Source organism: Molothrus aeneus, chromosome 3, assembly GCF_037042795.1.
Source record: "Molothrus aeneus isolate 106 chromosome 3, BPBGC_Maene_1.0, whole genome shotgun sequence".
Classification (NCBI taxonomy): Eukaryota; Metazoa; Chordata; class Aves; order Passeriformes; family Icteridae; genus Molothrus; species Molothrus aeneus.
In genome coordinates, this window is record NC_089648.1 from 108309784 (window position 1) to 108452949 (window position 143166).

Genomic DNA, 143166 nt, shown 5'->3' on the forward strand with positions numbered 1-143166 from the left:
TTCTGGGAAACTGTTCCAGGGCCTCACCACCTTCACAGTGAAAAATATGGTATTATTATTATTATTATTATTGATGTTATTGCTATTATTAAATTTAATGTCATTAGACACTTCCAAATAACAACTGATCTTGTCTAGAGAAGGTATTGGTATTTCTGCACCAAGAGTGTCTTTCACTTCAGTGATCTTTCATTATTGACTCCAGGGGAAATCTGGATGACGAGTTTCAACCAGATCTGAAACTTTTACATGGTTTTATTTAGCTGAAATACATTCTCTGGTGAAGTTAGGGCTATAAAATCTATTTAAGTACATGTGACAGATTTTAATATAATTAGTTACAAGCCAATAAATATTTGCTTCAAATTTTCAGGTTATAAAAGCCATTTCAACATCTGTGACAGGAAAATATTTTAAAATATTCAGTTACAGGCAAAAGTAGATTGGTATTACTCTGTGAACTCCATGCATTAACATGGTCACAAGTCAATATGACACCAATATGAGTGAAAAAAGGGTCATAATTATGGTTCTTTATTTACCTCATGGTTATTGTGCCTGTTGCATTTATGCTCTCAGAGTGTTTCTAAATAACCATAATGGATAGAAATGGCCTAGAATTTCCCCTTCTGAATGAATACAGAGTTTCTCTCCTGATGAGGATACAGGGTCTACAAACAAACAAACAATGTTTGCAATGCAGACTGAATAGAAAATGCAGTTTCACTTCGAGATAAGCCCAAGTAAGCCATGGGGACCTTTTTTCCCCACATCCTGATCCAGGTTCAGTAAGCCCCCAGCACCAAACCTCGTGAAATTCAATGAGGCCAAATGCAAGGTGCTGCACCTGGGTCAGGAAAACCCCTGGTATCAACCCAGAGAATGGATTGAGAGCAGCCCTGCCAAGGAGGACCTGGGGGTGGTGCTCCATGAAAAGTTAGGCAGGACACAGCAATGGCTGGTCACTTCTTGCACTTGCAGCCCAAAAAGCCAACTGTGACCTGGGCTGCATCAAAACCAGCCTGGGCAGTGGGTCAGGGGAGGGGATTCTCTCTCTCTCTGCTTTGCTCTTGTGATATTTCACCTGGAGTGCTGCATCCAGCTCTGGGGGCACCAACACAGAGAAGACAGGCACATGTTGGAGCCAGTCCATAGGAGAACACAAAGATGCTCCAAGGGCTGGAGCCCCTCTGCTCTGGAGCCAGGCTGGGAGAGCTGGGGGTGTTCACCTGGAGAAGAGAAGGCTCTGGAAGATCTCTGAGCCCCTTCCAGTGCCTAAAGGGGGCTTCCAAGAAAGCCAGAAAGGGATTTTTTTTACAAGGGTATTTAGTGACAGGTCAGGGGACAATGGCTTCAAACTGACAGAGTTTATATTTGGGTTAAATATGAGGAAGAAATTCTTCCCTGTGAGGCCCTGGCACAGGGTGCCCAGAGAAGCTGTGGCTGCCCCATCCCTGAAAGTGTCCAAGGCCAGGTTGGACGGGGCTTGGAGCAATCTGGGATAGTGGAAGGTGTTCCTGTCCATAGCAGAGGCTGAAATGAGATGAGCTTCAAGGTTCCATCCAACTCAAACCATTCTGTTCCCATGAATGTGTGACAGTGATTTAGAGGATATCAAAAAGAAAGCTTTTGTTTGCATCCATAGTTCATTTCTGGGGCATTAAATCACAGAAAGATTTAATCCCTGGCCAAAAAGCAGTGACAGGAAGACTGTGGCAAGGCAAAGATCTGAACCCAGAATGCCCCAGGGCCCTCACCACAAGCCTTTTTTTTCTGAGGGTACGTTCATCTCCATTTTTTCAGTGTAATTGAGTGCAGGAAGTATTCACAGTCACTGTTGCTGTTTTTAAGCACGTTCTGTTAGAGAATAATCTGAACCAGCCTCTTAGAAACAAGAAAATACTTTTCTGATGTACAGAAGATAACATGAGCAGCAAAGGAATTGATGTCATCCCTACCTGAGATGAAGGAGGCTGCAGTGATGCTTTTCTGAGGCTCTTTCTTGTCTTAGGAGTTTTTCACTGTAGAATGGCCCTGGGAAGGCAAGCAGAGGGATAACTCAATATTAGCAAAACAAACTGAGCACTGTGTAAACATGGGGGAAAGAGCTGGAAGTTTTTCTCTGTGAATGCAGGGAATATCTACTAAATATGTAACTTACTCCCAGTTCTGTTTCCTGTCAAGTATCAAGAGCAATGAGAAGAGGACCTGGCTGCAAGTCAATAACACTTGTGGGATTAATTTTTTGCAAGTTTAATGATCTCTTATATCCTTGCAAAGGGCATTTCACTCAACTGCAAAGGAGTGAAGTGCAAAGAAGTAAAACATAAAGCACTTTACAAGGTGTGGAAAATGCTCTCTGAAAGCAGCGTGTTGCTGCAGTTCAGTTAACCATGAAAACTCAAGCAATTAAAATGCTAGTGACTAAGAAATAATAATTTTGAGAAAGTTTTTCTTCTTTCCCTCACAGTCCTACTCTGTGCCATATTTACAGCCATCTTGAGCTGACAGTTTTGTACAGGGGGAATTAATCTCTACTTGGCCTAAAGTGTCAAAAGACCTCAGAAAGAAAGTCAGGACAGAACAGCTGTGACTTCTCTCACTCATATGATTATAATCTGAAGGCTGGAAAAGGAACCTAAACATGATTTGATGAAGAAAATGGCAGAGGGTCTTGACATGAGACTTCTGGTACTCTCCCTGCTACTGGGGATCCTTAAATTCTAAGCAACGTCTTTCACTGGAAATTAAAATCCAGGGAAGTTGCCTCAGCAGTAGATTGCTGTGATAGTTGTCAGTCAGGCAGCTCTGCTCAATGCTGTCCTCAGCAGGGTCATTGTCAAAGAGCTGGTGATGCCACCACTGTTCATTGCAGAGCAGAAGCTTTGTCTTCCCCATTCTACCTAATAAGAGATTTGATATCATCAAGCCTCTGTTGTGCCCTTGTTTCCCAATCTTTTTTCTTTCTCCATTAAACTCTGTGTTCCAGATTGAACAAGGAAACCTGCTCTTTCCCATCCAAGAGAAGCATCTTCATGAATTTCCACTCTTATCTGCCTCTATTTTTTTTACAGGATTTGGTCTCAGCTATTTTTCTTTTCTCTAAATAATAAGTTGTAATCCTGGCATTTTTGAATTCCCAGCATGGGTCTATTTAGAAATTAGTAAGAGTAATTCTAATATGAAAGAAAATTGGCCTTTTTAAACTATTGTTGTGTCACAATGGTGCTGAGAGGCACAAACCAACAACGGCACTGCTTTGTTACCAAGCACTGGGCAGAAATAGCTGGAGATCAGTCAGACCTTGGGAAATGTACAATTGCAGAGGGTCAGTCAGAGGCAGCAAGAGGAAGGAAGTGACTTGAGGAGTGTCACACAGAAGGCAGCAGCAGAGCCAGGGCAGTGACACTGAGTTCATCCGTAGTGCCATAGGATTGCACCCTTGAACATCCCCACTGTCTGTGTGGGATACACAGCCATGCCTGCTCTGGGATCACATCCCTGGGCTGCTCTATGCCTGCCTTGGCAGAGAAACTGGAACAGGGAATAGAGCTGGGTGCACCCAAACAGCGTTCAGAGAGCCCATGGTGTCAACACAACTGGGTTACACTATTTGGGTAAAGATTATCAGTATATAATCAGCTCTGTCCCCAAAGGTTGTATAAATACCCCAATCTTGTCTTCCACTCTGGTAACCTCTGACTACCTTTAAATAAATGTAAAAATTTTCCTTCAAAACAAATCCCCTTTCTCCTCTTCAGTGAAGCAAGGAACAACAACACCAGCTGCAATCAGTGAACTCTTTTAGAGGCAGCACTGGGAGGATTTCAGTGTCCTCATGTCAGTGTCCAGGAGAGCCCTGCAGTGTTTGCTGTCCCATGTGACCCTGCATCCCAAACATCCCACCACAGCCTGCTTTGTCCTGTCTCCATTCTGCCAGATCCTAGTCCTGCTATCCAAGTTAAGGAACAAAGAGAAGCACCAGTTTCACCTGTGCTGCTGAAGTGGTTCTCAGCATGGTTCTGGATTTCCTAGCAAAAAGGAGAGGGTTGAGTTTTGTTATTCAAAAGAGGAAGGGGTGAGCCCAAATCAGCACTAGGTCAAACGAAAAAAATGTGAAGGAGCAGAGCTGGGGTTAGTCCTAAAGCTGGGCAGACTCTGCAGAGCTGGCCTTGCTGCTCCTAGTGCTGCTGGAAGAATCTGGGCAGGTTTGGTCCCAACCCCACACACTGTGGTCCCTTGTCTCCCAGCCATGTTTGCTGTTTTGCTGCTTCCAGAACACTTCTGATCTTAGGATCACAGATAATCACATCCTTGTTGCCATCATGCTACAGTAACACAAAACTGGAGAATCTTAAATGATCCAATCTGTTGAATCTGGCTTTTTAGAGGGTAGAGTGTGCTCCATTCTACAAATTGTGGGGGTTTTCCCCATTGTTTGAATGACACAAGGGAATCATGAATAAATGGAGTGCAGGACCAAATTGCAAAGGAAAAGTCAGTGGAGCTTGCTACCAAAACCTACATGTCAATAAATGGTTGGAAAAAAACTGTAAGAAAGTGTCCCTGTGTGATTACTTGTCCAATATCCAGCATAACAGAGCATGGTTTTGTCTTTGAGCCCTTTAAAATGGAGAGTTATTGCTGTTCATACCAGTGTTAAACTGAGGTCTGGGAACATGGTCATCATATTAAATATGAGCAGGTTGGCAATGTCAAATTCCATACCATCGGCAATACATTTTATTCTTCTCTTTTCTGGACACAATAGTAGCTTTCATTTTATTTTAGCACCTATGGTGCCATTTCCTTTCCACTCTTAACGTATTAGTGTCTGTCTTCTCACACCCCTGAAACAGCTGTAGTATTCTTCATACTTTAATGTTGAATTAACCTCCAATCTCTCCTTTCTCACCTCCTGCTGTGTTTCTGCTTTGCCTTGTTTACTCAGATTAGAACCTTTCATTGCAAATTTGAGATGCTGGGGAGGAAAAAAAATTGTCCCTGAGAGGGAAGCCTATTGCCTGGTTGAAAAGAGCTGGTTTGTCACGTCAGGGACGTCTTTACTCCATGTGTGACTTTCCTCACTGCATACCTGGTATTTTTTTCACCAGTGCAGCGTGAATATCATGGTTACAACAAATAATGACTTTGTTTAATTAATGTGAGCTTCTGGCTTCAGTTCCACAACCTTTTCCCAGCTCCATTGCTCTTCCCTGGACACACTCCAGCCCCTCAATGCCTTTTTTGTCCTGAAGGGGCCCAAAATTGAGCACAGCAATTGAGGTGTGGCCTCAGCAGGGCCCAGCACAGGGGGCAGTCACTGCCCTGGCCCTGTGCCACACCATGGCTGCTACAGCCCAGGTGCCTTTGGTCTTCTTACCCACCTGGGCACACCTGGCTCATGCTCAGCTGCTGTCCCCAGTGCCCCCAGGTCCTTTTCCAGCTTTCCAGACACTCTTTCCCCAGCCTGCAGCACTGCAGGTGTTGCTGTGACCCAAGTTACTCACTTGGACTGGGTTTACCAACACCCAAGTTTTATGTATTAAACTGGTTGTAGTGACAGAGCAAAATGTATCGATCAAAGGGGATTCTTCAGTTCCTGCCAAGGGAAGTTAGGGAGTTTAGTGTCCCTAGACTGAATTTAGACTTTGTAAATAACCCCTCAGTCAATAACATGCAAGTCACTGCAGGCAACCAGGAGAAAACAATTTAAAAATTACTATGCTTGAGGTTGCAAATACCAGCTTAAACAAGATTTAGTTGTTGAAAACATACAACTTCATCAGGAGACTGAGAATTCCACTTAAATGCTGGTTCTGATTTTCATAAATAGAGGTGAAAGCTAGAGAAGCTCAGCTAAAGGTCTCAGCTCAAAGATGAGCTTCAGAATTAAAACTGCAAAAATAAATGAATGTTATAAAGGAAGAAAGTTGTAGGAAATCCTGGAGAATGCGATGAAGTTGTCTCCTCCAAGGAGTTTGGAAAAGGTGGCATTTTTTAATCAAACAGCCTGAGCTGTGCATCATGACAGATGTGTTTTGCAGCAAGGAGAGGGCACTCAAAAGGGCCTGTCCCCTCAAACTGTTTGCACACTCTCTGCTCACTTGAGATCTCAGAGTCTTTACAAAGAGAAGATCTGGACACAGCAGCCAGAGATAAACAGGAATAACAAAGTCATGTCCTCCTCTAAATGATACATGACTATACATACCTATTCTGATAAGGACCCAGATTCATAGCCCTCCCCAGATATCAGGAAATATCAGTGATTTTTGGTATACAGTACCAAACACAACCCAGTATTCATGTCCCAAACAGCTCCACACATTGAGACATTTTATCTCTCAAAATGAACCCCTACACAGTGGCAAACTGATAATTCAGAGCAATTCCCTTGTTCCTACAGATTCAGAATACTTTTTATGTTTTTCCCTGTGGAAAGTAAAAATAAACTCATAGGACATTCTCACTTGGAAGCATCAAGTAATTCCTCAACTCATACCCTGTTTTATACCAGCAATGGGAACTATTTTAATATGTATGTCCATATTTACATAAAGGATATATAATAGTTTCATGGTGAGTTCATTTTTTGCTTAAAGTTTCACATAACCTTTCAGAAATGAGTAGGTATCAACTTCATCCTTCATCTGCCTCATTTCATGACTGCTTTATTAAATCGAAAGTAAGCTTCACAAAACAATTCTAAAATATGATCCCCCCCAAATCTGGGTCTGTCAAGATGTATAACCTTAGGCTGTTGTGAACAGATCATATGGCTCGATCTGATGTGCAGGAAGATGGTGATGAGCACAACTTGCTATTGTTAAAGTACACATGAATAATGCACTGGGTTTGGGACCCGTCAGCTCTTCTGGTTTTAATCATTCATTTTCTTTTCTTCCATTTCGTAACTGGGCTGTTGATGTAATCCCACCCCATGTGAATGCTAAGCTGAGGGTTTCACAATAAATGAAATGCCATCTAAACCAGCGTGAAAGAGCCACACAGTGCAATCTAAGGTGCCCACAAGAGCTGGCAGAGGACTGGGCTCCTGATGTAGCCAGTGGAGCCTCCAGTAATTAAATAATAATTAGCAATTAAATTATCAGCAGAATGTTTTAATCTTGCCCTTGGTCTCCTTGCTTGCCTGAAGAAAGGCAGTGTTTTATTTCAGTAGAGAGAAGATGGACCATGCAACAAGTGGGAAAGCAGGAGATCTGGCTGGGACTGGGTGACATCAGGCTCCTTGAACTGAGCCCTCTGTCGTGGCTTCACCAAGAAAAACCAAAAAGAAACATTAGGTGAGATGACTGCATAGTACAGGCCAGGAATTTTATCAAGAAAGGGTTTTATCAGAATTAAAAACTCTATTTGAGAATTTTAAAACAGTCAATCCTCATCCAATGGCTTCACCTTGACAATCTAAATGTTGACACTCAAGATAAGAGCAAAACCCAAGGCCAACATCTGTGCCAGGGAACAAAACACTTTGTTTTCAAAGCTGATGATGTTACTGCTTGTGGGGAACAATCCTGGGCTTGTTTTAGCCAACTTGTGCCTGGGAAGGACAGGACAGTGCCTGGACAGTGCCAGCTGGCCCAGCCCAAATCAGTGCCAGGAGCTGTTCTGTGAATTTAGCAAGGTGAGCAGTCAGATTCCAGCCTCTTTGTGGTGATCTGGCATTGTTTAATTTACCAATACAAAGGATTTGTGTACTGGATGAAGTGACAGAATGTGGCAATTTTCTGCTTTCTGCCACAGGATTTGTGTCTTTTGCTACACTAGCAGGCATTTCTGCTTGTTGTGGTTCTGCCCAGGTGCTATGGAATCACCTCCAGGTCCTGGCCATGCCCCTCCTGGCCACTGTAAAATTAACCCTGTCCTGGTCAGAACCAGGACACTCCCTCAAAATGCTATCAAATGGTAACCTCTCTTCCTTGCACAGACTGCACTGAATTGACCAAGCTGCTTGAAACTCTCCATACTGGGCATGTTTTTGAGACATCACCTCTTCCCTTTCTTATTCTGTTCTGATAGAAGAAGAATTTCCTCCTTTGATTAACACTATATATCCTGCTTTCCTGTGTTAAATTGAGTCTTGCTTGTACACCCATGGCTCGAGAGCATTGCAACAACCACCCACATTCTTACAGTTGAATCTCCTCTGCTGAGGATGTTCAGTGAAGGACACCTGCACTGAGCAGCTCATGATTTCACGAGCAGCTGCTGGATTTCATGAGTTGGGTGCTGTCTTTGTTCCTGAACTGTGTGAGACTTAGAGCAAAAAGACACTGGAACAACTCTTGTGGAGTCTCCATACTTGGAGATCTACAAAACCCTGCTGAAATGAAAGGCTTCCCCAGATTCCTAAGTTTAGGCTGTTACTGCTATACTTGAGCACCTAAATTCCACCTAAATCACACCTGAGATGCCTCCATGCTCTTGTGAATTTTAAAATCCTTTATCACAGAATCACAGAATGGTTTGGGCTGGAAGGGACCTTAAAGACCATCTTGTTCCAGCCCCCTGCCACGGGCAGAGATGCCACCCACTAAACCAGGCTGCTCATTATGGTGGTCTTAGGCTCAGATATTATAAGGAGAAGGAAAACACAGAGGTGAGGTGTGGCTGCTGGCCAAGTCAGAACTCTGGAGTGTCACAGAGTGACCTCAGAGGTTGCTTCTCTTCTGGTACACTACACTGGACAGAGCATCCTCTAGTTCTGCACTGGAGCAGCTCACACAGTCCTGTCTCCAGCAGACTTTGAGTCTGCTGAGCCCCTGCAGCAAACACCTTTCCTCTAACACTTCCACTCAGAGACTCCTGCCCCAACCTCCTGTCTCCCACACTCAGCCATAAAGCTGGAAAGCAAAACTCCCAACCTTCATTCCCTTGCCTGCCCCCTCAGCCTGGCTTTATTTCCCAGGGCTGCTGGTGGTTGAAGAACAATTGGTTTTTGCTCATCTGAGGGGATTTGCATTGTGAATCTTCTCGACAAGCCAAGGAGCAAAAGGGTGGGAGAGGAGGGGTGGGAGGAGAGATGCTCTGCCAGCCAGGCAGGCGGGATCGCGCTGGCAGCAGCTCTGCCTGGCTCTCACTCTGCCTCCCGGGGGAAAACCCTTCCTTTCACTCCAGGCTTCTGCCCTGCCACACCACAGGCAGCACAAGGAGGCAGCAGAAGGGTCCCTGCACTGCCAGCACCCAGCACCAGCCCTGACCTGCAGCAGGCAAACCATGAGGACGAGCTCTTTGCTCCTGCAGCGCCTTCACCTTTGATTGAAAACCTTCAGGCATCTCCCCAAGGGACCATGGAGGAGCAGTACATTTCCAAACTTCACCCAGTAGTGGATTATGGAGCTGGGGTCTTTCTTCTCATCATAGGTGAGTTCACAGCCTGCTGGTTTGCTTGGAGCCAGGGAACAGGATCCAGGGATTCCCTGTCTGTGCTGTGGTCAGGCAGCAGAACCTGGAGGGAAATGGCAGCAAATATTTCCCCACAGCTTCCCCTGCTTAGTGCCCTGGAGTTGGTTGGCAGCCAGGATTATTCTCCACTCTTGGATTTGGAATCTTGTTTTGGTGCTGAAGAATGGCCAGCACAAATTTGCCTCTGTGGCATCACCAGTATTTGAAATAAGTTGTCTGTCACTTTCTGTGGCATCTGAGCCCTGAGAACTGAGCCAGGGCAGCTCAATCCATGGGACTGGTCAGGGGGAAGCAGCTGTGGGCTGGCCCTGGGTGGGAGAGGTGTCATTCTGCTCTGTCTGGGCAGGATGCACTGCTACAGAACAGCAAAGGGTTTCCAAATAGCAGTTCTGGGGTTTGCAGCAGCCTGTTTGCCCTGCTGCAGGCAGATTGAAAATTAAATAAAAGTGGGGATAGCTACCAGCCCATTGCTTAAGTGTGTTCTTGTCTGCTTCTTGCATGTACACAGGCATTTGTTTTCTACCCTCGTGGATTTGGAGAGGAGTGGAACTTGTTTAGGCATACTTTCCACCTGAATTTTTCCTAAGAGTCCTTCCTTCAACTCTCTTACAAACTCAGTTTGACATAAGAAAGACAAGCCTATATTTTCATGTGCTTTAATACTGAGGCTCTGGGCAGAAGTGCTGGACTTTAGCACTTCTTATTTCCTATTGCTTTGCACAGCAGAGCACAACTCAGGGTGAGAAAATCCCTGTTGACAAAAAACGAAGGGCTTTTTCAAGTCAGGATGTCAGCTCCCATCTCTCAGAAATGCAGATACATAGATGCAGTTAAGGCACAATGGGAAGGGGCAGCAAAAAAGGGCTGGGGGCTGGAGCTCCCCATGTTTGTGTCCCACCATGCTGCAGTCTCACACCTCTCCTAAAGGACTCTGAGGCACTGAAACTCCAGGCACAGCTTCCAGCAGGGATCCAGAGCCCTGTGTGGCAGCCAGGTTCACTGCATCCTGCAGGGACTCTCAGAAATAAAGCAGCGAGCTGAACTGGAATCAGGTGTTGTATTTATCCATAGCTTTGCCACTCACTGGGGCTGCAGGTTTGTGCCTTGAAATGATGTTTTTTATTAGGAACAAGGCCTGGGCATGGGTGGCAGCATTCACCACCAGCTGTTTGGTCACTGTCCACAGTTATGGTTCTGTCCTGTGCCAGCCAGGCTGTGGGATGGAGGGGAAGAGCTTCTGTCAAGGGGAAGGAGGGACTGGGAGTCACCTCTGATGACAAAGCTGCTTCCTGCATCTTGTGTAAGGGCTGGGCTCTTACCAAAGAAAGTGAATTGGGTTCATTTTTCCTCCTGAAGCCTGAGGATGTTCTGTTTTGGGAGCCTCACTGTGAGAAACAGAATGAGGGGCTGGAGTGACTCCAGGGGAGGGAATGGAGCTGGGGAAGGGTCTGGAGCACCAGGAGGGGCTGAGGGAGCTGGGAAAGGGGCTCAGCCTGGAGAAAAGGAGGCTCAGGGGGGGCCCTGTGGCTCTGCACAACTCCCTGACAGGAGGGGACAGCCAGGGGGGTCGGGCTCTGCTCCCAGATAAGAAGTAACAAGACAAGAAGAAATTGCCTCAAGTTGCACCAGGGCAAGCTTAGATTGAATTTTAGGAAACATTTCTTCATGGAAAGGACTGTGAAGCATTGGAACAGGCTGCCCAGGGCAGTGGTGGGAAGAATCCCTGGGAGGATTTAAAAGCTGAGTGGATGTGGCATTTGGGGACGTGCTTTAGAGGTGGCCTGGTCAGTGCTGGGGAGTGGTTGGACCCAATGATCTTAGAGGTGTTTTCCAGTCCAAAGGATTCAATGATTCCATGGTTCCATGTCCCAGCCTGTGGAGAGAGCTCTGCCCACGGAGCCTCAGGCTGCTCTGCCAGCCAAGGGCATCATCCCATGTGTGCAGACACAGAGATCTGAGAGCTCAGGGAGCCCTTCAAGGGCATCCAGAGGTGGCAAATGAAGGTGTGGGGTCAGAAAGGGAATGAAGGAGGGACACAGGGTCTCAGATTGGTGTCCCCATTTCAGTTTAGCCTTCCTCTTGACACCTCCGAGGATTTTGTACTTATGCCAATAGATTTATTCTACTTTATTGCATGGGCCTCTATTAACTCTTCTGTGGGCACTTTAAGTGGTACCTGTGAGCAAATGCAGCCTTCCTGCATTCACAGCCACAAGGGAACAGGACAGAACCTTTTCCTGTCTCCCTCTTTCACATCTGACTTTAGAGGACTCCTTCTCAGGAACACCTTTCATCAAAATATTGCTCCAGCACCATGTTCACTAGAAAGAAGAGAGAAAATGAGTTGTTTGGTGCATGTACTTCTGGCACTGCTGTCACCAGCACTTTGAAGCCCTGTGGCACAGCTAAATAATGTATGTCTGACAGCTCCTTTTGCAAAGCAAGCTCTGAGTCTGTTGCAGCCCCTGGCTAAACAACTCCCATGGTCCCACTGCTCTCAGAGCCACCAGAACAGTCATGCTAATTCTCAGGGACCAGCAAGGGCTCTGAGCTGCCCAGGCAGCACATGGCCACCACCCAGGCAGCTCAGAGCCCAGTGTTGGGGCTCCAGTTGGAGGTGGCTGGAGCACCTTCACTCTGGAGACAGGCTGGGAGAGCTGGGGGTTCTCTCTGGAAAAGGCTACAGGGAGACCTCATTTTGGCCTTCCAGCACTTAAAGGGAACTTATAAAAAAGACAGAAAGTGACTTTTCACATGGGCAGGCAGTGGCAGGACATTCCAAACCATGCCATGGGCAGGGACACTTCCCACTATCCCAGATTGCTCCAAGCCCTGTCCTACCCCGCCTTGGACACTTCCAGAGATGGAGAAGTCCCAGCTTCTCTGGGTACCCTGTGCCAGGGCCTCCCCATCCTCACAGGGAAGAACATCTAATATCTTATTTAAGCCTGCTCTCTTTCAGTTTAAAGCCATTCCCCGTTATCACTACATAATCTTATAAGACCCTCCTCAGCTCTGTTGTAGCCCCTCTCAGGCACTTCACATACTTCCAGTGGATTTCCCAGGTGTGTTAACCGTGTGATATTCCTGTCTGTGTTGGTCCTTCCCTTTCAGCCATCCTGACAATCCTTGGGAATTCAGCCGTCCTTGCCACAGCTGTGAGACGCTCGTCCCTGCTGAAGCCACCAGAGCTGCTCACAGTGAACCTGGCGGTGGCAGACACTGGCATGGCCCTCAGCATGTACCCCCTGGCCATTGCATCTGCCTGGAACCATGCCTGGCTGGGGGGAGACACCTCCTGTGTCTACTATGCCCTGATGGGTTTCCTCTTTGGGGTCTGCAGCATGATGACCCTGTGTGCCATGGCCGTGATTCGATTCCTCGTCACCAACTCATCCAAATCCAACAGTGAGTAAATCACCGATATTGTCACCTGGTGCTGCTGCGTTTGGGCTGGGCTGCTCTGGGAGGTGCTTTGTGGAATGCGGCGTGGGTTATCAGGTCAGTAACAGCAGAATAAACCTCAGCTTTTAGTGCAGTGTCAAATCCTGGTGTTCCCAACAGGACCTGATTAAATTCTGTATGAAACAGTGAGGTTTTTCACTTCTCAGTTTCTCCAAGTGAAGCTACCTGAAAATAGAAAGCACAAATGTTTTCCTTGACAAAACCGCCCTCCCTTCCTATTTGTATCCAAGCAGATACACTGGAACTTAAAAGGAAGGAATATTCTTCTGGCTTTCCTGGGCTGGGACCACTGCACATTCAAGGTGAAATTGATCTGGTAAAGCTCCCTGCCTTTTTAAGCTCCAGATGAGCACTGAGGGCTGTGTTCAGGTCTCATCCAATCCTCTGACAATGCTTCTCTAGAAGCCCCAAGGTTAGGGACCTGCAGCAGCAGCCCAGGTGTGTCTGGAGCCACCATCCTTCTGTCTAAGGAGAAGTTATGGCAAACCCCCTTGTGGCTGGGATAGGATCCATCCATGCTTGCTCTTCCTCTTTCTTGCAGGTAGCAAAATCACCAAGAGCACTGTCTGCATCCTGATTGCTTTTATCTGGCTCTACTCCTTGCTCTGGGCCATCCTGCCCTTGGTGGGCTGGGGCTACTACGGCCCTGAGCCCTTTGGCATCTCCTGTACCATAGCCTGGAGCAAATTCCACAACTCCTCCAATGGTTTCTCCTTCATCCTGAGCATGTTCCTCCTGTGCACGGTGCTGCCTGCGCTGACCATCGTTGCCTGTTACCTGGGGATTGCCTGGAAGGTTCATAAAGCGTACCAAGAGATCCAGAATATTGACAGGATCCCCAGTGCAGCCAAACTGGAGAAAAAGCTGACCCTGGTGAGTTATCCCTGTGATGGGAAGAGTGTGCAGTAATCAGGAGCTGGCAGAGAGCTGGCTCTGCTCATGCACAGCTCACAGAATCATGGGATTACAGACACCTATACAGAAATTCTGTGTGGAAACAGGATTTTAATAGATTAATATTAAGTACTAATATATTAATTTTTTTCCAAATATGGACTTCAGTTGTGCATTTCTTGTGGAAAAGCAGAATTGATCCAAGCTTTCTAGAGGCCAGTCATAGAATCACTGAATCATTAAGGTTGGAAAAGGTCTCTAAGATCATCAGGTCCAACCATTAATTCAGCACTGACAAGTCCACCACTTAACCATGCCCCTAAGTACCATAGCAACACATTTTTTTTAATATTGCTAATTACAGTGACTCCACCACTGCACTGGGCAGTCTGTCCCAATGACTGACAACCCCTCCCATGAAGAAATGCTTCCTAATATCCAACCTAAACACCCCCTGGTGCAACCTGAGGGCATTTCCTCTTGTCCTTTCAATTTTTACCTGGGAGCACAGCCTGATCCCCACCTGGCTTTAGCATCCAGGGGGTTGTAGGGAGTGATAAGGTCCTCCTGAGTCTCCTTTCCTCCAGGCTGAGCTCCCCCAGTGTAGGAGCATCGGGGGTAGGACAGTCGGGATGGATGGAGAGGAGAGATCTCTGAAGCCAGGTTGTGGAACTGGGGTTTATTGCAAAGGGCCTGGGTGCAGGGCCCTGCTGGGAGCTGCCAGCCACAGCTCAGAGCAGGCCTGAGAGAAGAGAGGGGGAGAGAGGATGAGAGGGTAAGAGCGAAAAAGGGTAAGAGAGCCAAAGGGTAAGAGAGCAAAAGCGTAAGAGAGTGAGGTTCTCGTTACAATACGTCTTCTTCTGTGCTGAATATTCTAATTCTCACTAACCAATCTAGTACAAGATACAAATCCTATAGCATTTACATCAGCCTATAAGAATCATTACATTACCATACTGTGTTACATTTTAAAACCTAAAAACTTCTCTTTGAACCCTTCTGCCAAGCTGGCAGGGTCTGCTCTGACCCTTGGACCTGCCTGCAAGCAGAGGGTGTTGTTTCATCAAAAGGGGATCACCTTCAGCTGGCCACACCATTGTTTTCCAGTTGTTCAGTAACTGAGGTATCTCAAAGCTTGCTTTCATTTCAATCTCACTTATAGTTTCTATATTCTCAAAATCCTTTGCCAGGAATCATATTTATAAGGCTTTCCTGTTTCATCTTCCCCAACATCCCAGCTGCTCCTCATCAGACCTGTGCTCCAGACCCTTTCCCAGCTCAGTTCCCTTCTCTGGACACGCTCCAGCCCCTCCAGGTGTCTCTTGTCACGAGGGCCCAGCAAGCCCAGCTTTCGGTGTTGCAGTTCAGGTGTGTCCCACACACACCTCGTGTGCCAGGGCATCCAGCCCTGTCTGTCCAGCTGCAAACAGCTCTGTTCCCTTGCAGATGGCTGTGCTGATCTCAGTGGGATTCCTGAGCTCCTGGACTCCCTATGCAGCCACCAGCTTCTGGTCCATCTTTAACTCCAGCGACTCCCTGCAGCCTGTGGTGACGCTGCTGCCCTGCCTGTTTGCCAAGTCCTCCACGGCCTACAACCCTTTCATCTACTACATCTTCAGCAAGACCTTCCGCTGCGAGGTGAGGAAGCTGCAGTGCTGCTGTGCCTGGAGGGTTCCCTACTTCAGCTCTGACAACTCCATGGAGAATCCCGTGTCCACCATGTGGAGCGGGAGGGACAACGTCCGTCTGTCTGCGGCGCCGAGGGTACAGAACCTGGGAGCTGCGGCTCCCTGAAGAGCAGCCGTGGGGTCAGCCTGGCCTCACTCCCAGGGATGCAGCCAATGAGGTTGTCACTGCCTATCTCATGTCAATACAGAGGTTTAAGTACATATTTTTAATCTCAAATATTGTCTGTAAGCCTCACGGAAAAAAAAAAAATTAAAAATCTATTTTTTCCCCAAGAAATTCCATTTTAGGGGAAATAGATTTATGTACCAAACATAAAATCATGTAAATTAAACTTATTTTCAGGTAAAAAGAGAATTATTATTTTTGCTGATTTTTTTTCCTATACTTTTGATTTTATTTAATGCAGTCTATCTGCCAACTGTTGGCCTACCAGTAAAACAGCCATCAGAGAAAACCATAGGTTGCACACAGTGTTACCAAATAAACACAGCTGAGTGTGTAGTTTTCCAGCGAAAATCATATGGGGAGCAAGAAATGTTCACTTCCAGGAAAAGGTGAGAATGTGGCTGCTCCCAAAATGATATAGAGATCTGGGGTTCCTTGCTCTCCCAGAGGTGCAGCTCCAACTCCTCCAAGCACAAGTCCAAGGAGCTGAGCAGCCTTGGCTGGATGAGCTTTGGTAGGAAAGTGGCAGTCAGTGAAGGATGCCCTCCTTGTGTCCCAAATGGCACAGGGAAGGGAAGGGAAGGGAAGGGAAGGGAAGGGAAGGGAAGGGAAGGGAAGGGAAGGGAAGGGAAGGGAAGGGAAGGGAAGGGAAGGGAAGGGAAGGGAAGGGAAGGGAAGGGAAGGGAAGGGAAGGGAAGGGAAGGGAAGGGAAGGGAAGCTCTCAGCAGGAGGAACTGTGTTCTTCAGCTGTTGCTGGCTGAGGTACAACAGCTCTTCTGCCACAGAAGCTGTTGGAGCACTTAAGGATCGGAATTGTTAAGGTTGGAAAAGACCTTCTAAATCATGTGCAACCACCAACCCATCACCACCGTGTTCACCACTAAACCATGTCCTCCAGTGCCACATCCATGTATTTTGGGAACTCTTTCAGGGATGGTGGGCCCATCACTTCCCTGGGCAGCCTGTTGCAGTGCTTCACCACCCTTTCTCTGCAGCTGTTCTCTGTAGAGGATGACACAAGGCATTCCCCAGGTGACCTCCCTAGCAGGGACACCCTGCAGATGCAGTCCTGGCTCTCATGGCTTCCATGGGAGCTCCTGAGATCCCAAATTCCCCCCTTGCTAGAGCACTGACATGACTGCAACTGAGAATATTTGCTGATTCAGTACAACCATAACACCTGGTCTGGTTGGTTGTTGTTTTAAGTTTTGAGAAGGCAATTTATGATCACATTACAATTCCATGGTTATTTCCTACCCAGGCCTGGACTGTGCTGTCTTTTCAGGATGCAAGCACTGAGTTCAGGAGCGAGTCTGGGCACCTCATGTTTGCAATCACCAGTGCAACCACCTCAATACAAACCAAAATTTAATCTAAAAACTCCCAACAGATCAGACCTCTCACATATTAGGAGTTTTCTCACCACTCTTAGGAGGTTTATAATGCAGACACTCAACCTGAGCCAGCCACCTTTGCCTTCTTTCTTTCCATTGAGGACAAATGGAGCTCCCTATGGAGCTAACTATAAAGTCAGATAATACCACTAAAACTCTGATTTGTATTAAAATAAGTTCAATTTCAATGCCTTACATTGAAAAACAGTGTTTGGATATTGAGGCATAGGAATAACTTACAGATTTTTTATAGAAAATTTCTGTTAATGGTCAATTTTCCATCTATAAAATTAAATGTGACTCACTTCAGAACAAAGATCAATTATTTGAGAGAGGTCATTATTCCACAAGTTAGAGCACAAGGATAACACTGCAAAGGCTTGGATTCCACCCCATTATTTCGCCAGTAATACTGTGCAACCTAAACTTTGTCTTGGGTTCTTCTCTCATCCACATAACAGATACAGTTTTGCTGCTCATGAATGTAAAACACAAGTTCTTTAATGAACAACTTCATAAAATCACAGAAACACAGAATCAGAGAGTGGTTTGGGTTGGAAGGGACCTGAAAGATCATCTTGTTCCAACTGCCTTCCACAATCCCAGGTTGCTCCAAGCCCCATCCAACCTGGCCTTGAACACTTCCAGGGATGGGGCAGCTATAATGTAACTCTCTTTACAAAACTATAGGTAGATAAACCATCATTTTTGAATTTCATGGCTGAGTAAGGTACAAATGGTGTAGATGGCAGTAGCCTGTATAGGAGCAGCTGTGCACTGTGCTCTGTTCCCATCACTGCCCTCCCCTGAGAAGCCACCATTTCTCAAACCAAAGTGCTGCTGGGTTCAATCCCATCTCTGCTGAATCAGTGATCCTGCCTGAAGACTTCTAGATCCACTATAACTGCCAAAAAAATTCAAAACATGTTTTCTGCGTGCAAAAGAGATCAGGCAAAAGCTGTTATTTTATTTATCAGTATATCTGGAAAAAAAACCCCAAACACACTTATTTGAATTCCCTTCACTTCCTGAAATGATAGTTCTAGAGATAAATTTTCTTGTGGGTACCTATATAAATAATCCTCAAATAGAACAAGCAGAGAGTTTAGAACTTTCTTAGAAAGCACAAAACACGAGGCCAGGGGGCAGTGGGAGCAGAGGTTTGTGGTTGGCCATCCCTTGCTGACAATCAAGTGGTCAGTGTAAGGCTGCTGAGTTGTGACATTTCAGAGTCACATGGATTGCTGCCTCTTCTCCAGGCACTTCTCAATGTCATCCAACACCTGCACAGCTGCTTTTGGAATACGAGTGCCTGGACCAAACACATTGGAAACACCAGCTTCATACAGGAAGTCATAATCCTGTTGGAAAAGAGATTTAAGATTATAGTTAATAGTGAACAGAAAATTGGTAATTAATTTATAACTGGTGCATGCTCTGTCCTCTATGCTGGGCCTGAGAAAGCAACAAGTTCCAGAGAGAGGCAGCACAGCTTCAAGGAAATGGTTGGAAGTTAGAAGGTAGAAAAAAAATACTAAAAAATATCCATAGGAAAGGGTTTGTATATTTATTTAGAATCAGACTAATGGCAATCCTTGGGAAGTATTCAAAAGTCAACTGTATGTGAGTCTGAATAACCCAACCTAAATTTGATCTAACTTCTAATTTTGAAAATATTACTTTAAACAAGGGCTTGGAGCAGATGACTGCCAGTGGTCTCTTGCAATCTAGAGTTAATCGAATTTTATGACTGTCCTGAAAATTCAAAAGGACTTGGGAAGCAGTTCTGTATTCTCTCTTTCTTCTACATAGGATATATTACACCTTTACCAACCACAGAATAGTAGCATCCCATTGAGAGATACTGGACAGACAGTATCTCACATTTTTCTCCTAGAAAAATACTGTGAGTTTTGTTTGTTCAGTTTATAATTCAGTCATTCCCAAATAGTTACTTGACTGCCTAGAAAAGGGAGAGGTGTGGAAAAAGGGAATAACAGGAGTTTTATGTGCAAAATCAGCTTGGATCACTATAGACAGAGAATGGCTGTAAGGTGATGGAGACAGGCAAATTGTGCATGAGCTAAGGAAAATTTAAAGATGAAAGCAAAGATCTGACTGCCAGGGAATTCAACAAACTGCTCAACAGTTTAGGAGAAAGCAGAGAGAATGAAAGGCAACACCTGCCTGATGATGGGGAAGGTGAGGAGAGGCTGAAAAGTGAGTGAGATGTGCAGTCTAGGGATGATGGGACCTGCCAGGGGCTTTAGTCACTGGCTGTGGCTATTCCCAACCATTGCTGGAAGTGAAAAAGTCTCTTAAGACAGAATCCAGCCTGGTGGCCAGCAAGGACTGCTGATGTGAAACAACAGAGCTTAAAGAACATCTCCCTAAAGCTCATCTTTTCACAACACAGCTCCATATTCCATCCCACAAACACTCTAAGTTACACCAGGGCATGGTGTACAGAAAATCAGATCGGGGGATCCCACCTTACAGAGCTGTGCTGGCCCTGCTGACTGTACAGAGGAGCCTTCAGTGCTCTGACATTAGAGAACACAGGAAACAGCTCACCAGCTCAGACAGAGATAAATCAATCTCTTAGCTTGATGGAAATGTGTGGAGATCCTGGGGGGGCATTCCCTGGTCTAGGGAGCCACAAGAAGCTTCCTTCAAAAAGCTGTTAGACCCCATTGGCTCCTTCCCCTGTTCCTATGTCTGTTCCCATGTTTCTGAGCCACTCCCCCCCATTCCCTGATTGGCCCTCAGCTTTGTACTGCCCCGAGACCAGGGTCAGCCCCTAGGGCCCGGTAGAGAGAAAGTGCGGGTGCAGAGAGGGTGCTGGGACCCGATCGTCTCGCCTCTGCTGAATAAAACATTTGTGGATATTGTGCAAAGGTCCTTTTTGCTTCCTCACCCTGGGCTATGCCAGCAGCAATTCGGATGCTGCCCATACCTGGGGGGGGATGACTCCTCCACACATGACCAGGATGTCGGGCCGGCCCAGGGCATTGAGCTCCTTGATGAGTTCAGGCACCAGGGTTTTGTGCCCCGCGGCGAGCGTGCTCACCCCTACGCAGTGCACGTCTGCATCCACGGCCTGCTGCGCCACCTCCCGCGGGGTCTGTGTGCGACAGGGGTGGGGCAGGGCATGGGACACAGCCAGGGGGGCTGAGCACGCCCCCAGGGAGAAGAGATGCAAAGGGAATGAATGAATGAATGAATGAATGCTCTGGGTGCTGCTCAGCCCTACCTGGAAGAGGGGCCCTATGTCCACGTCGAAGCCAATGTCAGCGAACCCGGTAGCGATGACTTTGGCCCCTCTGTCGTGACCATCCTGGCCCATCTTGGCAACGAGGATACGAGGCCTGCGGCCCTCACGGTCCATGAACTTGTCAACTCTGGTGGGAAACACACAATCTGTCAGGGCAAGTCACTGAGAACCCTTGGAAGTATTTCCACACATAAAAAAAAAAAAAACATTTGCTGCAAGCATAGAATAATTTCATAAAATAAAAAGATCTTTTAAGTCATGGTTTGGCTGTGCAGTCTGCACACTATGGTAATATTCATGTTCTGTTATTATTAACTCACTTCTTGTACATAGCAGCCTTAAAAAGAAAATATTCTTTATTTAAAAAAATCTTCCCTTATTCTTTTGCTTTCTAACAGGTAAAATACTTAATTCTCTGAGGGTTTAACAAGATGAATTACAACTCACCAAAACACATTTTTTAGTTTTTAAGAATAATTATGACCTATTATTTCAAAAGTACTTGCACAGAGATGGGCCCTGTATATCACATCGTGCATTATAATTCTACTGGGTAAAAATCTGTCCATGGAAGGATTATTGTATCTCCTATTCTGTGCATTCATTCCAATGCCTCTCTTTTTTGGATACTGGCAGTTCATATTTCTGTTGTATTGATGCTACTCTGTAATCAGAGCCTCACATATTAACCTGTCATTGTACTGCTCATTATTCAAGTACCATCAGCATCTGTCTGTGGTTACAGGCTGATCTTGAAAGTCTTTTCCAACCTAAATGATTCCGTGATTCTATGTAAGAAAGGGAGCTACATCTTGATTTTCAAGGGGTTAGTTCAGTTCTCTTTCACATAAAAGCATAATTAAAAATAGTTAAATTTAAATAGTTAAAATAAAAGAACAATGGTGACATTTCCTAGCACAACTAATTTCAAGTCAGTCTAATCATCACCACTGCAAAGCCATCAGTAATTCCCTTTCAGGAGAGCCTAAGCTCTGAAATGGGTAAACCCCAAGACAGCAGGGACTGATTTGTGCTGCATCATCTCCCACAGCAGCAATTCAGGCTCTGTACCCCTGAGGGCAGCAGTAAAAGCAGAAGCTGAGAAAAGACCCAAAAGGCAACTGTTTTCACACATACCAACATCTAGGGATGCCTTCTCCATCGGGGTATGAGTAATACCCAAAGACTGGAGGCTGTATGTGGATATCCAGACAGATTTTAGCAACAATTTTAGCAACAGTAAGAGTGAAATTGCAGGAACAATTTATGGGTAGATCAAAACAAGGTTTTGTAGTATGAACTCCTGGAATCATTTTAAAGATGACTATTACACAGCCTTTAAAAGAAGCAACCCAATGTACAGGGATTTCAGGCAATGTTTCTCAGCTCCTTAATCCTGCGGCTGCTTAGACTATATGAACAAAACTCTCAAATCATAACTTCACCTCAGTGAATGCTGTTTGCAAGCAAATACAATTTCAAAATTAATTAAATTTTGACTTTGTCTTATTGTACTTAACCCTTGTCATTCTACTTTCCTGCTTACGAGAGTGCTTTTGCAGGTCCAGGGATTCCCCAGGGATGTCACCCAGGTTTGGGAAATGTTTTTTTATGGCACAGTCAGTAGCACATGAAGCTCCTGGGTTAAATGTGAGGCTGTTACATGTTTGGCTACCTGGGAAGAGTTCTCACCTCTTGATGGCATGAAGGATTTCATCACTCTCCCCAAACTCCTGGCGATAAGCCCCGCTCACCATGCGGTCGCTGGCTTTGTGCTCCCCGAACACCTTCTTCATGGCATCTGTTATCTCCCCCACAGTGCACCTGAGACAGACAAAAACCATTCCTCTTATCAGCAGGTGGAAATGAAAACAGGACACAGACACTGCTGCACTGGCCCAGCCATTTGCCTTGCTGCTGGACAAATTTACTTACATTGGTTTCCCTTTCAGTGCTGCCACTCTGAAAATCCAGCTCACCCTACTGCCACCCACTGACAGAATGTGCACAGGCATTTTTAAGAAAATACTTTATTGCTCATGTGTAAATTGATTTACAATTGGCAAGGCAATGGGGAATGGCAAAATGATTCAGAAAATTAAATCAGATTTTCTGGATGGAGATTTTTTTTGGGGGGGCGGGGCTCAGACTGAAAGATCCTGCTTTGGGATTCATGCCAAAATACAAAATATAAATCAAGAGGGGACAAAAAAGGGAAGAACACACAGAAGAGACTGAAACCTAACATTTTAACATCTATTTACCTTTCCCTTGATGCTTTTATTTTAGTGTTTATTCTTCTCTACTCCTGACACAGCTCCTTTACTGACTAGATGCAGAAGAATCTGGGAAATTTATTTATGTGTAAGTTACAAGTTTTGTTTGCTACTGTTTACTGCTTGTGAAGGGGGGATGTATTAGGTTTGAAACCTTTTCCCATGTTGCCCCCAACAGGAAGGCTCCCTGTACATGTTCCCAGAGCTCACAATCCTCCTTCAAACTCTGTATCAGATGCCACAACAGTTTCTTTCTGGGGTCACATCCCATATATAATTTTGGGGCAGAATTAAGTTCTCTTTGGAACTTACAAAGTGAATCTCTAGTCTATTAATGTTTTTACAATTAATAAAAATGAGGTCACCAAGGAGAGAAACTAGGAGTTAACTGGTTAATTTTGCTATAGAAGATATGAATCCCTTGTAAATCCAACACTGCCCTCCTGTGACCTCCCCAGTTCAAAGACAGATGTAGACATACTGCTGGAGATTCCTGACAGGCTGCGGTTAAATAAATTTAAAATACAGTTATTAGGTATTCCAGGAATGGGAATGAAGGAATTAGAGACATGACAGTAAAACAGAGCAGCACCCCAATAAGGAGGGAATTTGGTTTGCTCATATTTGGGCCATTTAGTTAATTAAGGAACAGACACATAGGATCTATTCTAGAGACTGATGCTGACCTTGAAGCAGGAAAGAAAACAGCCTCAAAAGCACTTTGGCTGAAAAAAGGAACTGTTCCACTGGACGCTAAGGATGACTCACTGCTCAAATACATTTCTTACAACTTTGCCTGACTAAGCAAACTGATTTCTCCTTCAGCCAAAAAATGTTTTCACGCCAATCTGTGGTGCAAGGAGAGAGGAAGCAACAGAGCATGATAAGACTGTGAATATCCATTTTCACATCTCAGACGCTTCTTAAACTCCTTCACCCATGAAACAGCTGAGTGACAGAGAAACTCAATTATGTCCTGGAACTGGTAAGAATATGACTTGTAAACAGCAGAATGTGTACAAACAGCCTCATTTCATATCAGATTCTTTATATCAGTAGTGTTCCTTGTGAGAAATCAAAACATTGCCTTAAGAAGTTGTAATATAATAACAGCGTGTCTTACAATTTGAAACTGCAGCCATTATTTACTTCTACCTCTAAAGAAAAACCCCAAAACTCCAATCTTGCTGACCCTATGGCCAAGAAAAGTCAAAAGGTGAAAATGAACCATTGAATTTTAAATAAGAATTGGCTGTCTAACCCCACCCCCAGTACCTGGCACGTGCTGCTTCCACTGCCAGAGCAAGTAAGTTGCCTTCCCCAGTGGCAGCACATTGTGTGAGAGCAGCCAGGGACTGCTGGGCTGCTGCTTGGTCTCTGCTGGCTTTCACCTAAGGTGCAGGAGAGAGACATTCAGTTCAAAGAAACCACAAAGTGAAATGGGAAGTCAAGTGTGGAAGACTAATTTCAAATATTTTATTCTGGATGTGGAATTGTCAATATCCACTTCCTATTTCAATGAGATTAGAAGTCAAAAGGCAGCTCAGACCTTAAAATGTGTACAAGTCCATAACATAACCCTAAACCAATTTTATCTATGTTTTCACTGATTATGAAAGGGATGTTGATTTCTGGTTCTGTAACCCTCAGCAGCACTTGACAAGAAGCCCCTAACAGTGAGTGATTAAGCAATGTCACAGGCTTTTAGAGCAAAACATTGCATAGATGGTTTCCATCACATTTTCAGAACATGTAAAGCTTTCAATTTTTAAAGGTTGGACATACAGATATATATTCCAGTTTCTCCACTAAAGACCAGAGTGGACTCTCAGAAACTGGAAGGTAAACTTCTGGCAAGCTGCCTTTACTCAGTCTCTGTCTGCAATTACAATAAGATTCATTTCCAAGAAGGTTGTTCTCACCTTGTTGATTTTCTCGATCTGCTTGGCACGGACTACAGAGTTATCAATGGCCAGAACTTCCACTGCCTCCTCTTTCTCTAGCTGGTGCTTGTTCACTCCAACAATAACTTCAGACCCTATTTCCAGTGGAAACACCAGAAACTCAGAACACATTTGCAAACTACTGTGAAAAGACACAATGTTAGCAGGACAAGAAGATTTTGAGCATTATTATGCATTGCTTTGCTTACATAACCACATACATTTCAAATATGTAAAATCTGCTCTTATAGAAGGGATTTAAGTCTGTATTTTCCAGATTTTATGATAAAAGACTAAATGCATGAACATTCAACTCAGTGAATACTGCAGCAGAAAAAAAAAATGAAATAGAACAATATTTATCTTGCAAACTGATTTAGTAATGAGTCCCTAAAATAGATTAGCTATTTTTCTCTTTTTAAGCTTACATAAGTGTGTCTGACAGAACTAAGCAGAAGTGCTGGTCTCCTGCTCTGCATTTACTTCTCTGATTTAACAAATAAGAAAGTGAAGTTCCTACCTAAAACTACTCCATGTGCATAAAAGTTAATTTATCATGTTGGAAAATTATATTTTAGGTTTGAATAATTATGGACTCATCAGATATTTTTATTTGTAGTGCCTGATAACATTAATACACTCTTTGAAGCAACATGAAGTAATTTACCTTATGAGAGAAAACATAGAACTTTACTGATTATTCTTTATTGGTCTTAATTAAAATCTGCTTCAAATTTATCCTCCATACAAAGAAGTCCATGTAACTTCTTTCGTGTTTGAGTTATCCCTAGTTTCTGTTCCTGGATTACTACTGGAATGCATATTACAAAAAGTGGAATAGAGTTTTAAGCAGACATGTATAAATACCTCCACAAATACTGACTCTATAAGTATATACACATATGTACAGCAAACAAGGAGCTGTATCATCCTCTGCTATGATCTGACCATTCAGGAAAAATGGGCAGCTCTCCAGAAAACTCAGGAATTTGGCCAGCTATGGTGAGTATCGCCATCTGGTGGCATTTCTGCTTTTAAACTCAGGAATCACAGCTTAAAGCTCCTATAAGAAATCAAGCCATTCACTACTGAAGGCTCCAAACACACTTTTAAAATGGTGTTTCTACTGCTTTGCCTAATCTAATCTTGAACATGTCAAGCAAAACTGGTACTGTATTTTGTACACTCTGTCTCTTTCCAGAGCTTTCACTGACATAAAACCATCGCCATTCATTCTAGCACTCATAATCTGCTACTCCTAAACTGAAAAATAAAAAAACCACAATGAACATGTGAGTAAAAAACCTTTATACTGAAGTATTCTATTGGCAGTTTGCCCTTCTTTCATCCCCCTTCTCTTACCAGAGTCAATCCTGGCTTGTCTCCGGGCGGCACACTCTTCAATACGAAGTTTGGGGATCCCCTCAGCAACAGCTTTGGCCATTCCACCCATTTCTTCTATCTCCTCAATAAGCTGAGACATGAAGAGGATTGAGATACTGAGTAGAAGCAAGGTTTAAAAATTGAGCTTTGTACTTGTGCTACCACTCACATTTTCATTATACTTTTTTTATACAGTTTTGTGCTCTAAACTGTATTTTGCAAAGTTTATTTACAAAGACATCACTGAAATGTAAAATAATTCCTTGATTAGAAGTTACCAATTTATCAAACAAAGAAGACATTAGAAGTCTTTCCCTTAGAAAGACATTTCTCAAAACTCCTATCCCTAAAAGACAGGCATTTCTCAAAACTCCTATCCCTACAGTTTTCCCAGAGAAGGTTTTGCAAACTGACCTTTAAAGCAGCTTCATAGACTTCGTTGGTGAGGCACTCCATGAGGTAAGATCCCCCCCAGGGATCTGCCACTTTGGGAATCCCTGATTCCTCCTGGATTATGATCTGTGTGTTGCGGGCGATGCGAGCACTCTTCACTGTGGGCAGCCCCAGGGCTTCATCGTAGGAGTTGGTGTGCAGAGACTGCGTCCCCCCGAACACCGCGGCCATGGCTTCGATGGTGGTGCGGATGACGTTGTTGAAGGGATCCTGCAAGGAAAAGGGGAGCTCTGAAGCTCAGCAGTTCTGCCGTGGGGCTGAGGCAGGTTAGTCATTATTGCAAAGAAACAAATACAAAATTCCCCACTGAAATGCTGTAATCAGAACAAAAGCTGAAAAAAACCCAAATCAAACTGATTTATCACTTGTCGATATCCTAACAAAGAGATTAATCCATAAAGAAAGCCAAAATGATCACTGTGCCAGTAAACTGCTCACAGTAACAAATCAAAATCCAGAATTCTTGAAGCAGTGAACAGTACATGTGTCAGACAAATTACTAGTCAAGATGTGTTTTGGAATTAAATGTGCTTAAATATTTTCATTCATGACAGCATCACATGTGATTTGGATAGGTAAGAACGTAAAACATAATTTATGGATAGATACCTATCTAAAGGCATGTTAAATATATATGCCCTCTGAAACCTACAAGGAGAAAATACTGCACACTGAGAAGCTATACCAAGATAAACCACTTTGTTTAGGCAAAGAGTTATGATCTAGCCAGAAATATATTTACACTGGACATTGCAAGACAATTGAATATAGTTTTGGTAAGAATAACATTTTTGCACACCTACAATACTTTTAATTGGAGGACCCACAAAAGTCACTGTTCAGAAAATTCCATTGTTTTAGTTTTACTGTGTTGTTGTAATGTAAGTAAACATTACATTTACTTAAAAAAAACAAACAACCCAACAAAAAAAACCAAGGCGTGGAAGTCAATACTTACAATCACAACCTAAAAATAACTCCTATTACATGACTTTGATTGAGCAGCAGGCCTTGGGATCAGAGCTAGAACCCAGCTCTGACCTCACTTGGGAAACTGTATGCACTCCAATGATTTATCTCCTTGCTGCAAGGTAAATCAGCAGGAGGAGCAGAGAGTGCACCCAGTTTCAAAGATCAGATGAGCTGTAACCATTACTTCTCTCTTCAGCACTGAGTGTCAGTGGTGTGAAAGACTCCCCTGGCTGCTGAAATGAATTCTCAAGCCAGTGATGCTGAGAAAAAAAGTTCCTCTACTTGCTGACTGAACTGCATTTTGGAAGGATAACTCACCGGACAAATCATAAGAGAGCTTCATCCTCTGGGTCCTGAATTGACATAAAGGTGTATCCAGTGCCAGTGTGTGCATTTGTCAGAGTGAGAGGACAGTGCTGCACCTTTGTGAGTAACACCAGCAGCCCCCTTTAACACACACACCATAAGAACACCTTTAAGTAAGGAGGTTGATGAGAGTCCAATTTCTAACCTGCTCAGTGAGTGACCAGCCCGAAGTCTGACAATGAGCTCTCAGAAGAAGAGATTTGGAATCCTTGGGCTTAAACATTTTCTCAATCAAGTGAGCCCACAGCCGCCTCCCAGCTCTCATCTTTGCTATTTCCATATAGAAGTTCATGCCAATTCCCCAGAAGAAAGAGAGCCTGTAATAGGAGAAGATGAATAGAATATAACATTGAATCATTCAGGTAACTCTGGATCGGTAATGGAGAAGCCTGACAGCAAGGTCTCTGATTAATGTACTTTCACAGATGATGGGAATGTTCCTCCTTGCTTACATGTGTAAAAATACTCAATTTGATATTAAACTCTATAGAGGTTTTACCAAAAGTGAGTTTTATACTAGCAAATTTCTTGAGCTCACCTAGGTGCAAATTCATCAATAGTGAGGCCAGCTTTAAGGCCAGTTCTGCAGTACTCCAAGCCATCTGCTATGGTATAAGCTAATTCCAGGATGGCATCAGCTCCTGCCTCTTGCATGTGGTACCCACTGATGGAAATGGAATTAAATTTTGGCATATACTGAAAAAAAAAAAAAAGAGATACAACAGGATATAACAGCAGAAGAGAGGATCAAATACTTGTTCTATCACATTAACACAGAATCACAGAATGGTTTGAGCTAGAAGGGAGTTAAAGGTCATCTGGTTTCAACACCCCCTGCCATGGGCAGGGACATTTTCCACTATCCCAGGTTGCTCCAAGCCCCTCCAACCTGGCCTTGGACACTTCAGGGATGGGGCAGCCACAGCTTCTCTGGGCAGCCTGTGCCAGGGCCTCCCCCCCCTCACAGGGAAGAAAAGTTTTCACTATTGGTGTAAAAGTTTACTCTCAATCTATTTTATAAACTTCCCTTAGGTACTGAAATGATACAATGAGGTTTTCCTGGAGCCTTCCCCAGACTGAACACCCCCAGCTTTCTCAGCCTGTCTCCAGCCCATTCTCTGACTTCCTTGTTGACTGCAAATACAACCCATCTCTACGAAGATGTGTGGTGCTTGAAATTTGAAGTTTGACTCAAACTTCAGATTTATATTTTAAATTATGTTGGATCTTAACTTTTACTGGGCCTTTCCACAACCATATTACTCTTCTCTATGACATGTCTTCCAATCTTTCATTTGTTCTCCAAAGTGACTCATAAACACCTAATAATAGAAGTTATACATTTAAACAATGAATACCTTTGAGGTGTACTGGAAGATGTCAGCAATGATCCTCATGGATGGCTCTGGAGGGAAAATGTAGGTATTTCTGACCATGAACTCCTTCAGGATGTCATTCTGGATTGTCCCTGTCAGCTTGGCCTGAGGCACTCCCTGCTCTTCCCCAGTCACAATGAATGTAGCCAGCACAGGAATGACTGCCCCATTCATTGTCATGGAAACTGACATTTTCTCCAAAGGAATTCCATCGAAAAGGATTTTGGTGTCTTCCACTGTGTCGATGGCAACTCCAGCCATTCCAACGTCTCCTCGAACTCGGGGATTGTCTGAATCATAACCACGGTGGGTGGCTAAATCAAAAGCAACTGATAACCCCTGCTGGCCAGCTACATGAAAAAGAAAAGAAAAAACCCAAAAAACAACAAAGAGGGATAGTTAGAGGTGTTGAATAGACTTGTATTAGTATGGGATTTAAATTTATTAACTCTATTTTACCTGATTCAGGCTTGAATGGCAAACTAAATTTTGATGTTAAACATTGTTCCCTCCCCAAGCCTGTTCACGGTTTAGTAGTCTTAAACTTTAAATGAAGAAGTTTTTAACTGGGAGAAGAAAGCCAAAAGGGTAGTCCTTACTGTGCTTTAAAAACTGCTGAATAACAGCTCACCCACAAGTCATAAATGCACCTAGACAGGCAGTATAAGAGCTTAAACTCATAACTCAGCTTGGCTTAGCTGGGAGCAGAAGTGTCATAAACTCTGTCACGTTACCTTCTCTTTATCACAAACTAAACACCACAGACTGTTCCCTGGCTCTACTGACACATGTTGTTATTTGCAAAGCTGCAGTAATAGAAAATTATTCATATAAAGCAGGGAACAGGACAGCCAGAGTTCTTGTTGCTGCAACCTGAAAGCAGAACCCAAACCTCTGCTGTCCCCAGGCATTCCCCTCTCTGACCAGTGACTGGGCTGTGCTACCAGCTAACCCAGATTACCACTTCTGCTTCAGCTCCATGATCTCAGCTGCTTGAACTCTGCGATGGATGCAAATTATGTCTATGTGTTATGGTGCAATAACCAAAACCAGCATTTAACATATTCATTCTCCACAGCAAAATGAAACAAAGGCACTTCCACAAACAATTCAATTTCCCAGTAATAAAGAAAGACAGTGCCACTGGGAAGACCTTATCAGAAATCCAAACTCACAGTGCAGAATAATCACATTTGCCATGTAACTGACTGAATTCAGGTCCCCCATTGCTTCACAAGGCAGTGTTGTTTCCCAGATCAGCTGCCCCACCTTTGATGTTGTCCTTGTAGAACTTGTTGCTCTCCTCCACTGTACTGAACCCAGCGTACTGGCGGATGGTCCATGGCCTGTATGTGTACATGGTGGGGTAGGGCCCTCGAGTGAAGGGCTTCATCCCCGGCAGCTCCTCAGGGAAGTCTTCCGTGTCCCTTTTGGAGTATAAAGGCTTGATGTCGATCCCCTCTGGGGTGTGCCAAATTAAATCCTTTGGGTTCTTGCCTTTCAGCTGCTTCTGAGCCAGGGCAGCCCACTCGGGGTGCAGGGGCTGCCTGTGCAGGGCGCGCCGGGCCAGGAGCGTGCAGCGGCACGGCCGCAGCCGCAGGACGGCAGCCTCGGCCCTCAGCATGGCTCTGCTCACGGGGTGGGACTAGCTGGACAAAACAAAAACATGCACTTTGCATTATCATATGCATCTAACAGCAGATGTGAGGATGGAGAGGTCATGCAGTTTGCTAAATCCCAAACAATCCCTCAGGAGAAAAGTGAAATGTGTTATTCACGCACTGATTTGACAGACAGCCCTTCCTCTTGCCTTTCAACCAGGAAGAGAAAAATCCTACATTCAAGAAAAATCCTACATTTTCCTCTAACCAAGGAAAACATTTCCTCAACTTATCTACATTCACATCTGAGATGTGTAACTTATTTCAGTCGCTCAGCATCACTGTCATTAATCAGTCACTGAAAAGCCAGTGTGAGGCATGAAGATGGCATGGCCAGCTGCCCTCTCACCTTTACATCTCTCTCATCTCTCATCTTCATGTCAAAGAGTGATGCTTTTCCAGGGATGGGGCAGCTCAGCTTCTCTGAGCAACCTGTGCCAGTGCCTCACTACCCTCACAGGATTTCTTCCCAGTATCCAACATCAAAGAGGAACTCTGCAGGAAGTGAGCTGTCAGAAAATTGCTGATATAATCATACACTTTGGAAAAGATGGTTTGGGCTGGATGGAAACTAGAGATAGGTTGAAAAAGAAAGGAGAAAAAAAATGTGGTATGTGAGAACACAGGGACAATACAAGCTGCAGAGCTTGTCCCACCGTGCATGAGACTGATGGGGGGCAACAATGTGAACAATTCCCTGTGAGGGTGGTGAGGCCCTGGCATAGGTTGCCCAGAGAAGCTGTGGCTGCCCAATCCCTGGAAGTGTCCAAGGCCAGACTGGATCAGGCTTGGAGTAACCTGGGATAGTGGAAGATGTCCCTGCCCATGGCAGGGGTTGTTATGAGATGATTTTTCAGGTCCATTCCAACTCAAACCAGTCTGTGAGTGCAGTAACTCCTAAAAGCTGTAAACACCCTTGCTTCTGCTCTCCATACCCTATCCTTGCACTTACAAAAACAAAACGTTTACAGCTTAGCTCCAAGGGTCAGTCACTTCCTCACTCTCTCATCTCTTTCACAACTCCCAAGAAATACAAACTTCCCTGACACCTTTATGAGAAATCCTTTACAAGATACAGGAAAGCACCTGTACCACTGCAGCAACACCCTCCAAACATTTGCTTTAATATATACGCCAAGTGTGGTATGCCTATAACTGAAGGGCACAGAGGAGCTCCTGAGGAGCACTCATGCCCTGCGGGGATGTGATGCTGCAGCCAGGACAGAAGGCAATCTGTGCTCACACCCCTGCATGGGTCACAGGATGGGTCAGGTTGGAAGGGACCACAGTGGCTCATCTGATCCAACCTCCCTGCTCAAGCAGGGTCATCCCAGAGCACAGGGCACAGGATTGTGTCCAGACAGTTCTGGAATATCCCCAGTGAGGGAGACTCCACAGCCTCTCTGGTCTCTATTCAATGCTTGGTCACTGCACAGGAAAGAAGTTCTGCCTCCTGTCCAGGTGGAACTTGCTGGGATCAGTCCCTGCCCGTTCCTCTGGTGCCATTGCTGGGCCCTGAAGCAGAGCCTGGGCCCTGCTCTGACCCTCCCTGCACACAGGGACACCCAGGGCTGAGGGCCCCTCTCAGCTGTGCCTCCTCTCCAGGCTGAACAGCCCCAGCTCCCTCAGCCTTTCCTCATCAGGGAGATGCTCCAGTCCCTCCATCATCTTTGCCACCCAGCACTGGAGCCACTCCAGGAGCTCCATGTCTCTCTTGTCCTGAGGAGCCCAGAACTGGACACAGCACCCCAGATGTGCCTCAGCAGGGCTGAGCAGAAGGGCAGGATCCCCTTCCTGCTGGCAATGCTCTTCCTAACGCACGCCGGGATTATTCCTTTCCCTGAGCCGGACGCTGCATTTACCCGCGTTCAGTTTCGGACAATTCCTCTCTGCCCATCTCCCATCCCCGCCCTGTCAGCCCCTCTCCACACCTCTCTCTCCTCAGCACCCACAGCCGGACACGAACGCTCCGCTCTCCGCGCCGGGACAGCGCCCGCCGCTCCGGCCCGCCCCCAACACGCCCCTCGGGCGGCCAATGGGGACGGAGGGCCGGGTCGGGAGCTGGGACAGGGGAAAAGGACAAGGACAGTGGCAGGGCTGGGGGCTGCGGACATGGACGGGGCCATGGAAAGGGATCGGGATCAGGATCAGCGACGGGATCCCCCCGTTACCTGCCACCGGCCCCTCCGTCAGCGCGCGGCCCCCGCGCACGCGCGGTGGGCGGGAGTGGCGTTGCGCGTGCGCCGCGGGAAGCGCGGGTTTGTTTGGTAACGTCCCGGCGGGCTGAGGCGGGGCCGGCGGCCGCGCTGAGGAGAGGGGAGCAGCGCCGGGAAGGTGAGGCAGCGTCAGGAAGGTGAGGCTCCGGGCGACATGAGCCCGCAGGAGAGGAAGGGTTTTGTGGAGTGTCGTCCATGATGCTATCCGGCAGCACCGGGGAGCGGGCATTTGGGGATGTGAGGGCGTATGGATGAGGACTACAACTCCCAGAATGCACCGCGATGGAAGAGAGGGTCCTAGGCGGCGGTGGGGAGCGACCCATGCTGGGAGTTGTAGTCCATACTTTATTTGCTGTTCGCTGCGAAAGCTGTCCCACAACATGGGTAGTTATGGAGGAGGGGACATGCAGGGCTTATTTTCTTGTTTTAGGGCTTATTTAGCCGATGTGGAGTTTGTTTACCTGGCATATGGTTTATTTACCTGGTTTAGGCCTCACTAGCCCTGCCGGGGCTTATTTGTCTGCTGTCAATTTCGACACTTGCCTGGCGAGAAGTGACAACACCTGAGTGAGGAAAGAGTGGCCTGAGGGGGTGAGTGAAAAGCTGAATAAATTTGAGTCGTGATGCTAGAGAGACGAGAAGGATGGTGGCGTTTGTGGCTACTCCCTTCCGTGCGACAGCTTTTCCCTCTGTTTCTATGGTAAGAAAAGAAATTGTAGATTTAAACTGGATCAGAGGCCACTGTGCTTATGTGCTAAGGTAAAAAGTTCTGCAAATTGGATGACTGCGCTGAAAATTAGAAAATTGAATCACAGAATGGTTTGGGTTGGAAGAGACCTTAAAGATCATCCATTTCCAACTCCCTGCCATGGGCAGAGGCATTTTCCAAATGGGAATGCCTTTTTAGTGGTTCTGCATTTGGGTAAATTTACAGGATTTTGGGCTCTAGCTTAGCAAATATTCAAACATTTCATCTCATTTAGGCTTATTTGGGGCTTATTGGGTTGAGCTCAATTCCCTTTTTTTTTGTTGTTTTTAAAAGTATGGTTTGCTCTGTATGGGTTATAATTGCTGGATTTTAATTTTGTCTTTGTTTCCTCCTGTTCCCACTGGTTTACAGATAATGAAACCCCGCCACACACCTTCCAATAAAATGGGGAAGCCAGCTGGTGGGAGATCAGCAAAAAATCCTTCTAAATCACAAAATCAACAAGGGCCTTCTAACAAAAAAAAGGGAGCAGATGAACAAGGAAGAAAACAAGGTCAAAAAAGACAGGTATTCATTTTTCTGGAAGGGGAAGGGGAACAAGGTATTTTTTCCCATTTTTTAAATTGGAATTTATAGAGAATAATTCATTGACTAAGAATAGTCCTCTCGAGGAAATGCCTAGTGTGAAGAGCTCTTTTGAGCAGCCTTCAATAAAGCTTTTTGGGTTTTTTTGTGCTCAAAGACTTTTGTCAGACACTGGCATTGTGAGTTCACAGGAATAGATGAATGATTGCACAGCAGAGGATGTCTCAAAATTGCCACATTTGCTGTAAATTTTTCCCTTCAGCAGGTCCCTCAGACAGGCAAAAGGGGAGTTAAGGAACTGAAAGACTCTTCCCCTGCAGGTAGGGTCCTGTTCTTTGCTGTTAAATTTGAACTATTTTACACCTTTGACTCCAGTCTGACTGAATTGAGTCACAAAGCTCTCTGTCCAGGTTTGACAAGTCATATTTCCTTTTTTTTCCTTTGTGATAACAGGAGAAAATGGTTCTTCAAAAAAGGTGAAGCTGTCCAGTGCTACAATAAGATCTTGGCAGCCTCTCTCAGAGAACAGTAGGCTGTTCCTGGAAAATATAGTGGATTCAGTAGTACTGTAAGTACCAAATACTCTGGTGGTTCTTCTTTATTTCCTCAAGGAACAAAGTAAAAATCATAATATTACTTGAACTGGAAGCCAGTGTGGTTTTTGATGTGTTCTCTGTGCTTGCACACTTTGTGATGGAAATTCTGCCTGTATTTTCTTTTCAGATCTGTTTTGTCCCAACAGAGAGAGGGAAAAGATGATGTTCAGAAGCACCTCAATGTACTAAAAAACAGGTAAGAAATTATAAATTAAAAGGAAAGAGGGAGAGAAAAGATTTCTTCTACCCTGTTGTTTTGTACCATACTTTGAGGGTGAACTAAAACTCTCCTCTGACATATATATATATTTAGATATATGGAGAAAGATGTGTATCATGTTTCATAAAAGCATTTCCAGGTTTTACTAAAATGATCATCATTTGGAAGCAGTTAAAAATCCTTCTCTTAGAACTTAATTTGAAAAGCAGAAGGGTCAGAACTGGGAAAATATTAGGAAAATATTAATTAATGCTAGTTTATAGTCAGGAGTATAGAGGCCAGTGGAATATAAACCACACAAGGCTAATGCAATAGAAAGCATGAGAATTTTGGGATTTCTTGTTCCTGGTTCTTTCCTTGGACACCTACTCCACACGATTTTGGAAAGTAATTCAAGGCAGTTTTTCTTTCCCTCTGCAGTCATTTACTTCACTGGCAGCATTTAAGTTTAAAACTATAGTGAGATTAGTTTTTCCCCAGAATTTTCTTTTTGCTTTGCATAGAACTCCAAGTCATACTTTCATTTTTTCTGTAATTAAAGGGTGCTGAGAAGTTTCAAGACTTTAAATGTGCCTCCAGCGAAGCTGGGCAACCTGAAGAATATCCTGGGCCTTCAAATGGCAGAGAAACAAATGCTTGAGACAAACGAGGAGTCTTTGGTACAACTGCAGGTATGAAAAACAAGGAAGGGAAGAAATTACCTTACCACACTGCTGATCATGCCTGTGCTGTTGTGGAGGAGTGTCCAGTGTTCATCATTGTCAGCCACCTTTGCTGCAAAGCTCTGTTTCTTTTTGGATGTTTTTTCAGTGACTCAGTGTGTTCTGTGGGAAAGATTCACTGAATTTTCTTCTGGTTTTGTCTTGTTTTTGTTTTAGGAAGAAATAAATGAAGCAGAGAGATCGGCAGAGCGCATTGAGGAAAATATACAGCAGCTGAAGTACAAAATCCAGGTGCTCAAAAACCAGTTAGAGGGAGATGAAAAAGATGCCAGGAAGGTATAAAATAATAAATGAATAAATATATAAAATAATTACTTGTGTACTCCTATAATCTAGAGGAATGGGCTGACTTCTAGAGCTTTTTCAAACAAGCTCTTTCTCAGATAGTGCCATTTAAGGAAGGCCTCGTGCTTTTGTGAGTGGATCTTCATAATCTTTCCAACTTCAGTTGCAGAATTAAGTTTGGTTTCAGAAGTTGGACAATGACAGACATGTTAATTTCCTACTTGTGTGCCTGATATTAGGGGGTTTGGATTGTTTCTTCATTCTCTTCTTCTTTTTCTAGGTATTCCAGGAAAATGGCAGTGGAGCACTCCAGCTTCCAGAACTCCCCAAGTGCAGTTTGCAGGCACCCACTTTGCAGGTGAGTGTGGAATATATATTTGTCTTTTCAGAGACACTTTGGTTATGAGGAGGAAGGCAACTGAATGTACTTTTATCCCTTAACCTCTGCCAGAGGGGGCAATTCTGAAAATTCAGAAAATTTGAATAGATTTTCATTTTCTGTGTTATATTTTTGTGATTTTTTTTTCATTGAGAACTATATACTTCTGATTTAAAACCAGAACAAAACTTTAAAAACCCTCCTCATCCCTGGAAGTGTTCAAGGCCAGGTTAGATGGGCCTCTGAGCAGCCTGGGATAGTGGAACCTTGTGGGAGGTGGCCCTGCCCACGGCAGGGGCTTGGAACAAGGTGGTCTTTAAGGTCCCTTCCAGCCCAAACAATTCTGTGATCTTATGATTTAAAACATCACCTGTCTTTTCCTAGAAACCCTATGGCCCTAGGGAACTTGTAATTTCTGAAATATATCTATAATTGCTGGAGGGAAGACTCATTCTGTGACTTTGAATCCTTTTTTGTTTTACCTGTAGCTGGCCTGCATGAAGATGAAATTCCTGTTGTACTTGATAAAAACTGTTTTTTATTTGTTGTCTATGATTCTTTCCTTCTTTAGGAGGAAATTTTGAAGGTAAAGAATCAGAAGGACCTTTTAAAGGATATGAATGCTATTCAGCAGTCAGCTGACTTGAAGAACTTGTTAACCCTTATTGAAAAGACCTATGAGAAGGTGGATTTGCTTTGAAAAGCCAAAATATGTGGAGTCTCCATGCTGAGTTTGGATGGAATCTGCATTCTTCCTAATGGCCTTCCTGTTGTGACTGCTGCATTTCTGTTAAAACATTTTCTATTAACATTGGTATATATAAATGTGTAGACACATTTTGGGATTCAAGTGATTTAAGTCATCTGTCACGGTTTTTTGGGGTTTTTTTGACCTATGATGACTTCTAATGATGATATATCCTGTCATAGGGAAAAGGAGGGAAATGGATCCTGGGTTATGGGTGTTTTTACAGAATAAGGGAACTATTCCATCCTATTTGCACTTCTTTATCTGTGAATCACTGAAGGCTGTATCTTCTACCAAAGTAGTTTTTATTTGGGAGTTTAAACCTGAAACAGGTAGTAAAAATAAGCTTAGCTAATACTCACTTGTAAATCCCCTGTTCAACTTTCTTACTATTTTTTAACAAAAACCCTCCATTGAAAAAATGTAATAATTTTTATCAAATGTACAAAATTGCTTTTACATTTTTGTCACTTAATACAAAAACCAACATCAAACATCATGAAATACTTTTTCAGGTAAATTACCTGCTGAAAGATAGCAGTGCTCTTTACACTGACTTGCTTCAAAAACGCTTGTTCTTCTGTTTACAAGCTGCTACTCTTAATGAGACAAAAGCTAATTATGTCTCTTCTATGAGGGCTTGAAAGCCTCTCTGGAGTTATAATCATGGAACATCTCAAGTTGGAATGAGCCTGTAAGGATCTCTGAGTCCAGCTCTCTACTCCTCACAGGACTGCCTAAACCATGTAGGATCAGGAAAACCAGACCAAGTACTTGCTTTATACTGAATCACAGGAAAAGGAATATAATTATTTATAAGTATTTCTCAAATTTGTTATCACTTGGCAAAGGAAGCAGTTACTGATATAACCATTACCCCAAAATAATTTAATCCTGAGCATGGGTTAAGGATTTTCCTGCATGCCAGGAAGAGGTTAAGTAAAGATATACTCCTTTGCTTTCATTAAGGTGATTTACTGTGTGGGTTCTGAACTTCCTGAACCACATAGAGACCTTTGCCTTTTTGAAAGTTTTTTTATTTTTAAAAGAAAGTGTAGAGAAGGGCAGTGAGTAGGAGTCAGATTCAGCTTCCACGCAAGGAGGTTGAAATAGTAACTGAAGAATGAGCTGCTGCATTACAGTGCTGGATAGACACAGAGGCAAGTCATAATTACTTTCATTTAATTTTTTTCCCCGACACTGGGTGATTTATGATAGGCTGGCTGTGAGTGTTGTTACTTTGGGGTTGTCATGCACACATAAACAGGGTAACATGAACCAGGGAACATAAATCCAGACATTTAGGAGGTGGTCTTAGCTCGACTTGACAGTGGATGCCCTTGGACAGAGTTGCAGAATGATCAGATGGTTGGTTTTGATGAGATTTGAGGCCTCTTCCAGAAGGTTCACTGTTGATCTGTGTGTGTGGAGCTGTGACCACAGCTGTGGGATTTGACCTGGGAGCACCTGAAACTTCAATTTCACAAACCTCGGCTTTAAGTAGGTAAGACATTTTCCTCTGTGTGTGTATGCTTTATGTACTGAGTTTATCCATTTAAGGAATACTCAGGGAAAATCTTAAAGAACTTCTGGATTCAGGTCAGCTTGGCTTAAGGTTTTTCCTCAGAAGTGACCTACAAGTACAGAACTATGATTTCTTTGCATATGGAAATGGAGTAGGGAGAAGAGCCAAGGGAAGAAGCTGCACTGAGGCACTGGGGGACATCAGGATATCCAGTCCAGCTTCAAACCCAGCTGACTGCCAAAATCAAACAGCACTTCTGTTCTGACAGCCTCAAACTCTGAACATCCTGCATTTATATCCTTGTACAACCTAAGCACAGCTTCATAGGCTATATGTCTTTGGGAAAAACCTAGATCTGGGAGCACTTTTTGAGATATGCTCTCAACAAACAGTGAACATGGCAGCAAGAATAGGAAAGCTGAAGGCCTTATTATTTAGCCAAGATTAGGTGATCTAAGAGATTAATCCATGAGCCATCAGTTACTTCACACTTCTGGTCCATTTCTGCCCTCTCCCAAAAAGTAAAAAATAAAAGAATACTACTTTGGTTTAGAAGTACTGGAAACCTTAATTGAAATATGGATTGTTTTGGTAAAAGAATTAAGAAGACAGAGGCCATGGAAAAATGATTTAAACATTTTAAAATCACAATGGATTAGAGCTCTAGGAACGTGCTACAGCACACATTTTATAGGGTTTGGGGATGACATTAAATGAAACGGCAGGGCTGAGGTCCAGGTCTGAGTTGGAAACTCCAGGTGGAGGGAAGAAGTTGAACCTCTGCAGGAGACTGGTGAAGAAGAGGAAGAGCTCCATTTTGGCAAGAGTCTCCCCAGCGCAGATCCTCCGCCCTGGAACAAAGGCAAAAGCACCACAAGAGAATCAGTGAGCTGCTTCTTCAGTATTGGAAGAAAAAAAGCCCTTTTATCAGCTCTTAACCTGAAAAAGGTCAGTGGACATCCAGAACATTTGCATGTTATATCCTAGGTATGAATAAAGAACACAGATTTTAAAACTCTTGGGTACAAGTTAACAGAGAAAGAGGAATTTTGATCTTCAGAAGTATCATACCAAAGCCAGCTGGTGATGGTTTTTTATTTTCCTTTGTCTAAATGCTTGCATTTGGAGAGAAATGTATGGAAATGTAGTCTGAATTCCTTAACTCCAGTTTTCAATAAAATCTGAATTTTTATTTCCTTTTCACAATTTTCTTCTACTTGGCTGAATTTTTGGATCCCAAACCAACTGGTTTAGTCTAGACTTTAGGTCTGTTAGTCAACTCATAGGCAATTTTTTATACTAAAATTTGTCAGCAAATTCCTTGAAGATTCACAAATGCTGGCCAGTGGGAATGAGAAGCAAGGTGGAGGAGATATTCTATGAATATGCAAAAGTGCTGTAAATGTAAATTCTGTTAAATCCAGTAGCTAGTAAGCTGCCTTATTCATAGCATGATGATTCAAAGCCAAAACTAAGAAAAACCTGATCTAAAATATGATAACACCCTTCTGTGACAGAAAATGGAGAGCTATTGCATGGCTGTGATACGAAACAAACTCTCCAGGGAATGCCCAGACCTGACATTCCCTGGATGTGCTTTCAGCTGGGACATCTAAGCTTAAGTCTGGTAAAGAAGACCTGAGAAGTGGAAGTGTCAGAAGTTCTTCTAAAAAGAAAGAAAAAAAAATTACGGTGTACTGGATGGTGAGTATGACAAGAAAAAATCTTATTCAAAGATCATACAGAGTTGAAAATATACAAATAGGGTTGATAAAAAAATGGAGAATGTTGTGGATATGACAGATAAATTAGCCAGAGACTGATGTATGGGAACTTTAAAAGAGCAATTACAGAGCCTGCAAAGCAGGAGAAATGCCAGAGAAGGAGCAGGGTTGGAATCTCCCATGTTTTGGCAAATGGTGCAGGTGTGTAAATTCAGGTGAATGTCACACTCTGGGGAAGCCCCTTCTTTCCTTTGATTTTACACAGAATTTGGGGTTTTTTTGTTGTCACACTATATGAAAACTTAACCCAGTTGACATTTTTTGTGACTTTTTAAAAGGAACATGGAAAAATGAAGCAGGAATGCACAGAAGCATCTTCGCTGTGTGTTCTGTGTAAATATAAAAGAGAAAGCACCTGCTGAGAAAGGCATGAAAGCATCTCTCTTCACAAATTTCCCATTGGCATCAAGGAAGTGCTCAGGGTAGAACATGTCTGGTTTCTCCCACTGCGACTCGTCTTTCAGGACTGAGGTCAGTAAAGGGATGATGTAGGTTCCCTGCAAAAAAAGGCCAGAGGAATGAATTCCTGGACCAATTCAGAAAGAAGAAATGTTAAAAAAACCAATCCTGTAGGATCCCTCACCTTGGGGATGAAGTAGCCTTGGAGGGTGACATCTGCAGCAGTCTCATGAGGCAAATCCAGTGGCAGGATATTGGCAAACCTCTGAATTTCATGGATGACAGCATCTGTGTATGGCATCTGAGCTCGGTGCTCGATCCGCGGGGGGTTGGAGCCTATAACTTGCTCTATCTCATCTTGGACCTTTTCTGAAGAAAGAATCAACTCTAAGATTCAAGGACTCATTCACCCCTGAGACACAGTGTGCTTTACTCATGTAAAGTGTGATAGATCTGGAGTACAAGCCATAAATTCTCCAAAAATCTTTTTTTCCTTTCAGAAATAATGGGAGGTGAACAGGACTACAGTGTTTGATTGATTCTTTATCAACAAGAAACCTTAAGACTTTTTTTCTTCTATCTCTTCTGTCTAAAGATCCATGTTCTGCCTGAGGGTTGTCTCAAAAACCCCATTTGACTCCAAACAACCCTGTACCATCAGCTGGAATGGAGATGCCAGACAAAGGCACTTCCATGAATCTTCTCAGGCCCCTAAAGCCTCAGTACAGTTCATTTAGCATCTGCGCAGACCTTTAGTTTATTGACAGTTTCTGAGGGAAACCTGGAATAGAATCATTGACCAACACAGGACAGCTCTTTACTTACTAATTAATGAGATTTCCCCAAGCAGAGGGCCTGGCCTGTATGAACTCTGCCCCACTGGGTCTGAACCAGAGGGCACAGAGACAGTAATTGGCTGGAAATCTCAGCTTTTTGTAACTTGGCCTATTAACAAATGTGTTGGTCCTCCAGGTTCCTGTTTGGTCACTAATTCCCTGAGTGTAACAGCATCTATCATTAAACCACTTACTCTGGATTTCAGGGTACTTTAGCATCAGCAGAAAGCCCCAGTTTAGTGTGGTGGAAATGGTCTCAACACCAGCAGTAAACAAATTGCTCACCAAGCTTAGCAAGTTGCCATTATGGAAATACCCATTGGTAGTGGATTTCTCCTGAAAAAAGTCGTTGAGATAAAAGGATGAAAACTCAAAGCTTTCCACGTGAAAATGCAATTTATGTAGATAAATATTTGCTAAGATATAAATCCTATATTTTAAAAAAGTGTGAAAGGCAAGGAAGAGCTTTGGGCTTGTGCCTGGAGGAGAGTGCTGACCTATCTTTGTATTACTGGGACCATCTGCAAAGGGAGCTGCCTTCCCCATGGGGAAGGTGACCCAACCATATCAGAGACCCCAAACAAGTCCCACTAAAGCCCAGGCAGTGATTCCATTCTGTTATGTTTTATGTTTTCAAAAGAGCCAGAAGAACTGGGACAACAGAGAGAGCAGATAAAAAGAAGCAGCCTTGGTAAATATATTTATGCAGTCTGAAGAAAATAAATAAGGATAAATGTTCACTGATTAAAAGAGGTTGGAATTTCAACAGCATGAAGTATCTGTTCAACTCTACTACTTTGTCATATGTATTTTCTCGAAGACAGCTTCCCTAAAGAAATTCAGCTGTAATTGTAAGGACTAAAAGAAAATTCCAAATGTCTTCATAGAATCATAAGAGATGGAATCAACAAGAAAATACTCAGTTACCTCCTGCTGTTTAACCAGGAAGGCATCAATAAAACTTCTTTGGTCATTTTTGTCCAGGTTTTTGAGGTTCTCTACAAAAGTAACTCGTACAAAATCATGGAATTCATCTCTGTTTCGAAGGAGAGCCTTGTTAGCCCTTAGGAGGAATCCAAGGTATGGGAAGATATTGTACATCTACGAGAGTGGAAGTTATTGAGAGAGTTTATCAGCCAGAGCTCTGAAAACACTACAGAAACAAATTAACAACATTTGGCCTTCCTTGCAGATACAAAGTCAAAAACTTAAGATTAATATTTTGTTTTTAGGAATGTGAAAAACTGAGTGGATTACTTGTGGTAGAAAATTCATCAAGGACCACCAAATAGAGGTAAAAATCTTTTAAAATTACTATTTTTCAGGAGTAGTGTAGATGTTAGGCTCAGACAGCTTCAAGCTGCCACCAGGCAGATGGAAATGTTGGCCAGCAACTTTTTTTATTATTTTGGCCTGCTCTTCCCCTAACATTTTTTTTTCTTTTTCAAAACCTAGATAAGCATAAATCAATCCAGGGTATGGCAGCATTGCATGCAAGTATCCAAAGGTATTTTTCACTGACTAGCACTCTTCAAACTCTATCTTAAATATTTTTTTGAGAGAGTAGGGGCTTGATTGTTGACTTCATGATTCCCAAACTGTCTCTCAAGGGTTTTTTGTCCAAGAAACTGCTTTGTAAACCAATTATCTCTCAAAGTCTCAGATTTTCCTGTTTAATAGAAGAAACTGATCCCCAGTATTGCTATTGGTGTGCAGTGGAACAGCAACATAAACATGTGAATCATTACCGTGACCAAAGGTTTCCCAGCAAGCCTCATGTTTTCATTGGTCATATTTACAAGTCTCACAAATCTGGGGTCTTTGTAGTCAAATCGTTTTCCAAGCAATATTGACACAATTATATTAGCAACTGCTGCATTAATTATTTTGCTGGCATCAATGGGATTTCCTAGACAAGGAACAAGAGAATTTGTTACATTGTAATAAAGAGATGTAATTTGTAAATGTAAATTTATTATTCAATATTGTTATTTATTTGTTATGATTGATTGCTATCATTGATTATTATCCAATGCCAGAATACCATAGCAGGACACAAAAATGCCAGAGGAGCCAAATTCATCAAACTGGTGTACATTTCCTAAAAAGGTCTGACCATGAGAACGCTCAAAAAGCCTTTGCAAAACCTTAGAGGTAGTGAGGTCCTGGCACAGGTTGCCCAGAGAAGCTGTGGCTGCCCCACTCCTGGAGCTGTTCCAGTCCAGGCTGGACAGGGCTGGGAGCAGCCTGGGTAGGGGAAGATATCTCTGCCCATGGAAGGGGCTAGAGCTGGATGAGATTTAAGGTCCCTTTGAACACAAACCATTCTGTGACTCTGTGATTCCATGGGTTTGCAGAATGAACAGCCCACCTGTTGGAACCCAGGAAATTCCTCTGGCTGCCCTGGAGGACTTGAGCCCCTGCCCAGGGGGCTCAGAGACCTTGGCACAGAGCCCTAGACCCCTGTGCCTTTGAACTTGACCCATGGAAAAACAATTACCAACCTTTATGTGAAGAATTACAAGTCAAGAGAGTTTAAGTAGAATAATAGTTAGTTTGTCACAGGGTGAAAAATAGATTTTTGGGGTTTTCAGAATGGGGGTTCAGGAGGCAAGATGGAGGGATCTGGGCATGTCCAGTCTTCTTCTTCTTGGCCTCCATCTTCTGCTGTGATGTTGGCATTTTTAGATTGGTTTAAGGTAGAAACTCATTGTCTAACATAGGTGATAGGTATTGGGAAGTTATGGTAAATAATAGATTTTAGTATAAAATGATAACACCACCCTTAGGGCATCCAGCGTGCCTCAACCCAGCCTGCCAGACAGACCTCAGCAGGCCAGAGAAAGATTGTTATAGATAAGAAATAATAAACAACCTTGAGAACGAGAACAAAAGGATCCTGACTCCTTCAACAGCTGGGCTGGGAAAAAGAGACTTGTACATATCTCAGAGTCACTGTGAGCAGCAGAGGTTCTGAGAGCCACTCACCTTCCTGGGAGGCGATGGAGTCTGCCAGGTGCCCATACTCCTCCACAATCCGATCCTCAATGGCCTTTTTGCCCATCCCAAAGTCTCGCAAGGCTGTGAGGGTAAACCTTCTCATCACCTTCCAGTTTTCACCATGGGCAAAAACAACCCCTGAGACCAAAAGAACATTTCAATGGGGCACAGGATTTTAAATAATTTTGTAAGCATAGAATGGAGCTGTTTAGTAGCAGTCACTTCTAAAACAAGTTAAACTGCATCCAGATGAGGAAAACCACATATCTGTGCCTTAAGTATTCTCTATCCTCAACAATAGGTTCATAACACAAGGAAAGGATAAATATTTAAGGTTTATTTGATCAATCTTAAGAAGAATATATATCCTCAAAGACACTTGTCACTGAAAGAAAGCGGACATTGCAAGCTCAAGTTCAAACTGCTGGTCATCATAGTTTGGAAGTGGAATTGAACTAAGATCTCTGATGACTGCAAGAAAAAATTAAGCAGGAAAATACATCTTAAAAGTTAGGTTATGTCTTAAAATCTCCACAATCAATTTTTTTTCACTGTATTTTTTCTTCACACTTTTTTTTCATTTAACTGATGGCCTCAGGTATGTTTTTTTTCCTAAATAAAAAAAAAAAAAAAACAACCAGTGAAAGGTAAGCTTCTATGTAATAATATGATCAAAAGATGCAGCTGTTAAAATGTTCACAGAATTATTACTGAATTTTTCCAAGGATCTTTGGAGACATAAATATGAAATTCTTATGCTAAATTAGAGTGAAGTGTAGGTGTGAAATTCTTATTTTGAAACCCAGCTCATTAGAGAGTATTTTCCTTTTTAAAATAAATTCACAATTTTCTAGGTGCTACAGGCTATCTATTGTCACATTCTGAATTTAAAAACACTATTTACCACTTAAATGATGAGCAACAGTAGAATATTAATTTCAGAAAAGTTGTTCTATGATAAACCCAAAACCCCACAAGTTCAGAGCCGTATCATGAGAGCTAGAAATGCTTCTCTGGCAAAGATGCCCTGTTCTAGAAGGATCCTGGAAGTGTGTCACTATCCATTTTGTGTTGCTGTAGTTATGTTTAGAGTTATGGTTGTTTTGTGGCCACTGTCAGTAGTTTTAAAGTTGAATAAGCGTGCTAAAGTCAATGAAATTGCTCCCTATTTCCAATGCTTTTTGTGATCTCTGATCCAAAGTGTTGTTCCAGCTCCTGCTTCGTCTATAGGGGAAAAAAAAAAGAGTAGGTCAAGCTGATAAGGAAGAATAAGACCAACTTACCATTTCCTTTAGTCAAATCTTCAAAGATTGGGATTTTAGGTCTCTCTGCAAATGCATCTGCTTGGTTTACAAGAGCTTCCTTCACTGTCTCATAGCCAGAAATCACTACAACTTTCCTGTGCCCCATCTGAACACTGAAGACTGGGCCATATATTTTGGACAGCTGTCAGGAAAAGAGAACAATGATTTACAACTTCTACAGCCTACAGAGAAATTCATTACCTGTTCCAGTGCTGCTTGTTTTCCAGTCCTGCCTCTGGGTTACTCACATGGTGGATATTTTCCTGACTACAGGGAAAGGCACTTGATTTAAATGATGGGAAAGTGCCAGACATTGTGGTGGATAATGACTAAATGGAATAGTTGGGAGAAGAGTTCTACTGTGCTAAACTGAGCAGGAGTATCAACAGCTGAAACCTCAAGTCATCAAAGGATGCACTGAGAGTTCTGTCTGCCCTCAGAAACCCTTGTAAATTCAATTTTTGACTCATTTTTTCACATTTAGCTCCACGCTACTGTGTTTCTTTTGTGCACAGGCTACACCTGAACAACCTGTTCAAATGTTTGGTACCATTATTTTATTAAAAATAAATCCGTTTGTTTCTGGGCCAGGATTTAGCATTAGATACATTCAAACTTTTTATACATGATTACATGCACCATGAATCTGTCTCAGAGACAATGTGGTAGTTTTTTAGCTGGTACAGGTAGATTTATTTTTATGTAACTCAGTGTTCCTGATTCTTCTGACTGCTAGAGAGGGGTTTCCTGACTGCACTCATTTTCTAGTTGGTTTGCAGAGAGAAACAGAAGGCATCTATTTAGCACCAAGATGCAAAATGTCCAGCAAGTGGTAAGCAAGTACAGCCAGCTGAAACAACAGGAGCAGACCCATATCTGAATTGTGCTCAAGTCAGATAACCAGCATCCGGCATCAGAAAGGAATCACTGAATTACAGCAGATACATGTTGGTTCTGCTGGCCTGAACTTGCTTTTGTCAACACAATTGGGCTGTGTAGGAGAGCTACAGTGATATTCCAGATATTGCATCTAAGCAGTCTTTTGGTTTGTGGGTACAACATCCATACAGGTTTGTTGGTGCAAATATTCTTTTCAAAATCATCAGCAGGGAAGATGTGTAATTTTAATGTCTAAGCAGAAAAAACTCTAAGAAAGGAGCAGGTTCATACAACTCTTCTCACTCAAAGTCAGCAAAGCCCTGCAATAAACTAGGTAAAGAAAACACTAGAAGAAAACTGAAAGATTTATTATTTTGGCAAAGGTTGGCCCTGAATATTAAGAGCATATAGTTATATCTTCAGCTTTTGGGGAAGATAAGAGGAAAGGGAGATGAGAACGTTGATAAATCAGCGAAGCCAAGATGCTGCAGTCACAGATCAAGGTACATCAATCAGCTGAAGGCAGAGAGGGTTACACCACATATCCAAATAATTCCTGTTGTCTTTTTCTCAAAATTACCACCAAAATAAGGTGGATTCTTGCTATTAATTTGAAAATTGTGGAAGGCTGAAACCTGGATAAAATATTACAGTAAAGAAATCATGCTAGGTTCAACATTTTCTGCTCAAATAACCATCTCTGGGTCCCTGGCTAAAGTCTCATGCATGGATGCAATCCATTGGATGCAACAGGAGAAACTCTCTGACATCTTGGTCTATGGGGCTTGATTGATAGGACCAACAGAAAAGAAAATGAGTACCTGTAGATAAGTCCTGTAGGGTCTCTTCAAGTCAAACAAAAGAAGGTTTCCAATTATAGGTAATGGTCTTGGACCTGGAGGGAAGTTCTGTCTTCGGTCGTTGTTCCAGAAACCTGCTGTTTTCAGAATGGAGAGAAAAGCCAGGATCAACACTAAAACAGTGGAAGTGTTGCTGTTCCAGAAACCTGCTGTTTTCAAAATGGAGAGAAAAGCCAGGATGAACACAAAACCAATGGAAGTGCTGCTGTTCCAGCCCATCTCTACTCAGCTGAGTATTTGCCACGGAAAAGAGAAAATGTGGACTCTGGATTTCTGTCCTCCCGAGATTGTGCTTGAGAGGCTCTTGTGTTAGTCCATAAACCTCTTTTCCACTGCAGGGTATGTTTTGATCGTGGCTGGTGACCTGTTCTCTTCCCATGTGCTTCTTAATGAATCCTCAGAAGGGTACAGGGGCATATATATGTTTGCTAACCAATGTAACTGGGTGAGTATGGGTCACTGGGCAAGTGTGAAAGTCCAAGAACAGGGATAACTTCAGGTCATCAACCTGACATTTGCTATAAAAGCCATAAATTCTGCACGCTGTCCAGGTTACTGATTAATCATGTTTTTGCCCTTAGCACAGATATCCTCGATACCCCTGAGGAATCAAAATTCCACTGCCCAGGAGTGTAGTGCAAAGAGATTAATTTTTTTTAAAGTGTGTGATGTATGAATGTGAGACACAAGCTGAGAGCAGATGTATCTGTTTTTGCAGAGTTAAGACAGTACATGTATGCTTAGTGTATGAATGCGAGACTCACAAGCTGATTCATCCCTAATGAACCTGTTTTTGCAGAGTTAAGACAGTACTCACACACTTAGTGTGAGAATCTCTGTTCAGTTCCTCACACATAACCCAGTTGCAGGCCTCTAATAAACCCATCAGCCTGACAGTCTGTTATTTTTCTCAAGGTTTGAGGAAATAGGACACCTTTCCTGATTTCAGATTGTGTAATTGCTTTCTCCCATGCTTCCCAGGCCTTTTCACAGAACTATTTATGGGTGGCATAACTTTGATTCCATTGAATTCATTGGGAATTTGAAATCACAAAATCACAGAATTACCGAGGTTGGAGAGGACTCTGGAATTTGTCTGGTTCAATCCCCCTTTCAAGCTGGGTCACCAAGAGTCACTTGCCTCAGCCTATGTCCAGACAGATTTTGAACATCTCCAAGGACCTAAAAAATTATATGACCCTAAGGAGGGAGACTCCACATCTTCCGGGCAACCTGTGCCAGTGCTTAGTCACTCTCACAATATGAAAATGTTTCCTGATGTTCAGAGGGAGCCACCTGTGTTTCAGTGTGTGTCCATGGCCTCTGGTCCTGGCACTGGGCACACACTGAGGAGAGTCTGGCTCTGATTTATTTGATCCTCCCCCCAGGTGTTTATACTGATAAGATCCTGTTGAGCCTTCTCTCCTCTAGGTTGAACTCCCACCTCTCTGTGTTTCCTCATGTGAGAGATGTTGCAATCACTCTAGCGCCTTTGTGGCCCTTTGCTGGACTCTCTCCTGTCTGTCCATATCTCCTCGGTACTGGGAATCCCAGAACTGGACACAGCACTGGGAAAAGACATCTTCTGTTGGCTGAGGAAAGGGGGCTGAGGTACAGCTAACTCGGGTGTCTCAGAGAGTGAACAGCAGAGGAGGACGTGTTGAAAGAGCAAGCCAAGGGCAAGACTGGACAGAAAAGTTGAGTCACAGCCCACAGAACAATGTTTGGAAGAGTTTTCCAGCAGAAATCTTGAACATAAGTTGCATGTGGCCTTGAGGCCAGAACCTGAAAGTTGTGTGAGGTGAAGTGCCTCACGGCTGAGCCCCTTGTCCTCCTCTCCCAAAAGTGTCAGGGTCCCTGCAGAGACATGGCCAGAGGCAGAGGAGAGGAGGGAATGGGGGCATTCCCCAGGGAATGGGACAGCAGAGACCTAGAGGAAAAGAGCCCTGGCACATGGCTGGGAGCCCGGGAGAGGGGCTTGAGCAAGAATGGGAGAGGGGCTTGAGCAAGAATGGGAGAGGGGCTTGAGCAAACCTGGGAGAGGGGCTTGAGCAAGGCTGGGAGAGGGGCTTGAGCAAGGATGGGAGAGGGGCTTGAGCAAGGATGGGAGAGGGGCTTGAGCAAACCTGGGAGAGGGGCTTGAGCAAGGATGGGAGAGGGGCTTGAGCAAACCTGGGAGAGGGGCTTGAGCAAGGCTGGGAGAGGGGCTTGAGCAAGGCTGGGAGAGGGGCTTGAGCAAACCTGGGAGAGGGGCTTGAGCAAGGCTGGGAGAGGGGCTTGAGCAAGGCTGCTCTTGGCCTGGCTCACCCTGAGCCTGTTGCTGACCCCAGGGGCTCTAGAGGAGACATCAGGACATTTCACCTACCTGGAAGATATCCTGGAAAAAGTCCATGGTCAGCGTTCAGCGGTGCTCCAGTTTGCCTGATTCTACTTGACTTTTCCAGAGTGGGTAAAAAGGCACTGAAAATGTCCAGTTTTCCACATATATCTGGAGTTTAACTAATAGCAAGGAAATGAGAGGAAGCTGAAAGGTAAACAGTTTGCAGGAGGCTTAGATGAACAGGGAGAGCTCTGCTTTGGCAAGTGGAGACATATTTTGTTATATATATATTTTGAGAAATAATATATAGAGAATATTATATTTGAGATAATATATTTGAGAATATATTTTGAGAAAAGGTTGATCCCAGTAAGAGAGAAAGAAGACATCCCCAAGAAATGTTAAATAAATACAGTTGGTCATCTGATCATTCAATTAACACATTTATTCAGCAGCAGATTTGAGCACTAATGTTAAAAGGAATTTTGTAAGCAAATATTCAGCCAATGGCTTTCAAATACATTTTCTTTTCATTAAGGAAATACTGCTCTGACCGAGGTAGGAATGGAGAACTATACAGCAGCCTTCAAAGCTATGGTCACCCACTGGTATTCTGAAAAGGGTTGAAAAGTAAGCTTGACCTTTAGTTAGTTTCAAGTGAGTTTGACCTTTAGTTAGTTTAAAGAAGATATCATTGAAGTTTTACTCATAAAAAAAAAAAAAAATCAAAAACAAAACAAAAAAAACCCCCACCCCACAAAGCTTTATTTAAGCTCTCTTAATGTAAAAAAGTCAAAGTAAGAACAAAGGTATGACAGGAAGAGTGTTGAATGGTTGTTGGAAGGGATAAAACATTGCCAGTCTTTTATGAGAAAGAAAAGAAATGCTGATGATCATGAGCCTCAAATTTAGGGTAGTTGTACTTTAACTTTTGTTGACTTTTCAGTCCCATCCTTTAAGCTCATCCTTCACTCCATGTCTTGTTTAACTCTTACTTTCCTTTCCTGCCAGTGTAAGGCTTCCTCGTGGAAGAACAAAAGCGTTTTAGTAAAATAATTTCAGCTTTTGTCTTTTAAGCATCCAGCCATGTATTGCACAGAAGTTGCAACTAATTATTAATGAAGCTTTGCTGATTCAAGGTATTCAAAGCTTTGATTAATTGAGAAATAACCAATCAAAGAAAATGCCCTAAGCCAGAGAACCAAATGCTACTGGCATTTGCAATGTGGATGTGAGCAATTAGGGTAAAAAACCTTTGGAGAAACAAGTAGTATACTTCAAGGGCACAGTCACATGGAAAAAAAAAACCCCAACATTTAAAGCTCTGGTTAAACAAAGGGATTCATCTCCTTACTCTGTTTTTTTGAAAGACCCTAAGGGACTGATTTCTCTGGGAGAGGAATCTTCTGAAAAAGAAGTTTGGGGACAATGAATACTGAGAGGATGAGGGTATGGATTACTATGGAAAGATTATAAGGAGAACTGGAGAACAAAAATATATAGTTCATTTTTTCCCTTTTGGATTTTAAAAGAACCCCTAAATGCATTATTGAGGGCATCAATCACCAGGGAAGGATTAAGTTGGATATTAGGAAAAAATTATTCACTAGAAGAGTGGTTAAACACTGGAACAGGCTCCCCAGGGAAGCAGGGGACTCACCATCCCTGGAAGTGTTCAAGAAGTGAGTAGACATGGCATTCTCAATGTGGTTTACTGGCCATGATGAGAATCCATCCAAGGTTGGACTTGATGATCTTGGAAGTATCTTCCAACCTTAAGGATTCTATAATTCAAATTATTAATTTACTGCCAGTGGGTGATGCTTCCTCACTCAGGTATTCCTGTGTGGTCAGCACTCAAAACTAGTGAAATTACCTCACCTGCTTTAAGGTGAATGAAAGACCCTCTGAACTCCCAAGCAGGAATTTGAGGGGTGAAATTCATGTATTGAAGATAAGATTTTTACAGGCTGATCAGAGATGGAATATTTTTCAAGTACTTCAATACTTCATAAAGTATGCACAAAATACTTCTAAAATTTTTACAAATGCAATATTTACATTGTTAAATGCTTCCCCAATTTTTACAAAAATGAATGTGTGACAGCTTTGAGAGGATAAAGTTCATCTTACAGCCAACAAGGTAGAAAAGAGTCAGTCATTGCACATCTGCAAAAGAGCTTATCTGGACTAAAGTGTGATACAACAAATGTATTTTTATTAATGGATAGAAATCTGACATATGTAGCAGTATACAGCAGGTATAACATATGGGACAGCCCTACCTAGTATCTTTCTAAAGATTTTCAAGGAAAAATACATGAGCAGAAATGAAAATGTATGTGCCATTTTATATGAGAGGAATTTTTCCCTTAAGTCTGATAAGTAAGACTTGAAATAAGATCCTAGTATTAAAAAAAAGGTTGAAAGTTCACCCTCTTTGGCCTGTTATTCAGACATCAGCAGTAGCTTTCCATGAATGATGGATTGAGGCACTGTGTTCCTTCTGCTTGAGTTCCACTTCCCATCCATTGTCTCTCAATGGATTATCCCATGCACCAAGGCACCTCATGGAGTTCCTTCAGACACCTCAGTTTTTGTCTCTGAACTGAGCAGCTGCTGTCACCACTTCTCTGATGAAGTTAATTTCCCTTAATTTAGCTTCAGTTTTCTTCCTTTCGCTTTCACTTCTTTTAGGAGAAAGTGACTTCAGAGTCAGTGACTCGCCCCATGGAAGCTCTCTGCTGAGTCTTCTGCAGGTTGAACATAATTTCTTTCCAATCAGTTCCAAACAACTCATGTTTTTCTGGAGCTGGCATTAGTTCAGGTTATATTTCTTGACATTAACACTGCTACAATCCACTTATTACTGTTGAATAGAATAAAATCTATTATGCAATCACTTGGTTTTCATAGCTCCTACTCAGTTCCCTTATTATGTCCTTGAAACTAACTAAATCTATGACAATAAATAAATAGATCTATGACAATAATGAATTTTTTACAATTTCACTTTCTTTTCCCTTTCAATAAACATATTAACAATGAATCTTGATACTCATATTGCCTTATCAATCACTGTATTCTGTGCTTTGACATAAGAATTATTTCAACATTTTGCTTCCCGTCATAATCAAGCTTCAAAATACAGCATGCTTTCTCCTCCATCAGAGAACAGGACAGCACACTTTCTCAAAGATGTAAGCTGGGATACTCTGGTGAAAGTTTGTTCCAGTCCATATAAAAATATCAATTAATTTCCTCTTGATTACCCCTATACAGTTGAAGGATGTAACTCAGAAGTCTCACAATTAAATATATTGTCCTGTAATAATCTTGAAACCCAAAGTTTATTAAAACAGCTATATTGTTGTCAGTGACAACAAAAGATAAAATATAGATAATTTTAAAGAGCAATTTGTGGTGCCTTTTTCTGATGAACAAATATATTTGAAGGACCTAATTTATTCACCTGAGCTTGGTATAATGACTAAGTAATGTAAAATCAAACTTGTTTTCTTTTACAAAAATATACATATCTTCAGCCTTTCCTTGAAAATCTGGTGTGGCTGGGACAATACTTGGTTCTTGTTTCATTGTTTCTTAGCATTAGAAACAGAAAAGAGCATCATTAGGACAAATACTGCAGATTAATTATTTTTCTACATGGCAGCTTCAAATCTGCTGTGCTCATCACGGTGGCTGGAGTGAATTTCAGGCACTGTCTCCTCCTCTGGAACCTGCCATGAAAAACAAAGAAGAGCTCAGTTAAGGATATATAGATTTGCTTTTGCCATAAAAGAAGACTAAAGTGTGCCAAAAATGTAATTCTATTTGTATATAATATATGTCTGTTTATTAACATTGACACAGTCTGACATGAGCCATCAATTCTGGATACTGAGGGATGAACTCAGGGTTTTTCTTCATAGAAACAGGTGTTTAATTTATTGAAAAAAATGAATAAAATTTCCTTTAACTTCACATTTTATTTACAAGGAATGTATATTATATATTCTTCCCTTGCCTTTTTGGGTTTGTCCTGGCATAAAATAATAAAGTTCAGATTGCCTAAATTAAGAATATGTCATCAGTCTCTGATAAGGAAGAGGATACCTGATACAGTGAGCACATAAGAGAGAGATAAAGGGCTCCACTCAATTTGTTGTCTCTATTTCTGCTTTTTGTTCAAGGTGAGTCCAATACAAAAGGCATAATTACCTAAGAAGGCCAAAAATTATCCTGAAGGTTCGCCTGGCCTTGATAAATTGAGGTAGAGCAGGATTTTTGAATTTTGAAGAGGCAGCCTTTCTGACTCATGTGTGCAAACCACAAAGCCCAGGAGAGCGAGGTTGCAGTGACTGTACGTCCTCCAATACAATGAAAATAAAAGGAGTTGTGTCTTACCTCCCAATAAGCAGAGTCATCAAAGCAGTTCTGGTCAGATACTTGTCCCAAGAAGGGGATCTTTAGAATAGCACCTGCAGGAAAACCAGCATCAGAGGTTTAAAAAATGAAGAAAATGACCAAAGAATATCCCTCAGATGTGCCCTAGACATCCAGATAGGTTTTCTGACTGATTTCCTCATCTACAGAAATGCTCAACCATCCTGGGGACATCAGGTCAATTATTCTGAGAGGGGATGCAGATTTCTTCATACAAACATAAATAAGAGCATAAATAACAGCTTGCTTTTAATTGATCAGATTACAGACCAAAATTTTCTATTTCAGCATGATTTTCTGTTTGTTTGTTTGGAAGTATTCCCAAACACATGGAAATGTGCGACACCTCATTGAGTAGGTCTTGATCTCAGACTAGTTTCTGCTCAGAATTTGAAGTGTCTGAATCTGGAGAAGAATTCCTTCCAGAACAACACCTTTTTATTCTTATAAATATAAAACCCAGTATCTTCGGACCATGTATTCAGTGAGATATATAGAATCACAGAATCATAGAAACATTTAGGTTGTGAAAAACCTCCAAGATTATCAGGTCCAATCCTAGTCCAAACACCATCTTTGTCAACCAGACCAGAGCCCTGAGTGCCACATCCCCGTCACTCCTTGGACACCTTCAGGGATGGGGACTCCACCACATCCCAGAGAAGCCCCTTCCAATGCCTGACCACCCTTTCAATGAAGAAATTCTTCCTGACAAACCTGAACTTCATTTGAAGACAAAAACATTGGAGAACTGTTTTTCCATATTTGAGTTTCTGGCATTGGGACCCATTATTTCAATTTTGTATTAGTCACACAAAATTGTTGGTACATTAAGTTCTCCATGGAGAAGCCTCTAAATTCACATATATTTTTAGTCACTATAAGCATCACACTGACCTGTGAGTGCTCCTCCCACAATTGCAATTGCAAGTGTACTTCCCAGGGCAGCAGCCTGCATGGCAGGAGTAAGAGTGTGACCATTCCTGAAAAGGGTAGAAAACCAAACCATTGCCCATCAAAAAATTGCTACACTTTGAGACTGATGATCAGTCTTACAACTTGTACTTGCTGCATGCTGGACAAGGTGACTGATAGGAAAATATCCTAGAATCTTTATGGTTGGAAAAGATCTCCAAGAACATTGAGTCCCACAAATCCTGTCATTGCTGTACACAAGACAGAAGTCATTACTTAAACGTTCTTTTAGCCTACAGTTGAAAACAAGTTCTTTGAGAAGGTTATTAATGTCCTGTAAGCCATTAGAGAATACTCCCTGTTGTCAAAACAACCAGCATTTCCTCTTTTTGGAGTCTTACGAGCTAGTGGAAAAAAGCCATTTTGCCTTGATTTTTAAAAAATCTTACAAATACCAACAGTGCAATTGTAGAGTCATAATAAATGTTTTTCTATGTTTGAATGGTTCAGTGTGCTGTTTCTTTTTGATGTTTTAATTTATTTATTTTTATTTGAGCCTTTAGTCTGTAACAAGCTTGACATTTAAACAGTGTGTTAAAGGCAGGAGATCAAGAAGAACCCAAATTAAATGAGAATACAATGCCTGACATCAAATCAGTGATGCATTTCTGAAAAAAATCATAATCCAAATAAGGTAGCAAAAATAATAGGCCTTCAAAAATAAAAAAACTTTTCTCTCTTCTCTCTATAACTCACCTAGTTTCCGATTTTATCGCAGTCACTACGATGCCAGCAATACCCCCCAGAATTCCAGGTAAACCATGTAAGTTATGAACTCCACAAGTGTCTTGAATTCTCAACTTGGATGCCATCACAGGCTGAAATGAGGGGAAATAGGAAGTTTATATTGAGTTTATGGTTTTCCATGATCTCTAGATGGTATGCAAAAGAAAGAGCAGAAGTACGAGAATCAAATCATTAATAAAAGTCACCATTACCTGGATTTACTGTATCTATCCTCCCTTTGTAGCAAACCAAGGGAGCTCCAGGAAAGCCAAAGAGAAATAAAAAATGGGAGCAGAGCTGGGTCCCCAATACTTACAGTCAGAAACTGGAACCCAAGGACAGAGACAATTCCAGCAATGACCCCAATGAACATGGCAGAAAAAGGGTGGATTTCCAGGTCAGCACAGGTACCCACTGCTACACCTCCTGCCAGGGTGGCATTTTGAATGAGAACCTGCAGAGGGGACACAGAGCAAGGCAGAGGTGACACAGGGGGAGCAGTGGCTTGTTTTAGGGCTGAGTGCCTCTGAGGGCTCTCTTGCACGTTCTGGGCTCAGACAAATAACTGCAGCTGCTGGAAAGGAGTGGATGAACACTGAGCTGGATTTTAGGGCAAGGGGACAGAAGCTGATTTGGTTTTGTCTGTTGTGGCATGTCACAGACATATTTTATGAAAAATCCTTTTGCTAGGATTTTTCTCCTGAGAAGCTGAGAGGCCTCAGAAACAAAATGTAAACAATAATTTTCTGCTGCTGTGGAATGCGACAGGTGGATCTTTGATTGGTCTCATGTGGTTGTTTTTAATTAATGGCCAATCACAGTCCAGTTGTCTTGGACTGTCTGGTCAGTCACAAGATTTTATTATCATTCCATTCCTTTCCTTGCTAGCCTTCTGGTGAAATCCTTTCTTCTATTCTTTTAGTATCGTTTTACTATATCATTTTCTTTTAATATAATATATATCATAAAATAATAAATCAGCCTTCTGAAACATGGAGTCAAGATTCTCGTCTCTTCTCTCGTCCTGGGACCCCTGTGAACACCACCACAGTGGAGATGCACTGAGATTTCCAGAGAATGGCTCATTTCCTTGAGAGACCTATTTTAGCTGTTGTAATAAGGAAACTCAAGTAGGAACTCTGGAATAAGATTTGAAAATCCACCTGAACACTGGACTAATGTCTCTATGGTCCAGCAGGTTCTGTGAACGAGAGAGAATCATCACAGAATTATTAAGGCTGGAAGAGACCTTTGAAATTAATAAATCCAACTATCAAACCAGTACAACCAACATGTTCCCAGTCCACTACACTGCTTTCCAACCCTTTCTGTGAAGAAATTTCTCCTAATATCCAGTCTAAATCTGCCCTGATGCAACTTGAGGCTCATGCTGTCATTTGGTATTTGAAGAGGAGACCAGGCCCCACCTGGTTGAACATTTCCTCCTCAGGGAGTTGTAGAGAGTGAGAAGATCCTTCCTGAGCCTCATTTTCTCTTAAGCCCCGCCAGCTCTCTCAGCCACTTCTAATTAGACTTTAAGGTTTTACAAGTAAAATATCTCTAATTGTGGCCATAGTATGAGGAAAGGCTCCAGATAGTGGACAGATAGATGGACACTGGGAATCTGCCTACTCATCCTTATTGGAGAGGGTTGACTCGATTTAAGAGGGGTTATGATGTGATTCTTACCATACTGAATTTGCCTCTTTTATCCACCAAGCTGGAGAGGGCGAATGTTACGATGGTACAGGCAGCCAAGGAGTAGTAAGTGTTGATTATGGCTGTAACCTGGGCTTCTGCAATGGCAGAGTTAAAACTGGGCCAAAAAAGCCAAAGGAACAGGGTACCTGCATGAGTAGAAGTCAAAACAAAGCAAAAGCTGTTTAGTCACAAGGGCAAGTACATCAGAGCTACAAAGAAATGAGGATGACGATTAATGAGAAACATGGAATAGCCAAAATTCTGGAAGAAATAATAGAATATGCAGAAGCTTTTCTGACACTGGCAGCTGGGATACTGACACATGGTCTCTTGTCAAGTCTTACTGGAAGGCTTTAATGACCCCTTGTAATGCCCCTCTCACTGTCAGAGCTCACCACCACTGTGAAGCCCCGGCCAGAGCAGGAGACAGGGGCAACACAATTCACATGCAAATCCTTTATCATCTATCAATACAACTGAAAGTTTTAGCTGGTGAATTGGTCTGTGAACAGTTCTCATGGGCAGATAGATATATGGTTTCTGATATTCATTACCATGACAGGCACAACTCAATCATTTTAATTATGGACAATTTCTTTGGAAGTACTGCTGAAAAGTACAAGATTTAACAGAAAGGAAGTCACCACTAATGCACAGTGAAAACATATATTTTATTTGATCTTTCCATCCTTGGAAGCAAGGAAAAACTGTAAAAATATGTGTGCCACTGTAAATATGGTGCATGCATGAGAGTAAAAGGAATTTGCCTCCAGAAATGTACTTAGGAAAAATAATGTAGCATAATAATAGGTAATCAGAAAAAAATAGGGATGGGAGAGGGATGAAGAGCTGATCAGCTTTTGATATTACTTCACTTACCAATCATGGCAAACATGTCTGAGTGATAGGTGGATTCATCATTATCATGTTTGTTTGTCAGACCAGGACGGTACAAGACGAAAGCTGCAGCCAAACCAAAATAAGCTCCAAAAGCATGGATAGTCATCGAAGCTCCAACATCTGTGGCCTGTAACAGGGACCAAAAATAATGCCAGAGACTTTATACAGCATAAAGACAGGGGTCTGATGAACGAGAAGTCTGGAGGACTTAATGGTTTAATTCTGTGGTAGAAATAAGAGCCTAGCATAAGCAAACTGGAAGTATTAAAAAGTGAAAGCATTTGTTATAAAGAGAAAACAATGATTGCTAAATAGCTGTACCTTGAATACTTTGGTAACTAGATGTTCATTGCATGCAAACATTGTGATCTCCAGAAGAGTCAGGATCAGCATCTGAATGGGACTTGTTTTCCCCAGGAGTGCTCCAAATGAAATCAAAGCAGTTGCTGTACTGAAGTCTGCATTTATCATGCTGAAGTCAAGCAAAAGAAAACAAAAACAAAAACCCAAAACACAAAAATAAAAGAAAATAAGTTTAAAAGCTGTTTTTAGCTGTTACCTAACATGCCATTAAAATTATATCATTAAAATTATAGAGCTTTAACTCTTCAGATACAAAATTATCAAGTTCATCTTCATGGATAAAAATGAAATCAAACCTTTCCAAATGGATTTGTAAGGGTCTTACCAGCTAGTGAAGGGTAAGTGTAGAAGGTTTCTTCCTGCATACACCATGTGCTTAGCTGGTTGGAATTATGATGTAAAGGCAGAAGAGAAGTGTATGGGGATATGCAGGGATGTCATGGAATCACAGAGTCATTTAGGTTGGAAAAGGTCTCTGGGACTATTGAGTCCAATCACAGAGTCATTTAGATTGGAAAAGATCTCTAAGACCATTTTACCCTGCACTGCCAAGTCCACCACTAAACCATGTCCCTCAGTGCCACATCTTCAGGTTTTTAAAAACACTTCCAGGGCTGATGACTCCACAGCTTCCCTGGGCAGCCTGTTCCAATGCCTGACCACCCTTTCTGTGAAGAGATTTTTCCTAATATCCAACCAAACCTCACTTGGTGTGATTTCTTCTTGTCACTTCAGGCTATTCCTTCTTGTCCTGTCACTCATTTGTGCAGAGGGAGCAGAGCCTGACTTCCCCCTGGTTGTCCCCTCCTGTCAGGGAGTTGTGCAGAGCCAGAAGGTCCCCCATGAGCCTCCTTTTCTCCAGGATGAGCCCCTTTCCCAGCTCTCTTGGCTGCTCCTCATCAGACCTGTGCTCCAGACTCTTCTCCAGCTCCTTTGCCCTCTGGACATGTTCCAGCCTCTCAATTTCCAGCCCTGACTGCCCCTGACTGCCACCTAGGCTTGAAAGATGACGGTGAGGTCTTTGTTCAGATGGTTTATATAATCCTGGAAGCCTTGCACACCTCTCTGTCTCTGTGCATCATCTTTGCATAAGCTGTCAGGCAGGACCAGTGTTAATGTGTTTTGGGGATTGGCAAAGGTAAATCAAACCAGAAATTGATCAAAAACTTAGAGCACAGAGAGGCACTAACCTCTGGGTCCCTCTAGAGATGCCTGCCTGTAAGCATTAGGAAGCTACTTGTATCATTCCTTCTTTCCCCTCAGTAATGTTCTGACGCTGTTAATTTCAAAAGTGTTTACAAGTTGTCTCAGAAAACAGAACTGCAGATGTGGAAAACACTCTGAGACCTTAGTAGAGGCAGGACAGGTGAAGAGGAGGGGCATTAAATGTGCTTAGAGACGTTGCCCATGAGGTCTCTAATTCTGTGATTGGTGTTCAGACCCTGCTGGAATATGATGCTCATGGACATCCTTCCTTGAGAAGTAAGAGCAAACCTTGTGAGTGCACAGACATGCTGCTCCAGCCTTTCTTCTGTGACCCCATGTGTCATGGAAAGACAGATCCCTCCATACCTGCTGGGTGCAGGATGTGCTGTGCTACTGCTGGAAATCTTCCACAGCTTCAGAGATTCAAAGCAATCTCTCTACAGGACCCACACCTCCCACACGCAAGATAAAACCTCAAATTTCTTCACAAACTTTGGCCCAGTGCACCAGGAGTGGCCCCCGCAGAGGTGAAGGGCAGAAGGATGTGGAGAGGTGCACAGTAAGGCTTAATGAAATTCAGGTTAAGTCTGACCCCATAGATGTTGTGGTTTATGGCTTCTCCTGATATCTTTAGGCAGAGAAATATCAATTTTTGTGAATTCACACATACCTTTCGATGTTAACAGAAATTTTCCCTCTTTCCATATGCCAAAATCCTTGCATCAGGATTCCCCACTGGAGACCGAAGGCGGCAATGAGCATGTTGAAACCAACACTGCTGAATCCATATTTCTTCAGAAAGGTCATCAGGAAACCAAATCCAACAAATATCATCACATGGACATCCTGAAAGTCTGAAGGGAAAACACATCTATGTAGAGACTGTGAAGAGTGACTGAGAAGGGTGAGAAAATGGGGACAAAGGCAGCTTGAGTAGACAAGAGTTCCAAACTCCAGTCATGCTTGTGATCCATTCTTCCCACTTCATCACCAGTCTGCCAGCTGGAAATGGAATGTCTGGAAAATGCCGCACCTAATTATTGATTATATTGATTCCTATATCATTATGGAAAGCCACTGGATCTCTATACTTGCAAATTTACTTGTGTCTGTCACTGTCCTCTCTTTGTGAAGCTACCTGGAACATCATCACAGATTCATGTCTTTACAGGAGAGTTTTGTTCCCCTTCCCATCAAGGTGGTCAGAGCCAGTGTGTTCTGACTAACTCCAAAATTGTACATAGTATTTGTTTGGGTGAGTGCTAGGTGTCCCAGTGCAAAGGAATCCTTGGAATCCCTAAAAATTACTGTCAGAGACATTGATCTTTTTACATGGATAAAAAAATGTTAATTTTAAGACTAAGTTTAAATTTAAAAATTAATATAGGTAATCAACACACCATTAGTCTTCCTTCAAATATTTGGTTGCTTTTTGAAATATGAGTTTTGTTAAAATATGGTTAGTTATTTTTCTACTTTATAAAGTTATTACTTAAATTTTGTTCTTTATGCTTTTACTACAAACTGAGCTTATCACCACAACGTGGATACTTTATATTTTAAAATGTTTTTTTACTTTAAGGCCTTATGTGATTTAATTGACTCTAAACCAGACAGGTTTGAGTCCAATTACAGGACTTTTTTTTTTTAATTGCAACTTTTTTTCTATTGCAATTTTTTGTCTGATTTCACTATTAGTAAGAACCTCCAGTGTAGATATACTGTTTTTAAAAATTTGTATTTAATTGCTCTTGCATGCCAATAAGCATGAGAAACATGAGCTGGTTAGTGTAACTTTTGGCTTGAAGTTGCAATTCCCATCACTTGAAGTATTCCTCATTTTTGCATTACCAACTTTGGCCAAAAGAGGGCCCAGAAGTATAAGAATTTAGTGGGTATTCCTAATAAACTCCTTTATATTTGCAGTGTCATATTCCAGCCCTGCCCTAGCACTGAAATAGCAGTAAGAGCTTTTACTTTGCATTTAAGAAACAGCATTGTTGGTTGGCTTGGGATTAGGTGATAAACTTTCAGGTCCTTTCCAACCCAGGCCATTCTGTGATTCTATAAAAATGCACGTGGTTCACCAACCTCTCCAGCCCTTTTGCTTCCACTTCAGGCTGGACATTTTAAAGCTATCTGGACTTATTAACACAAATGGTTTAAAGTCCTGGTTAAAACTAGGTTAATTCATGGGTGTTGAGAACAAATTCCTTCTAGTTTAGCCTGTACCTTAAACTTTAACTGTCCTTTATGCATGATTTTAAAGAGTAGGTCTGGCGTGACTTTAAATGATGAAGAAAACAGATGATTTGAACTGAACTGTTTCAGTAACTAGTTATGTTTGACAATATCTGGCACTTCTGGGAGAGAGGAAAATAAAGATTGGGAAAAACACTCCAGCAGATCCTGGACAAAGACACTGCACAGAATTCTGCAAGGCTGGCCAAGAGCAGCACATTACCTCCCCTGCAAGGTGGTCAGTCTCAACACAAAGATGCTTGTGACATACTCTAGAACTGATCTGGCTTGGCCTAGAGTTGTAAACCATAGAACCCTGAACAAGAGGCATGCATAAGTTTTCCTAAGCCAGGAGTCATGGATGCTCACAGGACAATGCAAATAGGATGCCAACATGAAAGAAATCCTCTTGCAGTGCTCTAAGAACCATCACACCCCTTTGTTCTCCCATTCCAGTGGCACAAAACACCTGAAATTGTCCATCCAGTTTTCCATGCCAGTTTTTGTACCAGCCAGAAATAGATAAAGTGCAAAGCTATGCTTTGGGAATGATCTCAGCTTAGCCCACCTTACCTGAGTGCAAAGCTATGCTGATCCTCCACTATTATTTTTAGTTTTCTTCTGTCCAAAACCACTGAAACAGCTTGAATTCATGGTGCTGAGGTGTCTAAGGCATTCAAAGTCAGGCCTTGCACTGTAGTCCTGAGAATATAAATTACCTCCTGTACAAAAGAACTAAATCTCTAAGATACAGATGGGATAACATCCTAAGGCATAGCATGGGAAGCAGTTTGAACCCATCATTTAGGGACTCAAGGGAAGTCCTGGCTCAAGATACTTCCTAATACACCTATACAACCATAGCATTAAATTTCTGCCAAGTCCTCAGGCAAACTGTATTTTTGTTTGCACTTTATACAGGTAAATTTGAGAGTAAGAGGTCCTAGAAGTGAAAATATAGGTATTGTGAAAATCTACTTTTTTTCCCAGTCTTTATTGGAGATGACCTCTGTGAGGCCAATATCTAAAAATTCAATATGACATCAGTGGTGTTTGCTTGGTTTATGTATCTAGTGGTAATCTGAACAACCTGGCCAAAAGAAATATATGTTCTTCTCTCCTAAAACACTATTCCCACCTTAGAGTAGTCTCTTATCCATGCTATTCCTAAAGCCAGGAGGTCAAGGTGCCAGTTTGCAGGAGCCCAAACCATTCCAGAAGGCTGCTCACAGGTCAATGGTGTGGGCAGCCAAGGGACAAGCGTGCAGGAATAACACAGTCTTACACTGTCTGTGCAGGGAGACGTGGGAGACAGCAGGAAACTCCTCCCACACTTTTTAGACACTGATATTAATGAAGAAATAAGCATAGGTGATCTCTAACTGGGTAGGTTACATTTGAAGATCTGTATTGTAGTGTTAGTACCATTACCTGTGCTGTCAAACTATTCATGTGGGTTTTGGCATAACTTTTACCTAGGCCAGCAATCACCTCCTGGGTGACAGTGGACCAAGAGTAATTCCCAATACACTGTCTAAACTTAATTTAGGAACTTGGATAGTTCAATACAATTGGGATAGTTTAATATTACTCCAGCTAAGAGAGATTCATTTGTTCGGCATGGACAAGGCTCTGAGGAGACCTTAAAGTACCTTCTAGTACTTAAAGGGGCTTATGAAAAAGTGGGAGAGTGGCTTCTTAAATGGGCAGGTAAAGATAAGACTAGAGGAAACAGTTTTAAATTAAAAGAGGAGAGAATTACATTGTGTATTAGGAAGAAATTCTTCCCTGTGAGGGTGGGGAGGCCCTGGTAGAGAGTTCCCAGGGAAGCTGTGGCTGCCCCATCCCTGGAAGTGTCCAAGGCCAAGTTGGATGGAGCTTGGAGCAACCTGGGATAGTGGAAAGTGTCCCTACCGGTGGGGGGTTGGAATGAAGTGATTTTTAAGATCCCTTCCAACCCAAACTTTCCTTTGGCTCTATGAACATCATTGACATGGCCAAACTCTCATGGAGAGTGGGCTCTGGCACAGGCCAAGGTGCCATAGCTCAGGGATACTGCCACACCTCAGTGGGGGTAAACTAAGTGTGAGTAATGAGCTCCTGATGTCCATCAGCAGACTTGCATCTGGACCTGAATAATGCCCTCATTTGCTGTTCTCTGACCCAGGCAATGCTCTCTGTGAGAATACACAACACACGATTACTCCAACCTGATTTCACATGCCCCTGTAACAGCCACTGAAAGGACAGTTAGGATGAGAGAAAAAGAGGGTTCAAAATTACAAAATTACATGCAAAGTTACACAGGTGCTACCTGCAGGCAGGGAGTTCTGTACTCTATGGTCCTCATCAAGCACATTGCAATTGGGGCTGCAAGTCAGTGAGGCCTCAGAGACAAAAAACTGAACAACAAACCTTTAATACCACCAGGAAAACACAGTTTGCAGCTCTCTTTGCTTTCTAATAATTCACAATAGTCTTATCTTTGCATGAGAGATGTGAGTAACTTTCTCAGGGCAGGAGCTTTTTCTGATCTTCACCAAGTATTTTCAGAGCAACAAATCAACAGAAACATTCTCAGGCTAAACCATTGCTCCCTAATGGAGCCACTGCTTCGGAAGATGGCAGGGGCTTATCCACCTTGTCACCAAAACTATGGCCCTTTTTGGAGTCCAGGTTTCACAAACATTTTATAGCAGTTATGCATATGCAGCTCAATTTCCATTTCTCATAAGACACCTTTTCCAAACCTGGATGGTTGCAATGAAACATTCTATTAATTTTAATTATTTAATACATTAATAATGATAGAAGGTCTGGCAAGAAACACCTCCATCTGTCTCTGGAAAATGCCGGACTCTTTCAAAGCAATACACAGTTCTCCAAGTCTTAACCTGCTGTGCAAACACCAGAACTATTTCTCAGGTTCTTCTCTCCCAGAAAAGTAAACTTCTCAGCAGTGAGGTGCTTGCAGAATTTTGTATCTGCTCAATTGGATTTGTCTTTGAAGCCTGCTGCTTTCACACCTCAGAAAAATGTGCTTGCCCCAAAACACAACTTTCTTTTCCAGCTTTGTCAGTAGGTCTCATAAGTTATTCAGAAATCTTGCTAAGGATCAGTTTAAAGAAATTTCAGCTTCTATAGATCTTAGACAGAAATACTTACGTGGGTATAACATTCTAGAAGGATCTGAGTCATAATCCACAAATATCCCATACAAAATGATGACAATCACTTCCAGAAGAAGCGCCAGGATCGAGAACTTGAACTTCATGTTGGTGTCAAAGTCTGGAGGCATTGCTGGAGAGCAGGTGGCTGTGAGAGCTTGATAATGAGTGTTTGCCTTCAGAGGAGCTGGCTAATTCCGTGGATCTGGGTGATATAGTAAAAAAAAAAAAGAAACAGAGACGTGAGCACACCGTCCCACCCACTATGGGAGGGAAAAAGTATGGGTCAATATAGTGATTTCGATTTCCCAGGGTGCTTCTGCGTCTGAAATGCTGGCTTGTATGTGGGTTTTTTTCCAGTTTGTAATACAAACCAGCTCATTCAGCCACAGACATACTTCTCACTGCCTATATGCATTTTAAAAAGGAAATAGCCTTTAAGAAAATCTCACAGAGCCTGGTTTGCTGCACACAGTAAGGAGCAGTGACTTTCAAGTGTGTTGCATGTAGTCAATAATATTTTCAAGTTGTAGCTCTTCTTCCAAAAAGTAAATAATTTTGCATTGCAAATAAAACATGGAAAATCAACTCTCTTCATATAGGCTGTGATAAGCAAAGAGAATTTCTTTCAACAATGAGTACTTCATTGCACTTATTTTGCAGTGAAGTACTCATTCTCAGAGCACAAGTTCTCATTGTAAAGTTTTATTTAAAAAGGAAATTATTGTACTTATTTAAATGTAAAAAGGACATTCATAGCTCTTAAAAAGGAAAGCTGCAATTACTGAATAGTGGAATTTGAAGAGAGCAACTCTGTTTTTCATTTTAATGATTGCTTTTTTTTTAACATTCCCCTTAGCTAAGACAATGGAAATAGGTCAGAGACCAAATCTATTACATGGTTTAAAAAGCTTAGTTTGTAAACTTTCTCACAAATGGAGGAGAAAATAGTTTACTGTTGAATGATCTTTTGCTCTTGAGAGTCTAATTGCTTCTCTAATATAGAGTTAGACCATTATCCAAACGAAGTTCAAAGCTCTCACAGCTTTTTCTCCTTGAAAATGAGTCTTCGCATTTGGAAGGGAAACCAAAGTATTTAGCAGGAAAACTCTTGTCTATCACATAATCAAGGCTGCAAGTGGCAAAGCTAAAATAAGCACATATGTGTTTTTTCCTTCATAGCAACTGTATTTCATCAGAGCAGCTCAAAGAGAGGAAACAGAGCTTTGTTAAAAAGTGATCATTCATCCTTGTTGCATCACAGGATAGGACACACAGCCAGCTTTGATTGTGAGGACCTGTGAGCTCCTACACTTGCTCAGAAGATGATTAAAAATGGACAAACTCATGAGCAAAGTTGATTGATTTTTTTTTACTCATAGCTGAGCCACGAATATCCTGTATATTCATTGCATAGAGGTTTTCCTAGTGAAGATCTCACACGACATACAAGCAATCCTTATTGTACACTAAGATGTTTTAGGGGTGCAGAAAAGTTTCCTTGCTGAAATCTTATCAGGAGAAGAGCCTTTTAATAGTGTTTAGATTTTAAAATGGGTCAAGTCCATTCAATCAGGACTTTTTCTGAGGTTATTATTTTATGTCTTTATGTCTCAGGCAGGTATGTACACACACAGAGGCACACAATCTGTATTGGAAGAGTGTTTATCCATGTCTTTTTCCTTTTTCCTTGGTCAGGAAGAATAACTTAGCTATTTTCCCAGTGAGGTCCAGCAGCCACAGTATCCCTATTTGTGTGTAGGCCCCTAGACACGTACAGGTGATTTACACACAAAGAGGGATACTGAAGAAATTATTTTCCAGTATTTAGGCACTCTAATATTTGTTCTTCTAAATAAATGAAACATTTCATTCTTACCAGTAACAAGGCTGAATCTGTCACAAATTATCTTCAGGTATTGCCAGCTTTAAGCTAAAAGGGCTGACAACACAAACTTCCAGAAAGAAAATGCTTTATCCAAGGTTTGGAGCTGGACTATTTTCCTCACTGGACCTTTTGGGTAAACCCAGTTTGGCCTGAATTACTGTCTCAGTTTTTTGTTTGTTGAGAATTGTGAATATCCATACCCTGGTTACACACACACCCAGCCACAGCATCTGTGAAGAGTACAGAATGTCTGTCCTGTTAAATCATGAAAACAAGATCTGGATCTTTCAGCCCTACATCACAGTGGAAACTTTGTACATAGGAGGTCCTACATTTGGGTCTGATGTATTTCCAGCAGAATCAACTGCCATGTCATTCCCATTTTTTTTCCTGAGGTCATTCCCATTTTTTTTCCTGATTGCCTTGTTTCTGACACAGCCTTTCCAGGTGAGGGGGAACAGCCACTTTCAACATCTGCTTTCAAATGCCTTTGTGTGTCCATCCAGCTGCTGCATAGGGCAATCAAAATACATACAACTTGAACTGTTCCTCTTTAGGAAATTCCCTTATGTCTCCTTATTTGATTTATCCCAATCCTGGTGGCTATTAATGCAAAGGAGTGAGGGTGTTTGACAAATATTGTTGTACTCCTTTATCTACTAAATAGCTTCACAAATTTGTCATTTAAATAGCTGTTGGATTTTTTTTAATGAAGCTTTCCATCTAAATAGGGTGTTGGTGACATATCACAAACTTTATGAAAATAAATGTGAACAGTTATGGCAGAGTTTTGAGCTTCTGAAATGATAAAAGTAAGAAATAAAGGGATTCCTTGGGCATTATCTGACTTAAAGAATGAGAAAGAATGTTCATTTAATAATCTTCTTACAGAATGTCCTCAAGCATCATTAGGAGTGGCATTCGGCTGACCAGACACACTCTGCATTTCTGTGCCTGATCTAACCTGCAGTGTTTTCCTTTTAAATCATGGACTCATGGGATCATTAAAGTTGGAAAAGACCTCTGAGACTGTGAAGTCCTACCATTAACCCAGCACTGGCAGGTTCACCACTAGACCAGCACCACCAACTATACTCCCTCAGCACCATATCTGCATATTTATTTTGCAGAAGAAATAGAAACTTCCAAGAGCAATTGCTTTCATGGTAAAGGAAGTTCCCTTAAATACAAGGCTAAAGAGGCCAGGTGAATGAAAGTGCCCTTTTTGGTCATGTTTGTTGGCTGACACAGTTTAAATTAGGGCCAGGATGTCTCCTAGAAGAGGCTGATATTATTTAAGACTCTGAGCTCAGTTCACTGAAGTCTGAGCTACAAGGATTCCTCAGTCAATGTGAATTTACAAAGCATGACTTGGGTGCACATTAATCTTCAGTTTTCTTCCTTGGTGTGTGCTCTTCTTGTAGCCACAGCTGTGGAGACCAGGGAGGTGGAATAAGGTGCATATTGCCTCCGCACTGGGACAGAAATATTTCTTAGATCTCCTGAACTTTGAGCTAAATTTTCTTGAGAACATTGACATTTATCCCATTTCTGCAGTGTTGTGGAAGAAACATTTGTTTCATTAAACATTAGCATCAATTCTTCGAGTCAGCAACCCATGTCTCTCCTCAAGTTGAAAGCTCATCCATGAAAATGCAGTTTGTCCATGCAGTCCTTAAATAGCCTCCTTCACATTAAAGACAGAAGCAATATTCAGTGGATTTTCGCACTCCTTAGGTAGCAACAATAAGAATCACAGAATGGGTCAGGTTGGAAGGGACCACAGTGGCTCATCTGGTCCCTCCTCCCTGCTCAAGCGGGGTCATCCCAGAGCACAGGGCACAGGATTGTGTCCAGACAGTTCTGGAATATCCCCAGTGAGGGAGACTCCACATCCTCTCTGGGCAATCCATTCCAGGTCTTGGCCACTGCACAGGAAGGAGTTCTGACTCCTGTTCCTGTGGAACTTTCTGTGCATCAGTTTCTGCCCATTGCCCCTCTGTCTTGACTGGATCCATATCACCCCCACCAGTCTCAGCTGATTTCTTGTAAATGTGAGTTGATATTGCAGTGTCTCTTTCTAAAATAAATGTGAGGTTTTTTTCCATTTGAAATCTCACAGATGTTTTTCTCTAAGACCTTGCTTGATTACTAGACCATATTTTTAATCTTTCCAGAACATAAAGAACATCAATAGAAGGTAATACTAGAAGGAATGATATTTTTTTTCTTTCCTCTAAATAAAATAGGCCAGATAATTACATCCAGTTAGGCTGTGTTCAGCTAAATCATGATTCGTTGAAGAGGAGCATGTTTCACTTAAAAACTTCACTCTTTCATTTCTGCTTTTATTGCATGAGTGTTGCAAAACAGGGGTTAGATGCTGAAACAGAAACTTTTGGTGGAGGTGTATCCCAAAGCAAGAAAGCTGTTTACTGGAGATAACAGGGTTCTGCTCCCTCCTACAAGGGCCAGTGGGCCTGTCTGAACTGCTCTTGTGATAAAAAGGAACCTCAGCTAAGATGGATGCTTTGCAGAACACCCAGGAGCTCTACCTATTATTTTATGAAAGCAAGAAGAAATAATAAGATGTCTGTGTTTCAGTCTCAGATGGTGTGAGTGGTGAATCATGTATTTTTATTGACTTTTCTTATGTTAATGAGTTTCTCTCGCTCCCCATCAGTCCTCTGTGCTTACTTGTAAGCGGACATTTGATGTGGCTGTTGCTGCCCATGTGAAATCACTCACAGAGTCTGGTTCTAAAGGCAAGCAGGTATTAAGGTTCTGAAAAAGCACAAGGAGATGACTTCAGACATGGCAGGCAATCATCTCAGTTGTCTTTCCTTACAGAAGACTGTCTGCCTCCAGGTTTCAAAATCTTCTCCACAGCTGTGAGTACACCTGGATTTGTGTTCACTCTTTGCATCACATCAGAAGAGCACTAGGAAAGGACACGTGTAAAGAAGGTTGTCACCCTTGAGCCAGAAATGACACAAATTCATTCAAAGGCTGGTTTGCAGGAGAAGAATGTTCAACACAAAAAATCCTCTCTTTTAGCGATTCAACACATTCTACTTGATTGGCTAACAAAAACATCTTTCTCACAAACAGTCCTTGAGAATAGTAGAAAAACAGAGTAGGAAAACACCACCTGCAGGTTGTTTATACTAACAAGCTATCATCGTTTTTCTACAACTCCCTAAAAGGTTTCACAAGTCCTCTGTGAGAAAATGAAGCCTGCTTTCTCTTTTTCTGAGCTGCTGCATCCACAGAAGGTGAAGAGAACTGCAATGAGTCTTGGATATTAGGAAGAAATTCTTCCTTCTGAGGATGGTGAGGCCCTGGCACAGGTTGCCCAGAGAAGTTGTGGCTGCCACATCCCTGGAAGTGTCCAAGGCCAGGCTGGACAGGGCTTGGAGCGACCTGGGATAGTGGAAGGTGTCCCTGCCCATGGGAAGGCATTGGAAATGGATGTTATTTTAGGTCCCTCCCAATCCGCACCATTCTGTGATTCTATGATTCCATAAGTCTTTTGTTCCTCAGGGACCTTTCATGATGCATTCCTTACTTAAATCAGCAGGCACAAACACAGGTCAATCTGAGCAATCCCAGAAAACCTCCTGCTCAGTGTGGCTCTTCCATCATTTGTACAACCACCAGCCTCTGGAGGCTGAGCTGGGATGTTCTCAGTGGTACGGCATCAGGGTGTGGTTTAGTGGTAGCATGAAATAGTTGATCCACACAAAAATCTGTCAAGCCAGAGAGAGACAGTAAATACAAAATTTCTATGACTCAGTGAGTGCTGTAAACTCTGAGCCACAGCACAAGTTAAACCCCAACATGAACTGTGCCTTTTGTCCATGTGTTTACACTGACCCACAAATTATGATAATTTTGACCTTGGCACCAGTTGCAAATGTGGGTAGAACAATTAGTACATAACAAATTCCTATAAGAAACTCCCATATTGTTTGTTTTTCCTGTGTACAACTAACATCTCCTCCAGCTGGCTGAGGAGGTTAGGCAAGTGGGGACTTCTTTGTTTGCAGCTTGAATGCTGACCTGATGGAAGACATGATTTGTCACCTTAATAATTAATTTACATGCCTGTTTTTTAATTGTCAGGAAGTAGGTACTAAATCACTGAATATCCCAAAGTAGTCCTCTGCTATTGAGCTGTCAAGGTGAATTTATTATTTCCTCACAACGGGCCAAGGACAAATTCAATGAACAACTACAACTTAACTTACTATCTAAAATACAACACCCCTTCCGGGACAAGCCAACACAGGAGGTACTACAATGAATTGGGAGCAAATAAATATGAGTATGGAGGGAAAAATTACCTCAGTGGAAAAATCCAGTCTCTGAAATGTTCATACCAAGCTGTGAGAGGCACAGGTTTTTGTGCTATAGCTCATTAGATGCTACATTCTCCTTAGAAAACTCTCATTTACCTCTAAAACATGCAGAGAGTGTTAAATAACTCATATAAAGCTGGATAAAAATCTTTATACTGGTTTGCACAACTGATCTGTCTAGATCTGCAATGACTCTAGTGCAAGGCTACTGGAATAACCTGAGATCCAAAGATTTAGGCTTGGTTTATGACACATTATGGTTAATATTATGTCAAAATGGTCTGGATTGGTTTTCTGTTTCCAATGAACCCATCCTTATATTTATTGATTACAGAAAAGATGGTCCAAGGCTTATCCAGGAGTCTTGTCAAAAAGCAAGACTAGAGACAGATTGAGCCAAAATGGTGCTCCTGGGCCAAGGGCAGGTGGTGGGAGAGGCTTCAAGGAGGCTAAAACCTCCTCAGTGCTCGTTATTAAATACTAGACTTGGACGATTGTTGATATTTCTGGCTTTTTTTACCTGTCCAGCAAATTTCCACATCTTTGGGTGGTTTCTCCCTTATCACAAGGTTTGTCTCCCTGCCTTCACACTCTACATCTCATTTTCATTTCACCTTTCCTCTCCAGGTTCTTTACAAATTTCTTTTCCTTTGCCATTTTTCTCCTTTCCCATTTATAAACTGAGTTCCTCATGAACACTGAGCCACTGTTATCTGTGGAAGAAGCATGATTACTGCTTCCAACACCTAATTTATTATGACTGACATTTTCTACCTCTTCAATCACCCAGCATTTGTCTCTTCAGCAGCATGGAATTTTTAGGTCATTGAGAACTTTTCCTGTAATTGTAGGTAGGTTACCACATAGTACCTTCAAGAAATATTTTGCTTTCTATTTGTAAAATTTTTATGTCCTTCTTCATTCAAGTGGAAGGCTGCTGTTGACCTTTCCAGTTTTAATGCTTAGAAATTGACTTCACTAAATTTGACTTCACTACAATTCTTAATGAATTATATATACACACACACACATATATGTATATATATCTTGGTTTTGTGTAGAAAATAAAAAAATGCAAGATGTTGAGAAATATCTCCTGCCATAAGAAATAGTGGCACCTGCACAGGAGCCACTCCTAGAAAGAAACCATCAACTTAAAGAGTCTCTTTTAGGAGGTATTTTCTCGTATGTTGTTGGGCAAGCGTGGAAAATCACCTCCATCATCTGACTGGAGTTGCACAGCCATATTTACAGAAGAGGTGAATACATTCTTGTGCTGAATTTACAGAAATTCTGTAATTTCTGTGCTTCAGAAGCAGTAGTGCTCAGAAAATGTCCCTGACTTCTCAGTGTGTCAGTCCTCTGCAAAAATCACAAGGGTTACAGTTCCATTTTTGCCAAAATAAGCCTCTTATGACCCTTCAGCAATCACTTTGTGGGAAACTTATCATATGTGCTTGCATAAAGAATGCTGTCACTAAATAAAAAATAACACACTTAATATAAGATAACACTTTTTTATCTTTAGTGTAGTTTTCTGGAATTTGTTTACATTGGAAAAAGACTTTTTAAAGAAGGTAGGTAAATGGTTTTGAATTCCCTAAAAAAACCCTGATGGCTTAAAGTCAGTGCTTGAAATAAAAAATCTTCTGGTTCATTCAACAAAATAAATAAAAGCCATAATTGGACTTTAGTGTGGCACACAGGGCTTTTGTCTTTTACTTTCAGCACTTCATGGAGCAGTGGGAAAAGAGAAGAAAACAGAGGAGTGTTAATGATCCAATGAAAAATATAATTTGATTTCAAATGGTCATTTCTGTGGAGAAAAACCCAAGCATCTGATGATAATGATTTTTAAAAGTAATTTCCAGTTACATGTGTCAAGCCTTGGGCTCTCCATCAGTGACTGAATGAATATTTAACATGGCCCTTTTCCATGCCAGCTTGCTACCTCAAATTTTCCTAAAATTTGCCTTTCTTCCAGCGTTGTCATTGATGCTGGTGCCAGAGTATCTGTCAGTCCTGGGGAGCAGTCTGAGGCTGGCATTTCACAGAGCCCAGGGCAGAGGGCTGAGCTCAGTGACTAGCCCATGAACCTCAGACGTCACCGGTGGGTCAGGAGGGAGTGTCACATCCTCACTTCTATCTCCCACTGCCCCCTGTCCCCTTTGCCTTGTGGTTAAACTGAGATATAATTATGCTGGAGGTGTGGCTATCAAATGTGATATTATAATTTACAGGACCTAGTGCTTTGTGGGCTCTTTCTCAACGTTCACTAATTAATCTTCCTTGCCCTGGCTGCGTGGGTTTATCTCTGCCTTGCAGTCGGTGAGGCTGAAGCTCACAGGTCAAATATCTTGCTTAGAGTTAAAAGTCTTGCTCACAGCCAAGAGTGGAGACAGGAGCTGTCAAGAAAGCTCTTAATCACAGAGCTTATCTCCTGTTTTTCACAGTTTAGCCATGGCCTTTACATTTAGAGGAATCCCATTTTTGGCAGCTTGGCCTGGATTGATGGGAGCAGCCCAGGGGTGGGGAACATCCTCTCCTGTCCCTGCTCTGATGGACCTTGTTTGCTTGGGCTTGCTCAAACATCTTGCCATGAATTTATTTTATGGGAATAAATTGGATATTCTGACAATACAGGTTTCTGATGTCATGTGAAGGTTTCCAACCCTTGCCTTCTTTTTAGTATGAGGTTTTGAGGGAGTAGCCTCAAGTTGTGCCAGGGAAGGTTTAGATAGGGTGTTAGGGATAATTTCTTCATGGGAGGGGCTGTCAAACATTGGAATGGGCTCTCCTGGGAAGTGGTGAAGTCACCAGCCCAGGAGGTGTTTAAAAGGCATATGGAAGTGGCACTGGAGGTCATGGTTTAATTGTGAAGGTCTTTCTCGACCTTAATGATTCTGTAATTTGATGTTAACCTGTTGGTAAGATTTGTCAAGAATAAGAGTGAGTCTAGTTTTGGGGAAGATTTGTTCTAAAATAGCAATAGATGGGGAAAAACAGGGAAGATGCTGGCCCATGGCACTCAGCAAGACATTGGGATACTGAGAGTGATGACCTTCCCTTTAGCCCAGAGGCCAAATTTGGCCATGGAGCTGCTGCAGTTGGTACACTTTAAATATCAAAAATATTCTTTCTTCAGAAACTGTCAGACTGTTAAGTTACTTCATAACCTTTTTTCAAAATTGTGTTTAAGGCCCTTGTCATGTCAGCTAACAGCTGAAGAGCTCTTACACCCCTCTCCACAGATAAGGCCTAGACTTGTTCTCTAGTACTTGCTCTTATCATCTCTCAGCACATGTGCTTCTTGTGAACCAGAATAGAAATTGTAAGAAATTCCTGCTGATATTTGCTTCTTGCTTGGACTAACACCTAAAAGGTAGCACAATTCAGCACAAACCAAAAAGCACATCCTAGTGTCAAAAATGAAGCCACTGTCAAGACATCAGTGTGAAAAATAACTTTGTGACAATACAGGCAAGTAACAGAGAGAAAAGTCATTTGACATGCTGGATCCCAGCAAATGTCATACTGCTTTTACCCCATCTGAGTGTGATGAACTCATTTTCAGCAGCATCTCAGCTTTCACAGGGACATGAAGTGAAGTATCCCAAGCACTCCTTGATGCCAGCTTTGAGAAACAAGAGCACCAAGGCAGCATTTCCAGCATTTCATCTCACCTCCTATTTGTTCTGTTCCACATTAGTAGGGAAGCAGAACCTTTTGAAATCTCCTTCAAAAGCACAAAGGTTGTGCCTGGATACACTGCAGTAACCCAGAAGGGTGCCTGGTGCTCCAGGGTGGCACCTCAGGTTGTAGAAGATCCTTTCCAGCTCCTGCTGCTGCTGTGCTCAAACGTCACAGCTGGATATCCAGAGCCTGCAACTTGGCTCTCCAGGGAGGGAACTCTATCAGAAATCTCTAATAATAAACTAATTCCTTGTTAAATATTCATTGGCCCAGATAAAAGGGGAGGAAAGAGGAAAAACTTGGAAAATAACCCAGAAAACACCTGAGAGCTTTGCCAAAATTATGCATCCCCCCATAAGAGAACTGGAGTTTTACAGGTTGGTGTTTTCTGAGGAAAACACAGTTTTTAAAGGAAAAATTCAGCTGGAATTACTCCCTAAAAATCATATAATCAAGGTTTGGGTTGGAAGGGAGTTTAAAGATCATCTTGTTCCACCCCCTGCTATGGAAAGGGACATTTTCCACTATCCCAGGAAGCCTCATCCCCAAGCCCCATCCAACCTGGCCTTGGACACTGCCAGGGATGGAGCAGCCACAGCTTCTCTGGGCAACCTGTGCCAGGGCCTCCCCACCGTCAAAGCAAAGAATTTCTTCCTTATATCCAATTTAACCCTACCCTCTCTCAGTTTGAAGCCATTTGCCTTTCTCCTACTGCTCCATGCCATTGTAAAAAGTCTCTCTCCAGCTTCTTTGGAGCCTTGCACAGTGGCAGTGGTCATGAGGGCAAAACTGAGCTACAGAAAGGTACAAAATCAAGGCTACCAGAATTAATTTATGTCCTGGAAACCATAAATTTCCCTAATTCGACACTCTCAATTGTTTTAATATGGTGGTAATTTGACCAGCAGAAACAGGAGGAAACAATAGAGGGGAGGAAACCACTGCTAAACTGTTTCTATATGTTTTGATTATTTATGGAGCCAATATTAGCTAAAAAACTTTGTGCAAGTGAGACTAGGCCCAGAACTTCAATATCTAATGAAAGGGGATATCCTTTATACAGGTAGAAAAGTAAAAAAAGCAATGCAGGTTCATGTCTGGGTATGGCTCACCCTCTTGTGTCTTTATCTAGAATTGCAGTCTTGTGGAGAAAATTATTTTTACTGGTCTGAAATAAGAAGGGAAATTGGTGAGTTCTGCCCTGCTCAAGGCTGGTTTATGTGACTCAAGGGCTATGGAAAACCAGAATCCTTTCAGGAGCAGCTGGAGCCCTGGTGGTGCAAGGTCAGTGGGAAAGAGCCACAACAATAAATTTATCATTCATTTATCACCACAGGCAGATGTAGCAGAATTTTTGTGATTAGGTCAGAGGAAAAGTTGCAGATACAACGTGTGCCTATTATTTTGCCCATACAAAAGATTGTCTCTTTGTGTGTCTCTTTGTGCTTTGTACTTCTTTTCTTTTCTCATCCACACTCACATGAAGTATAAAAGGACCTCAAAATATCCATAAGGAATTTTCCAAATAAAAAAAAAACCCGCCCCTTTATTTATAAATAACTTTAATTAAAAGCTCTGTTTGTGAACTGGTGGTAGATCATGTATTTATTTAGCAGGAAGACATTCCATTAACAATGAAAAAAAGTTAACAGAAGAAAATTTAGTGGCATCTAACAAATTATGCAAAAAACCCTGAAGTGTTTTAAAAGTGAGTTTCCTATTAAAAAGAAATAAATCAGTGGCAGATCCACTTCAAAGAAAGACACAAAGTAACACATTAGTAACTTAAAACATGATTTCTACAAAACCTAAAATAACATGAGAGGTTATTTTGAGCTACTATCTAATTTAAGACTGAAGTAATGGTCAGATTTCAGATAAAATTATTACCTACAGGTCAACCTGAGCAGATGCACTGAGAGTGAATACACTTTACAGTGGGTTCTACTCTTTCCTTATAATCTCTCAGGGTCTAATGACACCCAGCAGGACTTTAGATGATTTGAGTGGTGCATTTGCAGCTTGCAGGACACTTCTTCTTCACCAGTGAGTGGCTACAGCCAAACAACATTTTCAGATTTTTGCAGTTTCCAAGGAGGTCTTGATACTTGCAAGGGTTGGCTGAAATAGAACAGAGAGAAGCAAACACATGAAATATTTTGTGAAAACTGAGCTCTGGTTTGATGATTCTGCATTTTCCAGAAATTCCAGCTGTTCGTGTCTCTATAAACTTTGTACTTTGGCTCTGCTATTAAAATGGCTTGACTATTATAGAATGTGGGTTTTTTTAAGGAGAATAGAGTGACTTACTGCAAAGTCCTTTGTCACAGTGGCCAGGACAGTCAGCACATTTTGGTCCACTTCTGTAAGGCGTAGCTATTTGCATTGGGTTATTTCCTCTGAAATTTGAAAGAATTACAAGACAAAACAAGATCAACAGGAAGCTCTGAGCCATTAACAGGATTTTGTTATTTATTGCAGTGAAAGGCACCCAGAAGGTTTTGGATAAAAATACTTTCATAGACAGTCATGTTTTAGTTTCAGATATTTATAGAATAACAAAAAAATTGATTTTAAATAAGAGGGACAATAAGGTTTAGAGAAACAAATGAATTGATTGATTGTATATGTATGACATTATCTGTTAAAAAAAAGTATGTGCTTCCTAGCTCTGCTTCTCTAATGGATTTCAGCTGATTGAGGTAATCATAAAATCACAGAATCACAGACTGCTTTGGGTTGGAGGGGACCCTAGAGATCACTTAGCTCCAACACCCTACCACAGGCAGGGACACCTCCCACCAGACCAGGTTGCTCCAAACCTCAGCAAACCCTTCTGAAATGCAGTTCTTTACCTCTGGGAATATTAATTTGCTGTTGGCTTCCACTTTACATCTGATTTCCTCCTTTGTGTTCAAAATTACAGCATGATTTGTGCCTGATGCCTGATTCTGACAGAGATAAACCCTTGTTCATCTGCTAAAATTTCCCTAATATCTCTTTCAATGCGAAATAAAACAAACATTGATATTCAGCATGCTGCTAAACCCACGATTTACACTGGTATTTTCAAAAGTATCAATGTTTAAAGTAGATTGCATTTATTTTATCCTATAGCCAAGGATGTTTTGGAAACACTTCCATAATCATCACAACTGAGTAAGAAGGCAGTACGTACGCAGGGCAGTATTGGCAAACATAAAAGTACTTGTAGGGGCCCATGGGGCAGTAGGAAACTCCACATCCCACCTTGTAACTGTTGTACCAGATAAGCTGCAGATCAAAAAACAAACACATTATTTCAGAGTGAATTCTTGTAAAAAAAAAAAAACAACCCAAAACCTCACAAAGTAACAGAACCAGAAAATAATTTTTCTCTTTCATTTTTTTTTCTAGTCAGCTTTTAAATTTAAAGTTTAGCTGTCATAAAGAATACATAGAAAAATGAGTTTCCTCCAATTTCCAAATGTTTTTCAACACAGTTTCTGGCAGGACACTGAAGCTGAAATTCAAATATTTTCATCATAGGTATTATGCTTTGACATTTCTTAATCACATATTTCTATCTCTGTATAGAAAATATTTATTTCTAAATTAAAGGTTTTTCTACAGACTATTTCCTTTCTGGACAGCTCTTCCAAAATACTGGTTCCATTGCCTCCTAATTAGATGAAAAAGACTTTTAGCTTATCATTCATTTTTGGATCAGAGTATGAATTATAGATAATAGTTTGATGGCATTGATAATTTTTTCCTGATTATAAATAACTCCCAGCTGGCTTAAGTGTACTCCTGTGATTCTGGTGTATCCCTGCAGTTTGTTTCAAGTCTCCATACCTGAGTGTAGCTCTCAACATTGACATTTTTTGAGATTGCTCCATATCCATACTTGAAATTGGAGGACTGACTGTACCACACTTGAATTGCATCAGCCCATGTCCTTGGGTAGGATGACAGTAACACATTCTCACCACAGGTGGCACCTGGAGTAGAAGTAAATCCATTTTATTAGGAGAGAAGCAAAGTATAGGGCAGGAGATGGGACAGAGAGGCTGGAGCTCTATGCTTAAAAAAATGCCTATGATGCCATTCACTTTGCCCTGTGATTTTAAGGACTTGCAAAAAGTTGTCTTTCAGAGTGTTCATCTGACAAAAATGATGTTTTCGTGTTTAATAATCACAGAATCATAGAATGATTTGGGTTGGAAGGGACCTAAAGATCATCTTGTTCCAACTCCCCTGACATATACAAGGACACCTTCCATCTAATAATCCTAAAAGGCTCTTCTACAACAGATTAAAGTAATGCTTATTTCTATTTCACATTCACAGGGGTCATCTGCAAACTGCCATTAACTCATCAGCTGAGGCTCCATGCTTGTCAGTACCATTAATAACTCTCTTGTCTCTTGGACTGACTTTCATCCCACACTGATTTGCCCATTTCTGAGCATTTTTGGCAGTTTTCTCACTCCACACCTGAAAGACACAAAGGAAGAAGTATTCAGGTCACAGATAGGTTAGTGCAGCCCATGAGATGGAAAAAACCCAATAAAAATAGGGAATGGCTTGGATGTTGAGCACTGAATGCTCCCACAGCCCTCGACAGAAAGGAGTTGTGCTGATTTACTCTCCTGGGGCACATTTCTTCAACTCCTAAAGGTTTCAGAGCAGGTTATCCTGCACAGTGCTGTCACACAGTCCTGATCTCCAGATGGTGCTGATTAAGAGGGTTTTTATAACATACTACTGCTTTCCTTCAGCTTTGTGTCCGAATGAACACTGCAGGGTGCACTGGACTAAGTGGTATAAATCTGATTTTCAGCCCAGGTGCAGCTGAGTTGTGGTGATGAACATCAGCTGGGCTTTGAACCTGGGGAATGTTTCAGGCCTTTCTATGCAGGATTAACCACAGAGCACTGACCAGCTCATCTGCTCGTGGGACAGGGATAACCAGGATATCAGGGGTGACAGGGATGGGAGAAGTTTTGCAGATCTAGGTCTCCTTTGCCCTCCTGACAGTGTGAGATTCAGAAACTGCAGCTCCCCCTTTGCTTTGCATGCTCTTTCCTTCATCCAGGGTTTGGTTCTCTTCTTAGATTCAGAGAATCAGAGATAGTTTGGGTTGGAATGGACCTTGAAGGGTCATCTAATCTAAACCCTGTGCAATGAGCAGGGACATCTTCAACCAGACCAGGTTTCTCAGAGCCCCATCCAGCCTGGTCCTGGCACATCCAGGGATGGGGCAGCCACAGCTTCTCTGAGCAACCTGTGCCAAGGCCTCACCACCCTCATCATAAAAATTTTCCTATATCTAATTTTAATCTACCTGCTTTTAACTGAAAACAATTAGCCCTTGTGCCATTGCAAGAGGCCCTGATAAAGTGTTTTTCCTCATTCTTATAGACTCCCTTTAGGCACTGGAAGTGGCTCTAAGGTCCCTTTGGATCCTTCTCTTCCCCAGGCTGAACACCCCAGCTCTCCCAGCCTGGCTCCAGAGAAGGGGTGCTCCAGCCCTTGGAGCATTTTGCTGGCTCATATTGAGTTTCTCATCCATGAACTTCTCCAAGTCCTTCTTATCAGGCTGCTCTTAATCCCTTTATCCCACAGCTTCCTTTGATGCTGGGTTTGTCCCATCATTTCCTTTAAGGGAAAAGCAGGCTGGCTGCAATTCATAGCTCACCATCTTTAGCATGTTCCTGGCTGTGGGAATTACAGATCTCCGTATTTCATTGTGCAGCTCAAGGATCTGTTTTTCATTTTGAGACTTAAAATGAGGAAAGGAGAAAGATTTCACACTTTTAAATGGAAAACCCTGGAAAAAAATAACAGTGAAGGTCCCAGTTAACAGAAGTATAATAAACAAGAGAAATTATGATCTTCTTGTCACTTTTGTTTGGTCAACTGAACCTACCCCAATAATTGGTCCCATAAAACTTGTTTAACTTAAGACATTTATGGTGGTAGAAATAACATCTCAGCCAGTAGTTTTAGGCTGCAGCTATACTCAGATAAAGGAAAGTATCAATTTCCAGCATGGTTCACCTCAGATTTATTGAAGAAAATGATAATTTTCTTTCCTAAAGTACTTGTTTCTTTTCATTCATTAATAAGAAGGTCTTGATAAATAACTCTCATGCAAGTACCTTTATAGCAGGTATCTTACAAACCTAATCCTCTCTAGGACATTTATGAATCATATTTCTAAATCTTAAATTATTCACTTATTTATGAAAAATATCTTTTTAAAATTAGCTCCATGAAGAGTATTTTGATAGGCAGAATGATTTGGGTTGGAAGCTCAAAGAGCCAGTAGCTCTGAAGCCCCTGTCTTATACAGGGACAGCTTCTTCCACTAGACCAGGTTGCTCAACCAGAATAATAATAATAATAATAATAATAATAATAATAATAATAATAATAATAATAATAATAATAATAATAATAATGAATCATCTGTACAAAATTAGAGTTCCTCTTCAATATGTTACATTAACATATTAACAATTCTTGCACCCCATAATTCTAAATCTCTAGAGAGCACAAGATCAGACTATATCAGGTCAGATTTCTATACAAAGGAGTCAGATATGGGTGTTTTGAACAGATGAATGATCCTACCTGTCCATCAGATTGGTGTAGCAAAGCAGCCAGGAGAATAATTGCAGTTAGTAGATCCATTTCTACAGGGGGGAAAAAAACAAAAACAAACCCCCAAAATCCATTAGTCTCTGTTGCATATACTTTATGGCATAATGTGATATGTGAGCAAGATACAAAACTGCTGCAAAGTAAAGCCTGCACAAAGAAGTTTATTTTAGTTGATCCTGACTGTGGATGTGCTCAAACTGTGCATGGGCACCACTGCCTCCTACAGAGAGAAGACTCCACATTGCATGCAAGCAGGGGCTGTAAATAGCATAAAGTTTTGTGGTATTTGGTATAGATGGATCAGCCCCCTTTTGACTTCTTTATTCAAGGTATCTTGAATTTTTAGCATTTCCCCTTCATGTCTGCCTCCCTGTATATAAAAAAGCCCATTAATGTGTTCAGTACTGTCACATCAGAGTCCTTCTCAAGTGAGATTTGGTATTTTGGAGTGGATCACTTAACATAGGGACTATAGTCTCCATTTCTTCCCCACTTCTCTATTTCCTCATTAAATCAGAATAATAATGGCTCAAGCAAATTGTGGTGATCACCCTCATGTTTCATCTAACACCTAGACATAAAGAAAACTTTCAAATATGATGTTATTAACAAATAACGTTGGCTACTGCACTCTGACTCCTGAGGCACCTCATGCAGGTGTACACAGACACTCTGAAACCCACTCATATACACAGGATGCTTTTTCTGCATATCAAAAGTTATATATCTTTGTATTGATGAGGATATATGGGGGGAAAGGTCTCTTTGGTTATTAAAAAAGAGGGGGCAAAATCCCAAGGAAGACTAGCTTTGAGTCAGCAGGTTGCCTTAACCCAGATAGGCAAGAGGGAAATAGAGATAACAAACCTCAACAAATATAAAATGCCTTAGAGCAGGCCTCTCAGAAAAGTCCATGGTATGAGCAGGACAGGTCAATAGAAATCTAGGAAATTCTGCTTGATAGGGAAACTATCATTGGCAAAAAATAAAATGTCCCCCCTTTTAGTTTAGAATCACTAATCCTTGTCCTATCATGTAATTCAGATATTCAGTCTTTGTCTTGTTTTCCTGTGATTTCATAAGGAAATCATTTGCATGAGGTAGAGGCAGGGATCTCACTGATATCAATGAAGAATAAATTCTTAAACTGCAGGGATATTTTTAGACACAGAGGAGTTGTCTTGCCTTTCCATACACACAAATCTTTTTGGGACTACCCAGATTAAATTCTGCAACAGGAAACAAAATATTTCTAGATCCAGAGTTAAAGTTGATTAAATACTACTGCACATCTTCAACTGCCAGACTCTACCATCAAATCTCTTGGACTAAATGTGTTGGAACCATCATCAAAGGATGAGGGTTCCCAGAGAGAATTATCCTTCCCTGTCAATAGTGCTCAATCCACTAAATCACTTCTATGCTTCTGAAAAACAAATGCCAACAATGCATTTTTAGGCAGCTCTACTTGAAAACCTGAGGTTTCATGAAAATTTGATTGTGTAAAAGCAAATAAAATAAACATTGATAGCTTAAAAATGGTAAACAAATTTCTATTTGAAAAATATGGTCTTTATGTTTAATCCTGGTGTTCCATTCCTCAGTAGAATCTTTCTCCTGCCATCTGATATAGCTTTCAGGGCATAGCAGGTTTGAAAGTTTGGCAGAGTGGGAATATTTGTCTTTTCACTTACTTTGATATATTTTTCCTCTACCTTGTCTGACTTTGCCTCTTTAAATCTCATTAAAGTAATAAATTCACTCTCCATTAAGAAAAGGTAATCAGCCTATTACATACTATAATATATATTAGGCATTTCAGCAGCATATATACCTGGAAAGTTTGGACACATAATTAACATTTAGACATGACAAAATTCTGAGTTCAGCTGCACTGATCCCAATACTCATGTGAAACAAATTTAACACCAAAACAATTCAAAAGGCATTAGAAAAGCATTTCCCATGACTGATAACCCTATGCAAAATGCAAAAATTATTTCATGTTCACATTTGTAGAAAGAAGCAAGTGGGCCCAAGTGTTGCATTTTGATCTAAAGAAATACAGGAATTAGACTCCACTGAAGCAACTTTTCATCCCTACTCCTGGGAGGTGTTTTTCAGAGAAGATATGTTTTATTTTACATTCTTTCTCTGAGATATTATAAGCATAAATTTTCTTTCAATTATCACACTATCAATTATTGGTAAAATTCAGCTATTAACTGCACTAAAATTTGAAGCACAATGAACAAGAGATTATATGGATAAAATCTCTAAGGCTGAAATTCAGTTCTGCATACATTACCTTCATCCACCAGAATCCTTCTGCACCTGAGGAAGTGGCAGGAGAGTGAAAGGCTCTCCCCAGTCCAGGGCTGTATATATGTACATTTCCCCTTTTTTTTTTTCCTTGTAAATATTTATTGCTGATAAACGACACCAGCTTTGGGGCTGCCCATTGTGCAAAGAAGAACTTTTCTTAAGGAAGAGATGACTGAAAATCCACCAAACCAGCTACATAGTTCTGGATTTTTTTTCCTTGTCTCCTGGGTAAGGAAAAAGAGAAGACAGAAGACCTGTCCTTTTGCAGAACTTCAACTTCTAGTCTGATCTAGATACAGTGCTAATGTGTTCACAAAATAAAAGCTTGAGTTCTGAGCTGGTTGTTTTGCAGTTGTCTTTCCTGTTTCTGGCAAAAGAGTGGGATAAATGTTTTGAGGCAGAGATATAAGTGAGCATCTTAGCTGTACACAGAATGGCCTGTACTGTGGGCAACCCAGTGTTGTTTTTTTCCAAGTGGTTCCTGAACTTCCATTTGCTGAATAAAACTTTTATTCCCTTAGCTCACTGAGGCTGTGGCACTGGGCATCACTTTTTACCAGCACATGTAGTGATAGGACAAAGGAGGATGACTTTAAACTGAAAGAGGGCAGGTTTTGATTAGATATTAGGAAGAAATTCTGGACTATGAGTGTGATGAGACCCTGGAAGAGGCTGTCCAGAGAAGCTGTGGCTGCCCCATTCCTGGAAATGTTCAAGACAAGACTGGATGGGGCTCTGAGTGACCTGGTCTAGTGGAAGGTATCCCTGCCCAAACACGAGGTGATCTTTAAGGTCCCTTCCAACCCAAACCATTCTGTGATTCTGTGATTCTGTGATTCTGTGATTCTGTGATTCTGTGATTATTGTACACATAACTCACCCCAGATGTCGCTCAAGATTAAGTTACTGCAGAATGGCTGCAGATGTTTCATGTCTTCCGTCTGAAGAGATGTGTGGCATGTGCTCTGCTCTAGGGCAGCATAAAATGGTCAGGGTTGAAAAGACCGTAAAGATCTCCAAGTTCCAACCCCCTGCCATGATCAGGGACACCTTCCAGTAGTCCAGGTAGCTCCAAGCCCTATCCAACCTGGCATCACTCTGCTCATCCCTCCTTCTTGCAGGTTCTTTGTTTCCACTCTCTTATAAGGTAAAATATCACAAAGGCAGCTTTGACAGGTCCTCATTGCTCAAACACAACCTTTCTTGCTTCCTTCCATGCAGTCTGTTGGCTATCAGAAGGCATAAAGCATCTGCACATCTCCTTATTCCTTTCTTGGCTCCCTTTCTCATCCTTTGCTGTGGTGTGCTGCACACTGAGCACCCTTCTCACCACACTGGGTGCAGGTTGCTGCCCATGCTGCCAAGTCAATATTGCCTCACTGTTTCCAGGTTTCTGCAGAATTCCTGCAGCTGCCTGCTGTTGCAGGAACTCTAATATTGTATTATAACCCCTGTGTTGGAAAACAAAGCTGCCTTTGTTCTTCCTTTGTACAGCAGGCAGCACTCACGGGAAGTTGCCTCTGATAAGGTCTCCCATATCCTTCCATGTTCTGAGATAAGGGCACAGTTACTTTTTTATCTGAAGTGCTTGTGGCAATTTTGATGAGACCAGGGTTATCACCATCAGAAAGCCTCATGAGACACCTATCATAGTTATTGACTGCATTTCTATTGAGGGGAGGCAGTCCAGCAGCTCCAGATTCCCAATGTCCTCGGAGATACTTCCATTCTTTTACCTCATCCACCCTACTCAACAATTTTCATTCATTCACTACAGTCATCTGAGCTTTATTTGTATTGTTAAAATGAAATTATGATACTTAGAGTATTTCTTTAAAGCGTGCCCCACCTGTTTGAATAGTGAAAAACAATTTGTTCTCTAAAGAATGACTGTCAGATATGCTACATTTCATGGTCTGTGGGTGAAATAATTGGGAAGAAAGAAAAGATTAATAAAACTGACATCCGGATCCATGGTACAAAGAACAATTTAGCATAGCAATTCCCACTTCCTCATCTGGGTTATCTGAAAGGGTGGGGTAATTAAATTAAAAAATATAATTTATTCCATGGAGTTCTGCAAATGTAAGAATATTTTTAAAAATAAATCTATGGAAAGTTCTTAAAAAAAGATCAGCTTGAATGATTTGACTGTGGAAGTTCTCCTCCAGGCCTGAACTGCAGGAATCTGATTTATTTCAAACAATGAAGACAAAAATCCACTTTCTTCAATTCTTTATTTCCACTGAAGTAAATGAGAGTAGAAGCAGCACTTTAGATTAAAATCCATGCAGTTCTGTGTGGTTCAGAACTTTGCACAGATCTTTTTCTTGGCTGTCAGAACACCTTGCAGACCTAACTTTGTTTGGCAAAAAAGGAGCATTACTGATTTCTTCCACACAACCTAACTCACCTTCCACACTGTATTATTATTATTATTATTATTATTATTATTATTATTATTATTATTATTATTATTATTATTATTATTATTATTAGAGAGCGAAGCAACAGAGTCAATCAATCAAAAAGTTGCTGTCAGAGTAACTGTACATAAGCACAGTAGAATGGAATAATGAAAAAAAAATTGTTGTCCAGAAACTTTTAGAGGCCTAGTCCTTCTCTTGTGCTCCCAGAAACTGATCTGCAAAAAACAGTCTGCTCCTTAGAGATGTTTTTCAATATGTTTCTAGGAAGTTTGCAACAAGGAGATTTCATGGTTTCCTCAGGTGATGAATATAATTCTTTCATGGTACTATTATTCCAGAGATCTTTTAAAGTCTAACACATAAAATTGCAGGAAGGATTTTGTGCATATGTGTGAAAGTCATTCTCATGAAGCCCAAAATGGATTAGCAAATGATTCAATCAGAACAATCATACACTTCTCATATCAAAGTTCAATACATGCCTGTGTTCTTTTCAATCTTTGCTGAAATGTGCCAAAGCTGAGCACTGTAAAAATGCATAAGTGTCCTTTTTTAAGCATATAGGGATTGTTAATTCAGCTTCCCTTTAGATCTAGTAAGTCACTAGAAACATTTTCTAAATCTCTGCTGTGGGACAAAAGACTGACTCCAGAAAAGAAATGTGGGGTAAAACTCATTCCATCTCCTGGGACAACGCAATAGTGAAAGCACTTGCATTTCAACTCAGTTTTTTCTTGCAAATAGATAAAACACACCTCTGAAGTCACCTTTGGGAAGCAACATATCTAATATATTTAAAATGTTAGATTAGAATAAAGAGAAAATATCAGATACAGATCAATGAGAGAGATGAGGTTCATCACTCCAGTCATATTTCTCCCATAAACCAAATAAACCAATGCCTGTTGTAAGTGTGGAAAGATACACAGAAAATGAACAGAGAAGAACAGAGAAGAATTCTGTGTGGAAAAACACCATTTTTTTTCAGATATGTCTTTCTCTGTGAGAGTCAGGTGTAACCAAACCAAAGCCCAGCTGATTCTCTAGAACAAATCCCTTATTTGAACTAAATCTGGCCAAGAGGAAACAGAGCAAACAAACCATAATGACTTCTCTTGGAATTCAAACTGACTTTTGATATAGGTGATTTATTAATTTTTATTGTTATTTAAAGGAAGTGAGAATACACCCCTTCCTCTCTAACTAATAGTGAAAGACACAAAGCAATGCAGACTCAAACTATCACAGATATCTCAAATGTAATGATCACCTGGAGGCACTTGCTTATTACTCATGGATAAAACAGGTTTTATGTTCAATTTACATGGTTAATAACTTCAGACATACTTGTCTGAGAAATACAGGCTACACAAATTGAAGTTTTTCATGAACATCCCTTTGTTTGCTGCATGTATTTCCTGGAAAAAGATTTTCTGTAATTTAGCAGTAGTGACAGTGTGGGGCCTTTTACTGTGAAATCTTTTAAAAAGTGTGGGTGTGAAATTAATTCCTTAAAATGCTCATATTTCTTAAATTCTTATATATGAGCATTTTAATCTTTTCATGGACCTGGCATAAAAGTAAACCAGAGTTGTTGTAGATGATGCAGAAAGAAGGTTGATCTTCTTATAACGATGTCCAGTTCGTAAAAAATACTTTGAACCTGTTGCAACAACAAATATTGTTAAAATTTGTTAGAAAACAGGGAAACCTGATTTCCAAGTCAGGGAGTCTCACACAGAACATTCTGTTGGACTGGCTGCAGTAAGTAAATGAGAAATATTTGGAGCTGTGAAAAGAGGTACTTATAGAAACTCCACTTCAAATCCTAGCTTGAGGAGTCATTTGGAAATTATATTGCTGATTAAATGCATTTTGACTCGTAATAATTCCTGAACCAGCTGCATTTGGCCACAGCCAAGCTTCTTTGTGGAGTGACTTCTCACCTTTTTTACAGTCTGAAGCTGGAAATTACTTGATAGAAGATGAATAGAAGCTACATAACCAGAGAATATTTTAAATACCCATTCAAAACATATCTTGACTGAGAGGGGTTTCCCCACACTTTGCTGAAGCTGAGCCTTTCCACAGCCTGACTTCCAGGAGCCACAGAGCTGCTGATAGGGAGAAAGGGAAGAGGGGCATTAATTTGCTGGGAAAGGCCCTGAAAAAAAGGGTTGCAAAGGCAGACACAGATTCCTGGTTTCTGCATCCTGCAATTTTTTCCCTTTAGAGAGATGTGATGTGATAGAAAATGTACACAGAGTCCAGAAAGATGAACCTAGAACACACTGCTCTGTAACGACCAGCGGAAAAATGATTGCTAAGGAAAAAAATATTTCCTGATTGAAACTTATACACAACTTTTACAGCTTTCTGCCTTTGGCAAGTATCCAGTTGTGCACACGAGTATCAATGGTATCTCAGTATGCATGCTTATGTTGGTGCTTTTCTATGCCCAAGTCAGGGAAGAGCAAATACAGTGCTGTTTTTTATCAATGAACAAACTCTTTTGAGGTAAGTCATAAAACAGAGTTGAATTATACAGTTGTCCAACTAAAAGAGGGTATCTAAAATGTAGGTTTTTCCTACATTTTCTACTTACATCTAAGTAAGTTCTCACACCAGAAGGAGAGAGATCTTCTAGGTTACTGAAGACCTAAATCTCAAAGCAGCAGCCCATAAAGAGACACTTGGCACCACCTCATATAAACCAAGACACCTTTGCAGTGCTAAGGAGGTTGCAAGTCCACGTGGAAGAGTTGTGCCTTTCCAGATTTTATCTGGAGCCCTGGCCAGATAGCCTGGGGAATGTCAGGAAGTTGCAGACTCACAACTGAACTAAGTGCTTTGAGGAATATGAAAGGCTGAGAGAGTTGGGATTGTTAACTCTGGATAACAGAAGGCTCCAGGGAGACCTTAGACCTTTCAGCACCTAAAGGGGAGCCAAGAGAGCTGGAGAGGGACTTTTGGCAAGGGCAGGGAGTGACAGGACAAGGGGTGATGACTTCAAACTGACTGAGGACAGGGTTAGATTAGATGTTAGGAAGAAATTCTTTACTCAGAGTGTGCGGAGGTCCTGGCACAGGCTGCCCAGAGAAGCTGTGGCTGCCCCATCCCTGGAAGTGCCCAAGGCCAGGTTGGACAGGGCTGGAGCAAGCTGGGATTGTGGAAGGTGTCCCTGCCCATGGCAGGGGGTGGAATGAGGTGATCTTTCAGGTCCTTTTCAACCCAAACCATTCTGTGATTCAGCAATTCTGTGATTCTGGGTATATTAGTCCACTGCTATGCAGGCATTTATGTGCAACCATGAAGCTATTAATTATATCTCTGAAATGTAAATTGAGATTTAGATCTATTTTCAAATTACAATTCTATAAATACTGTGGCCCAGTTCTATTCCACTCACCCAGACAATGATCTCATGAAAAGGATGTTGGATTTCACAGTGGGTGGCCCTCAGCTGTCCACAGGTTGGCATCATTGATGTCTGTGCGTCTCCCCTTATTGCCAGATGATTCACTTCCTAATGTTCTTTGATTCTGTTCTTCATTCTCCCATTTTCTGAGTTACAGCCCATCTCCTCCCTTCCCTCTCACCCCTTTATCTCCTTTCCTAATTCCATATCCCCCTCTGAACCTAGTTTTGCTTACAGTCTATCCAAACCATGATATTTCTGAGTGTTCCTGTGGCAATCTTGTCCATAAATGGCATTACTGACACAGTAAGTGTGAGTCACTGCAACCCAAACCTGCTCTGCCATTTTCCATCCCATATTTATTGTATTTACCTTACCATACCCGGCCACTTGATGTAATTATTCTATTTTAGCCTTCATTCTTTCAGCTGAACACAAGAAGTTGGCCACCAGTGTGCATACTAGAGCAGCAGAGTAACAGTTTCACATTTCTGCTTTGGGTATGTAAAGAGAAATGTAAAAGTTCCCTTTTAAGGACTTTGCTGCCATGAGGCCTTTTCATCTCATAGGCTTGCTTGATGGAAGTTTGAAATATTAGATGTGTTTTGCCATCAGCACAGCTTCCATGGATTTAGGCATTGCTTTTTCAATAATTTGATTCACAGTTTTTCCCTGGATCAGATGAGGTCAGTAATTCAAATGCTCTCTTGGTTCCCTTTTTGGGCAGAATTTCCATATCCATTGTCCCAATTCTCTAAATGAACTTTTGTGTGATGATTGTCTTTATGCAGGTGTATGTTAAAATCACAGAATCACAGAATTGCAAGGGACCTTAAAGACCATGTAGTCCCAATAGGCAGGGATGAGACCCACTAGAACAGTCTGATTAGAGCCTCATCCAACCTTGCCTTGAACCTTGATCACGGCTCAAAGATTTATTCAATTGCTTCTTTAAGTATTGATGGAGAATTTTATCAGCTTTGACTCCCCCTCTGTCATCCCACTGTTCTATTGTAGTGAAAACCATTTACATGGACATTTATTTCATTTCCCTGTGTATGAAAAGGGGTTTAAATTTCACTGCCTGGATTATCTCCATGTCTGTGTGGCTTTAGAAGATAAATATGAACAAGTTTTTACATTGCGGCATTCTCATATGGCAGACTTGCAGATTTTAGTCTCACAGACCTTTTTCTTGCTTGTCCTTTGCTCTGTGGAAAGCAAACACTCTGGGTCAGTGAAGTACCACTCCCACAGAGCCAGAGAGTGTTTACCAGGAAACTTGCCATTTGCCAAAGTAATTTTTCTTTAATATTCCATATTGCAAATGCAGGACATTTTTTCATCAGCTCCAAGGATACTTTTAGTGCCAAGCAACAAATCAAAAGCTCTGTTCAGGTTATCAAATAATCAAGTGAATGTATATTTACCTTGAAAGAACGTCATCATCTGAGAGCTTGAGTTTTTTAGCAAATCACTACTTCTTTTCTTTCAATTTCTTTTCTGCTCTGCTCGGCTGTGATACCAATTTCCACCAACTCTATGGACACAGATGGCTCTGATAACACACCCAAAAACCTGGGGATTCCCAATTATCTCCTAATCCAATTTCATGGCTTTTTAAAATATTTTTTTCCTTTCCACATTTAAATGTTGATGTTTTCCTTTTTAAATCATTAAGATACTAATATGCAAATCTCAACAGTACTTAATTTCTCAGTTTTTACTTTGCTGAGCCTCTGCAAACTTTCCTATTATATTTGGGTTTCCCCCAAGATGAAGGAAGGAATGAATCTGTCTCCATGTTCTCAGAATGCTGATTTATTATTTTATGATATTATATTAAAGAATGCTATACTAAACTATACTAAAGAATACAGAAAGGGTATTTACAGAAGGCTGAAAAGATAATAATGAAAACTTGTGACTCTTCCCAGAGTCTTGACACAGCTTGGACCCAACTGGCCATTGAGTCGAAACAACTCACAGCCAAAACCAATGAAACAATCACCTGTGGTAAACAATGTCCAAACACATTCCAAAGCAGAAAAAACACAGGAGAAGCAAATCAGATAATTATTGTTTTCCTTTCTCTCTGAGGCTTCTCAGCTTCCCAGGAGAAAAATCCTGGGTGAAGGGATTTTTCCAGAAAATTTTTCAGAAAAAAAGTGTGAATGCCACACTTTCCATCTGCTCCTTCCCTGTGGTAGGAGTCAAGGGTGAGTGCTTGAGCCCTGGGTATCAGGAACAGAGGCAGCCAAGCCCTGGCACACATCTGGTGGATGCCCCATCCCTGGAAGTGTCCAAGGCCAGGTTGGACAGGGCTTGGAGCAGCCTGGGACAGTGGAAGGTGTCCCTGCCCATGGCAGGGGGTTGGAACCAGGTGATCTTTCTGGCCCCTTCCAACCCAAACTGTTCCTCTGATATTTTCACCAAACCACAGCCCCTGGTTGGAACACCTGGAGCCTCAGGGCTCTGAAGACTTCCTTGCAGAATGGCAGAGCACAAAATTATGAATCTGACCTTGAAATATTCAGTGATGTAACTAAAACCTTTTGGTGTACCAGCAAGAAATTGATATTTTCATTTGAGGAAATTGCTTATTTTTAGTGACACAGGAGCTTCAACTGCTCAGTTTTCCACCAGAGGGCACTCCTATATTTTCAATGAAGCAAGCTTGGGAACAGGACTGAGCAGTTTTGTGCGTGCAGTACAATTCCAGCTGTGACAGGGCAACAGGAAAAATGCAGGAGCAGAATGACCTTGTTGCACATCTGGCAGCACTGCCCATCATCTGGGACCCTCCAGTGCCACCTGATGGGGCACAGCCAGGCTTCAGAGCCCCCTGTGTGTGTCAGGCTGATGCACACAAAATAAATAACCAGTTCATACACACAGTGTTTGATATGGCCCAGTTTAATTGAGGGATCTGTGCCTTCCTCCTGAGGAGCATCAAGGCCACTTGTGTCACCAGATGTGGTACCAGATTTCAGTATTTTCCATGGAATATTCCATCCCATACACAGTCCTGTGGTTTTATCTTCACTCAAAAAAATACATATTGTTATAAAAATTAAATCACTTCCACAGCTGATGCAGCTTGGGTTGATTGTGTGGTTTTGGTATTCAGGAGTTTACATCAAAATACAATGTGAAAAACTATCTGCAGTCAAATCTGTAAAAACTGAAGAATCTGTTGGTTTGGCTGGACTGTGTCCCTGTCAAGATATATATTATGTATATCCCTATGTGTGTGTGTATGTGTACATCCCTAAAATATATTAAAGAGTTTTTAAAACTATTTTTTAGCTTTTTAAACTTAAAATTATTTTTAGTAATTAAGGTAATGTACTCAAATGAACAAAATCCAGGCACTTTGTTTATTGATGGCAGGAGAGAAAGCATAATTTTGTGGAGATAAAAAAACCCAAGGCTCTGAAGAAAATGTTTCAGAAAATTAGTATATTGCTTTATAGTAGTATTGTAGTATAGTAGTAGTAGCAGTATAGTATTTTATTAGTAGTTTGCATACAAGAGTAAACCAAATTTCTGAATAGGCTCTCTCAAGTCTGAATTACTTCCTAAATATGTATTTAATCAAGTTCATTCTTTAGTTACTGCAATAGTTGGAAAAGACAGTTTAAGGAAGAAATAAGATTTTCTGGTAATTTGACCAAAATATAGATGAACAGGGTAAACAGAGATAGGGATTATGGTACATTGAGCAGTTTAGAGGTTCTAGCACCTAAAAATGACAGATTCTCACAGCTACTCATAAACTGATCAGGTAAATACTTTTCCCTTCTTAAGTCAGAGAGGAGGAACAGCCTGAAATCAGCTCTGCTCCAAGGAAACATCTCTGTTAAACTGCACCCAGATGAGGCAACTCAGGGCAAAGCCAGGCTGAGCTAACTCAGGTGCAAGAATGTGTCATTTTTCCAATCCCTCCTTCTCACTTGTATTTTTCCTATGGATGCCTTTGGCATGGTTCTTGTCTGCCACAGGTTTATTTTCCTCCTCCAGCTGATTATAGCTCTGCATTCTGTGGCTGTATAAAGGTGACTTTGGCTGCTTGGTTATGTGGTGACTCCTCTCCCTTGTGCTCCAGCAAATTCATCAGCCACTGTCTTCTCTGGCCAAATCCATCATTCCTAATGTAATCAAAGATCAAGAATATGGATCTCTTACGAATGTGTGGTGTAGCAAATGATCTCCGTGCCTTCAGGATTTGAATGTGGGCAAACTGGTTCCTCTAATGGAAACTGATTCACTTCAATTCTCTGCAGTGTTTCATGACTACTTATCTTAAATATTTTTTAAACTTCTTATTTTGACCCACTGCAGAAAATGTCTCAGTGCTTAACTGACTGCATCTCCACTATTCACTTTGTGGCTTTTGATCCAGAACACTTTTTCTCTGCAGAGCCCTCACCTTCCAGCTCCACCCCAGCCAGATGTGCTGTCATCAAAATCAACCTCACTATAGCTACAGGTCTCTTGAACCTGCAGATGGTGAGGAAAACCTGTCCCTGACAGAGCATGATCCAGACTGCTAGAGTGGCATTCATCTCACCAGAGCTCTACTTCAAAGCCTTTCTCCTTATGCTGCCTTTAGAGGTGCTTCAGGTCTTTATTTCACATTTTCTTCTTACAGCAGATGCCTAAGACAGGCTGGATGAGCAGATAAGGTAAATGACTGCTGTCACCCTGGTTTTTTAAGATTTTCTAAGCCTTCTGATGTTGACATTCTTGTAGTGAACTTTCTCACACACTTTCTGTAAATAACTCATTGTTTTGCATTCCTTTATGGAAGAAGAGAGAGTTGAGAGACTGTTGGTTTAACCAGTGTCATTGGAGAGGTGTCACTGTCACCCTCCAATCTGCTGTCACTTTTAGAAAACTATAAATGTTAGAGTCAAAAAATAAACTTCCCTTTTTTCCTTCACCTTGAGAACAATAGTGTGCTTGTGTTCTTTTGTGTCCTATAGTGACAGACTGCCTTGACATCATCAAGAATTTTTTAAGAAAGCATTATATGAGTCAAGTCAGTCACTGTTCTATATCTCTTTCCAGGTAAGGTTGAGGAAAACAGTTGTTTGGGGGAGATGTAATAATATGGATGGTGCAATTTTTCTATGATGACTTTTTGGGTCTTAAGGCCACTGGTTTGGCTCTGGTCAGTAGAGCTGAACTCTGCTTCTTGAGCCATGTTTTCCAAGATGCTAAAGGGCCCTTGGCATTATTAACCTGTCAGACATACCAAGGCTTTTCTGGAAGGTAATGCTATTTGATCTAAGCCAAAATTGTGTCAAGGACTAAGATTATGAAGGCACAGAAAACCTTTCAGTGCTCAGACCTGTGTTCTGACTCTGTGTAACCTGTCACTACAGACAGACATGAAAAAAGAATGGATGGAAAGGTTTCAGCAGAAAATCTATTTAAAAAGGCCTGAAATTAAGAATTGACTCAGGTCATGCCATGTAGAAAGCATTTACTTATCCTCCTGTAGAATGCCATCAGTCATGTACCAACAGTGCGTAGGTATCCTCTGAAATACACAGGGAAGGTGTTAGACTGCAATGGACACGATTCATCTTCTCATCAGCGTTTTCTCCTTGGAGCCTGTTTGATGATGTCACCACAGGGTCTGCAGGAATGATTAAAATGGGCTGTGTTTCCTCTGTCAGAAACAATGCAAAATCACACCTCTCCACTTCTTCAGATCTTAGCTACTCCCAACTCCCTCATACACATGTGCACACGTGTGTACACACAACTCCCATTCCTGCCTGGATCTCGGGGCTATTTTGAGTCTGCACTGCAGTTCTTGATGTGTTTCCTGGCCATGAGGAAGGACAACAGTGAACACACCATTATTCCATATATTTGGAATATTCAGGCATGCTGCACAATTGCTGTTTTATCTTTGAAACGTGCTTGCTGCTTCCCCAGAAATGAGTGGAGGCACTAATTCATTTTGATATTCCTGAGGTTTTCATGGGTGTGGTGTTGTGGGGTCCCCAGGACGAGGTGAGAGATGAGAATTTGACTCCAAGTTCTCAGAAGGCTGATTTATTATTTTATTATATTATATTAAAAGAAATTATGTACTAAAACTATACTAAAGAAAGAGAAAGGCTACATCAGAAGGCTAAACAAGAATGAATAATAAAAACCCGTGACTGACCAGAGTCCTGACACAGCTGGACTGGGATTGGTCATTAAGTTAAAACAATTCACATGCTGGGTAAACAATTCTCCAAATCACATTCCAAAACAGGGAGAGGCTGAAACCTCCCAGCTTCCCAGGAGAAGAAATCCTGGTGAAGGGATTTTTCATAAAATATCACGGTGACACATGGGCAAACTCGTTTGCTCTGGTTGAACCTAGCAGCTGTGTGGTCCATCTTGGCTAAGCAGAGCCTTCAGTGCTCAACCTGTACAATCTTGTTTCATTCTTGTTAACCAGTAATGGGTGGGCTAGCTGGCAACTATGGTTTATCCTAAATGGCCTTGTCATTTGCTGCTATTTCCTTAAATTGAGCAGAAAGGCATCCTATGCATTGTGTATCACCTCCTGGCAGGATGAGCCTCTTGCTCCCACCCACTGCCAGCAAAGCAGGTCTGATGCTGCAGTTCCTGAAGTGAACAAAGCCAGCAGGGGCTCAGGGGAGATGCTTTATGCAGAGGATAAGATCAGGCTCAGACACTGAGCTGCTTGGGGCGATGCATTATTAAATGCTATCTACTGCTACGCTCCTTCTGTAGAAGCCGATTAATGACATCCCACTTTATTATTCCCTGTCTTTTATCTCCACCTTGTTTCACAGATGTAGCCAGCAGTACACAGCACTAACCAGAGACCCATGGCACTCATTAGATGGTGGCTGCTCCTCACAAGTGCTATCAGACGTGCAATTCCCATCCCTGATTTTGCTAACGATGCTGGTGAACACTTTGCTGTGTGGCTGTTCAGGCAACCTAGACAACATGGTCTTGTCAGTCTCAAACTAGCTTATCTTTTACTTATTGCTTCCTTTGACACCCTCCTCTGATAAGCTGGGAGATAAACACATGACAGACCCTGCAATGTATTCCCCTGGCACTAAAATCTTAGCAGTAGCTCTGTACAGGGGCTTCATCTAACGAGTGCTTTTTTGACCTGTTTTCTATTTTATTCAAGTGTTGCAGCCGCAGATCTTAAGGCACGTTTAAACCAGAAACACAATCTTGTTTAGCTGCTCCCTGTACCTCAGGAAGTGTTGTGTCCTTGTGTGAATGTGGGTGTTTAATTCCAGAAGCTACATGATACAGGAAAGTCAAGCACATCCAGTTGCCTAAGGTCCTGCTTTTAGCTTTGAGACTGTGATTAGAGGAGAGCAGTTACCCCCTCTAAGAGAAAACTGACCAGAGGAATATTTTTCTGCTGGTTTAGTGTCCTGGTTTATGTTGGCAAGAGTTAATCAGGCACAAGGACACTTTTCTTGTAGATAAAACTGCCTTGGTTACTTATCACAACCAGATGTGGATTTGGTGAGGAGGGAGAAAAGGATGGATTAGGGAAAGGTAGCATCTTCTTAGTACTGGTAGCAATGGTGTGAGTCTTCTGTGACCAAAGACTCAAGGTCAGTCCCTCATCCTGGAGGCTGCACCTGATCCTGGGATCTCTATGTTCACCACCAAACTGTGGCCCTAAGCACCACATCTTCACATTTTTGTGATTCCATCATTTCCCTGGGCAGTCTGTTCCAATGCCTGACCACTTGTTCAGTCAATACATTTTTCCCAATATCTAATCTAAACCTACCCTAGTACAACTTAACATAACTTAACATTTCCTCTTGTCCTGAATTGTCCTGAATTATTTCTTTCTGTGGCTGTCTGTCTCAGTACCAGCCAGGCTGTGGATCATTTTCTGCCAGGTTAGGAAGTGAGATCAGTTCAGTAAGGATCTGATCTCACTTGGTTGCACTGGGAATGGCCTTCCTCTTCCAACCTGTGCAACCCACCTCGGGTAACATCACTTCTATGGTGAACATTAACAGCAAAACTTATGGGAAAATTGAGAGCAATTTTTTGATACTAAATGATAACTCCAGAAAACTATGGGCAAATGTGTTATAGGCAGAGTGATAAACAGGCAGTGCCTGCCACTTTAAGCTGAGAAAGTAAGAGGGTTTTTATTAACATATTACAGCGAGTGCTGGTTTGTGGACAGGCTGAGACTGAGATTAAAGGATCCCCACAGACAGCTCAAGGAGAAATACAGCTGCTTAAATCCAAATGTGTGGTCCTAAATGCCTCTGATAGCACTCTGCCATGCCTAGGGAAATCTTTAACCCTTGTGTATACCCCAGCATGGAGGGAGGAGGAGGATTAAAACTTTGATTCTTATTAAATTGAAATAGGTCACTTCTTGCTCAGTCATTTGTTGCAATTAGCATCTAATTTGGAGACACTTTCCTCTTGTGTAAATCACTGTGTGGGCAGCCTGGGTGCCAAACAGAGGATTGTGGGTGCCACAGCTGGATTTCAGGGTACAAACCATCAGGTTCTGGAGCATTTCTTGTATCAGCTAGGGCACAGATGTTCTCAGACCCCTCTGTGATCTCAACGTTCATCTCCTGAGTACAGACCTGATGTTTTCTTTTCCAGCAACAAAATGATAAAATGATAAACTACAAACCTATAAAACTATCTGTAGATTATTTCTGTTTTCTTTAAATTTTATCTTTCTTACCTGTTCAGCAATCTGATACAGCAGAGCAGATGAACAGTGACATAAAGTCAGGAAATCCATCTGAAAATGGCCCAGTTAGAGTTAGTACAATGTTCATTTCTTCATTGTGTAACACTTGTCTGAAAAGCTTATCTGTGGCTAAATGTTGCAGAGAAAATCAATAAGGATTATCTCCATACAAGTAGAAAAGACAGCACCTTTCTTCTCAGATGATTAATATTTCAAGTGCAACAGTCCCATTTTTTAAGGTCATTGTAAAGGACATCAAATCTAGAGGAAGAAGAAATTCATTTCTGCCTGCCACAAGATTTTTCCAGCTGCCATTAAGGAACATTTTCTTTGTAATGGCAAGAGACAGGGCACTGCCTTGGCTGAGCTGTTCACATCACCGTGTTCCTCTTAAACCACTGCACAAATGAGATGATTCTTGTACTCAGAGAAGAACCTATTCCAAACTAATCTTTGGTCAGGAAGTGGTATCAGGTAGGTCCCCTCTAACTGGATTTATCCTATCCTATCCTATCCTATCCTATCCATCTTGTGTACTTTTCTACAATGAACCAGGAAGTCCATCATGCAGGACATAATTCAGGCCCTGTCCCAGAGCAGCCAGCTCTCTGCAAGGAGCTCCCTTAGGAGTAGGTGAGAAGGAGAAATGGGGAGTAATCCCTTTCCACAGGCCTTCCCATGGCATGTCCTTGTTTGGTCTGGACCCTTGCTAGAGGTAGGCAGGGTTATCAAGAGTTTCTCCTTGAAAGGTGGAAGGAAGCAGGAACAAGATGTGCTAGGAGGAAAGCTGCTCTGCTGTGGGGATCTCAGTGATGACAGGAGCTATTAGAGACAAGGAAAACTGCCTTCCAATATGTTAGGAAGTGTATGTTATAAATGGCTTTAAAGTCTTTTACCAGCACTGATTGCAACATGGCCCTTTGGTGTCATAGTCAGTCACTAAATATTTCTCATGCCCTAGAAACATCAATAGCTGGGCCTCACATCAAGCAGTATTTTTAGAGCACATGGCACAAGATTGTGTCTCCAGGCATTTCTGGAATATCTCCAGTGAGGGAGACTCCGCTGGACAATCTGTTCAATGCTTGGTCCTTGCACAGGAAAGAAGTTCTGCCTCCTGTCCAGGTGGAACTTGCTGGGATCAGTCCCTGCCCGTTCCTCTCGTGCCATTGCTGGGCCCTGGAGCAGAGCCTGGGCCCTGCTCTGACCCTCCCTGCACACAGGGACACCCAGGGCTGAGGGCCCCTCTCAGCTGTGCCTCCTCTCCAGGCTGAACAGCCCCAGCTCCCTCAGCCTTTCCTCATCAGGGAGATGCTCCAGTCCCTCCATCATCTTTGCCACCCAGCACTGGAGCCACTCCAGGAGCTCCATGTGTCTCTTGTCCTGAGGAGCCCAGAACTGGACACAGCACCCCAGATGTGCCTCATTGGGTCTCCTTGCTCACAGGGCACATTCCTGGGTCATGGACATCTTGTCATCCACCAGGACCCAGAGCTGCCAGAGGTCTCTGTCTCCTCCCCCAGCTCAGGAGCATTCATGGATGTGTGTTCAGCTGCATGGATGTGCTGTGCTTCAGTACTTTTATCTGAACTACTGAGTTTGTTACTTCAGCCATGACAACATCCTCTCATCTGAGTGACTCTCTGAAGAGAGTTTGTTTTGGCAAGATCAATTAATGAAGGATCCATGCTGATTATTAATATTCTAGTGGTTACAAAATGGCAGGGAAGAAATTTGTTCCATTATCTTCCTGGAGGTCTAAATTAGGCTTATGAACTTTATGCCCTGGGTCAGATGTATGATGATTGATTTTTACCTTATTACACAATTTTTTTCCTCTCATGAGTGACTGAGAAATGTATTCTTGTGGTTTGGCTTGCAGAAATCATTACAGGAAAGATATTGAGGGAACTGGAGCATATCCAGGGAAGGGAACAGAGCTGGGGAAGGCTCTGGAGCACAGGTCTGAGGAGCAGCTGAGGGAGCTGGGAAAGGGGCTCAGCCTGGAGAAAAGGAGGCTCGGGGGGATATTCTGGCTCTGAACAACTCCCTACAAAGAGGTTGTAGCCGCATGGAGGTCGGTCTCTGCTCCCAGGTAACAAACAATAGACCAGAGGAAATGGCTTCAAGCTGTGCCAAGGGAGGTTTAGATTGGACATTGGCAAAAAATTTCTCCACAGAAGGGGTTGTCAAGCATTGGAACAGGCTACTCAGGGAAGTGTTGGAGTCACCACCCCTGGAAGTGCTCAAGAAATATGCAGTTCTGGTTTTAGGGACATGGTTTAGTGATGGACCTGGCAGTGATAGGTAAATGTTTGGAGTTGATGCTTTTAGAGGTCTTTTCCAGCCTTAATGATTCTATGATTTCTTGACCCATTATTCATGGTAAAGGAGTCTTTTGTGAGTGAGGGTAATGGTTCTGCCCACTTCCTTATTGGTAACAACACTGGATTAACTCTTGCAACATAATCATTCTTACTTGGACCTGTGCTAATTATTTCAGAGTGTGTTAAGTCATGTTCCAGCACTCACACCTCTGCCCTGGCATTGCTTAATTTACTTTTAGAGTTGTCTCCAGCTGAGAGGGCAGTGTGCCATGGAGGGGAAAAGTGCTGGAGATGAATGAGGAAAAATCCCAACCCAAATAACAAGCACTTTGAGTTGTGAAATTGAACTTTTAACTTAATACTTGTCTTTCACACTAGAAGAAACGCCACTGGAATGAAGGAGTCAAATGTGTGATGAAATTATTCTGTGCCAAGGGCTCTGGGACTTGCAATCCTAATTATGACAGCAGCTTCCTTACTAAAAGGGGACTGGAATGTGGAACCTTTGTAAGGTGAGACTGAAATGATATTTAACCCCATTGTTAAATGCACAGAAAAACACCTGTATCCCAAAGGCCACCGAGTGGGGGTTGCAGATTATTTATGCTAATTGTTATTTCTCTCTGAAAGGGAGTCTGATGGAGGGTTGCTTGCATGACTTCTGTTTTTGCTTAGGAAATCTTCTCACATAACCTGATTCTGCTCATGCTGCTAAATATTTAGGCTCCCTTCAACGCCTAATGCTAATAAAGTCACAACTTTGGTGAAGTTTAGAGAATTTTATTTCATGGTAATAAGAAAGAATGAAAATTATGATGAACTGGTCAGTGAGGAATGAGTAATTTAATGACTGATACAGTGAAAGAACATACTAAAAAATTTGAAACACATGTCTACTTGTTATAAAAAATAAAGTTTCCAAATGCAGGGACTTTTCCCCTTTTGACTATCTGTTATCGTGAATTAAGCCCTTTTCTCAGACAGTCCTTTTTCTTTACAAGACAGGTTTTGTTACCTGTATTTAAATTGAATCTTACACTATAAACAGGATTCTTAATTTAAATTAACTACATTTGGTGTGTTTTTTGGGGTATTTTTTTGTGTTTTTTTCACAACTGAGCATTTTACAGTAGAACATATGTCAGCAACAGATTCTAAACCAGAATAGATCTACAGGAAACTGCTCTGCTCTCCTAATTTCTTTTAAGAATTACATGTTTCAAGCAATCCTGTTTATCTTCTGGTCCTGTTAACAGTACAATAGTTTAAATTTTCAATCAAGTTAAAAGCAAGCATGACCAAGCACTATCCATCTATTCCAAAAACATAATAAACATATGGAATGACAGACCTTTAAAAAATGTTTATTCAATAACATTTTGGGAAAAGAAAGATGATAAAAGCTAATAATTAAATATATCTGGCAAACAAACAACAAATTTAAATTAAGATTTCTACCATGTTCTGGACCATTATATAAATAGAATATGTACATCATCCTACAGATTTTTTTTTGTATGAGTCACTGTACTGAAGTCAGTCCTGCAAATGTTGGAGAGGCAGGATGGGCTCAGTGTTTGTGGAAGAATTCATTAAGGAGATGGATATCCAGGGAGGTAAAAGTTGTGCCTGTTCTTTTATTCCAGTTTTGCATTGACAGGAGCAGAGCAGTGGCCTTGATGAAGCTCTGGGCACATCCTGGACACTTTGCCAGGAATGCTGGAAAAAAGTCTCTTCAAACTTTCAAGGTTTGGCTGAAAACGATTTGAAACACGAAATTAATCATGAGTGGGAAGTGAAAACCTTCACTACGTCCTTTCAGAATAATTTTTCATCAACATTATTTTCTCTCTAATGTTTTCTTCTCTGTTTCCATTTACTCCCCAGCAGCATCCCAACCACTAATTTGACCACACAGAGAAAATAGGTGGCTTTCTCAAGGAGATTTTTTACTTATCCATAAAGGCATTGGAAAGCTTTCTTTCTTTATGTACAGCCTGTGATGAGAATTTGGTTAATTCAATAGTAGCAGATATTAACTAAATCTTGCATTGTGAGACTCAGCCCATATGTTTTTATTTCCTGTCAGAATTCTAAAATCTCAGGTTTGCCACTTGCTCTTATCAAGTGCGTTGCTACTTCCATTTAATCTGCCACCATTGTTTAGAGGATGAAGAAAAAACAAAGGTAAAGAAATCCCCTCCTTCCCTAGAATTTCTTAGGTTCAATGATGAGATTTATCTCTCCTGGGCATGAAAAGGTGTTATCTCACCTAGGTAAAGCAGACAGCATGGTGAAATGTGATTCTCTGATAGTGCTTTGGCCCTAGTATTTCAGTAAATATTTTTTTTTAAATTTAGTTTGCATGAATTAGTTGTTGTTTAGGGTTTTTTTCTAAGCATCAAATTTATCCATGTCACAATTAAAATGCTTGGAACTTACTGCATAATCCATCCTCACAAGCACTGGGGCAATCCCCACAGGGCTCTCCTTCCTTGTAGGGTGTCTTCATTGAACCTATTAGGTTTCCCCTGAAACATCAATGTTGCCAACATCATCTATGAAGTCACTACACCATATCTGAGAGGAAAACTAAATTATAAAGATGTTTAGATTTATACTCAGTTACTTGTGTAACTCACTGTTACATTTATGCTTGGTCCTTGGTTATATGTCAATTTTTACACGTATGCTGGGTATATGTCAATTTTGATGTGTGTGCTGGGTTTATTTGGAAATGCTTTGGCAGTGGGCAGAGAGGGGGAGGAATTTGCAGGGGTGGCTTTTGTGAGGAGACACCAGAGGCTGTCTCTGTTCCAGACAGGGCCAGTGTTGGCCACTCCAAGTTGCACCCACGTGATGGAGATTGTGGCTCTGTGATAACACATTCAAGGGAAGGTAAATTCTGCATGCAACAGCAACCAGAAGAAAGAAGTGAGGATATGTGAGAGAAATCACCCTGCAGACACCCAGGTCAGTGCAGATGGAGAGGGAGGAGGTGCCCCAGACACCTGAGCTGAGGTTCCCTGGTGCAGCCCATGGAGAGGCACCGGGAGCTGTGCCCCTGCAGGCCATGGATGTCCATGGGGATGCAAAGATCCACCTGCAACCTGTGGAGGACCTCCAGTGGAGCAGGAGGATGCCTGAAGGAGGCTGTGATCCCATGGGAAGCCCTCACTGGATCAGGGACACACATTGCAGCAGCCCAGTCCTGAGGGAAGGCAAGCATGGAAGGAATCCATGCTGGAGGAGCTCAGGAGGAACTGCAGCCTGTGGGAGGACCCACACTGAAGTTCATGGAGGTCTCTGTCCAGTGAGAAGGAGCCACAATGGAGTAGAGGAAGAGCAAGGGGAGGAAGGAGTGGCAGAAATGGAACGAGATGAACTGAGCAGAGCCCCCAGTCCCATCCCATTGTGCTGCTGAGGGGGAGGAGGCAGAGAAAACCAGGAGTCAAGCTGAGCTTGGGAAGAAGGTTATTTTCCTAAGCTGAGTCCATGATGGTAAGTGGTGAGTGAACTCCCCTGACCTCATCCTGACCCATGAAATTTTTGCCATATTTTTTAATTACTCCATCCTGTTGAGGAGAAGAGTCAGAGAGACTGGGTGAGCTACTGATGGTCAGTCAAGGTCAACCTACAACAAGATGTTGTGAATGTGGAAATTAATTTTAGGCACTCTTTGAAATCATCACTTTACCTTAACATTCCTGTTAAAGTTTTTTGGTATTAATTATAGTCTTCACTGTACTGTATATATTGGTCTGCCTTTCTGAACTGACATTTCAGGTAGAATGTCCAAAATATTTATTTTTAATTAACTATTATGAAAATTAGGATTTTTAGGCAAGAGACATTAAATTTGAAAATCAATGTCCCTTTTATATATTTTATGCTTTTTCTTGTTTGATAACTCTTTTCATGAGTGTGTTTCTGTCCTCTTATATTCCTAATGCAGTCTTCAGACCCATTTCTCAGCTACTGGGGATGTGCCCTGATACAAATTTCACCAACTCCTGACTAATTTTGATGATGCAACAAGTACCAAAATCAGAATCAATACGTACGCAGGGCAGTACTGGCAGACATAAAAGTAACTGTACGTAGTGTTGCTGCAGAAAGCAAAACCACATCCAATTTTATAAGAATTGTGCCAAACCATCTGTAGGTATAAGAATAAAAATCATGGGAGTTTGGAAAATATACATTTGAAAATCATTTAAATACAATATACATGATGGAAATGTTTGCAATGAGATTAAGTCACTTTATTTACCTTTTATAGTAAAAATATGATCCCCATTTTACTGAAAATCTGCTTCCTCACCTATTCAGCCAAAGGATATTGGGGCTATAACAATAATAATTCAAGACACATGTTTATAAAAGCTTTGATTTTGCATTTATGTTTTCATTCAATAGAAACTGTTAATGTAGGAATGATGATATAAAATTTTGTGTCCCATGTTTTGTGCAGGTACTGTAGAAGTTAAGGATAAGCCATTGCCCAACTCCTCTGAGTCAAAAGAACTCTGTTGACTGCAGCAAGCCTATTTATATTTCCTTGCTGATACTTTAATAACCCTGTTTTTCCACCTTCTGGGTAATTCTCAGATGTTAAACGAGTTGCTGCTTCCTGAAGTCTTGAAATACCAGTATCTTTACTCTTTATTCCTACATACACTCAGACTATTATTTTCATTTTAATTTTGTTACTTTACCTATTATTTTCCTTCTAATTCTAATTCTGTTCCTTTGAAATTTTTCATCTTGTTTTGTTAGAATAACTCTCATGTCTCCATTGTATTTATTTCCTTTAAAGATGAGAGTGTAAAACTTGCTTAGCTAACGTTTATTTGTTCAGCCTGAAATATAAATATATATATTTAAAATACATCTACCTGAGTGTAATGGCCAAACATAGCACCTTTTGGTTTTGCCCCAGTTCCATATTCGAAATTTTTCTCCTCATTGTACCAGGCCTGAAGAACATCTGACCATGAGAATGGGACAGAGGACATGAAGAGATTTTCACCACATTGTACATCTGAAAAGAGAAGGGTGCTGAGAAATGCACAGAGAATACACACATGAGAAAAAAAAAAAACAACAAAACAACAAAACAAACCAGCAAAAGCTGGGATGATTTTCATAGAAATTCTCATCCTAAATGGGGCAGCAGGATGTTGTTTTTTTTCCAGTTGAGTGATATCATCTTTTGTAAATACTGAAGGGGTCACTTGGCCAGTTTGCAGCATGGCCTGTTTGGCCTGTGGCTGGTTGTTACAGACATTCTGCATGACTGCAGGAACACCTGCACAGGTGCATTGCAGATTCATGGCTGTAATTTTGCTATTTGGAAGTTGCCAACATAATCATTACCCAGGTCACTGCCCAGTAATCTTGGGAAAATCCCAATAATCCAAATTTTACTCTGGGCACCTACGAAAGCATCTATACTGCCCTTATCTGCTGTTTTTATTCAGGTCTAACCCCACTGCATTGGTCCTCAAGTGGGATTCACCATGGCAAAAACAGAGGATTTGGATTTTAGGAAAAAATATTGACAGGACTGTCCACATCTTAGGTGTGGTGTGGGTAGAAGTCAATCAGCAACACACTGGGCTGTTAACATGGTACAGCTGTAAATTCAATATCCAGTGACTAACTGAAGTGTTAATCTGAACCTCAAAGACAGTTTTAGGTTGCAATTTGCCAGGGAATCTAAAAACTCTTAAGTCTGGTCTGAGAAACCATGCTTAGCACCACCAGCCAATTTTACACCTTTGCCTTTTGCCCCTTTCTTCCCAGACGTTTCAAACCAGCATAAGTAAACTGCTTTATGCATTAGCTGGCTCTACATCTCTAGATTCCCTTCTTTCTGATGGATATTTTAGGAGAATGTGCTTTATCACTATGATTTAATTTTTTTTCATCTGCTGTGGAAATGGGATATACCTATGTAAAGCTGGGATGAGAATGGGATTGAATTTTTCTCACTCTCTGGGCAGATTTCTACCTAGAAATTTCCATTTGTCACAAGTCCAAAAAAAATCAATATGGAATTAAAATTGCATCTCATTTCCCCCCAACAAGCAAAACCCCAAACTGGCCACATCAATAAGGTGTGATGTTGTTCAGCTCCACTCATGCTGCACTTACTGGTTCTCCTCAGGTTAGGAGGACTGTGCCTCAAAGTACAGTGATTGGCCCAATTTTGGGCATTCTCTGCAGCTGCAGGACACCATTCCTTAGTGAAAGAAGAAAATATCTGTCACACACCCATGAAAAACCCCTGGTACATACCCCTCATAAAGGAGCAACATTTAGAAATTACAGTTAAATAATAAAAAAGTCAAATGTGAAATCCTTTTCATGCCATTTTTTGAGGGGAGAGGGAGGTAGCAGCAAAGTTACTGTGCACCAAGAGAATAGAAACTGTGAAGCCTGATGAAGAATGCATCAGAAAGAAATTAATTATGCTATGGATCTTTCTTCTTTTAATTTTACTTCAAAAGAGACATTACTGTTGATACACCACCAAATTTTCCAGTTTTTTTCTTCCACCTGCCCAGCCTTATGTTTCTCTTGGTGCTGGCTGTGCTCAATCCTTAGGAAAGGTCTGGAGAAGGAATTTGTGGCTAAATCAAATAATGTGACCCTGCATACAGTGTTGTATCTCTCATATAGTCCAACCACTCATTAAAAATGGATTTACAGCACACAACTTACCATCTTCATCATGTTGCTGGCAGTTGGTTTTACTCCTCTCCTGAGGGCATTATGTCTGTCAACAATCAGCTTCTGCTGCTCTGCTCTGCTGCTTGACAGAGCACTGAGAGCTGCAGTTTCCTAAATTGAAAAAAAAAAAAAAAAAAGAAGAAAAAGCTGTATTTCTGTTTTATTTGAATGTTACTAAATCCTGCATCCTGTGTAGGAATATTAAAATACCAAAATTTTATTATCAACCAAGGAGATAATTCCGGTGGGGGAGGAAGGACTGTGGCCCTCTTTGTCTCCTAAGTGTCTCCAGGGGTGCTTCCATGTGGAGCAGCATTTCAGTGGTTCCACAGTGTAGAGCCAAGCAGCAATAACACAGATTCCTATGTTGTATCTCCCAACCCTCTGTGGAGGACTGAGATATCCTGGAACGCCTTTGTGCCTGTAGACTCACATTTAGGCGACAGAACCAGACTTATTTACCAATATTATAATTTCCTAATGATGTTCTGTGGAAAGAGGATCTACAAATCAGGAGAATGTATGAATTGTTTTTATGCTGTGTTTCTCTTCTGTCTAGTTTTAAACTTTCCTATCAATGTTTTTCTATTGAAGAAATCTGTTTAATCACAGGATCATCTCAGGCCTCTTTGGTACTTCATCAGGACGTCCCACGGAACAGAAAATGTTTATACCTTTCATGCCATAGATTTTGTTCCAATTCTGTCATAACTGATACAATTTCTCATGCTTTTCACGTGCTCTCTCATTTAAAAATAGCCACGTGAAGAACTCAGCCTCCTCTACATCTATTCTCAACTAGTCTGGACTGCAACATTGAGAGCAGAAATTGAAGAATTAGGGGGAAATGCAGTCAAGCCATCAGTCATGTGATGCAGAAGTAGCAAACTACAGATTTCAGACTAAGTTTGGGTTGGGAGGAACCACTCTGTGAGTGCATTCAGGATGTTAATTTAGCTCTTTGAGGGAAATCAGGGATATGGGCTGAGTGGGACTGTGAGCAAAGAGAGAGGCAATACCTCAGGACCTGTGGATGAGAAAGGAAGAGAGGTAAGTAAATTATTTCTATAAACATGTGTGGAATTAATGAGAAAAGTAATCAATCATTAGGAGGTCCAGATTATTGGATTTGTGTGTGGAAACCTCTGGAAAATACAGTTATCCCTGAGCCAACTTACAAGTACATCTTTAGATAGTTTTTTTGTGCAAGTGTAAAACCAGAAAACTGCTTTGAAATGAAGCAGACTTCGAGGATAAATGCTTTCCAGATCCTATATCTATTACTTAAAAATAAATGCTTTCCAGATCCTAAATATCTCATCAGACTCTTTCTGCATATGTTTGGTGTGCATAGGAAAAACCATTTTCAGTTGCTCTACAAGTGCCTCAGGGCCCATCCAAATTTTACAAAAAGAGATATGTATTCTACCTGTCCAGTGGATGAAGGCAGCACAGCTGTGAGACACAGGAATACTGCTGGCAGAATCATCTCTGAAAAGGTGAGAATGAGGAATTAATTGTCTTTTTACAGAGAGCTTTCATTTCTCTGAATACAAAATACGTCTTTCTCCTGTGTGTTTACTGGCTTTTGCTCAAATTCCTTCCTTCCTTCCTTCCTTCCTTCCTTCCTTCCTTCCTTCCTTCCTTCCTTCCTTCCTTCCTTCCTTCCTTCCTTCCTTCCTTCCTTCCTTCCTTCCTTCCTTCCTTCCTTCCTTCCTTCCTTTCCATTTTAAACTAAAATAATAAAATTAATTCTCCCTCTTTTTTTCTGAATCTCTATGAATTAGCTGCTTTTTACATCTCATACTTCCTGCTGTAACCCTGAAGGAATATGCTCACAGGTATTCACAGGTAATTTTGCTGCCCTTCTGGCAGGAAGTCTATGGCTCATTTTCAAACTGCAGAATGGAATGGGATGCTGCTCTTAACCTGTTCCTGTGTCCAGGTGAATCTGAAAATTCCCGTGCTCCCCTTTGCCTGCTCTGATGGAGTGCTTTGGTTGAGAGGGGAATTAGACACACTGAGTCCATCTGATCTCTGCTGTTGGGTGTAGGAGTCAATACTCAAAACCTGCTCAGAGCTTGATGACCAGCACTATGAAATCTTGCATGTGAGCTGGGGCAGACTGGGAAAGACCTGTTTCAGGAAGATATTTTTTGGTTTTATTTGTTTTAAAACAAGTCTTGATTATATTACAAATAATAAGAAATGACAACAGAAATTAGAGCCTTCTCTAACGTTGTGATTCTTGGTATTTCCTATGCAGGGCCAGGAGTAGGACTTTGATGATCCTTGTGGATCCCATCCAACTCAGGTTATTCTACAAATATCTGATTCTAATTGAAGAAGCATCCACCAGACCCTGGACTCCAAGACTCCACTTGCCTGGGAGGCTCAAACACCACTCCAGTGACCAAGGAGGTCACTGCAAAGTTCAGGTATCTGCAATCAGTCACACAAGTTACATTTAGCTGGTTTCTGCTCACCTACCTCTGGCAGGGAAGCAGGTGACTAGAGTGGAATTTACTTGTTCTGGCAGTTTTCCCAACCTCCCACTCTGAGGGAATTTATGGGCATGTTACCACAGAGGTATATTATTAGCTTACCTTGTTTGGTTTTGAGGGGCTGCTGATTTTAGTTTTAAATTATTCTTGGGGAGAGGCCAGTAGGGTTTGCTGATCCTTTCATATTCAGCAAAGCCCCTTTGCCTGGAGGCAACCGGTTTATATAAAACACAGGGTGCTCTGGAGGACGCTGGTACTTGTGGAGAACACGTGGTTAAGAAAAAATATCCTTTTCCAGGTGCTACAGCAAGGCTCCAGTTCTCCACCAGGTTCTCACCTTGCTCTGGGGGTGACCCACAGTGCCCAGCCTTAGGCAGGGATGCTGCTCCAGCTCTGCTAAACAACAAAACCCATGGACTCTGACTGTGGGCAGCTGGAGCTCAGAGGCCAAAAAACTGGAAAGACTGGTCACATGTGTCCAATTAAAATCTCACAGCCTTCAAAATAGGGCGGCTTATTCCAAGCACTTGTATTTGAGGGAAGATCCAATTGATCCAGGGGAAAACATGTGGATGATTAACAGAGTAAGTAATTGATCTCCTGTTCTCAGTATTGTTTTATGTCCCTTACTTTAAATTTTAATATGACCTGTGCCTCCTTGAAGTGCTTTAGAATCACAGAATGTTTTTCTTATTAACTTCTCTAACTCATATTTCTCAGAGCCATTACAAAACTTTGCACTTTGTCTGACTTAGGTGTTTAGCAACAAAAGGTTATGCTCCCAATATCATGAAAAAATATGCTTTTCACTTAATTTCTAACTAGAATGTAAATAGAATTTGGGCTATTTTTAGCTGTACTCAAGTTACAAGCAAAAATATGTCTTTTGAGTGCAAAATATGATGAAATGCAAGTAGAAGGCAACTCTTTTTGCACATAAAACACGTATTAAAGGAAAAAAATCTTCACTGACATTATGAAGCTTTCTAGTTTGCAAACCAAGCTGAAGAAGCTGACTTAGAGACATGGGAAAAGTATTCATTCACTGTAATATTTTCTATGAATTAACTTACAATTAAATATAATTGGTAATTTAATACATGATACAAGTTTCAAAATGCCATTGGAATGCTTTTTAAGACCCAGTGGGTTTCCCACTCCAAGATATTAACATACTTTTGGCAATCCCACTGATTTCAACCAAATGCTTACAGTTTATGAGATGTAAATTTAATTGCTCTGCATTAATTTCTAGGCACCGGTCCTAAAATCAGTCTCTCTCTCCCCCTCCCCTGCTCCCCCTCAATCAAACATAAATCAGGACATGTGCCAGGTCTTACTGACTTTCCTGCAAATCCATCTGTATACCAGGATCTGCCACTGAAAGATGGTGCTTTAGCATCCCTAGTTTGTATGAGTTTGGCAAACTCATGAGAATATGTTTTTCCAGTCTCTCCTTCTAAAATAAAAAAAATAAAAAGGTGTATCCTAAATTATTCATTTAATTGGATAACCATTAACAAAAAAAATCCCAATTATTTTTTTATTATCCTTGAAAAAGACCTGAAATAGAATAAAGTTTCTGTCATTGCAATTGTACAGCATTATTGCACAAAGGCTACTTAGCAGCCACTTTGCAGAAGAGGAGTCAATTAAACAAGGTGGTGATTTTCCCACTTTGAAAATAGGTGGTGATAGAAACATAAACCAATTGAACTTACTAGACTGAATGTCTATCCCATTCAATGTATTTTACAGTCTCTCTGTCCCTTTCTCTACATACAAATAATTTACTAAGATGCTGCTTTCTTGGTACAGGTGGCTTTTCTGCTATTTTTGATTGTTCATCCATTTTCTCTACCTTTTTGTTTTAGCTTGTGTTACACTATTGCCTATATAATCCTTATTTTTCACTGAATAAAATCCTCTTCTGTGACTGTCCGAAATTTTTCAAGAAGTCTTCTGATGACAGGTTGTATTTTGATACAGGAAAAAAAATCACAATAATTTAAGCCAATGAATCAAGGCGAATCCTACCTTTTGTTTCCACGAAGATCAGAAGTTTCTTCTGTCCTTTTTCAGGTAGTTGTGGAATTGGCTGGAATTCTTCACAGGAGAGTGATTTATAGCTCTCCTGTTTCCTGATAGGCCAAGGTGATTCAACGTCACAGGTATTACAAAATTCACGTAGTGACCAGATAGAACAATGGCATATTTTTCAAGCTTAAATTAATCCAAAAAGGAGATTGTTTGTTTGTTTTCCATTTTAATTTCCTCTTACTTTTTGTACTGGAATAGATGGAATAGTCTGAAATGATTTTTGGATGTGTTACATCTTAAATTTGAAATTTGCAGTCAATGGGGAGGCCAGGTACAAAGCTCTCTGCTAATGATTGACACATCCAGTTGTAGTAACATTTGATCTTGATCTCCAGCAAAGCAAATAACCTCACCTAGCTACTGAGTTGTTTATTATTATTATTATTATTATTATTATTATTATTATTATTATTATTATTATTATTATTATTATTATCATTATTATCATTATTATTATTATTATTTAACAATGCCTCCAAACTGACATTGTTGTAACCAAGATGGAATCTTGCCCATTGATTTTTCCATGGGAGTTTAAAAAGCCTTGAGCCAAGTTCTTGTTCATGCTGTGGCTTCTTTACATTGGTCCTATAGTGTAAAAGCCAAAAAAGAAGACAAGGGTGTTTCTGTAATTTATCTATTTAATCAATATTGGATAAAGATTGAAAGATTACTGTGTGCACTAACATTAAAACCTGTATTTGTTTTGGCATTTCCAGGTACATGGGGTGAGATGGGATGGATGGGAACACTGCTAGATCAGAAGGGATTTTGTGTGTGCACTGACTGCTTCTGTCCACGTTCAATCTCCAGTAATTGCTGACCAGAGCAGCTGCCATTGTCTGCTTTTATATCAAATGTTGCTGTTTTTCTATTTAAATTCAGATCTCCCCTCTTCCTAGTTACTCAGCTCCTCCCTGAGAACTCAGGTTGTGCCTTCAGAACAGGCTTTTGCTTTTCCACACCTGGGAAAGAGCACCTTGGCTCTGCCAGATGAGATGACTGTGGGGTTGTTGATTTGTAATTATGTGGAGAGTAACACACTGTCAGCAAGTTTGGGGTTGACACCAAACTGCAGGGAGCAGTCCACATGCTGGATAAAAATGCTATCATTCAGATGAACCTCAAAAAGCTGGAGCTGTGATTTGACAGAAAAGATCTGAAAGCAAACAATTGAGAGACACCAATTGTTGAGGGAACAGCTCTACAAAAATAAATTAGGGGTTGGACTTGATCATAAAATGGTTTGAGTTGGAAGGGACCTTAGAGATCATTTGCTTCCAAGCCTCCCAGCATGGGCAGGGATGATCTGAGAGGTCTTTTCAATGTAAATGATTCTATGAGAAGTTGCACAAGAGTCATCATGAACAATGAACTGCACTGGATTAGCCACTCCATAGTGCACTAACTGAAAATAGTGATTAAACCCAATTTTGAGCAATTCTGAAATGGTGTTGGGACTGCTGTGGCCAGTTTTAGAGTCCCCAGTACAAGAAAGGCTTTAGCAGAGTAAGCCCAGCAAAGGGCTACTGTGTTGGAAGGGGAAAAGGCAGAGATTGACTCTTCTACAACACAGACTTGAGATTGAACATGGTGTTGGACCAGATGAGCTTCAGAGATCCTGTGCAACCAAAACTGTTCTAGGTTTGTGTGATTTTTATGGTGCTTACACTGGAGAGGAACAAAGTGAGACTTGTCTTATTTTATTTGTTGATAAATAGACAACAGATACAGCAGTTCAACACATTACAGTGGCAACCTCTAATTGCTGTATGAGAAAACAAGTGTAATTAGCATAATCATTATAACCATTGCTAATGAAAAGCTCGATGCATGTGATCAGTGAGCAATGGATCACAAGGTAAAGACTGTATCCTATTATGTTTGTCAGTCATCCCTCTGCCTAATATACACTGAGACCTTGTGAATCAGCTCCCCACTCAAGTGTAAGAGCTGCCTAAAAACCCAAGAGAATGATTCACAACAACAGCCTATCCCCCAACAACATTTCTGTGAATATTCTGTCATGACACCTCATAAGTTGTTTCCATAGTTTATTTTCATAGAATCACAGAACATCTCAGGTTGAAAGGGACCTCTAAAGATCATTTCTGCAGCCTGTTGAGGTCCCTCTGAACAGCAGCTCCACCACCTGCTGTAGGAGCCCCTCCTTTCAGGTTTGCATCACCTGCAAACTGGCTGATTATGTAAACCTCACTTCTCTAGCAAATCCCATTAAGTATAAATCAGGCATTTATAGTGACTCTTTTTGCCTGGCATTGCTAATAAGAATACAATTCCTTGTCTTTAAATTTTCATGCCAGCTCCAACTCATTAGTCATAAGCTACTGTTTCTATTTTTCAGGTATGAAGAGCCCGTCTTTGTCTCCTGACATTCACCTTTCACCCAGTTTTCAGATTTTGACCATGACTCCTTCAGCACATGGTGATGAATTTAACCTGTTAATTGGTATATTTTCAACATCTTTAGTTTTGTTATGGGAGAGGGATCAATAAACATTTGCAGCTCCTTCTGTATTTTCTTAGTTTTGATGCCTACAAAATATTTCAGTGAGTAAGCTAGATCTAGTCTGTGGATATTGTCTTATATATAGATCAAACCTATTTTGTTTTTATTTTCTCCACTTACTATCCCTATTTATCTATACCCCTCTTTTCTTTTGTATCCAGCCATTCAATATCTAGGAGGAAAAGCATCTGCTCCTTCTTATTTCTACAGCATTTTCTAGAGTTCCCAGAGCAGGGTCCCTGAGCCTATCACAGCAAGAACAAAAAGCACTAATAAACTATATAAAGAATTTACATTCCTCTATCTTTAGATATCCAAATGATACATACCTAACACAATATAGGTGTCCAGATTCTCTCAATATTCAATAGACAGAGACACTTTTCTGTTTGCCTGTCTTAGACACCCATCTTAGTAACTTAACTTCTGAAAGCATAGTTCTGTTCTTGTTGGCCACACAGTGACCCTGACTTAGAATAAATGTCACAAAAGCCTCTGAAACTCCACTCTGCCAATTTATTTTTGTATGTGGGAGGCAATCTCCAGATATCTAAATGCTCCTGGTATTTTCTGCTTTGTGGTTGAAGAGAGAGAATTAGAGGTGGAAGAAATTAGCTTTTTTCCAGTGGAGGAAAAAATATTTTTTATCATAGTTTAGGGTTAAGCTAAACTAAATATATCAATCTAAAAATTATTTTTAAGTCTTTAAAGTTGTGGGTAACCTCCAGGTTAATTTTAGAGACCAACCTTGGGTGACATCCCTGTTCACTGAATAAAGCAGAGACCTGAATTAAAGATGTCAAAACATTTGAGGTATTTACCTTCAAAACAGCATTCTTCCTTTCCTGTTCTTCAGTCCTAAATGGGTGGAGTTTTCTCATTTTCTGTCCACCACAAACTGAAAACCCAGATGCTCAGCTGGAGTTCCATTCCTGTAACACAAATGGAATGGTCAATAAATTTATTGCTCTTAAAGACTTTCTTGGCAGGTTTCCCACTGGAATTTGAGATATAATCAGCCGCATTCTTTTCTCATATTCCATATGATAAGAATTTTCTCAATTATTAGAGCATATCATTTTTTTATTAGCCTGAACAAAAGTGTGGCTTTTTCCTGTGTATCATCTGCATTTATCTCGGGGAGTTAATTCAGTGCAGCCTCAGATTACATGGCTTGATAATTATTTTGAGTCCATTACGGAGATTCCAAACTATATTAATAATCCTTAAAGAAACTTAATGCCTCAGCTTTTATTTCTATCTCAGTTTTGTGTTTCCCAGGGTTTTAATTCTCCAAGAAAATTGATGGAAACACTGAAAACTTTGGAAAACAGCAGCCTGAAGGCTCCACTGTGTATCTCTAGGAATAGACAGATTGCAAAGTCAATCACTGAGGTTTGGTACTTCCATCCTCAAAATTACACTGGTTCTTCCGAGAGTCAATGGCTCTTTCACCCCTAACTTCAACCGAGGGCACAGATCTCAGGCTCTTCTGTAGCTCTTCCCAGAGCCAGTAACTCTAAGCCAGCAGGACTCTGAAGAAGATTAATTTTTTAGTATTTTCAGATTTCTGCCATAGCAAATGCATTTAGCAACAGTGCATTTATTTAGAAGGATTCTTTTTCAAAGATTGACTCGACCAGGCAATCACAAGAGAAATGCAGCTAAAAATGTAATTAAATTTGCATAATTTATCTGAAAGAAGTGTCTCTGTGTTTAGGGTGAGATGTTGTTTGCCACTATCTTAGCAGTATAGCAAGGCTGTGTGACATCCTTATACCATACCACACTTTTCTATAATGTCTCCTTTAGATCTTTGGTGCAGTTAATTCCCAGCATGCCTGCTGTTACCAATTCTGATTTTGAAATGTCAAGAAGAAAATGTTAGATGTCAGGGAAGGCAAGGTTTATGATAAGGTTTTTGTGCCTGGAAAAAAAAAAGAATAGAAGCATTCTGTGGATTTTTATAAATGTATAAATGTCTGGTATATATTTCATACCCTTTTTTGAGCATGGATCATTGAAGTACCTCCATGGAAAAGTTCCAAAATTCTGTTTCATCACTGATTGCTGCACTGGACTAGTGGAGTCCTCATTTCTCTTCTTTCCAATGTGATTTTTCAGATCTTTAGCCTGACCAAATCCTGAGGTCGTCTAAAACAAGAGTCCTTACAGGAGCAGCAGTGTCTCGTGTTTAAGAGTAGTGATGTACATTATAAAGAGAACAGAATTAGATTTAAAAAAATTACTCTGATAAGGTGTCTAAGTGGCAGAAAACTTTGTTGCCAAGTTATATTTTCTGTTTTTCTTTATCCCTGTGTGTGTTTATTTACCTGTCCTTGACTTGGAGAAGAAAATGCATTGGGCAAGGAGAATTTTGTTCACAGTGCAAATCTGGTTTTCCCCAGTACTTGTAGTTCTCCAGGCACTGAACACATTTAGGTCCTCCTTAATGGCAGTGCAGAATTACACCTTGTGGCTTGTCACAGGAAGGGAAACTCCCCAAACCTTTTTGATCTGCATCCCACAAAAAGGCCTTGTCTTAACACCATGCACAGGAAATGTTCATGCACAAATTTTCCACTGTTGGAGAGCTTAATAATTATTTCTATGAAAAATGTACTTCCAGTTTTATTGAGAAACTCCACAATATTTGGGACTAATTCCCTTTTCTTCCAAGTTTGAAATCATATCCTGCTATCAAGTACCTGGACATAATCCCAAATGGCTTTGAAGTAATATTGTCATGCTAAATCCTATGCACGTAAAGATAACAAAAAATAAACCTTCTTGGTCAGGTGTTCTATGTTAACAGACACACAAAGTGCAATAAACTTTATCAACCTACAGATCTAAAGAACTTCTGTGTCAAAATTAAGTTATGATTACAGTGTAAAGAAGAAATAGAAAAATTCTACCAAACCGTGCATTTTGATTTTTTAAGAAGTATTTGCAATCTATACTTTATGTCTGTGGTCACATCCTACATTGATAGTGTTGAATCCACTTAAAATCAAATTTTACCAGGAAAGATAGTAAGACATTCTGAAGAAAAGAATATTGCAAAAACCATCAAGACCACTTTATAAAGGTCATTTAGGCACCTGAAATGGATTTAATTAAAATAACCATGGGTATCTACATTTGAGGAAGACTCCCTTCACAGAATTTGAAAATTAACAGGTATTTTTGGAACATGTTTCATTTGATCCCAAAGTCAACATATAAAAAAATTCATATATTGTCCTAGAAGTACCTATAATCATAATGTTATGTTTATTGAATGGCCTTATTAAAGTCTCATATATTTTTAATTCTTTCTTTTTAATTATTTGTATTTAACTTATTAATGAAAAGGATACTAAAAGCTCACCTTATTGGGCTAAATGTGTAGCAGAAGTTGAGAAAATTTTGGTGAAGGAAGGGAATAACTCATGAACATCCCTGGAGAATTCACCTTTTCTGTTCTTCTGTTCAGAGAGAAATTCTGCAGCTCCTCACTGGTTTGTGTGGTTTCTCAGGCTGGGGAAAGACACACTTTTAAATTCTATGATCACTTTTAAAGACAGACTGAGAAAAGTTAGAATTCAGTCAGAGTCCGAGCAAGGGAGAGAGAATACTAAATGCTAAATTGTGAAGAGAAAGCAAACTCTATTATTACATGAAGGTTGAATTTATGGAGATGAACTGGGGCTTCTTGGTGCTCATCACAAAGAAAAATAAGAAGGAACAAAGAGGTGGAGAGAAGTGAGGAAGTTCAGTACTGTCAGGAGGAAACTGATTGTTATCTCTCTGTCAAGACCCCAAAGAATTCCAAAAATTTCAGTGGTAAAGACATTTCTGGACATAATTGATAAGAATCAATGGATGTGCCCACCCAAGTAATCTCAGAAAAGGGGAAGTAATGTTAATTACAGGATGAGATGGAAGGAAATAAGAGGAGAAGAGTTGGTTGTCACATCTAGGAAGGTTGTGGCTCAGTCACAGATGGAACTCAACTTCTGCACACAAAGCCAGGATTTCCTTTCACCTTTCCTTGAAAAAAAAGTCATTATGGGGAACTGCATGATGCAGATCTCAACCTATATGCTGAAGATGCACCAGAAGGGTCTGAGCATGCTCTCTGGATATGTCCTCAGCATTAAGTGTAGAGAACACTGAATAAGCTTGGATTATTTGCAATAATCATAGAATCACAGAATTGACGTGATGGAAGTTGGAAAAGACCTCTCAGGTCAACAACCAGGACTGCCAAGGCTATCACTGAACCGTGTCCCTCAGTGCCACATCTGCACATCTCTTAAATTCCTCTGGGTCTGGTGACCCCACAGCTTCTCTGGGCAGCCTGTTCCAATGCCTGACCACCCTTCCAATGCAGAAGTTTTTCCTAATAACCAATCCTAACCTCTCCTGGCACAATTTGAAGCCACGTGCTGTTGTCCTGTTGCTGGTTACTTGGGAGGAGAAGCTGACCCCCTCATGGCTGGAAAAGAAGGAACAAATGTCTCCATTCATGGAGCCATGTGCTCCCTCTGCCTGGGAATGAGGGTATCTTGGATTGCACACCAGACTGCACTGCTCTGTGCCATCACTGGCTGACACTCCTCTGTGCTATTTGGGTGACAACTTGCAAGGTGGGGGTCTCCAAATGCTCAGGGAAGTTGGAAGTGCAGGCGCAAGAGAGGATTTTGTTGCTGAAACATGGACGTCTGTTGCCAATTTTGCTGTAGCATATTTGAGACATATGCACGGTACTAACAGGTATTACACAGCACTTATGGGAGACTCCCCTTCTGGAGTGTCAGATGGAGGCAAGGTAGGACATTCTGCAGTACTTAAAATAACCCTAAATGTCTACATGGAGGTAAGTGAATCACATTCCCATTATTTCATGTGTGGTAAGACAAATTGCCTGGCCTCAGCTATGCTTCCAGCTCTGGGGATTTACCAGGCATTGTCTGCCAATTGCTCCCTTTTCTCTGTGAGTATATTCAGGAGTTAGTTGTTCTGGTGTTTTTGCCTGCCTTCCTCTTTTTTTGGGGGTACATGATACTAAACACCAAAGTTTGGGCAGCTGAGTTTAGCCCACTGTTTGATTCAGTCACTTTCCTTCAAATTTGATTTCATTTGTCCCCACTTCAGTGCCTGGCACTGTAAAATATTGTGCCTCAACATTAGCTACTGGTTCAGAAAGTTTGAGTTTCCCATTGATGTTTTGCAATATCTGACAGCCTTGGATAGCTTGACAGGACATCTCAGAGAGCCAAGAATAACCCTCAGGGAGAGGAATGGACACTCAGCTGTCTAAATGGCAGCCATTTAGTCCACTTTAGGGCTCAATGAAGATGAAATTCAGACACTTCTATCAAATTTATGTTTGACATGTTTTTTCTCAATCTTAAAAAAGGATGAGCCACCCACTGCAGGTGCCTTAAACTCTGCAGTGGCAGGGAGTGAGCCGATGGCAGGATTCAAATTCACACACCTAATTGTAAATGTCTACACTTGAGGAACATGTCCTGACTCCTGTAATTCCTGGCAGTAAAATTCAGTTTTCTACAGGTATCCAGAGATATTAGGAATAGCTTTGAATGTTAGACATACTCATGTGGGCCATGTTTTTTGTTTAGATTTATAAATTACATTGAAAATGTCCTGCAGCACAGAGGACCAAAAATATTTCTCTCAGAGTCAAAAAGAAACCAAGGAGTTTGTGTCACTTGTATACTCCAGCCCAGATGGTCTATTTGGTGAGATTTTTGACAAAGAAAGCTTTTCAGGATCTGACCTCAGACTGGATCAACCTGGGATGTTTCCTTTGGTTTCCCTGAGTATTGCATTGTGTTTGCAGGGTGCTGTAGGAGAAGACAACATTCTTTTTGTTATTGAACAGGGCCCAGAGAGGATATTTCACTTGGAGAACAAACTAAAAAGTGATCTAGAATGATCCTGATTAATCAGGGAAGTTGGAGCAGGTGACCCATTGTGCCCCTTTCCAACCTCACCCATTGTGTCTGTGATTCTGTGAAAACCATAAAATATGCCTTCTTTGTTTGCAAGATCTCAGACTTATATAGAAGCACTCTCTCTCTAGGGGTTTTTGGGGGGGTTTGGTGTGTTCTGTTGTTTTTTTCCATGCTTGGACATGAGCAGTAGCCAGTGATAGCTGTTTCTCTCTCTCTATGTGTGTGTGTGTTTATGAGCCCAATGCCATATTTGAAGTCTTTCACCTCATGCTTGTCTGACAGCTGACCAAGTACTGAAAGTGTCTGTCACAGACAGATTTTCAGTGCAGTTCACAGCTCACATAACAGAGGGAGAGGGGAGGGGAAAGACAGTTCACAAAATGTATGAGGAAACGTGTCGGGAAGATGCAGGATCTCTGTGCAGACAGAGTGTCTTTTGTCTCTCGGGCAGAATGACTCCCTGGCTCAAAGCCCACCGTGAAGCAAATAACAGAGCACATTCACCATGCCCTAATGTTGCTACATAGCAGTATATTTGGGACTTGAATTATAGACAAAGGTGTGCTCTTTCACTGTTAATTTTTTGTGATATCGCTTGCTGTTGTCTCACCATTCAATAGGTTCTTTGTACTGACCAGACCTGCACATGCAGCCCAAAATTACCTTACTCAAATAAGTTACAGTTGCACTGAAAATTGTTTCTTCATATTAATTTTCACTCCATTTAGAAAAGAACATGGGTTTATTACTGATCAGAGTTATGCAAAACAGATGGTATTTTTCTTTTTTATATCAAAGGATAACATAACCATATTTATGGTATGAATGGTGAGAGAATTTTTCAACGAAGTTTTCTTATTTTAAAGCCTGGTGTCTGGTCTAAGATAATCATATAGATGTCCTGTAGTGATTAAACTGAAAAAGACATCATTAGAGCAGGATTTAACCCACTTGGACAACTAAAGACCAGACCTACTGCTTTTGGAAATGCTTTCACTGCTACATTGATGGCAGAGCTCTAGGACACAAATGTCTGTTTTAAAAATCACTGAAGTAAAAGACCATAAAAGACCATTTCTTTTGAACTCTCAACATTTTGACTTTCAAATGAAATTTTTTCCTTCTACTTAGGTTTGGAGAGGTTTTGTTTGTTTGTAGTTTGTTTTTGTTAAACCCAGATGAAACTCCTGTTTATAAAAATTTTTCCTGAGTAATTAATTAAAACTTTGAACAAGGTTATGAAAGAATCTGTAAACAGAGAAACAAAGAAAAATCACAGTCATTAAATAGTTGTGTCAACAATTTTTATAGTTATTTACAGGTGGAATGAAACATTTTCACCATTTTTCTAATCTAATCTAATCTAATCTAATCTAATCTAATCTAATCTAATCTAATCTAATCTAATGGTACTGTTTGTACCATTTCCATGCCAGTCCTGCCAGCACTGATAAATGCCCTCTTTTCTTCTGAGGTTCTTGACACTTTCTGCACATAATTATTTGCACAACCTTGTGTCATTCAGCTGCAATGTAACAGTGAATTATTTTAGGAAGCAGTGGGTCTGCTCAGAAATAGTTCATCATTTCAGTAAGAAAAATCTCCATGAGATTTGATATGTCAAGGGGAGCTCACTTGGTTTTACAACTGTTCCAGATGACTGATTTCTTAAATACCCAGCAAAATCTCAGGAATTGCCATTGATTCTGCATTGATTACCACAATACCTCTGACTCTTGCAGGTGTACAGGAAAAAATACACAAGGGAATGGTAAATTGAGGTGGGACAAAGAGATGTGGAGGAAAAAAGGTCCCATCTCATGGTTTATGTATCGTATGAAGCTTATGGGGAAGGAAAATGAGATCTTCATCAGCATTAATATTGTGGAAGAGAGTAATTCCCTGCACTGATAAGGGAAAGGTTCAGTAGCAGCAGAAACGCATTGGTCATATATTGGTCATGTATTGGTTTTCCTGAGGAAACTAGAGCAACATGGCAATCACAGGGGGATTGATATGAAGGATTTGGGTTATTCTGCCTTTTTTCTATCCCTCTCTTTCCTCTAGATATCTTGAGGAGAGATTGATTCACTTGATTCTCTTGCAGTCTAGAGATGTTCACAGAGGATGAGATCTTCTGCTTTTGTTTGTTGTTTTATTTTTTTTTAAACTTTATCTGCTTGAATAATTCCTGCATTTCTTTTCAACATTTTCTACTTTTCATTTTTCTGACTTTCTTACTGCCAGTGTGAAACAGCTTTAGTTACCCAGGATAACCTATTTGGCAGTGCCTGTTGGGGGCACACATATGGTCCATGATGGAAACCTCAGGTTTACGTTCTTGAAAATTTCCATACTCTGTTAACTTTTCAAGCTGTCCCCACCTCTCTTCTATGTAAATGCATGTCCTAAATCTTGTCATTTCCAGATCAATGGAGCAACTGTCTTAGTGAAAATCCTCTTCTGCCAGTTGTTAAAGAGTGCAGCTGACTTCAAACAGAGAAGCTGATTTTCTGAGGACTGCTCAAATCATAATGTTAAATATTCCTTGCTGAGTGGGTTCACATTGACTATGACTGTAGGCAATTAATATGAATTTCCCAAATGACAGCCATTTTCTCTTGGTAGTTTCTTCTTTTGTTGTTGTTGTTGTTTGTTTTTGTCTCAGGAACAATTTCACTTGGGCAGACTAAGACAGGTTGCTCTTGTGAATCTGCTGCAATGCTTCCAGGTATTCATAACACTGTTTGCATTGCTAAGTGCTGTGAGGGGAAAGTATCAAAGTTAAGGGATTATGCTCTGCTGAAGCTGATTAAACAGTTCCTCCAGTTTGAAGAATTATGACAAATGAAAACCTCTTACACACATACCTGAGTTATCCAGGTTGTCTGTTAATGAAACAGATGTCAGTTTGCTTAAATACCAGGCTTCCTTTTTCTTTTTTTCTTGTTCTTCAAGTCTTTGAATTTCTGCCTGAGCAAAAGTTAGGAGTGTGCTCCTTTGCAACATTTGTCTATATAGTACAAAAATTCCTTAATTTGATTCCAGAATTAAAAAGACGATATTTTATATATATTTAAAGAATTTTTTTGAGAAATTGGATCACATTTCTTTGCTCTGGTTTTCATCTGATTCATAGTTACTCAATTGAAATGCAAATATACAGTAGTTCAGCAGAGGGTAGAATTGATCTGACCCAACTTAATCTCACATTAAATGTCCAATTTAACAGGTTCTGTAGGCTCCCCATGGAGTAGATGAAGAGAGATGGACAACTGCAAGAGGGCTCCACATCACTGCAGGTGTCTGAAAAGTAGGATAAAATGTTCTCTGCAGTAGATTCTTTTTATCCAGGGAAAGTGAAAAAGTTACACTGGATCATCTCCAGAAATCTGCAGTTAGGCAAGATACCTTGAATTTTTTTTAGGTGTTCAGGAAAACAAGACATTGCAGATTCTCTGATAATTCAGTGGTGATTAAAAGCTGGAAGCAACTTTGTAACAGTAGCATCTTTCTTGAGTTCTCTCAAGTGGTGTCAAGGCAAATAACACTGAGGGAAAAGAAATATTATGAGGGTCTATCTATATCAGTAAGGAATTAGATTGGCAAGGAGATTTGAAGGGGATATATTTCTACTTAATAGGCAGCAAAACTAAATTGCAAAGGAGGGCCAGCTGGAGGATTATAATATGGCCATAGTGTAACTATAGAGTAAAGCAGCCATAGTTTTTACAGATTAGGAAATAGTTTTTAATACAGATAATTTGCATTGTACCACAAGAACTCACCTCCTGTATGCCAATTGAATAGCACTCTTAAAGCAAGTGTTTTTCTATTTGTGATGCGCTTACAGGAACCAGTACAGTGTTTTCAGACACATGTGTGGTTTTACTTCACAGAGTTCTGTTCTGACAAGATAATTGGCAAAATATCTGCACCTGCTCCACTGAAATTGGCTCATTTGACTCTGCTTTTGTAGCAGTCTGACCCTACTTTTGTATGAGGAGTGTAACCCCACAGGAGTGATCACATTCGGGCAGTGGGAAGCCATTGCATTCCCAGACATAAAATTTACCCCTTACCACTTTTATTCCCTAAAGAGATATAACCTTACATATTTTCTGCATTGAAAAGGCCATAACAGTACATCCCATCTCTTTTGACATATCTGCACTGAATATGAAGACAAATTTGGTAATACAAACACTTGTTTTTTAAAGCAAACAGGAAGACAAATCCCCTCCCCTGGACCTGTAATGGACTCACCAGCTCAACACTGCTAAAGCCACATCAAATATCTGCAAAAATTCCTTTCAACTCTTCACTTATTGCCTAGTCCATTGTTGCAAATGTGAGAACAGTTTCTGCAGGGGGTTCTTTTGGGGCAAGGAGTGTAAGCATAGTTCATTATTTACCCTTTGAAATTTTGAATTCATGTAAAATGGAACAAAACCTTTTCTTCATATCTGTTCCAAAGAAGACAAGGAATCTTTTCTCTGGTACAGCAGCTGTATCCCAAAGAGAGAAACTAATATCCAGTACTTATCTAATTTACAGACAGCTGAATTCTAACTTCCATAAAGTGTTGGGACTGGAAGAGAAATTATGATCTCACTCATTTCCATGCCTTATCTGTTGTAGGGAGAGCTTAACTATAGCATAATTCACCAAGTACTGAAACAAAGTGTAGGTATTAATAGTACTTAGTAGCACACAGCTGTTGCAAAGTCAAAAAGGTTTGGCACAGCAAAAGGTTTCTTCTCCCAATGCAGGATAATTTTTGTAGTTCGAACAATATCTGGGATTGATTTCTCACTACTGTCCTGGATGTTATTGGTCCATTAAACATGAAGGTTTGAGTTTCACCAAACCAGTCCTGGATTGAAGAAGATCATGAGGTGTGCTCACTTGCAATTAAGGATTTTTAGCCACATGAAAAATACAGATGATACATATTATGAGAGTTTTCTCACTTTTGTCAAGGAAAATTTCTGAAATCATTGAGACCCCTCCAGAATTAAAGAGCATAGCATACAAGTGAGACAGAGCAAGTGTTACAAAGTACCATTTTGGACACATCTCAATCATTCTTCTCAGCATTAGGCTGATGGGTCTTGCATGCCTATATGTACCTTATACACTTTTACTCTGCTCAAGCACCGTAAGTAATCCAGAATTCTTGTATTTTTGGAAATAATGTCTTTATACTTCTGCTCTTCTTTTCCCTACATGCAAAAGAAGGTCAAGAATCTGAGATAAGTTAGGGACGAAAACAAACAAACAAACAAACATATTTGTATTGTATTGCATATTTAAAACTACAAGATAAAGTGCACTTCTCTGCTTAAGCTTGAACATTCTTTGCAGAAGCATCATTTCATACATCAAGCAACTAAGGGGTAACAAATGCTATTAATTCAAACAATAAAAGAAGTCACTGAAGGGATTTTGTCTCATTTGATAGCTTTACCTAAAGTTGAATATAAAAGCTGCTATTTTTGATAGCTGCTGAGAACTGAGATTAAATCCCTAGAACCTGTCGCATTTCTTAGCCCAGATATGTGGACAGACCAGTCTGCAGAACAAGTGCTTACAGTTTCTTATATTCCTCATGAAAACTGCATTTCTCGGGATCTATTAAACTGGCCACATAATCAGGTTTCTCACTAAGGAATTAGATCCCCAAACACAGATATCTAATCTTTGAAAAGAAAATGTTCTCAGTCACTTAGTGTACCAAATGTCTCATGAGATATAATGATAAACTTTTACCTTTAGCTAGCTGATTGAATTTTTAGTTAATATATACTGACCTAAAGCCACATTCCTCGGTTCCTTGTCAAACTGGTTGTTGTTTTTAATTCAGTACTATTTGGGGAACTGCTTACTGAATAAAGAAAACTTCCACAGAAGCACAAATTTCCAGCATTATTGGCTAATTAAGGCTTTGTCTACGCTGGCAGCTGGGGACTTTAGGCAATCTCATGCCCATATGCACTAACCATTTTACATTGTAAATCTCTTGGCTGGGTCTTAAGTGACAGTCTTGCCTGATGCTGCAAAAAATGTTGGCACGAGGCTGATCTGACCCCTTCATACCATGTGCTTTGAAACTATCTGGGCACACAATCTGTAAGCACTATAAATCGATCTGCTGCAGTCCCACAAGTCCTTGTCTGACTTCTTGCAGTTCCTGCATATCCTTTCTTTTCCTTTTGTCACCCATCAGCACAGACAATCTCAGAAAAAAAAACCCAGAAAATTCACAATCAGCTGCTAAAAAAGCTCATTTTCACATGTTACAAAGGAAACTGATTCACCTAAACATTCAGTCAAGTAATATGAAGCAGCAGATCCATGGTTTACAATCCTTGGGAATGTGGGGGAAGCAGTCAGGTTCACTGTAGATAATGCAAAATTTGCCATAAATATCAGGTAAGATTTCCCTTGTGCATCATGAGGACAGTGCTTCAAGGCAGCTCATGGCAGAGGCAAAACATTTAACAGGATAAAATAAAATTTACCTTAGAAACTTGTTTTATGCACAGATTTTTCCAAGGCTTTTTGCAAGAATCTTGCTTTTGTTAAATGAGCACCTAAGAGCAAATTGAGCCTTGTGTGCATGCGCAATACATATTGAAGAAAAATATTTTCAGGATAATAGTCTTGAAAACTCAAGGAATGCTGGAATTCTTCCGAACACTCAGAAAGCAGATTGGTTTTATTGAGTCCAAAGCAAGGGGGTTTTTAATTTCTTTTTTTTTTTTTTTTTTGTTTTGGTTTTTTGGGGTTTTTTTTGCCACTCAATATTTTGTTCAGTGGCTAACAGTAGTTTCGGTCCTTCATTTCCACAGTTCCTCTCCTTTATTTTTCTCTCCAGAGTTTCTGCATTTTTCATCATCATCACTACTATTTATTCTTCTAATGAAAAGGATCAATGATGATTTATAACCTCTGTCTTCTTCACCTTTTTCAACTCCATAACATCATGCATACATATGTAGTATAGCCAGCCTAAATCCTGCTTAATTTTGTGTTATATCTTAGATTTTTTTTTTCAGGAAGTCTTCCTTTTCCTAGGAAGAAATAGAGGTGCTCACACTGGAGGAGGTAGATATTTACACTAAGAGAACTGCATCCTTACAGGAGTGTCTGAATTTCCAACTGGAAAAGGAAAGCAGGTGGGATAATGAGAGTGGATCTTCCCTGCAGAGGCTTCAGTGTGAGCAACCTTAAAGGTGGCCTGGTTAGAAAGGGAAAATTATTGAGCAGAAGAAAATTTCTGCTGGAAAATACTGGCAGAGATATTCCCAGTCAGCCTGGCAGCTGTGAGCCTGGGAACTAAATTTTCATACTACAAACATCCATGGCAACTGCATCTGGGCTCCTTAAAGTACAGCTGGGGTTCCCAGAACCCAGAGACATCCTGAGATAGCATCAATAAGCACGAGAAATTGTAACAGCCAGTTATCAGCTGAAAAAGTGGAAACAGCCTGGGGACATGATCATGGTCTGAAAAATCAAAATTATCATCATCTATTGGCTAGTTTGGTGAAAAATTGAAATTAAAAAAATCCATTGGCTCCTTGTAGTGGTGATGTCCTTTGCCTTCTTATGTCTCTATGTTATAAAAAGGACTTAATTTTTATCCAAATTTGAGCCTCTGTTTCTGAGAACTTTTTGTTCTCCTTTCCTTTCCTTTCCTTTCCTTTCCTTTCCTTTCCTTTCCTTCCCTTCCCTTCCCTTCCCTTCCCTTCCCTTCCCTTCCCTTCCCTTCCCTTCCCTTCCCTTCCCTTCCCTTCCCTTCCCTTCCCTTCCCTTCCCTTCCCTTCCCTTCCCTTGGATTCTCAACAGGGATAACTCACGAATTCCAGACTCCATGAGACTCAATGCATTGTCATATTGATCCCTCTTTGGTTCTCCTTTTAAGATCAATTTTAGGAATTGTTTTATAATTCAACAGGTGTTATAATATTATAAATAGGAATACAAGGGAAATGAGCAGCCATGTAGTTTGGGGGTCTGGAAGATGCAGAATCTTAGAACAGTTGGGGCTGGAGAGGACCTCTGGAGGTCCCATTTCCACCCTCCCTGCTCAAGCAGAACTATCCAAAGCCAGTTTCCCAGATGTTCAGATGGACTTTGGATATCAGCAGGTCATGGTTCCTGCTGCCAGCCTGGGAGAGATGTTTCCCAGCAATATTTGAAATTTTCCATGTCTGCTTCAAGTGTTTCTCATGGCCATATGTTGGGCTGCCTCAAAAGTCGTCTGAGGAAGTTTTAGCTGTCTGATAGGTATCTCAAATTTGAATTTTATACCTGTGTGATGTAGAAGAGATCCAGCAACTGGCTAGATGAACACAGGTGATATACTCATCTCTGAAAAGGAAAAAAAAATTGAATTCCCTGAAGTGTTGCAAGTTGCATCACCTGGAGAGCTCCCATAAAACCCTCTGACAAAGGCATATAATTAATGCATCAAAGAGTGCAATTTTATTGAATAACTAATAAAAAACATATACAAATGCAGGAAGGGATTATCTAAATCTTGGCAATAATTTTTGACTGTGGAGGTTCATTCTGAAATGTTCCAGTGAAATGTTACAGTTGGCTTTTGGGCAGCCAGCAGAGTGGTGAAAATCTCCTGTTCTTCCTTCAAGATGAACAGGGCCATGAAGAGAAGATGACAATGTTTGGACCCCAGTCATATCAAATAAATTTTCTGATATTTCATATTTTTTTATATTTTTTATATAGTCTAGCCTTTGATGTAAATTAATATCAAATTCTAATCCTAAATTGATAGATATGGCTTTTCCAACACAGTGTATGATAACATATAGTTTACCCCATAATCAGGGCAAATGTGTCCTATTGCTTAATGCTCCATTCTTAGAGATGATACCAGACATGGGTATTTATAAGCCATAAAATCTCTGACAATATTGCAGAAAACTACTGAATACTTACAGTATTACTCCAGTGATATTGGCTACTGAAACCATTAATTTCTTTGAGTTGGCACTGAATGCACCAAATGATGATAATACAATATGTGACCTCTCCAATGCTTATAAATATTATAGATGCTTCTGCAGAAGTTTCAACACTATGTCAAAATATTTACTTACTTATTGTGGAATTGGGCTGATAATGAGCCGAAGGATCCTGCCTCATTCATCCAAAATAATTGAAGAGATAATTGAGTGAAAGCAATTTCTCCCAGCCACCTGCATGAGGAGCATTTGTTGAAATTGCCTTTTCTCTGTAACCAATTATCATGTTGGTTACTGACAGTATCACATTGAACTTCATTAACCAGCAGCTCCTGGATCCTGCAAAACTGAACGTGCTTAATTATAATCCCAGTCTACTGTGCTTATTATAGCAAATGCATCCTAACTATAAAAATTAGATTTATCAATTGCAGCTTTAATGCTGAATGAAGCGATAGCACAACTAGATTTTTGTAGCTTGTGTTTGGCATGGAGCTTGTGTGGCTGGGCAGGGAAACACTATATTGACAACTGAAGGGTGTTTTTGTCACCTTTGTAATATTTCTTAAAACTGAGAGTGATATTGCTAGGTGACAACTTTGTCTTGCAGCACTTTCACTACTAAACAACAGTTTTGGGAGCAGTGGAGCTGAAGCAGTGGATAGGATTTAGCTGGTACATAAAGACACCTATATGTCATTTTAGAATAGAATAATAGAATAGTTTGCGTTGGAAGAAACCTTTAAAGGTCATCTAGACCACCACTTGTGCCATGGGCAGGGACAGCTTGCATTGGATCAGGCTGCTCCAAGCCCCATCCAACCTGGCCTTGAACCCTTCCAGGGAAGGGGCAGCCCCAGCTTCTCTGGGCACCCTGTGCCAACCTTACCCATTCTGCAGTTCTGTGATTTATCTGTGTAAATACTGCAGACTTCATCAAAAACAGAGATATCATCACAAATAAAAGGAGTGGGATAAAATCACTTGAATTGGAGCAGAACACAGCAACAGAGCTCACAAAGTATTATTATTATCTGTAAATACAGATGCCAGCCTCATAGTTGCTTGATTTCTCTTAGAAGTGAATCAGAAAAAGGTGTCATGAGCTGATTCTTACTGGAGATTTTAGTATTTCCTGAAGGATAAAATGAACAGAAATCTAGAAATACCAATTTCTTCTTTTGACCACAATAGGAAGACTAGTAGGCTTCCAAAGGGATTTTCACTTTGTTGTTTTCCAGAACTGCAGGAGCTGCAACTTCAGGTTTTACTTCCATGGGCTACTGTTCAAGCAAATTACTTGAAGAGTAGCATACAAGTAGAGAGCAATTATTCTCTTGTGCTTCCCTCTGAGTCACATAGCAAATGGACAGAAGTTTAAAGAACTAGCTGTTCTTTTTTTTCTTTAAGAGAAATTTCATTGTACATCAGCCTGCTAACTCTAAATTAAATATAGTCATCAGTATGTCTGTGTGTGTGTATATACTCAAGTATAGACACATACATGGGATTTACAGTTTCCTCTTTACTGACATTTTAAAGGGGAGTTTTTGTCCTTTTAATCTCAAATCTTTTAGCTCAAACATTACTTTTCTCATAAAATGTAACCACAAAAGTTTACAACCCTCACTCCCCACAAAAAAAAACCAAACAAACAAACAAAAAAAAAAACAACAAAAACCAAAAAAACCACAAACTCCTCAAATCATAGTTTCAAGATAATTTTTGCCAGGGACTTTATTTCTTTCCAGATTTACTATCATTCTTCATTGCCTTAACATGGAGAATAGCTCCTGCCCAAACCTGCCTTTTTTTTTTTTTGGAACTGGGGTGCAATCACTGCAATGACACACATAGCAAAAGGCCCTTCACTCTCATGGCAAGAAACTTTTAATGTGGGAAATTTTTATATGAACAAGCACCATGACTCTTGATTTAATTTAATTTTTTTTATTTTATTTTTAATTCTGCTGCTAGGAAGAAAGAAAAAAAAAATTTAACCCCCACTAAATTGATATATTCCAGAACTACCAGTGCCACTCCTTATAAAAAAAACCAAGAAAACATAATTTAAAAGGAGATATCATCATCTGTGTCAGCAACATGGTGCTCCTAGGACATAGGAACAAGTGTGAAGTAGGAGCAGTGACTAAATCACTGAGGTGGAAAAGGAACATCAGATATCCTGGCTGACGTCTTGCTTGTTTGGATGAATGTTTTCTGGAGGTATTGACACAAAGAAAGAATTCTGGAGTTATATAATCCAACCTCCTACTCATTGTGGAATTGGGCAGGAATTTTCTCAATGAGAAAAGTTAGTGTATGACCCAACTCTTGGAGTTCTTGACTCTAATAAGGCTTTAAAAAAAACTTTAATAATGAGTTATTTTGTTTAAAAATTGATTTATTTAATAAGATATTATTATTTTTTTTTCCTGTTTCTATATACACAGAAATAATCATCCACATATTTGATATCTGAAGATCCTCAAGATATTATGACATTCTTCTATGTAGGAAATGAAATAGGGTTGAGATCAATGTTTGATAACCAGAACAATAATGTCAGGGGCTAAACTAGATGAGTTTTAAAGGTTCCTTTTCTACCCAAACCATCCTGTTGTTCTATGTTCAAAACTAACAGCTTTTACTACCTGGATAGGTGTGTTCAAACCTTCAAGGTAATGACAAAAATGCCAAAACTTTTGTTATCCTGGTCATTGAATTTAGTTCACCTCAGTATTGACCATGCTTTTAACTTTGACCAGTCAATGACTTCGAGCAGGAAAACATAAATTTTGTCTATTTTTAAGTACCAACTTCATTTTGACAAAGTCAGTGCAAGGAAAATGGAGTCTTTTCTTGCTTAATCACACAAGAAAACTGCTTGGATAAACCTCTCCAGCTGCAGATTTATATGATTTTTTTTTTAATATTAGGAATTTCTTCACTAAAAGAGTGGTTAAGGATTGGAACAGGCTGCCCAGGGAAGTGGCGGAGTCACCATTCCTGGGAGTGTTCAGAAAATGAGCAGATGTGATATTGTTCATGGTGATACTCAGTCCAAGGTTGGACTTCATGATCTTGGAGGTTTTTTCCAGCCTGAATTATTCTGTGATCCTCTTCTATAATTAGAACTAGATGTTTTAAGGGGTTGGTCCATTACAACATCTTGGTCCACAGATAAAAATCTCATTTGTGTTTTAAACAAAGCCATTGGGTGTTGGCACACACTTTGTTTAACTGAGAAAGTATTTTGCATATATAAATTGGAACTTACAAAAAATCAGTGGTTGTATTTTTAAAATTCTATTTTCTAACTCCTCTAGTTAACCCTAAAGTAATTTCAGAGCTGTAGATGTCTCTGTTTTGTAACAATAAAATTCCCCAGAGGCTGGTATACCATAAAACAAACAAGCAGATAAATGTCCATTTCATAGAATCACAGGAGAATTAGTGTTGGAATTCCTGACTAGGTTCAGGTTTGACTCACACACATGCCATTCCTTTGCCCTGTCATTTAATGAAGCAGACCTCCTCATCATCCTCTGAATGTGCTTTATGTGTAACACAGAGACTACTCCACAGGGAATCCTGGGTGCTATTTTAATGAAATAAAGTGTAATTAATGTAATAAATATCAGCAACAGAAGTTCCTGGATGCTGCTGGCAATGTTCCACTTCCCCATGGTGCTTCAGTGACTAAAATACATTGAAAAAAAAATGTAGGGAAAGGGCTGTGTTTCTCTTCCTCCTAAATGGAAGGTCAAATGTTTGATGTTTTCAACCCCAGCACAAACAACTTCTGCTTTTGACTCCTGATTTCATTTTCATCTTGGTATCCCTATAAAAATTTGTCCCTTTGTTGCTTGCTCAGTGCCCAGCTGAAGTGAAAGGGATTCAGTATTGCAGTGAGGATGAATAAATTAACATTAGCAAGGTGCTCAGCAGAGTGGGTGGATGTTAGGAAAGAGAGGGAAATATGGGTCATTGACCAGGGCTTCCCATTTAATTGTAAATTTTGGTTAATCTGTAACGACCTTCTCCTTTCTGGAAGAGCTGCTTTATTTTAATGTCATTTTACTTCCATGTAGCCATACTATGGTCTGTGCCTATGTCACTCCCTATAGCAACAAACTACTGTGTATACATAAATATGTATACACACACAGAGAAAGAGGGAGAGCAAGAGAGAGGGACTATTTGACTAGAATTAACTCAACTATTTCTTCAGCACAATGAAGTCTGGATGAATGGTTTTTCATGTTAAATCCTTCTAGAACACCCGACCCTCTAAAAAAAAAAGGAACCAATATGTTTTATTGTTATTAAACCAGAATATTAGCATTTCAATCATGATTACGTTTAAGAAAAAATAGTCAACGAAAGTCCTCATATCCTATGACTTTGGTGATATTTCTTCCACCCTCCCACTTTTCTCTCATTTTAACGTATGTATGCTACAGCTAAATTTCAACTCATATTCTTTTGAGCATATTTTAAAGCATATATCCCTGGGATAGAGGCTGAGAATTGAAGATCTGGAGAGCCACTGAAGGCAGGATCCATTTCCTCTACTTTAGACATGGACTGTAAAGCTCTTTTAAGTTCTTCATCTAGGCTCTTTGTACAGTCAGGGAGAGAGAACTCCTGGTTGCAGTTAATATCATCCTAATTGGATGGTTAATAAAGTTTATGTACATCAATTTAAATTTTCTCTCAGTTTTAGTTCAGTCCTGTGGACTGGTTGCAGTATCACTGTGAAAGGGATATTTCCTGGAACACATCTGATTTTGTTTCCTGTATTTCTCTGTCCAGCTGCAGAAAATACATCTGGAAGACTGAAAACAGAGGGGATGAGGAAACTCTAATTTTATCAACCATATTTTCTTCCAAACTGAGACCAGTCCCTTTTTCAATGAACCCACATGCATTGATCTGGGTTTTGTCATAAAGAGGAAAGTCAAACAGGTGCAGAAACCATCACAATTTAATTCCTTTACTACTCAGTACTTAATTAGAAAGGTAAGACAAGTCTTGGAGCAGTATCACTCTCTGCCACATGGGCTGTATGATGCACCCCACTGTGCATGCACACATACAAATACAGATGTTCAGGAGCACTTGTACTCACTTGAAATCCTGTGTTTGCAACTGTTAGTGATTTCTCCAAGGCTGTTGTGGCATCTTAAATCTTTTTCCTACGCCTTGTACGCAGCTGATTTGACATGTCTTAGGCAAAAAAATCACATTTTGTGGCTGTGACAGAAGTGTGGAGGTTTTTATGGAGATCGATGTGATGATGGGTGACAAGAAGGATCAGTGGGGTTCTGAATGAAGATGTGGGTTAGCAGGAAGTTTCAGGGATGTGAAGGGGGGCTTAGGGGTGAGATCAAGAAGTTATGATGAACATTTGAAGAGCAGAGAATGACTTCAGGAAGTTATTTCATGGTAGAACTGCCTTTCTCCCTTCCTTTCCTTTCCTTAACTTCCCCCTGACAGCTGATCACAGAACACTCAGGACACTGGCAGTCTCTTTGTCTCCAAAAAGCACCTTCTATCTCTAACATTCCTTTATAGGAACGTAGACTTGTGGTATGATTTACACTGCAAAGGACCTTAAAGATCATCAAGTGACAGCCCTTGTGCCATGGGCAGAGACACCTTCCACTATCCCAGGTTGCTCCAAGCCCCATCCAGCCTGGCCTTGAGCACTTTCAGGGATGGGGCAGCCACAGCTTCTCTGGGCAACCTGTGCCAGGGCCTCAAGACCTTAATTTTTAAGTATGTCTTTTTCATATTTCATCTAACACTTTCCTCTTTCAGTTTAAATCAGTTTCTCCTTGTCCGCTGCTCCTTTTCCTGTCACTAGAGTCCCTCATGAAAAGATTCTCTCTGACTTTCTTATAGGAAAAGGACCTCTGCACCACCCCAACAGGTCCATGTCTTTCCTGTACCAGGGGACCCAGATGTGGGTGCAGTGCTCCAGGTGAGGCTCTCACAGGAGTGGAGTAGAGGGTGAGCATCCCCTCCCTTGACCCTCTGGCCACACTTGTGCTGTAGCCCAGAAGGCAACCAGCCAGGACTGACTCCCTGGGACTCTTGAGCTTCCATCACTCCAGGGAAGGCTGGGACAGGATCTGCCTGGTCCTGTCTTAGGACAATGGAATGGGGAGAAGGGTTGTAGGCAAAGCCTGGAACAGCCCTGGGAAACTGGGCTCAGGGCAGGAGAAGGCATGGCAAAGACAATGGCACTGCTGAGAGGGACACAGAAAAGTCTCTAGACACTTGCTCTACTGTAAGGCAGCAGAAAGAGAAAGAGTTATTTGTCTCAGACTCAACATCTGTTTTTTTCCTCCATAGTCTCTACTTCCAAACAGTTCAGGAAGCTGAAAGCCTACTTGGACCTGATAAACTCAAAAATCTACTGCAGTTTGTCTGTTATTCAGTGGGATCTGATAAATTGCATAATAAGAAAATAATAACTCCCAAAAGTTTCATTGCATTCAGGGCCACAGCCTGGAAATGACAGCAAATATGGCTCAGGCTCCTGGTGCAGTAGGTGACCTCAGCCCCATCACTGTCCTCTTAGGTGAATCTTGACAAAAATAAAAACTTGGGCAAAGGGGAAAGATGTTTGTGTTAAGCTTTTCCCATAGTGCCTTCAGCTGAAAGACATGGAAAGCTTACATTGAATAACAGGAGACAAGGGAGGCCTTCTACAGAAGATCAGTCCTGTAACTCAGAGAAAGATAAAGTTAAAAACAAACAAAAAATAAACAAAAAACCCCCTCAAACAAACAAACCAACAATAGCAAAACAACAAAACCAACAAAAATCAGCATCTGGAACTATTGTATGTCTGACTCTTTTAAATGGAGAAGGCCGAGTTCCAAGGCCCAATATGTCACATACCAAAGCATTCATGTGTCCAGCTTCACATCATGGGATCAGAACATGGATATGTAGCCAGATTCCTGGACTATTTGGCAGTGGTAGTTTCAGCAGCTTCCACTGGTTCATTTGCTTTCAGCAGAGCCAGATTAACCAGCAGTGTTCACCCAGCACAAATCCATGGCAGATTAGGTGATGTCTTCATCCAGCACTGCTCAGGAGCCACAGAATGACAGATCAGACAGCTGATGGGCTTCTCTTAAAAAGGTCTCAGAAGATTTGTTGCAATACCCATATTTGAAATTCCACCTACCACTGATGTCTTCCAGCCTTGGTTCACCCTCTTGCCTGTTTCCATAGCCACTGGAAACCAGGACACAGCCATTTAATACTGAAAATGTGGTGTAGAAAGTTGTGGAAGCAGCATTGAACTGAACAGCTTAAATAACAGACACACCCAAACAAAGGGAGAAGATCCAGTGTGGAATCACAAAATCACAGAATGGGTAAGGTTGGAAGAGACCACTGGTGGGTTTATCTGATCCAACCACCCTGCTCAAGCAGGGCCATCCCAGAGCACAATTCCCTACTCATTATTGTCCACTTCACAGTCATGGATTCCATTTCTTATTTGCATCACATTTTGATTCAAATTCTGCCAAAGGCAACAATGAAGATTTCGTATCCGAGGCCAAGACCTCTGATACACAGACCCCCTCGATGAAGGTCTTGTAATTAAAGAAGGCTTTTAAATACTCTTAAGTCACTTTTTTGACAATAAAATTAATGCCCAAGAATTCTCTGAGATTAACTCATTCTTAGTTATCCATTCCTCAGGGACTGCTGGGCTAAGTGCAGCGGTGTGGAATAAGAAAATCCGTATTCAAAGACTACACATACGTTGTTTTATGCCACACCATTGTGCTTAATCCTCTGTTCAGTAAATCACACTGCAAAAATAAATTGGCATAAAATAAAATATATTCTGAAAAGAAGTAGGAAGTTCCTCCTGACTGACAGCGGCTTGCAATGCCAGGGCTTGTTCTATATTCATACTTACAAAATGCAGATTATATTTCTCTCATGCTGGCAAGCCAATTTATAAGCTTCACTGCTTTTGGCATTCACTAGATTTTTGTCATACCTCCCTAATATGCCTTAAGGGTACTTGTTGATACCAAGAATTGAAACAAAGCTTATGCTTTTGGTTGCCAAGTCACTTCAGCCAGATGGAAACATAAATCTGCAGCCAGAAAATATTATTACTGTTATTTGAATTTGGAATGTAAATGGTGGCTTTGTCTTTACCATGTAAATGTTTCTTCTGTTGTAGAAAAGTCTAACATGAGAAAATATCTATCTCCTTCAGGCTTCCTTTGTTGCTGTCCTAGCAAGTTGGCTTGAATATGTTGTGAGGTCTATAACCCGGTTATAAAATAAATAATAAATGAATGTTCCACGTTCCTTTATGGAATTTATTTTCTCTTCAGCTGAGGAAGGAATAACAATGAATAAAGGGTCCATGACAAAGACAGACTAATCACAGCAGAGCATTGCACATGTATTTAACACAGAAGGATTAACATCTCTAATATTTCATCTTGGTGCCTTTAAATCAGGCTGTCTTTATGGAATATCTATTCTCATGCAACTTCAGGGCGGTTTAGGATAATACAGTGGTACATTGATATTGAAATATTATTGCTGTACTGCACCAAAGATGTCAGAAATTGTAACCATCCCTTTATAAATCTATAAAATTCCAAAGTCAACAGTAAAGGTCTTCATTTCTTGGGATTGTGCTCTGGGCACCTGTACAATAGCAGTACTTTCTGATTGTTTGTGACCTTCTGATAGAAATGTTATTTTTCTCCATATTTTCCCTTGGAAGGTTTTATGAAAGGAGAAAAGTGATGTGAAATGGAGAGCAACCTATCACTGCAACAACTGAACTGCTTCAATAAAAGGAGTTGTTTCCTCTGTTTGAAATAAAAAAAAGACTGGTGTACTGTTCTGAACATCAAGAGGTCTTTTTTTTATATTTGCTCCTGAGACAGGAAATGAAAATTATCTTCAAAATACAGTAACTTAATTAGCCAATGTATACCACTGTGATACATTCCAATCTCAAAATCACAGAAACTGAGAATGGTTTGGATTGGAAGGGACATTAAAGATCATCTATTTCCAAACCCCTGCCATGGGCAGGGACACCTTTCATTAGGCCAGGATGTTCCAAACCCCATCCAACCTGGCCTTGAACACTTCCAGGCATGGGGCAGACACAATTCCAGTGCAATGCTGTGTATTATTTAACAGAATTTAAACAGAGCTAATCTGATAGTAGACAGTGTCAGCTGAGGAGGGTGGAGCCTTTAAGCAGCTGGTTTTACATCAGGGTAGTCAGTGCAGCCCCATCCTGTTGCAGCAGAAGCTCCTTATTCTCTCCAGGAGGCATTAATCAGATTAAGCTGACAATTCCAGCCATTCTGACTACAGTATCTGCTTCACCTCTTTTAGAACAAGCAGCAGTGAAATAAACAGGATTATTAAACTTTCCCGAGTGTAGGACAAGTCCAGACTTCTTCTCTGCAGAGGGATGGCTCTCTAGAGAGGTGCCATATTTTCTTCAGATGGAAAATAAAAACTGATGGGCCCACACTGTAGGAAACACCAGCCTCCTGATCTAAACTGGAAGTAAAAACTGATGGACCCACACTGTAGGAAACACCAGCCTCCTGATCTAAACTTTGCAATTTTATCTTCTGTCCAGCCCAGTGAGACTGGAGAGCAGCAGCATCAGCCAGGCCAGGACACAACCTGAGAGAAGAAGTGAGAGTTGAGGAGAAATCAGTGATGCTTTTACGTATCCCTTGCCAACTATAAAATAAACAGCACTGGAGACTTTTCCTAATGCACAAGCATCCCCAGGGATGGCTGTGCTGCTCGGGACGCCTGGTGGTTCTGTGGAGGTTCTGGGACAGGCTGTGTCCCCAGAGCTGCCCAGCCCCTGCATCCCGCTGGCTGCTGTCCGAGCCGGGAGCCAGATGGTCTGGGAGGCTGCAAAAACACAAGGACGGGCGGTCCCAGGGCAATCTGTGTTCATGCAGCCTTTCCAGGGCTGATCCGAGCCTTTCCAGCCTGAGCAGCCCCGGTGGAGCCCGGCCAGTGCCACCGCCAAAAGGCGCTGCTGTGACAGACCAGATTGTCCCTCGCTGCCAGCAGCTGCCAGGGTACCCGGGGACCAATATCCGATATTGCTGAAAATCCAACGCAAAGCTTTTTTTTTTTTTTTTTTCCTTTAATTTTTATATTTATTTTTTATGGTTATATCCGCGTTTCTGGCTGTCTGTCTTCATGCAGGATAAGTTTTCTGTTCTGTGAAAATCCCTGTTCTCCGAAGCTCAGGAGTTCCTGTGTGATTATGCACTGCGGGTTTTAGCAGCTAAAAGCACCATCTAGTGGCGCCGGGGAAGCTTACGGGAAACGGAACAATTCCGGTTTGTTTGGAAACAAAATCGTCAACGTTTGAAAAGGCCTCTAAGATCATCGAGTGCCACATCTACATGTTGATTAAGCACTTCCAGAAATGGTGACTCCAACACTTCCCCCGTTAGCCTGTTCCAATGCTTAACCACCCTTTCAATAATGAAATTGTTTCCAATATCCAATCTAAATATCCCTGGTACAATTTGAGGCCATATGCTCTAGTCCTCTTTCCTGTTCTTGGGGAACAGAGCCCGACCCCCACCCGGCTGCCCCCTCCTGTCAGGGAGCTGCAAAGATGAAGATGATCCCCAGGTCTTTGTTTCTCACAGCTGAACAGCCCCAGCTCCCTCAGCTGCTCCTCATCAGACCTGTGCTCCAGAGCCTTCCCCAGCTCCATTCCCTTCCCTTGACACACTCCAGCCCCTCAATGTCTGTTTTGACATGAGGGGCCCAGAACTGAACCCAGGATTTGAGGTGTGGCCTCAGCAGCGCCCAGCACAGGGGGCAGTCACTGCCCTGGCCCTGCTGCCACACCATGGCTGGTATAGCCCAGGTGTCTTTGGCTGTCTTGGCCACCCAAGCACACCTGGGTCATGTTCAGTCACTATCACCAGCACCCTCAATCCTTTTCCAGCTTTTCAGCTACTCTGGCCCAGCCTGTAGTGCTTCAGGGGTTGTTTTGACCCCAAAGCAGAACGTGGCACTTTTCCCTGTTGGACCTCATCCAATTTGGAGTTGATAAACTCAAGTCAGAGACAGCAGAAGTTTCATCACCTTCCTCTGGTGTTTCTCTCCATAGGTGCTGTTGAAAGATGCTTCCTTCATGAAGGAGAATCTTGCAGGATGCACAGAAGAGTAAACCCTGCTTCATTGCAGATTCTACACCTTGCTGATCCCCACACCACTCTTTTGCCTCCTCACAAACAGGATAGTGACAGTTTCATGCTTTTCTCCCAGAAACTGCCAGTAAATGCTTCAGTCAGAACTTAGATACTGCAGAGAGGAAAGGTTTCAAGCCGCAGTACCTGTCCTGCTCTTTTCTGCCCACTCACCACTGTCTGATCACTCATCCTCCCATCATCCAAGACTCAGTCAGTCATGAAATCATAAAACCAAATATCAAATTAATTCAGGACAAAAAAGGCTTCCAAGATCACAAAGTCCAACCTTCATCTTGGGCTTCACAACAGGATATGATATTATTGGTGACAAGACACATCTTCAGACACAGATCTCAGCTTTGGTCTGGACCTTTCCCCAGCTGGCAGCCTGACTGACCAAACCCCGTTACTTCTACCCCAACAGACTTATGGATTCACCTGTCTTACAGGAGACTCACTCTCTAGAAACACAAATTGAATGGTTTGGGTTGGAAGGGACCTTAAATAAAGTTGTTCATCCAGTTCCAACCCCCCTGCCAGGGGCAGGGAGAGTTTCCACTAGACCACCTTGCTCCAAGCCCCATCCAAGCTGCCCTTGAGCCCTTCCAGAGATGGGGCAGCCACAGCTTCTCTTGGCAACCTCTGACAGGCCCTCACCACTCTCACAGGGAAGAATTTCTTCCTAATATCTAATCTAAATCTCTCCTTCTTCAGCTTAAAGCCATCCCCCCTTGTCCTATTGCCATATCACTGTATCTGTCCTGTCATGGTGTCTCATTTTTATTATGTAGGATTTCCCACCCATTTCCCATTCCTGCCTCTAAACTGATGCAGGCCTAAGGCACCTAGAGATTAACACTGGAATGATGAAACTAAGCAATTGGGTAGTAGATTAATGGTGGAAAAGAAGGGCAGGAACCAGAGGCCAGGCCTTCACCACCTGAGTTTGTGGACACTGCTTTGTCAGACTTGAAGGCACATGCATTAAAATTTCTATCAAGCAGGCATCCCTGTCCACAGAACTGATCCATCTCCCTGCCCTTATCCACTTCCCTGGATGTTGTATCATGCATTGCCACTATTGCCTTTTATTACCAGCCTTGCTTCCTGCCGATTGCAAACATCAAGGGTCAGCTTCAAATGTTGAGATCATTAACAAACCTGCAATTGGGATCATTATTAAGCTTGAGAGGTCTCACAAATTCCCTTTCCCCCTCTCCCCTCTGTTCTCTGATGCATTTTCAAGTACTTTTTACTGTATTTTGTGCAGGAGAAATGCAAAAGGATTTCTGCTTGGAACTGGAATGCTGAGAGTAGTGGTGAAATCCTTCTTCTAACAAAAGTATTGGCTATGGGGTAATTCCAGTTTTTCTCCCAGTCATTTCAGTCTCAGTG

General features: G+C 41.2%; 6 protein-coding genes across 9 annotated transcripts; 2 read left to right on the plus strand and 4 right to left on the minus strand.

The window, feature by feature from the left end:
* Window positions 1-9314: 9314 nt before the first annotated feature.
* Window positions 9315-15582, plus strand: LOC136554308 (opsin-5-like). The gene is made up of 4 exons (XM_066546156.1): window positions 9315-9387; window positions 12544-12837; window positions 13436-13767; window positions 15235-15582. Exons 1-4 carry the CDS (start codon window positions 9315-9317, stop codon window positions 15580-15582), a joined length of 1047 nt encoding a protein of 348 aa, XP_066402253.1.
* Window positions 15583-17515: 1933 nt separating this feature from the next.
* On the minus strand, window positions 17516-32934 carry MMUT (methylmalonyl-CoA mutase). Of its 2 annotated transcripts, XM_066547595.1 has the most exons (13): window positions 32912-32933; window positions 30349-30728; window positions 29062-29429; window positions 28242-28399; window positions 27849-28020; window positions 26327-26575; window positions 25892-26003; window positions 24509-24624; window positions 23862-23977; window positions 22003-22134; window positions 20290-20437; window positions 19993-20160; window positions 17516-18397 (listed from the first exon to the last, which is right to left on the minus strand). In XM_066547595.1, the coding sequence occupies exons 2-13, from the start codon at window positions 30701-30703 to the stop codon at window positions 18269-18271; spliced, it is 2223 nt and encodes a 740-aa protein (XP_066403692.1). In that variant the 5' UTR covers window positions 30704-30728; window positions 32912-32933; the 3' UTR covers window positions 17516-18268. The 2 variants fall into 2 exon arrangements, with proteins under 2 accessions (XP_066403692.1, XP_066403693.1); XM_066547596.1 differs by lacking the exon at window positions 19993-20160 and having other exon boundaries at window positions 32912-32934.
* Window positions 32935-32998: 64 nt separating this feature from the next.
* On the plus strand, window positions 32999-39931 carry CENPQ (centromere protein Q). 2 transcript variants are annotated; one of them, XM_066547599.1, is made up of 10 exons: window positions 32999-33093; window positions 33447-33547; window positions 34077-34232; window positions 34513-34570; window positions 34704-34818; window positions 34974-35042; window positions 35608-35737; window positions 35945-36064; window positions 36354-36431; window positions 37024-39931. In XM_066547599.1, exons 3-10 carry the CDS (start codon window positions 34080-34082, stop codon window positions 37150-37152), a joined length of 852 nt encoding a protein of 283 aa, XP_066403696.1. In that variant the 5' UTR covers window positions 32999-33093; window positions 33447-33547; window positions 34077-34079; the 3' UTR covers window positions 37153-39931. The 2 variants fall into 2 exon arrangements, with proteins under 2 accessions (XP_066403696.1, XP_066403697.1); XM_066547600.1 differs by having other exon boundaries at window positions 34516-34570.
* LOC136555069 (cytochrome P450 2K6-like) lies at window positions 39389-48006 on the minus strand. Of its 2 annotated transcripts, XM_066547598.1 has the most exons (10): window positions 47934-48006; window positions 47749-47861; window positions 46028-46190; window positions 44733-44882; window positions 43493-43653; window positions 42672-42845; window positions 41939-42080; window positions 41093-41277; window positions 40865-41006; window positions 39389-39576 (listed from the first exon to the last, which is right to left on the minus strand). In XM_066547598.1, exons 1-10 carry the CDS (start codon window positions 48004-48006, stop codon window positions 39389-39391), a joined length of 1491 nt encoding a protein of 496 aa, XP_066403695.1. The 2 variants fall into 2 exon arrangements, with proteins under 2 accessions (XP_066403695.1, XP_066403694.1); XM_066547597.1 differs by having other exon boundaries at window positions 47749-48006.
* Window positions 48007-52303: 4297 nt separating this feature from the next.
* On the minus strand, window positions 52304-65963 carry RHAG (Rh associated glycoprotein). Its single transcript, XM_066545936.1, has 10 exons — window positions 65831-65963; window positions 61095-61278; window positions 59177-59327; window positions 58835-58982; window positions 57944-58101; window positions 56571-56708; window positions 56225-56346; window positions 55451-55536; window positions 54515-54588; window positions 52304-53847 (listed from the first exon to the last, which is right to left on the minus strand). The coding sequence occupies exons 1-10, from the start codon at window positions 65961-65963 to the stop codon at window positions 53770-53772; spliced, it is 1272 nt and encodes a 423-aa protein (XP_066402033.1). The 3' UTR covers window positions 52304-53769.
* Window positions 65964-77767: 11804 nt separating this feature from the next.
* Window positions 77768-113118, minus strand: CRISP2 (cysteine rich secretory protein 2). Its single transcript, XM_066545938.1, has 8 exons — window positions 112953-113118; window positions 109841-109902; window positions 108403-108522; window positions 107833-107920; window positions 106572-106717; window positions 105738-105832; window positions 104116-104204; window positions 77768-77895 (listed from the first exon to the last, which is right to left on the minus strand). Exons 2-8 carry the CDS (start codon window positions 109898-109900, stop codon window positions 77768-77770), a joined length of 726 nt encoding a protein of 241 aa, XP_066402035.1. The 5' UTR covers window positions 109901-109902; window positions 112953-113118.
* Window positions 113119-143166: the final 30048 nt, after the last annotated feature.

Coding starts and splice junctions, on each gene's coding strand:
- LOC136554308 (XM_066546156.1), top strand. CDS start 9,315: ATGGAGGAGCAGTACATTTCCAAACTTCACCCAGTAGTGGATTATGGA. Junction 9,388..12,543: donor GGTCTTTCTTCTCATCATAG/GTGAGTTCACAG, acceptor CTTCCCTTTCAG/CCATCCTGACAATCCTTGGG. Junction 13,768..15,234: donor TGGAGAAAAAGCTGACCCTG/GTGAGTTATCCC, acceptor GTTCCCTTGCAG/ATGGCTGTGCTGATCTCAGT.
- MMUT (XM_066547595.1), bottom strand. CDS start 30,703: ATGCTGAGGGCCGAGGCTGCCGTCCTGCGGCTGCGGCCGTGCCGCTGC. Junction 26,004..26,326: donor TCTATGAAGCTGCTTTAAAG/GTCAGTTTGCAA, acceptor TTCATGTCTCAG/CTTATTGAGGAGATAGAAGA. Junction 23,978..24,508: donor AGATCGAGAAAATCAACAAG/GTGAGAACAACC, acceptor CCTGCACCTTAG/GTGAAAGCCAGCAGAGACCA.
- CENPQ (XM_066547599.1), top strand. CDS start 34,080: ATGAAACCCCGCCACACACCTTCCAATAAAATGGGGAAGCCAGCTGGT. Junction 34,819..34,973: donor ATAGTGGATTCAGTAGTACT/GTAAGTACCAAA, acceptor TTTTCTTTTCAG/ATCTGTTTTGTCCCAACAGA. Junction 36,432..37,023: donor TGCAGGCACCCACTTTGCAG/GTGAGTGTGGAA, acceptor TTCCTTCTTTAG/GAGGAAATTTTGAAGGTAAA.
- LOC136555069 (XM_066547597.1), bottom strand. CDS start 48,006: ATGGGCTGGAACAGCAGCACTTCCATTGGTTTTGTGTTCATCCTGGCT. Junction 41,278..41,938: donor AAAGTACCCTGAAATCCAGA/GTAAGTGGTTTA, acceptor TTCTTTCTTCAG/AAAAGGTCCAAGATGAGATA. Junction 39,577..40,864: donor TTTCATGCCTTTCTCAGCAG/GTGCTTTCTCTT, acceptor CCTTTGTTCCAG/GGCGGAGGATCTGCGCTGGG.
- RHAG (XM_066545936.1), bottom strand. CDS start 65,963: ATGCCTCCAGACTTTGACACCAACATGAAGTTCAAGTTCTCGATCCTG. Junction 56,709..57,943: donor AAAGAGGCAAATTCAGTATG/GTAAGAATCACA, acceptor TCCCCTCTGCAG/GTTCTCATTCAAAATGCCAC. Junction 53,848..54,514: donor ATGACTCTGCTTATTGGGAG/GTAAGACACAAC, acceptor TTTTCATGGCAG/GTTCCAGAGGAGGAGACAGT.
- CRISP2 (XM_066545938.1), bottom strand. CDS start 109,900: ATGATTCTGCCAGCAGTATTCCTGTGTCTCACAGCTGTGCTGCCTTCA. Junction 107,921..108,402: donor CCAGCAACATGATGAAGATG/GTAAGTTGTGTG, acceptor TCTTTCACTAAG/GAATGGTGTCCTGCAGCTGC. Junction 105,833..106,571: donor TGTTTGGCCATTACACTCAG/GTAGATGTATTT, acceptor TTATACCTACAG/ATGGTTTGGCACAATTCTTA.